At 36.9% G+C, this 127,232-nt stretch overlaps 1 long non-coding RNA gene across 3 annotated transcripts; it reads left to right on the top strand.

The window, feature by feature from the left end:
- The first annotated feature begins 26,947 nt into the window (after positions 1-26,947).
- LOC115219483 lies at positions 26,948-121,703 on the top strand. Of its 3 annotated transcripts, XR_005001942.1 has the most exons (6): positions 26,948-28,247; positions 69,998-70,076; positions 71,270-71,372; positions 81,474-81,572; positions 120,841-120,925; positions 121,259-121,703. It is a non-coding gene; the product is annotated as an uncharacterized LOC115219483 (long non-coding RNA). The 3 variants fall into 3 exon arrangements; XR_005001943.1 differs by lacking the exon at positions 81,474-81,572 and having other exon boundaries at positions 26,949-27,677; XR_003882300.2 differs by lacking the exon at positions 81,474-81,572 and having other exon boundaries at positions 26,949-28,247.
- Positions 121,704-127,232: the final 5,529 nt, after the last annotated feature.

Raw genomic sequence — 127,232 nt, 5'->3', positions numbered from 1 at the left:
AGAAACACTAGCATATATACATATAATTACAAATATGCTTATTTATGCATCCGTACACATATATTATATATATATATATATATATTATTATATAAGGGTGTGTGTATACTTACATATGTGTGTCTGTGTATGTACGTGAGTGTAAAGAAAACGAGAGAGAAGATAGTATATGCTACATACAAAGTAGGTAAAAGTAGAAAAAAGTTACGTCAAAGCATGTATGAAGTTGTCAATATAATGTGGCGATAGCTTTCTCTCCTCTCAGCTACCTATCTGGTTCTATTGTATGTAATCACACATCTCTATCACGTTGCTCTACTACCCTTCTCTGCACTACAATAAATTATACCTACTTTGAAACATCTTGAAATTTCTCATAGAAATACTGCTGCATGTGCGCGCGTGTATTGCCTTCACGCACCGCGCGCACTCGCGCATGGACGGACGGACACACATACACACACACACATATACCCAGCATTATTACATGTGCTGAATATCGACGAGATAAAACATGTAGGAAGAAGTCATCATTTAATGTTTGTCGAAAGCCATCTGCTGCAATAGTAGTGTAAAGGGTCCGCTCTAGTTCTTTCTTTCATTCCACATTCTCTCCTGCACATTAACAGTTTGCCAACATTCAAACACCAACTATACCACACAGACACTTAAATAATAGCAGCTGTAAGCTTGCGGCTTCTCATTATTTTTTTTTTTACTTAACCTAATTATTAGAGAGGGGGTGAGGATCGAATCAGCCACCCCTAATTTTTTTTTTTAGTTTTTTTTTTCATCTCTTTTTTTAAGCTCCACTTTCTTCTCTAGTTAACAGTAACGGTACGAATGACAATAGAAAGTATCTCGCCCTCCTCCCTAATTTTTCACCAGTCCACATGCCCTGAATATATTCCACCACTCCACCACACACGTCATCATTAACGAGACAAACATATAGAAATACATAAACAAACAAAAAATATGAATAGCTGGCGATACCGTCAATTACATCTGTGTGTCAATATAGGAAGGCTGGAATCTGTATCGATAGCAGGAGAGGAGGAGAGGAGAGGGGGGTCTCTCCCGAAATGTAGGCTATTTTATCTGGGTCATGCTAGCCTCTAGAACAAGCAGTAGGACTACTAGGAAGGAGAGAGAGAGAGAGGTTATGAGAGAAAGAGAGAGACATACACAGGTTAGTAGGGCAGACAATGAGCAATGTCACAAGTTGAACACACGGTCACCTGAACAGAGAGCTGTTCTTATCAGCTGCACTGATTATTTCTGAGTTTCTGCTGTTTATTGCACTTAACATCACATTGAATGAAATAAATTAACAATATATATCTTACATAAATCCAGCCTCTCTGTACACGTGTGCGTACGTGTATGCGTATTTACATGTAGAACAAATCTAGTGACTGAAGTTACCAAATATAAATGTTAGAAAAATTATTGATATATTGGTGTATGTATATGTTATTCAGAAGAGCCAACTGTGTGTGTGTTGTATATGAGAGAGAGAGAGTGGGGTAGAAAGAAATAGTTGCTGTGCCCTACAACTACTTGTGTAATCCACAATTATTGCTGCTAACGTAACGTAGTCAAGATAACATATGACTCCTGTTCATTAGCAACATTTCAAGTTGTTTGTCAAAAGTTGCCACATTGAAACTTCACCATCGCTGTTGTTGAGCAAGTGAAACAAAGCTTTGTAGTCAGCAGATATTGTTTGAAAACTGCAACATACAGCAGTATTCTCATATGATGGTGAGGTTAAAAGCTACAACTGGTATCTAACACCTTACCTGTCCATTTACACACACACGCACATGTATATATGCATAGTCGACTGCTGGAAAGGTCTTAAACTTTACAGTATTGAAATCATACAAAACTAGTTCTAATACTTGCCCTGCCAATATCCCACCTAGCACTCTCTCTCTCTCTCTCTCTCTCTCTCTCCATACAATTTATCTACAGCTGGCAATTTAAAAATAACTATGAAGCAAGACACTGTTTTGTCAGACATGAAATATTGTTCCACACAACTATTTGCCAATTGCTGTGTAATAACATTGAATATCAGCGTAATCTCATGTGGAAAGGTAAGTAGCAATGAACTCGGAAGAACAGGAAGCAGTTTTACATAACACACACACACACACACATACGAGAGAGAGAGAGAGGAGAGAGAGGTGGGTAGTGAGAAAAAGTAACAATATATTTGAGTCAAGTGAAATCCCAAACTTGTAGCTTTCTTGTCGGAATTGAAAGATGACTTACAATATTTCCTAACTTTTGAGGAAAAGACTGAAATGGTGTGTGTGTGTGTGTGCAACAAACACCAAGCTCTGTCAAACTCCCTACATTCGATACACGTGATGTGCATTCTCTAAAATAAGCATGTATGTTTATAATACATACACATATATACATCATAATACATACATACAGATAGATAGAAACAAATGCAAGTGTGTGCAAGAAAATGTATGTTGAAGAGAGAGAGGCGGCAGATGAAGAAGAGAGAAAAGCTGTACAATGAAGAAAACAGTAGTTAATGGAATAAAATGAAAAATCAATGCCTACCAGTTATTTTCATTGGCACCCTTCTGTTGGTCTCCAAGATTTTGTACAGCTTACAGCAATAATTGACTTGTTAGTTTGTAATATTAGATGCGTGTGGATGGTATATTGCTTGTCAGTGCATGTTACAAAGGTGTTGGTACAACATAAAGTATTGCATTTTTAGGTCAGGTCGAGTCAGGTCACATATCTTTACAGCTCGCGCGCGCACACACACACACTCTCTCTCCCTCTCTCTCGCTCTTTTTACCCTGCCTTCGGTTAAATATAACAATGTGCTATAAATTGCTACGTTGCTGTGTTTAATTTACTTATAATTTGCTGCATTGTTAGGTCAGATCAGGTCAAATGTCCCAAGACTTTTTTTTATAGCTGTTGCATAACATGTAGCAAGTTATAATATGCTTTTTATGTCAGGTGAAAGTAGGACAGGTCACATCACAATTATATCACAATGTACTTGGCTTACTTCTAATACTGATTCGATATCAAATTGGAGGAAATCAAGCTCGCATTTTGTATATGTGCATATGTGTGAGTGTGTGTATGTGTGTGTACGCGCGCGTGCGTGTGTATGTGTCCGCGCGCGTGTCTGTGTGTGTAAATATATATATCTGTATGGTATATGTCTTGTTGCATGCAGAAAACATGTAGCTTGTTGTATAAAGTGAGGTCAGGTCAGGTCAATGATTCAGTGTACAGTAAATGCAATGTGTCCAGGACACTGAATAAAGCTATTAGGTCAACAAATGGCTGTAGCTGAGAGCCAATCTTCTAGTTGTGTTGTGGTGGTAGTAAATGTCAGTGAGGTCTGTGAGCTGCTGGTCCGTCGTCATTCTCTCCTCTGGCAATCATACATTCTACTTGGCAAGCTACCTGCACACCAAGGCAATAGAAGAGCCAGTAAGAAGGAGATATAAACAAAGGCCTCATCTGAAATCTTCGCTCATTTCGCTTGAATCTAGTAGGCGTGTGTATGATGAATACTTCGTTTCTGCTGCTGCTGTTCTTATTATTGCTACACACTGACAGTTTCACATATAAACACTTACAGCAGACACAGTAATATACTAAAGGCAATAAATACTAGTGCTGGCTCTGATGGAAGCAGTAGTTAGACTACAGCCAATAGTAGTAGTAATAGTAGAGCTAGTGTTTGTAGCACACACACACACACACACACAAACACTATAAGCAATGAGAACTGAAAAAAAAAAAAAAACTTGTCAGTAGTTCCAGTAGTAGCAGATGTAGAATTCTGCCAGTTGTAAACCATATCTGCAGTTATTGTGACACATCATAACTTTGCTAGAGCATTATTGCCAATCCTAGAAATGCCACCACCACCACTACCACTACTACTACTACCACTACTACTACTAATACTACTACTACACTTAGTGCAGTGTACATAAAGTGTCACAATGTTTCTCTCTCTCTCTCTCTCTCTGCTATGTCCACAAAGCAACTAACAATAACACTGCTAACACCAACAAGCGCATACATGCAGTTGTTTGCTGCTACTACTGCTGCTGCTGCTGCTGTTGTTGTTGTTGTTCCTGACACAGATGGCTGTGGTACCATCACAACACAAGCTGGCAAACACTCAGGGTTACATAGGCCATACCTGCTTCACACCTGTATGTGCTAGGTAGCCACTGACATATCAACTACACCAAACACATTTTCTTATCAACTATTTCCCCTTTTAATGAAGATAAGATTACTTTTACAATGTCTTTTGAAGAGAGATTCCCAACTCTTGCTACTGCAACTGTTAGGACCAACCAACTTATATAAGTGGTCCTCACTGAAACAAAAAAGAGCAATATGCTGCCCTCGTTTTATTGAGATTAAAGGGTCCACAAATGTATTTCAGTAACTTGTGACTGTTAAATTATTTAGTTAGCTTAAAGTGAACATTACAACTAATTTCATTTGTATCCCCTTTCACTATCTATGGATTACATGAACCCATGTGGCTTCTCCTACATGCACCACTCCATATTAAAACGTGGGCCAATTCCCTTATAACATTTGACTAAACTATTCTGAGAACAACATTTAAAACAATTCCATTGTACTTATTGCAGTTATGAATTTGAAAAATGTTAGTTGTGACAATTAATTGATCTACTAAATACAAAATATTTATGACGGAAAATCTGATAAGAATTGAACTCAGTCAATACAAAATGTGATACAAGAATTCATTTCTTCAACAAATTTAACTAAAATATTCCACGAACATGTCTTCATTTCTTTGCAAGACACAAGACTAATTGTTAGAGAGGAACTTGTTGATTGAATCAGTCCAGTCAATTACTGGTACATTATTTCATGTTAGATGTAATATCTGGCAATAATTTACAAAATGAAAGTAAATGTTATCAGTTAACAGCTTATGTTTCCATTGAACTCAGTCCAAGTAACATTTTTATTTGCCACAAGAATGCACAAAACATAATGTTTCACTACAATCCAAATTATGGTATGTGTGTGTGTATGTGAATGACTGTACACAACCAAAGCCACTTATGTCAATGAGCAACAGTTCACAGCTTTACAATTAATTTATGGAACCTGGTGAGGCTTGAACTGGGAACAGAAAACTAATGAAATAAACCATTCTAATGAACCTAATCCAATATTGTCAACACAATCACACCTTTATCAATTTCTATTTCCTTCTACCACATATCATACATTTATGAATAAAGATATACTGTTCAGGCCTGCTGCATTGAAGAGAGTCAGGATTAGACTTGATTTTCTAAGAAGTTGTTACCATAACAGTAGCCAACTCACTATAAATCTCATACAGACATATGAGGTGTTGTGATGGTTATGCCTTTACTAATCCAAGTAGTGGTCACAGTTAGACTACACCCTTCATTACAATAATGATGGTGAAGTGGGTTGTGTTTGTGTGGATGAGCAGATTGTGGTTAATGTCAAACACATTTCATTAAAAATGAGTAAAGACTGCAATGTTGGAGGCAAAGCTACTGAAGGATGGAGAGTGTAACTAATCACAGAAGCTAGTAAAAGATCAATAAAAAAAAAACTATACAGTCAACATCACATAGAGAACAGTTTTACTCAGCTTTCATACCTCGATAACCAAAATAAAGTTTCATATATTGAAGATTTTATGAGTAGAAAAACTGAGTTTTCTTATGAAATCAGTTTTGATTCTTACTAATTGAATAATTTCCTAAACTAAAGGTAATTTATGTTTTTAAAAAAATCAGTCAATACAAATTTGAGATAATTTGTGATATGTGGGAAGTACATTTGCTGAGAATGGCCAAGATATAAAAAAGAAAATGCTCTCTTCCAAAAGTAGATTCAGCTGTCAAGAAAAATATTAACCAAAATATTCACTGGAGTTGATATCAGTGATTTGAAAATGCATTTAGTCTCTAACAAACAATTTTGATCACAGATGAAGTAATTGGTCCTAGTAATTATGATGAAGAATGGTTGCAATCATAGATATCAACAAAATTAAACCCTCTTCTATAACTGCAGCTTCTTTTTAACATATTTGTTCGTGGGAGGGTATGTAGGACTTCCTCTTCCTTTGAGATCACAGAAGTGAATTGCATTTCTCTGTAGTGCCTACATAGTGTTGCTCTTCAGTCGGAACAGAAATCTTTCTTACAGTTTTCTAAAGCACTCTTGAAACAATATACATTTTTCTGGGGGATCTCAGAAAAACTAATTCTGAGTTCTAAGAGGACTCTTAATAATATTTGCAAAATTTATTTTAGAAATTTTATTTGATGCTTACCAGAAAAATTTCAACAACCAATATTTCATGGACAGAAACTACAACTTTTCAGTAATTCTTATAATATTCCCACATTTAATAGGTGGTCTACAAATGTAAAGAATAAAAAAATTATTCCATAAAGAAGTAACTGTTTCTGCTACTAAATCATTCGTATGTTATTGTTTGATTTCCCTGTCATAAAAGCAACACCCTCTGCACTCTGTAGAGTGGTCAGTGTTAAGAAGGGTACCCAGCTGTTGAAAACATGCCAAAACAGACAATGGAGCCTGTTGATGTTCCTAGCCTAGCCAGCTCCCATCAAACTGTCCAACCCATGCTAGCATGGAAAACAGATATTAGATGATGATGATAATGATGATGATGTAAGCAAATAAGGCAGTCTTTAGACAGTCACTTAACCAGGAAGAAATAGCAACTAAATTATCTTCAGGTCACACCCAATCATTTTAAAAAGAAAGGGCATATTGCATGAAGTGCTCCTAGATGGCTGTAATTGGAACAGTTGGGACCATAGGTCTATGAGAGCAGAGATGAGCTGAGGTTAAACACTAATACAATGTGTTCATTATTATGGTGTTACATAAAGTCACATCTAATTCACATTACTGCTAACAGATTCTAGGGATGTTGAAACTTAGAAAAACCATTAAAATATTAAAGACTACAAACCATAAATGATACTGCCACCGTTTTCATTAAATACCCATAAATTATAGCTCCTATAGAAATAATTGCCTGATTTTCCCCACTAGGTTTCTTCCATTGTTCTACAGCCAATTGTTCCCTTTTATGTCTCCAGTTTAAATTGGTTGAGCTGTGAAAACAGCTATATTACTATGAAAATAAAGGAATCAGTTTAGTTTTGAACTGTTGTGTTTTTGAGCCATAAACAAGATGATTATGTTTAATAAATCAGAAATATCTATAAATTACCTGTAAAACTCTATATATGGAGGATGGTAAAAGAAACTGACCTGGCTCCAAAACTGATTTACAGTTGAATCAATTTCTTACTTTTCTTGTACAAACTATTGAAGAGGAACACTTTCAAGTGTTATTCCTTGTATATTCCAGTGAAGATTTATAAACGAAAATTTTCAAATGACATGAAAACATTTATAAAAACATTAAGCTCTCAATCTGCCTGAACAAACTCAAACAGCAGTATAATCTAAATAAATAACAATATTCTAACACATTTAATAAATCCACTTATTTACTGTATGTCCTAGAATATAAAATAGTTTGTTACACTAATGCTGTATTGACACCACAATTTAGAGATGATCAAAGCTAAAATGTTCAAATCAAAGCAGTTTATAACAAACCAAATTATCAAATCTTCCGACTTATGGACTGATCACCAACAAGTCCAATAGACTCTACATGGTTGCTCTACTAACATTATACTTGATAATATTATGCCACAAAAATGTGATGGGATGCTCAAGATCTTAGATCTGCTCAATCAGAGCTGACCAATTCCAAAAAATGCTGAATTTTACAAAAAGATAGTAATAACTGAAACAAATCAAAGAACTAAAGAAATAAATCTAGATCTTCAGTTGTATTCATGTGGCTACTAACAAAGAAGAACATTTCCAACTTTAGTTGATATAAACTGTGAATAAAAATTGTTTAAATTTTTTAATCATACTTTCTTCTTCCACGTCAACTCTCCAGAAATGTGAATATAAGTAACTCTATCAATGTTGTTTATTTAGGAAGCTTTGGGCAGTACTCAGTGAGTTTAGCAATGAGTTCTAAGATACAGAGACAAGAAGAGAAATGGTTTTGATCATTATTCCTTTCCCAAGATGTAGCAGTTAGATTAGTAAAATAGTTATTGAAATCAATTGTTAATGTGATTCAGTCCTCTCAACTCTATTTAGATACCAATATCAAATAGAGAGATTAATAGCAGAAAAAGTTATGGCTCTAAAACTGTTGTATTTAAAAGTTATTCAGAAAACCACATAGGTTCAACTAAGCTATGGCTACATAGTAGAAATCATAGACAACTCAGCATAAAAAAAAAACAGCATTCATTGAAAATAGTTATATACATTTAATTTGAAGAAGAGAAAAGAATAAGAGATCGCCCCCACCAAAAAACCCAGCAATTGGAACAAAAAAAATAATAAAAGTCAAAGAAATATGAATAAACAAAAATAATTTACTGCTCTATCATCAAACTATTAATTTGAAATAATATACAAAGTGCTACGTAATTGCTGGAATTCAACAGGTTGAAAGATGAGAGGACAGGCTGAGGATAGCTGATGAAGAAAAATATATTTGATGAAAAACAGCAGCAGGATAGTGCTTTCAAGTACACTTGGGATTGCTGTGCCCATGTAGGTTTTTACAGTCACAGCAGATGCTGTTCTGCCAACAAAACCAAAACCAACATTTCCAGGCACTGATCCATAGTCTTGCAAGATAAACAGATGCTTCCAAGTAGTTCAGTGAATCAGTCTTAGAAATGAGAAAATATAGAAGCATGATATTTAGAAACTAACTTATAGTGATAACTTGAAATGACATCAACTATTCATAGGCTAACTAGCGTCCAGCACAACAAAATCCTAATTGCATTTCAAGGCTATTAATACTTTCCTCTATTTTGACAAAGGTTTTTCTGAGAAAAAGCACTTGTAGTCTTCAGAAAGTCACCAACTGCTAACTAAATGATAAAATGTATCTATTTTAGAAATGAAGTTCATCTTGAAGTTACGGCAAAATAACATAAAAAGTATAGAAATAATTAGTCTGAAAAGGAATTTAAGATAGAATACAGAAGGAAAGCATTTTGAGAACAAAAGCAAGAGCTAGTTGAACTGAGAAAGAATGGGCTCATCCATAAAAAGAGAAACTAGAAAACTAGTATTGCTGTGATAATATAGTATTCAGGAAATGAAGAGAGAATAAATAGTCAATATCTGAAGTTGGACTGAAGCCAGATGTTCTATATTTTGTCAAAATAGTTTGCTAGAACAATAAAAATTTATTTTTGTGACACAATACATCAATGAAAGACCAAAAGTATGCCATACATACACTCTCTCTCTCTCTCTCTCTCTCTCAGAAAGTAAGAATATTTTGTGGTGAAGACATATGAAGTAGTTTATTTTGAAAATAAAAATATTTAAGCTTGATTGACAGAGAAACTTATTGAGCAAAAATTTCTTTGTTTCATTCATTGAACTTGCTACCATCAAAACTCCACTTTTAAGTTACTCTGTTTAGGAGATTTAGCTAAAAGAGTACTCTGAATCAATTACCCCATGAAAGAGTCATTATAGCCATTTAATCACACTTAAAAAGCTAAAATTTATTTTTCATGAGGTATCTAAAAGTATACTAACTCATCAACAGAACTGCAGAATACAGATGATAGATTAACGCTGCATTTCAACACGTTGTTGTTTCAATGTTCTAAACAAAGACTAGAAAAAGGACCAGTTGTAATATGGTGATTAGAACTAGTATCTAGCTGACATTTACACAACATCTGCTCTAAGACAGATAAACATTCTGTTAACTGCAAAAAGATCAAAGAAAGCTCTGAACATTTTCTAAATTCTCAAGAGAAGTTCCTAATGGAAAGTTTGGTTACAGCCAGTAACACATCACTAGTTTGATGTTCATATTGAAGATAATTATTGATAGAAATGAAGACTGTGGATGCCAATACTCACAGACATGTTACATTATATCTTGCAACATAATCCACATCACACAGAGACTAACATCTACTCTGGTTGCTCAACCTGCAAGAAATCTCAACTTAATCTTCCTTAAACTACACACTACTGTCAACACAGATAACTGAATCCTATAAACGATGGGATGATCCTGGCTATGATGGGGTTCAGACCTAAGGCTAAGCAACAACAACAACATAATGAACATAATTTGAGGAAAGCTATACTGTCTGCTTCATCCAGTAACATGAAGATCATTTACCCACCACCACCAACACAAGAGAAAACTCATTTTTTATCATCATTGTTAAAAGACACAGAAAATATCACATCCGTCTAAAGGTTTCAGTACAATACCTACTGAGCAGCTGATTCTAGAGAGAGAAGGGTGAAAAGACATCCTGTTATCAACAGGAATCGAAAAAGTTTACCTATCAACCTGGTATTTGGTAAATGTGACTAGTCTGAGAAGATAAATTCACAATATACTGGATACAATACAAACAAATGTTCTATTATGAAATGTTGACTAAATTTCTTTCTTAGCAGGTTACTAATTCTACTCTTTTATTTGATTCAGTCTTTGGACTATAACTATGTTGAAGCACTTCCTTGTATGATTAGTCAAACGAATCAACTCCAGTACTAATTTCTTAAAGTCTCATATTTATTCTATTGGTCCCTTTTATTGAATTGCTAAGGTACAGGGACCTAAACAAATCAATACTGGATGTCAAGTAGGGGTGGGGAGAAGCACACACACACACACACACCCGTATGAATATATATTAACAGGTTCCCAAACAATTTCTGTCAAATCAACCCACTCACAAATCTTGAGACAGCCTGGGGCTTTAGTGGGTAACACTTGCCCAAACTGCTGCACAGTAGATCTGACCCTGAAACCACAGGATTGGAAAACAAGCTTCGAAACCACACAGCCTCGTCTGCACTTATATCATCCTCAATTAACTGAAACTTCTTTTTTTTTTTCATTAAATAAACTGACAATTGTAAAACTCAAACACAGCTACAGTTCCTTATGCAAAGTTCTTGATTCAAAGCTGTGGACTTAAAAAACAAATAACTCTTAAATAGTATTCAAGTTTAAAGTTTATCCATTTCGGTGACATAATTCAATTCATATCAAAGTCTGCTTGAATGAAACTAAGGTCTAAAAATATTCAGAGTGCAAATTAATGGGACAGATACAACTGATTGCAAGACAAAGTTATGTATGACTAATGAAGACTAATTAATAAATGTTACCATTTTCATAAAGAGACTTATAAAAAGAATTTAAATATTTACATCATCAAGGATATTTAACTCAAATTATATTCGACATATATTGCAGCACTAAAATTAATTTACATCTTCACCTGTGCACCCGCTATATTTCTTACAGCTTTTATTTGACAAATGATATATTAATTTACTTTGGGCTAATACATGTCAAAATATAGGAGTTAGTAAATACACTACTGACCTGGACATTATGACAATTGAAAATATTGAAATATAAGTTCCAAAATGTCTATTTATAGCAATAACAGACTTACTTGTATACACATTTGGAAATAGTGTAATATTTAATGATAGCAATTAAATATAGATAACAGGTTTTATAAAATGAGTTAATGTTTGTTGCCACACTACTCTACAGTAACTCTATCAATATTACCTCATTCATAAACAGCAAAGGTTTAAATGTCACAGAAATTCATATTCACTTCATCAATCATCCTACCAAGTTTATTCAGCTTTCAATCACTTGTAAATTGTGGTGGTATGTGTAAGAGAGGGGGGTGGGAGCATAAAATGTTAAAACCAAAAAGCTGTTGTCAGTTGTTGCTGTATCACAATGTCAACACATAAATACTAGTTGAAATAAGCATTTCAAAGTGGTTTTATTTTAACATTTCATATAAAATACACAAGCTCATAATAACAATAAATAAGGTAACACTCACATACACATGTATGTTGTGTGTGTGTGTGTGTGTGTGTGTGTGTATGTATATATATATATATATATATATATATATATATATATATATAATATATATATATATATATATATATATGTATATATATATATGTATGTATATATATATGTATATATGCATATATACATATATGTATATATGCATATATACATATATGTATATGTATATATGCATATATACATATATAACCAGATATCTGAGTATATAGGCATTGGAAACAAAGACATATAGAAACACTTCTTTGTATATTTCTCATTAGTATGAAGAATCCAAAGTCATGACCGGTGGCAGCAGCCCTAAATTCATAGGTGTTCTACTCCAACAAATGTTAGTTTTACACTTTTACACAATTATCATGTATACAAAGCATCAAGTAAAACATAGACTGGTCTGTTATCAAGGAATTAAAATGTCCAGTAATGCTGTGATAGGGCAGACTTCTGTGAAACATAATATTGTTATTTTCCTAACTTATATATTAACAAGAGTAATGTAAGTGATGTGAAGGCTTTAATTATAAAGGAGTGTTGAACAAAATTAGTTTGTGAAATCAATGACTAATGAAGAAATAAAACGACAATCAATGAAAGATCAAGCTAAGAGCATTAAGATTATTGTTTCCTAACATTAAAAAGCCATTCAAGGATTGATGAGGTTAGATAGGAATCTTCAATCCATTTAAAATGATAAAATTGGAGAGAAAAGGTTAATAACAGATTCAGTAAAAAAAAAAAAAAGAATCTGAAGTTAGATAATCTGGTTTATCATAGGGGAGAGAGAGAGAGAGAGAGAGAGACTGATAAGAATAAAGCTTTGACTAAGCCAGTGGTTCTCAACCATTCTTTTTCATCCATGGACCCCTTTGATTAGTATTTTATTCTGGTGGACCCCCAAAGCCATTTGATGTTCAAAAACTAGTTTTCTTGATACTTCTTTCAAAATTCCAATTTTGTTTATCGCACATTCACTTCTGTAGGCTGAAATTTTTTCATAGATTCAAAAAATACTACAGTTGACCTAATTTACTATTTTGCTTGTGTGGTTCCCCCAAAATCTTATACAGACTCCAAGGTGCCATGTGGAGGACCTTGGTCGAAACCATTACTCTCTGCTCTTTCTCACACTCTGACATCCAGTCTCTGATTCATACAGTCACGGACCACCTATGACCTACCAATTCTAGTGACTATTCCCACATCAGTCACACACTGTTGCTGTAAGAAATTGCAAATAGGATTTTCTATAGTGAAAATGACCAAGACATTGATTTAGTATGTGGAGCTTTTTCATAGGTAAGGACTCACTCAATATGTATATGTGGAGTTGTTTGAAGGTATAGCAAAGGATTCAATACAATGTAATTTATCAATAATACAGAGACTGCAAGTATCAAAGTTGAAGGAAAAAAACAATCATTAAATGTTCTGTTAATTCAATATCACTCTCCCATGGCAACAGTGTGTATAATGTGTTGCAATGGGATATTTTCATGGAATTTGAACAGAAAAACCTATATACAACTGAATTCAAGGTTATTCAGAAAACATGGACAATAAGTTAGGGTTAGGGTTATTAGAAATTAGAAATAAGCAAATCATCAAGGATCAACAAAAGTAATTGAAAAAATTAACCCTTTTGATGCCAATTTGCACAACACTGCCCCTGGGCCCATAATACTAACTGACTGTTTTAAAGTGATCTAAGTTAAAATCTTTAATCAAAATCCCATGTTAATTTATGTTCTAAATACCAGAGTTATTTTACTAAATTCCTGCTTATTTTCAAAATTCACTGAAACAAAGGCTGTATATTTCTAGATATATAGGTTAAATCAAATAATATTGAAAACTAATGTAATGCTAATGGCAGATGACAATGATAATGATGATGTCAATTACATTTGGATAATACTTGAACTGAATTTTGTAAAGCTTCTTGTACGTTTTGTCATTAACCTGTTCTTTTGTCAGAGCTTTAGTCATAAACCTGTTCTCACATAACCTTACAGATAATATATATACTAAATACATTCAGCATTACTTTAATATGGCTTTTAACAAATAGTATTTGTTTAAAAAATCTGATAAATCTGATAAAAATGTGAGATGGTACGACTATTCTAAGAACAAATTATATAAAGCTGAGGTAGAGGGGATATAGACAATAGCAAAGCTGATGTAAACAGTTATCCAACACAGCATCGAACAATAAACAAAATTACATAAGATATAGCTCCACACCATTGACACAAATTTTAGACAAAATTGGTTAAATGATAAAATATATGAAGGAAAATTGTGTGTTTTTGATGCGTGATCTCTTTTCTATGCCATGACGCCAACCACAATTCATTTTAAATTTTCTGTCCCATCAGTAGCAGATGTCCTTCATGTTATCAAGTTTCTAAGAGAAGAAAATATAGTTATTGAAATATCTCTTTCCTGGACCTGTCCTTAGAGTGTTGTAATACGATATACTTAGCAAAAATTCATAATTAGGAAGTTCAACAACTTAATACTTAACTTGATCCCAGATATTAAACAGCTAAATTAAAATCTGAAGGAGAGATTAATTCAACTGGGTTGAGATGTGAACAACTTATCACTGATAAACATTTTTCCAGAAATTTCTACCTCTGTACAAATATCTATTTATATCAAATAAAAAAAAAGTTTTAAGTTCAATGAACAGAAGGTAAGTGACTGTTTTATTGTGAAAGTAAAAGCATTACAGCTGAGATTTACCTTTAAAAAAAAAATTCTGTAATAACAATTACAAAACCTTAAACAATCCTTAACCCTTTTGCGGCACCCAGGCAGATTGATCGGCCCAAGCGATACAAGCTGAAAGGACTTTGAGGATGATCCATTGGCACAATGAAACAAACATTTTGAAGTGTAATAGCCTATCAGGGATCGTCTTTCAGTAGATATAATATAAAACTGTATAATATATATAATTTTACATACAAATAATCTAGTTTTAGGCATTTTATACTTCGTTTTCTACATGTACTTATCAATTTCAATCCCAACAGAAAAAAAAAAACAACTTTGGTCTTTTTGGCTACATAGACCAAAACACCATGTATCTCAAAAGGGTTAGCCTATTTTCTCATTGCACTATAACCAAATAACAATTATTTTATATACTATTTCACACTCATGAAATACTCATTTCAAATTTTAGCAAAAAGCCAGCAATTTCAAGGTAAGGTGTAAGTCGATTACAATAACCTGAATGTTCAACTGATATTTTATCAAACTCAAAAGATGAAAGACAAAGTCGACCTCAGTGCAATTTGAACTTGAACATGAAGACAGATGGAATGCTCTTCAGAATTTTTGTCCAGCATAACCATTCTTTTCTACTCTAGGCACAAGACCTGAAATTTGTGGGGAGAGACCAGTCAATTAGATCAAGTCCAGTATGCAACTGGTACTTAATTTATCAACCCCGAAAGGATGAAAGGCAAAGTCGACGTTGGCAGAATTTGAACTCAGAATGTAAAGACAGACAAAATACCGCTAAGCATTTTGCCCGGTGTGCTAACGATTCTGCCAATCTTGAAATATTATTTTAAAAAAAGGCTACTGGTTTCAATAGTTGATTAATTTAAATATTGAAAAAAGAAAGTTACAAATAACTCATTCACTACAATTGTTTAGTCTTTGCACTGAAATAGTGTTCGTATTAATTAGAAATTATTACTGCCAAAAATGTTGACACATGTACTAATTCCAAATATAGTAAACAATTTTCAATATTTTCAACTATTATAATAAAATTAATTAAGTCAGTTGTAATTAAAAACCAACCTGTAGATTTTTGAAATGATAGTTGTGTATTTTAAGTAGATCCATTTTCTGACAATTGTTTCTTCCATTTTATAAAAGATTTTGTGTAAATTCTTAATAGCTACTGAAATGTTGTTATCACAACAAACTATAATAGAAGTTTATAGTAAAGAACTAATAAGATCAATATAACAATGAGATATTGCTATACACTGCCTTAAAAAGGTACATATTCTTTAGCAACTGGTAATGTAGATATTCACTGTATGAAACCTGTCTCCTCATCCCATCATGTTTACTGGTTTTTCTTTTCACACATTTCATAACAATGTTTACCTTGATCAATAAAATTATAAAATATATTCCACCAGCTTTGTAGTAGAACAATTTTGTGAGTCATGTGTAGGCCACACTAGTAGTAAGAAATACTAATAGTAATCAATCAGTTGTTTATATGTGCAGAGTAGCAGGTCCCATCTCTGCATACAATCCTACCACAAATCTATTATTCAACATAAACAATGAAATTCATGGCACACATTTAATAGTTCACTGAAGCTGATATTTTTAGACTTTATTGGAAATGACTTCATCTAAGCAGAAATTTCATCTAATTATTATTTTATCAAGCTATGCTGAAAGAAATTAGCATTCAATTTGCATTTTACAGCTCAAGTATAAAACATTTTTATTGCATGAATGAAAAATATATTCCTGTTTTGTTGGGGGTTTTTTTCTAAACCAAAAAGATTTAATAATTTCTCCCACAGAATTAAAATATTTCATTCATTGTTCAGTAAAATAATCTAAACACTGTGAAGGTTTTCAAAGTTTGGACTGTAATTTTGTTTCATTTTTGATAATTTCATGTTCCTTCCAATGAAAAAGTCTTCATAGAAACAGTAAATAACATCATTTTAATATCTGTCTTCTATGCTAGTATGGAGTGGACAGTTCTACAGAATCTGACAAGCTGGAGGACTGCATCAAACTCCAAAGTCTGCTTTGGCATGGTTTCTATGGCTGGATGCCCTTTTGTAATACCAACCATTTTACAGAATGTACTGGTTGCTTTTTTTTTTATGGTACTGGAACTAGTGAGGTCACCAAGTAACTTGCAAGACTAAATTCCTCAACTCAGTGGGGCAGTAGTATTGAGAAAAGTGGCTTCGTACCAAGTGTTGAAAGGCTAAAGTATGATAAAAGGAAAGGAACAGGGGTCATGCTATAGAGGAGATACATGACTACCCAAGCTAGAAACAAATGAAATAAAGTTAAAATAACACTTAAAATACACAAGGCACTACTACAGTTTTAGTGTTCATTAATTGCTCTTGTTTTTTTTTTATTTCGTTTGAAGTAGTTTGGTATAGAGAAAAGGGCTACAACCATAATCTTTACAGACCCACCAAAACTAGTGCGATTGATGTAATCATTCCTCTCAGAATCATTGTTGTTTTAGATTGTTTCATGCTGTAGGGCATGTACCTCCAAAACAAGTGAAACAGAACCCTTTCTTTAACTATACAACCTGATGATCTGTAAATTGTTATACTTGTCTGTAAACTCTGAGAGAAGTTTCTGTATAAAACTAAAAATATTGATATAATGCTAAAACTGTTACTGCTACTGTGAAAGCAGGATATTTCATTAGCATTCAGAGAAATGATAGTCTCTAACAACTCCAAAATAGCAGATCAAATCCTGTGCCCACCAATGAAGAGCCCCTAAACCACTGGTTCTCAACATTTTGTAGCTCAGTGCTGTCTTCAACACCTTACTACCTCTCATCATATTTTGAAGAAAGTGGAAGAAGGATAATTATTTCATTCAAACAGAAGCTAGTTCTATATAGTTTATTTGCCATATTTTCATATACCACCCAATCAAGCAATCTTTTTAAATATCTGCATGAACTAATTCGCTTTATGCTTATGTTCAATTACTAAAGATAGTGAGGGCTGATATAATGAAATTATATTTAGATTTATGTTATTAGTGCACATACAGAAAAAAAAAGAAGAAAGGAAAATACTACAATTCAAAGTTTAAATAAAATAGTAAAAGGTTTATTTTGCAGGTCCTTAAATCCTTAAAAATGTTTTAGCCCGAAGGCCGCGGCCATGCTGGGGCACCACTGCTGGGTGGTGGTGTTAACAAATCAAACATATCTCAGTATTTAGCAACCTTCAAGTTAAAATAATTTAAGATATTCAACAAACCATTATATTGCATGAACAATTAGATGCCTGTGTGTGAACAGCCATGCTTTGTGGCAGTGAAACATGGGCTGTGACTGCAGAGGACATGCAAAGGCTGGAAACAAATGAAGCTAGTATGCTCTGCTGGATGTGCAATGTCAGTGTAAGCATCTTGAGAGAAAAATTAGACATAAGAGATATCAGATGTGGTGTACCAAAGAGAAGACTGAGCTGGTATGTTCATGTGATGCATATAGAAGAGGACAGCTGCATAAAAAAATGCCAGTCTCCAATTGTGAAGGGAGCCTGTGGAAGAGGTAGACCCGGAAAGATATAGGACAAGGTGGTGAAGTATGATTTTCAGATGGTGAATCTCACAGAGGTGATGACAAGTGATCAAGACCTTTGGCAATTTTCTGTGCTTGAGAAGATACGTCAAGTTAAGTGAAATTGTGGTCATGTCCAGTGCCAGTGACACATAAAAGGCACCCTGTACACTCTGTGGAGTGATTGGCATTAGAAAGAGCATCCCGCAGTAGAAACCAAGCCAAAACAGACAGGAGCCCAGTGCAGCGCTCTGGCTTACCAGCTCCAGTCAAACCGTCTTACCCATTTTAGCATGGAAAACAGATGCTAGATGATGATGATGATGATGATGAATTGTGCCTTAGAGTTGATGAAATTTTGCTAATTTAAAACTATCATATTTAATATTTAGCAAACAGAGCAACAAGCATTCTGTTTTACATATTTTATCATCTACTTCACTGTTTAGCTAATACCTGTGCCACTATGCTGAACTTTTTCACAACCAGCTATGAGGAAGGACACAACAACAACTTTCTTCTTCCCTCCAAAAGACATAACGTTATATCTCCATTAACGCAATGTCCAACTCGTATTCTAATCCAAGCAAACATTTTATTTCTAAGAATAATCATGACACCCTTGACAGTTGCCACTCACTTGTGAGCTCACAAAACCCCCAAAGTGGTGTGACTACCCAAGTTAATGACAACTGCCCAGCAAAATTTAACCACATCACTCAGGGAAAGACTGGTCCTGTTTCAGTTAATCTTTCAAGCTAAAACATTGTTTAAATAGTCAGCTTTTAATTACTGCCTCTCCATTTCTACAACTATTTAGATATGGTACTAAATGGAACTACAACCATTTAGTATTATATCTAATGACATTGACTCAAGGTGCTTTTCATTAAAGGCCATTGCTCTCTGATCAATAGTTCCAGCCATTAGCACAACCAAAGTCTAAAGCAGCTCTTAAAGCTCTAAAGACATATGAACTGCCATAACAATCGACTCAGCCAATCAACTTTTACTCCCACTCCAGAAGGATCAGATCCTCTAAGTACAGATCTAAAATATTTTTTGTATTCTTCCATCTCAAAAATGGTCATCTATCACAGCATATGAATGATACCAAGGATAAAATCAAACCAAATTTCATTTATATCAACCTAACTCAGAATTGAAAATTTTCAGAAATGATATGGCTGAAAATGTTATTTGAAGCAAGGCATCTCTGATTACCTTCATCTCTATGAAGGTAATGAATAAATAATATTAAAACTCTTCATATAAGCAACATCATATGACAATATAACTTCACTGACATATGTTTGTAACCAGACTTTGCTCTAAGGGACTGAACAAAGACAATTACTCTATATTTAATAACTTTTCATACTGACCTTTCCATATCTGAAATTCAACTCCTTATCAAATACTACAAGCATCTTTCAATTAATACCAACACTATTTTCATTTCCCTCTTTAAATTTTCTTTTATTTTTGAAGAAGTGATTTTGTCTCCCATTAATTCTAAAGAGTATCCACAGGACCAAAGTTAGCTCATATAGTAATGAACAGCAAAAAAATATTGAAATAGAAATGAATAAAATACTATTCAATGTTAAAACAGAAATGAGATCTCAGAGTTGGAAGAAAAATGGGTATATTTGTCAACAACGCTATAACTTTTGATAAGGAGTAAGTCAATATTTCTTTATTATTCTGAATATAACTTGACCATTTTAAAGGAATATTTCAAAGTTAATGACTAAAATAGATCAATTACACTATCTTTGCAGGTATTTATCATTGTGGAAAAAAAGACAGACAATTTATCAGAAAACAAGTTTAAAGAAATATTTATTTCCTCTTGCATCAACCATTTAAATATTGAATTGAAATTCAATCAAAAAATGCTTTTTAATTGGGATTTCTGAATTACAGGACTTTCCCCAATAGTCATTCTATGTCACAGCAATGTCAGCTTGACTTGCACTCAACTCACTGTTAGTGTGTCATAGCCTCCTTCTTTTCTTTCCTCTCACTCTCCCCATTTCCGCCATTCCTAAAATACAATCTGAAAGTTGAGTAAACAATGTATGACCAATGAAAAAATTACTATTTTATAAATGGTTTAAACTGACATTCAATAATCTAATCATAATTTATCTCCTTTCCCAACTTACCTTTCAATAATCTCCTTCCATTCCAGATTTGTTAAGTGATAAACAAATAAGAGACATCAAGCTTAAGTGACAAAAAACACAGCAGCTTACAACAACCATTTCAGCAGTATAACATAATTATATCACAGACTTGTCCTAACGATGACCATGAATCATTAAGAGTGTCCATCAGACAAGTGGGAAGAGTTTAATAGAGCAAACATTAAGATATGAGTAGAGGTGGCCAAATGAAGTGTTACACAGACCAACTATTATAACAGTGAACAAATAGTTACAGAGTGTAACAATAGTGTAGCTTACATTTAGTCTGTGCAGAGTTAGCTATTGCTCAGGACTAAAGTATTTTCCATTTGGCATCTTAAAAGGAAGAGGAGCAGCAGTAGTAGTGTCCCAGAAGGAATTGGTAGGGTTAACATTCACTTTGAATTTTACAGGCCAAGTCCAATTAAGATTGAGGACTTTCAGGGAAAAGGAGATTTTATAAAAAAGATTATTATCATCATTTAAAAGCAAAAAGGGCAATGGATTGGCAGACTTATTAGAATTTTGAACAAATCCCACTGAGATCAATTTTGCCTTTCATCCAACTGTGATCAATAAAACAAAATATTGGGATCAATTTAATCCTTTAGCATTTAAACTGGCCATATCTGGTCCAAATATTCTACCTATTTTATGTTCAAACTAGCCATATCTGGCCTCTCACACCCAACCTACAATGTCATTTTAAAAGTAAACAATCACATCATCAAAATCTCAAAGCTACAAGATAATGAATGGTTAATTCAATTCAGTGCAAATAAAAAAATGCATTACATTAGACCGGGGGGTGGGGTCAGGGAACTTTTTTTTTTTTACCAATTACCCCAAAATATATCTATTTATGTCCCATTGATTTGAAAGGAATATAATCATAGATTCTTTAAATTTAAAAGGTTTATTTAATCTGTTTCATTGATTCTATTTATCTGAATCTATTTACACATCCATTACATTGGACAGATGCAATGTTGCCAGAAGAAAAATTTCTGTTGGAACTAGGAACACGTTTTTTATATAATTTTATGTATGTTTAATGAGTCCTCATTACTCCCAAGAGTTTCATTTTTACCCCACATGAGGTAATTTAAACTGGTTCGCCAACCCTTGCATTAGACAAAGTAAACTGAATGCTAAAGGGTAAATCAACAAACACCACCTCCAAAATATCAGGCCTTGTGGCTAGATTAGAAATTACTATTAAGAATGTGAAGAAGGGCAACAGCTGTAACTTTCACAAGAATTCTAGTGAGATCATTGTAGCTAATGTTTCTACTTGTACAGATTGAATTTGTATAAGAAAAATATGAGCAAGGAAGTAATATCAGAGGGTTGCAGATTTAGAAAAGAATGATTGGGAAAGTGCTTAGTGCAGGGTGGACCTGGATTTCAGAGGTAGTGGCTATGATGTTTCAGAGAAACAGGTCATTTTAGTAGTAAGAACTTAACGTTTTTGTAGATATATGAAAAAGATATTAAGAACTAAAAATTAAATATACATATCCTTCAATGTAAAGGAATTTAACCTAGAAGAGATTCTCTCCCCTTTGAAAGTAAATCACCTTAGGCAAAACATGTGTTCAGAAGAGGCCTACGTTTAAAGTGATACCAAGATTGAGATATAGACACAATACTAAGATAAGCTATATTGATGAGTGAGCTTTCACTAATGACCCAAATGCTGTCTAGGATGCGTGTGTGTGTGTCAACTGCAGCATGGTCCCATAATATGAGCATCAATATTCTAATGTGGATCACACTTGGTCTTTATAGAAGGTTAACAAGTGATTGGAAGTTGTTTGGGATGCAGTTTTCTCAGTATTAAATATGTGAGGATGAGATGAGAGAACATAGAAGATTGTGAAACCCATCCTTTGAATTAATTTCAAGGGAATTAGTTGTATAGCATTCACATATAAGGGAAATGTAACATATTTAGAGAGTAGTAAAGGTGGGGGAATCGTTAAAGAGAATTAATACTAAAAGTCTAATATAAAGAGTTTTAATATAAAATGCAATTCAAAATAAACATGGTCACTAAAGAAAAGGGGGAAGAGTTTTGAGAGTTGATGGAGATCAACAAAGATGAAAACACACAGCAGTTATGGATAAATGACCTGATTTGAGAGGAAACTGTATCACCAGTTAATTTTGATGAGATGTATTCACTTAGATTTTAGGTTTATGTAGGAAAAGGGGTGTGCAGAAGAGTCTAAACAAAAGGAGTGATTGTGACTAGGTCATTGTTGGAGAGACGGACGAATGTAGCAGAGTCAATAAAGAATGCAACTCTTTTGAGATGATTGAGAATCCAAAGTGTCCTATGTGAAACCTTTTAAAATAGAAGTTACAATTAACAAAGTTTATCAAGGAGATTCTATAACCAGACATAACAAGGTTGTGTTAACATCAAGAACAACAGTTCTGAATGTCAAAAGAGTACAAGTGAGGAAGATATGCGAAAAGTTCCCCAGTGAAACTAGATTTTCAGAGGTCATGTTGATGTATACAAGGAAGAGGAAAAGAGATATACGATAGTGTGGGCTGTTTAGAATCAGTCACTGTGCAAAGGCCACTGCATATAAATATGATATACTGGGCCTTTTCATAGGGAACCAAAATGTTGGATACAAGTGGTAATGGCCAAGCGCATGCAGCCATTACATTATTCAAAGACAGACATATTTTCTCCCCAGATGGTTATAATGCATAATTAGTGTTTGTAAATGAATATATCCCAGCTAGTGATGGTGGCTGACTTCCTGCTAGAAGTGTAGCCCATGTTTTCTGTGTGTACAGCAGTCACACAGCTACTTGTAAACCATTTGGGGTTGCAACTTATGCAAGATGTAAAGATATATATTTACATATGAGGAATAGCTTCATCAATGATTTTGAAACCAAGGAAACAGTAGGAAAATTCTACAAAAATAACATAGAATGTAAAGAGGAAAGAAAACAATAATGAAATAATTGTACAAGAAACTACACAATTTCAACTTATAATAATACTGAATCTGTTTAGCAAACATTAAATTAAAACAACAAAGAATAAAAACATTAAAATTACTAAGTTACACACCAATCTTTCTACCCAGTTATTATATATGTTGTACTACATTGCAAGATATGGTAAATGTTCACGTAGTAGTTTTACATATAAAAATTGTTGGCTCAACAATATCAATGCGAAAGCAAAAAAAATCTATTCCTTAAGTATTTTTTTTCTACGTCATTTGGCAGATTATTTTGTCATTTAATTCTATAATTACATTTCATTAAATAAACTAATAAACAAAATAAGAGAAGATTAGTTGCATCACATGGATTTTGTTTTTAAAAGCTGTGTAGAAAACTTAGTATTTTCAGTCAACCTTTGCCAGTTTTTAAGAACAAAATAAGTTTGATTTTTACTTTACGGGGTAAAATAATGGGGGTTTTTTCACTAAAAGAAAAATATCCAGGAAATGTAAGCAATAAATCAAATGATAGAGATGAAGCTTCTTGGAAAATAAACTGCTAAAATGTCCGATGAAATTTACGGAATTCCCTATGATCACATGACTACACGCCCTCTATGAATACATATATGATAAAGGGAATATCTGATTGTACAGGGTTTTCCCCACTTGCATGTTGGTAACAAAACAAAGATGACTAGAAATTCCACTCAAGAAATTAAATCACAAAACACTGAAGCAAAATTTACCTGAATATCCTGTAAGTACAAGTACTTTTGGCAATTCAGTACATAACAAAATAATAGTCTGTTTATCGGAAGAAATTAAAACAATCTCATTAAAACCCTCACTGTTATGTTCACATTAAAAAATCAAATTATATATCATTTAGAAATTAAATTTTTTTCCGATGCTAACAGCTGGTATACACTTATTATGAACACAAACTTACACCGGCTATAAAAATATATGAACACAAAGATTTCATAGTAATCTTAAAAATCTTAAATTTTAAACTTATTTTACAGCATTTATCATATAGTTCCATAACATTTGCCACACTTTCTCTTAATCTCTGAATTTATAGTGAAAAAATAAGCAGAAAAAAGACTCCAAAAAGAAAGGGGAGCCAACATTTTGTTTTAGATATTCAACAGCCCAATTATTTCACAGGACAAGAGGCATGCAAAATTATTTTAGATGTATTTATCGTAATGTCGTTACAACAACAAACAAAAGTATAGCACGCAGATATTATATAAATAAACCTTGTTATAAAACACTAATCACATGCATATAAGCAGTGTAATAAATTTAATGGAGCAGCACATCTCCTCCAGCAGAGCCTCATGTCAAAGTGACATTACACCCACATATGTAAACAATGCAAACAAGAGAGCGGAGAAAGAGATTATTTCCAAGAACATAGGTCATGATGACCTTGCACTAATTCTAACTAGTAGTATGTGTAAACAAAAGTGCAGTAGAGTAAGTAGTGTTAAGAGTTAACCTAAATAGCGCATATATCTTCATAAAGGGAAGAAAAAGGAGTGCCGGAAAGATTTTTAGAACACAACTATTATTATATTTTGAAATGAAATTTATTTTATGTAATCTGAATGAAGAAGTGTGTCACGTATGTTGAAATGAATTTATACTTGCCGTTAAAATGCATTAATTAATAAAACTACTTACACCATTTAGTTATGTTTAGCTTACAGCAACTTTTACTATTACCGAAATACTTAAAATAGTTATAGTTTGAGAAACTGTTAAGAAGTAACAAGAAAGCAACAAATGAAATTTACAATCAAACACGTTTAATTCTTTCGGTATAATTAAGTATTGGTAGGACAAATCCATGATTTATATATAAAGGTGCAATTAGTTATTAAAACTGTAATACCCACCGAAAGAAAGAAAGGACAGAAAGGCTGAAGGAAGGAAAGAAAGAAAGACAGCGGTAAGGAAGTAATATTTTTAAATAGAACATAATTGATGTAATGTAGTTGAAAACTGTGTGTGTGTGTGTGGTTTATATGTATATCATGTATGTAAAGATCTATTTCCACATAAGCTGACAGTTTATATTACATCATAAACTTGGCAAGAAAAGGGAACAATTAAGGTAAACAAGAGAAATTTGCAGTCTGACTTTAACAGACATGCGCACGCACGCATACACACACACGCACGCACAAACACACACACACACATGCACATATAAATGAAGTATGTGCCTATTCACTGCTTGTCTGTGTGTTTGGGGACAGCATAACCTGTTGCAGATGTCAGTCTACACTCATACTGCACTGAGTACATAAAAAGCAAGCAGGCAAAGAGACTATCAATTATAGGAATAAGAAAGAGAAAGAGGAGAGTAACAACATCCCAACATAGGAAAAACACATTATGATGTAACAGCTTAACCCTTATAGAAGAGTGGAAGGTCAACAGAATTTTTTCAATGTTTAAAGCAAATATGTAGTGATACTTTCATTGGGCTTTTTTCCCCAGTTGTTTTAATCTATTCACTACAGGCTAGATTCGAAAAGTTTTCAAGTTTAACCACTATAGAATCCGACTAACCAGCATATAAGTTATATTTTGGCTTAGAACTAGACATTAAGTTGTTGCAACTAAAATTAAATATTACTCCATATAACTTTGACATTCTTTTTATCTGCCTAAAAATACCAAGATTAATTGTATAAACAAAGGTGTGTCTGAGTAAATAAATATTTATGCAAGTAATAGTATTATTTAGTAATAGTAATAGTAGTAGTAGTAGTAGTAGTAGTAGTAGTAGTAGTAGTAGTAGTAGTAGCAGCAGCAGCAGCAGCAGCAGCAGTAGCAGTAGTTGTAGTAGTTGTAGTAGTAGTAGTAGTAAAATTCAACTATACGTTTTGGACATTAGTAACATTTCTTAAACTTATTTTCTAAACTTTGATGTGTTTTATTTTCCTGTCTTGTTGAGAATGTTTTCATCTGAAAGAGGCACTCATTCTATTTGAAATGATTTAATATATGATTTGCAGATCAAAACCTGAAGCTGTATAGTTTAGTAATGAAATTAAAAACAAACCGTAAACAGTTTCCTCATATAAACTTTAAACTTATAATACCAATCCAAATTAAATGAAACCGTACTTTAATAATTTAAGTTCAAATATAAAGTACTTTATGCGAACAGTCATATAATTTATAAAGGAACAACTAATTGAGAACTAATTAAAAATATATTTTAATATAGATATTTGAAGTACAATCCAGCATACATATGCAAGAATAGGTGCACATATGTTTATAAATGTATATATAGATGCGCACGCATGCATACAAATGGCACACTGTATATATACATATCTGTTGTGTATATGCGTGAGTGTGGCCATATGTATGTATGTATATATATATATATATGCAAATGTTTCACATGGAAATGTACAAGGATAGGTTTGTAATTACTTAGTGTTCGTGAGAAATTTAACTTTGTTATCAAAGGGATAGGAGAAGGCCAATCAAGCCTCATCATTGAAAACATCATTGACTACAGTATCTCTTAGTTGTATGTAGACATTTGCAAGTTTAGACAGACATGCGCATACACAGATAACATGGCTGTGTTTAGAGGTGTAACACAAAACTGTTTCTTACAATCTTGCATTTAATTAAGAAAATACTAACAGGGTACTTGCACCGATTCAAAAAGTTTAACAAAATAATCATTAAGCAACTGGCACAAACGGAATACCATATATAACAACTATACCGAACACGGAATTATTTTCTTGAATTCTAGGAACATTGATTCCTGAAAAGACAAAAATTATTTTATAGAGAATAATTTTCTTAATTATACACTGAAACAAAACCTAAGTATGCATATGTATATATATATATATATATAAATATATACATATAAATATATATATATATATATATATATATATATATACATACATATATATATATATATATATCTATTTGGTGGGTGTTAGCGTGTGTATGTATATATGTATAAAACAACCAGGAGTACAAAAGTTATACTGTATTTTTCTAGATATCCAGAAATATTTCAGGTAAGAAAGAATCCATCTATACTGAAATAAGCTTTAAAAATGACATACGGTCATTACTTGCGTGATAAACTTCAATCATGTTCTTCAGCTATGTATTTATGTTTATGAGTGTGAAGGTGGGTTTCTTACCAAATGTCAACAAGACTGAAATGAGGTTTTCAATCAAGATTTAATGTTAAAAAGAAATAGATTTATCCTTAATTTTCATTTTGAATGATTTTTCTCTTGTAAAGGAGAAAGTTATTGAGAAATTAGAATCTTATCAAATGAGCTTCAATAGTATCGACAAACTTTGTTGAAAGGAAACGTCCAGAGTGGCTTGCCTGAAACGCAGATTAACATAAGTAAAATACGCAAACAACTAATTTTTATAATTTAAAGAATATAATTGTTGATAAGAGAAAATAGAAAATAGTATAAGCTTTGCAGAATTTCATTCTCCAACATTTATGCGCGTGCGCATTCAATCCATGACCCAAATTTTGTAGCTCCATTGGCTAGTTTGTTTGTGACCAACAGTGAAACTTTACCATCTTTAATCTCAAGTCATCTTCTCTATACCAGAGAAAAGTAAGAACTTTATTCTTTTAAAACTGTTTGTCATTTAATGTTTTCCTAATAGTTTAAGGCAACTGCTTTACTAACCCTCAAAACTATATCATTTTACTAAATGGTATCAAAGCCTACCAACATTCTACTACAGTAAAACAATTATCATCTCAAACACACATTCAATCTTTTAATTATTTTGATACTGTTTAAATCTATGGAATATATTTTTGTTGTCGCACTACAGGTTAACCTTCACAATATGACAACTGCGAAACACCAATAAAAAATACACAACAAAAAAGTTTTGTCCAATATTTTAAAATTAAACATAAGTAAATCAACTATAGAGTTACAATAACACTTTATAACATTAAATCTATCCATATAGGTAATATATATATAGTGTGTGGTAAACCTAGGGCAAGTAGATGTGATGTAGACTAAAATATATAATTGCACCTAGAATTCCAGAGGTCTGAAAAATAGTATTATTTCAAAGCAAAGAAAACCCGCATCAAAAAGAACCTCTTTTATCTAAATGTAAAAGTATCAACATTCATTAAATTAAACTTTCCAAATGAAATCTTTTCACATTTAATTAGAATATTTCAAATATAAGAATTTTTGCCAATTTGTCACACAAGAACACCTTAAATTCATATCGCTACATTATTCTATAAAGATCCAGATAATCTTTATAAATGTTATTTCACGTATACATATACCCACCAAGAAGATTGATGTCACATAATGTTGCTGGGAAAATATTAAAGAAATAACTGTTTTATTGATTAGGTTTGACTTTTAAGAAAAAAAATTTGAAAGACAAACCATCTAAGATCATTTAATTGAAGGTGTGTGACAGAGATTTGATATTACTTCACTGACCAATTTCCATGCTTTCATCAACATTAAAACATTATTACAATAGTCCTAAATACCTATAAAAATGGAGTGTCAACAACAAAGAGTTACTTTTCAGTATAGAAGTTTGGCTTATTGGAAAATATTCATAAAATTGTCCAACCTTAAAGCATGAACCAAATACTAGATTAACTATTTCTCTCTACATCAGTCACATACCACACATATGCATATACGCATACACACACCATACCATAAAATGAAATGTTATACACATACACACATATCCATCACACAAGATTAATATTCAATCTAAATGTAGTTTCTGCAAGAGAAGTTATTTGCCATATATCGATATTAAACATTAAATTTACAGTCATTCTTCACAGTTAACTTGATAATAAGCTTGCTATTTTCCAATTTCATATTTATATCATATTAGTTATTTTATCCATTTATAGTGACTATAATAGTTTACATATTGCAATAATCATATTTCTTTTGCAAGTATCTATAACAGTGATTATTAAACAATATTGATCAACCATAAAAACAACAGTTTGTTTATAGTCAAAACAATATCATGAATTCCACTGTTTCCGACAAGATAAAGTTTGTTTTAAAAAATTCTCCAAAATCTCTCTTTCTCCAGGGAGAGACCCCAATCTTCAGAAATATATGCTCCGTTCTAAAGAAAAGCAACCCCTCTAAACCTGCCAGTTTGTAATACCTTAGAAGGGAAAGCCACAAACAATGATGTTCTACACTCTCTCTCTCTCTCTCTCTCTCTCTCTCTCTCTCTCTCTCTCTCTCTCTCTCTCTCTCTCCCTCTCTCTCCCTTCTCAATACTTCCCCTTCTAAAACAGCTTTCATAAAGTTAGATATAGTGGTGACCTTTTCTCTATATCACTCATCAGTGGTCTCTTGCCCCTGAGAAATTCAGTAAAAGCAGTACCTTTGACCTCAACATCAGTAAAGCAATCTGCATGTGAATCTCCCATCAAAACTGATAATCTAAGAGCTCTAATCTTCAGATACATCAAATCACATTATTGCAGCCTGTTTTGGAACTTTCATTGACATTCACTCTATCAACTCTGGTGTACCCCAGGGTTTAGTTTTCTTCCTATACATTACTGATCTACTTGCATTAAGTTTTGCAATGGCTACTGTTACACAGAAGATACCACTTTCTATTCTTCTCAAAACTTCCCCACATGTCATCCACATGCAATCTAGACATCCCATACCACATCTTCACAGACATCATTAACAAACACCTCAAAAGCATCTTGCAATGGTGTCATGTTGGCCTTGTACTACTCTTCATACCAAAAAGATATCACTACACCTCATTCTATTTCAACATTAGCAGCACATCATTATTGCCATTTGTGATTATTTCAAACGATAGGCCTTACTGTCACTGAGGATCTCCTATGGTGAACACATGACCTTAGAATGTTTAGCTAGGACCACATATCAAAAACTGGTCCTTCCCTTCACTCCACAACAATTACTAAGGTTCTACAAAGCTAAGGCTAAATTGAGAAAGGAGAACTGCTTGCACAGCTGAGACCATGCTACTACCACATACACAAACATCCTAAACCACATCCAGAGAAAGGCCACTCAACTAACTGGCACTCACAAGCATACTCCTGCCTCTGACCCATACACATGCTGTTTCTTCTGTGTCTTTTCTACCTCCATTACAGTAGATTCTGCTGCTCCAAACTATCAGATCATAAGAGGGGCATTCCAGAAGTTTCGAGACTTTTTAGGAGAGACACAGATTATTATAATTTTAGTATATTATTACTATATATCTAATAAGCAGACCTGCCAATTTTTGTTATTCCACATTGAAGGAGATGGCTGTAACAGCACTTCGAACATGCCCTACTTAACACTGCTTGTCATAGCTAACTAGTCTGCAGAATGCTGTCAGAGTATTTAGTAGCTGACTATGCAATAGAGTTTTGTATTAAAGTGAGAAAAAATGCAACAGAAACTTATGAAAGGCACCATATTGCTTATGGTTTAACTTTTTTTGCTAGTACAATCAACCTATCTCTATCTAGGTCGTCCGTCAGGACACCCCAAGACTTTCCACACATTTCCCCTTTCATCTTGATCTTCCATAATGGTCCTCAGCGCCTGTACCCCTTCCGTACCAGTATTCTCCAGCAAGTTGTCAATGCAGGTCGGCTTCCTCCTTCCTCTCCTGGTTCTTCCTTCTATTGGTTTCCAGAGCACTAGCTTGTTAGCAATTTCATCGGTGTGTCTGATGCAGTGTCCAGCTAACCTCATCCTTCTATGCTGCATCTTCAATGTTACTTTTGGTAGTCCCTGGAATGAGTCGGTGTTTGGTGTATGACTCTTCCAGGAGACATTAAAAGTGCCATTCTAAACATCCTCATATAACAACCATCCAACTGCTTTTTCAAGGCTTTAGTGAGCATCCATGTTTGTGTTCATGTGTTCATGCAAGCACAAAAGAGGTTCAAAAAACAGTGGTGAGGAGGTATGAGACTATGAGCCGGGTGGGAGAGAGAGGGAGAACAGAACATCAGAGTTGGTCAAGAAAATTTGCAATTTTCTAGATGAAGACTGTTTTGTGTCTATGAAGACAGTAAACTTACAGTTTGTAGTTAATGTGGCAACTGTACACAGATTTATTCATAGAGATCTAAACATGTGCAAAATTTGTGCAACGTTTGTTGCCAGGGTGCTCAGTGACAAGCATCCTGATAACCAACAACTTGACAGAGATGGGTATGAAAACTATCCTCAGCCTTCCAACAGTCCAGACCTTGCTCCCTAAGTCTTTTCTTTGTTCCCCAACCTGAAAGAGAATGTCTGGGGCAGTCGTTTCAAAGACATTGAGAAGGCTGTAGCAAGCAGTATTCAGTAGGGTGTGTCCAAAGTGCTATTACAGCCAAATTTTCAATCTGGAATAACAAAGGTTGGCAAGTCAGCTTATTAGATGTATAGTAATAATATACTAAAATTACAATAATCTTGGACAGCTATAACGACCTCTCCTAAAGTCTCAAAACTTCTGGAATGTATCTTGTAGGTCACCTCTCATCAGGTGATCCATGACCCACTCATCTCTTCTCATTAACCATGTTGTATTTAAACCCCATCCAAGGCCCCCATACTAACCATTATCTACTCTTCAGAATGTCAGTCCTCAGGAATACCATGCATTTCTTTCCTGTACTCATAGACTTGCAACAGTTAAAACAGAACATTAACATCATCAATCTCACCAGTCTTGGACAACCCTCAAAGACCATGGCCATTACCTCTTCTTCCAGATAAAGCTACAAAGAAATAAGAAAATTGTTATTAAATTAAAACATAAATCTAGTTGAACCTCGTATTTAACATTTATCATATATTCTAAATGTTAAAAAGGAATATTTTTATATTTTAAATGTCACTTATCTATTGTCCCACCTACAACTTCAAACAGGTTTCTCTGCTCATCATCTTTACAACTATAACCTACACACACCAAAGTATACACAAGTCTCATCACATTCACGTAAAACCAGATATACACAAGTGCTATCACATAGAGGAAAGTTCACAGGAGTCACATCTGCATCTCTACTTCACTAGTTAATCAAATCTTCTCACTCTAAATCAATGTAAGTAGCCACCAGCCATACCACAAAATTTCCTACAAACATTTTGATTGATATATCCCTCTAACTAATTTATTTTCCAAACACTCAAAAACTCCACACTGCTAAACCATAACTAAACCAAGAAATGATACACACACACACACACACACACACACACACACACACGCATGCATGCGCGCATGTGTGTGTGTGTATGTATAGTAGGTGCTGGCATAGCTATTGAGTATGAAGTTTGCTTCCCAACTACATAGTTTCAAGTTCAATCCTATTATGTGGCACCTTGGCCAAGTGTCATGTACTATAGCCCCAAGCCAACCAAAGCCTTGCAAGTGGATTTGGTAGACATAAATTGAAAGGAAGCCAGTCATGGAGGGGTGTTCACAGTCTTGACATCACATGATGGTGGTAAGCATGTGTTATCATCATGCAAGTGGTGTCATTTGTTTTTTGAATTTTCCATGGAAAATTGGAAATGAATGACATCACTTCTGGTCATGGGGAAATATTAACTTAACTGGAAACAGGTGAGAGTTGGCAACAGAAGAGGCATCTAGCCATAGAAAATCCATTCCAACAAATTCTGGCCCACCAAAGCAAGCATGGAAAGTGGATATTAAAATGATGATGATGATGATCACACACAGATAAATAGATAGACAGACAGATAATAAAATGTTGCACATGAGGTCAACAAAAGAGGAAACAGGAAAAAATACACAAGGACATGGACATGCTCATCTCTTGTCTCATTTGTTTAACAACCAAATATCATCACAATTTCAATGTCTTATCAATGATATTGTTCAGTTTGGTAATATCGATGGCAAAATGCTGCTGGGGGTATAAATAAATGAATATGAAGGACAGAATAAGACAATTACAATAAAAACAGGGTCTTTGGACAGAATGGTAAAAAGGATGAGTTATGAGGAGAATCAGAAAATATATAAAATGTAAAAGCAAGAACAGCAACAAAAGCATAAATATATGACAACACAAGTATTTGCAGACATGGAAAGTTTTTTTGGCCACATGGCAGAATTAATATGTGATATATGATAAATAAATAAATAAATATGTATGTATGTATGTGTGTGTGTGTGTCTATGTATGTATGTATCTATCTACCTACCTACCTACCTACCTATCTATCTATTTTTTTAATTATTATAAATCTTCCACTGAGGAGGGAGCCGGTTTCCAACAAAGATACAAGGATCCATCTTTGGGATGTAATTAACACAGACAAATTCACATTTGAACTTGAGAAAAGTCTTGCATATTTTTACTGTTCCACTCACAGATTGGACTTGTAATGTACAGATCAGCCAGTCAATTTCTCTTTCTGAAAATCCCAATTTATCCAGATTCTCCTTTAAGTATTTACTAACAAAACCTAGTGCTCCAATTATTATTGGTATGAATATGAATTCATAGTCTGGATATAGAAACTGGAGGTTTCGAAGCAGTTGTCCATAGATATCCTCTTCTTTGATTTTCAGAGAGATATTTATATCTGCCGGGCAGCTAACCTCTATGATGGTACATAGCTTTGCCCCTCTCTCCCAAACAACAATATCTGGCCTGTCGTGCTTACATTTGACAGAAGTTTTGATGGGAATATTCCACCAGTATTCCTTGAGTTGGCGTTTATGAATGTAATCCATAACAGAGGGATTTTCTAAGTTTATTTCAGGACAGTCTTTTCTGCGAATGGCATTGTAAATTGTTTTAGCAACAACATCATGCCGCATAGGGAAGTAGTACCATGACAACATTTTAGGACAGCTGCGAATCATATGCGTAATATCTTCCACAGAAACATGATGCAGTTTCACCTTGGGATTACAAGAGCGTCACTGTCTCTCTTGTTCACCAGGTACTTTGTGGCAATCTCCTGTTCCTGGATTGCAAATGCATAGCCTCCAAATTGTGATGTGATGTAGTGGTCTTGTGTCCAAGAGAGGCTGCACTCCGTGTCATTTCTTACTGTCTTCTTCAAGCTTCTGGGCAACACACCCAAGTATGGTCTTTTTTTTTTGTATGCCGAGCGCTTTCCATTCAGGTCTTCTCTGAGGTAAGAGAGCCCAGCTATTTTGGGGCCATAGAGGAGATCATCAGGAAGAGAGTATTTCTTGAGGAGTTCACTTCCGACTCGTACAATGTCGCTCATTTCACTTTCCAGCACTGCATTTATATATTCATTTTTGCTGCTGTTGTTTATCAGGTGCTGCCTGAGTGACACCATAGGGATTCAAAGGCTGTCTGCACTGATCTCAAGCCTCTACCACCTTCATTTCTTCTAAGGTAGAACCTGTCAACATCACTGTTTCTGTGGAAGTTCCCAGTTGTCAGCATTTTGTGGGTTTCAATATCTATGGAGTGGATTTCCTCTACAGACCAATCAAGTATCCCAAATGTTGGGATCAGCATTGGTACTGCAATTGCATAGTAGGATATTGTTTTGTTAGTTAGTTAGTTAGTTAATTTGGCTCAAAAGCAAATAGCAAGGCCATGTAGGGGGATATGGAGTTAAGTACAGGGTGGTGTTCATGTAAAGAGTTCAGGCCACTTGAGGTCAAGGGAGGCTTTGAACAAAGCGGTCGTCGGCATCTTCACCATCTCGTCTGGCAGCTTGTTCCACGGATCCGCAACCCGGACGGAGAAAGCTCCTCTCCTTCGATTGAGATGAAATCGTCGCAGGTAGAGCTTTTCGGAATGACCCCGCAGCCGACGCTCTGGAGCAGGAGTGAAGAACAGCTCTTTCGAGAGGTTACACTTTCCGCTTATGATGTTGTGGGCGAGAATGAGATCGCCACGGCGGCGGCGTTTTTCAAGAGAATAAAGGTCGAGCGTCCTCAGCCTTTCTTCGTAGGACAAATTTTTGAGACCATGAACCATGCGGGTAGCCAGCTTCTGGACTCTTTCGAGATGCTGTATGTCTTTAAGGAGATAAGGAGAAGAGGCTTGAATCCCATACTCCAATATGGGTCTCACCAGCGTGACATAGAGTGGTAGGAATATGGCTGCTGTGAGCATTCCGAATGACCGTCAAGAACAGAATTCCACGTGCTTTGTTGTAAGAGGAGAGCTCCGACTGCTATTATGTATATATGTATGTATTTTTGTACGTATGTCTGCTGCCTGTCTGCCTGCCTACCTTCCTGCTTGCCTGCCATTATTCAGTTTTATTTCAAGATTTCTTGCCAATAGGGATCTAACTTAGATTCAAGGCTCCGTCATTGGAATTTCAACAACATCAACAGGGTATGTATGTATGTATGTATGTATGTATACATGCAGATTTGTATGTTTTGTTTTCTGTATATATTCTCTTGCGTATAGTTGCATATCTAGACGTGCTCATATATACTTCAATGATAAACTTCTAGAAAGTTTTACAGATTTTTACAGTTCCAGTGATGAATTGGATCTGTAGTCTTCTTTCTGATTCTGAGAAGCCTAATTTCTCAAGATTGGTATTTAGGCAGTGTGTCATATATTCCAGTGCCCCAATAATTACAAGTATAAACCTGAACTTGTAATCTGGATAGAGTAGCTGCAAATTTCTCAATAGTTCAGTGTATGTATGTTTGTATGTCCTTATTCAGACTCGTTCATTGGAATTTCAACATCAACAACAGGGTATGTATGTATTTATGTATGTATGTGTGTGTGTGTGTGTGTGTGTGTATACACGTATGTACGTATGTATGTATGTATGTGCAGATTTGTATGTTTTATGTATATATTCTCTTGCGTATAGTTGCATATCTAGACATGCTCATATATATTTAAATGATAAACTTCTGGAAAGTTTTACAGATTTTTACAGTTCCAGTGATGAATTGGATCTGTAGTCTCCTTTCTGGTTTTGAGAAGCCTAATTTCTCAAGATTGGTATTTAGGCAACGTGTTATATATCCCAGGGCCCCAATAATTTCAGGTATAAACCCAAACTTGTAATCTGGATAGAGTAACTGCAGATTTCTCAATAGTTCAGCATAGGTGTTCTCTTTTTCATTGATCTTCAGTTTTATGTTAACATCCCCTGAGCAGCTCATTTCCACAACTGTACACAGTTTCTCTTCTCTATTGCAAATCATTATATCAGGTCTGTTGTGCTTACATTTTATTGAGGTATTCACTGGGACATTCCACCAGTACTCCTTTTTTATAGGTGGCTATGGCTTTACCATACTGTGGGCTCTTATTTCTTTGTCTTTGGGGTTATCCTTTTGATGGATTTCATTACAGAGTGTCCTAGCTACAACATCATGTCTCATCGATAGATAATACTGAGATGACATTTTCAGACAACTGCTTATGATGTGGCTGATATCTTCGGTGTTAACTCTACAAAGTCTGCATCAGTTGTCACATTTTACTGTTCTTCCTGCATCTCTATCCCTTTTGTACATCAGGTACTTGGTTGATATTTCCTGTTCCTGGATTTCAAATGCACATCCTTCAAAGTGGGAGGTAGTAATCCGGCTATTGGTCCATGATAGATTGCTTTGATGATCGATGTTACTCTCATCATGGAGCTTTCTACTAACATGTCCATGCATAGTCTTCTGCTCATATAGGCTCGTCTTTTCATCTGATGATACATTGCAGTAGAATGTTGCTCAAGGAGCTGCCTTCCAAGTCTTGTGATGTTATCAGCCTCATCTATGCAAACTTGGTCAAGGGATGCACTTTGACACTTGGTGGTTAAAAGATGTTGCTGAAGGGATATGCTGCGACATTGAAAGGCATTTTGGATCAATGTCAAACCTCATCCAAATGCACATGCACAAAAGACTGACTGAAGTAAGCTACTTTATTAGGGGCTTCAAATTTAGTGTTGATAAAAACCGAACTGACATTTTGGCCAACCCAATATACACACACATATACACATATTCATATACACACACACATTTATACATATATACATATATGTCCACAGGATAGAGTGTGATGAGCTTGTTCTTCCATCAAATTCTAGCTTCCCAACAACTGGCATAGAACAATTGCCCCAACTCTTCTCAAATACTGACCCCCACCCCATTTAATTAAGGAGGCTTTTCCTTTTCCTTTTCCCACTTTTTTCCTTCTTTCTGTTCATTTATTACCTTGCAAGCTACTTGACAACTCTACTAATGCCAGTGGCACAAAAAATCACCCAGAATACACTGTAAAGTGGTTAGCATTAGGAAGGGTATCCAATTGTAAAAACCATGCAAAATCTGACACAGTAGTACAACATGGTCTTAGACTCACCAGATACTATCAGACTGTCCAACTCTTGACCGTGAGGAAAATGGACATTAAATGATCATGACAATGATGATGATATGTATTGTTGAAATGTTAGAGTGCAGACATGTAGATGTGAGCTGTGTACAAGAGATAAGATGAACAGGAGCCTGTACAAGACTCCTCGTGAACAGGAAACGTAGATAGAAACTCTTCTAGATATGTAGCAGTGAAGGTGTGAGTGGTGTAGGCATACTCTTAGCAGAGAAATGGGTAGATAAAGTGATTGAGATAGTAAGAGTTTGTGATAGGAGTGTTAAGCTAAGATTAGTATTAGATTATACAACAGTAACATCTACATCAGCATAAGGCCCACAAGCTGATTGATAGATAAATTGAAGGACGACTTCTATGAGACTCTTCTGAAGATTACTTCGATGGCAGATGACAAAAACATGCTGATTTCAATGGATTTCATGGAGGACATGGAGGTTATGGCTTTGGTTCCAGAAATGAGAAGGGAACAAGGCTGCCAGAATACTTTGATCCGCAACTCTAACTTCAGGAAGCCTACCAGTGACTTGATCACCAACAAATCTATCTGGTGGGCATAAAAGCCAGATTGATACATTCTTACTAGGAAATATGTAGGTTAAGTAGATAATAATTAATGCAAAGTCCTTTCCTAATGAAGAATGTACTTCAACATAGGTGAGTAGTGATTTCAGGCTTACAGCCAGAAAGTCACAGAGAAACAAATCCACTGAAAAAGGACAACCTGGAAGATTAATGATCCTTTAAACAGTCAGAGATTTGGAGACATACTAATTAAAGCATTTGACAAAAAGGAGGAGAAATTAGAGATATATAGCATAGAGGACAATTGGAAGTTCTTAAGTGAAAATCTACTGAGGGCTACAGACCAAATTTCTGGCCAGTGCAAAATTCCAGCCAGACCAAGGGTGATGTAGCGGTAGAAGAGGAAGGTTTGGCAAAACTTTACCAGGTGGCTAGAAGAGAAACTAGGAAACAGGTCTAATTAGTAAGGGGAAGGGCAGAAAAGACGAGATTTGCCAATGTTCTTCACCATGATGACCAAAGATATTGAAGTGTTCTGAATTTCAAGGCAGTGTATTAGAGAAAACCAAGATGTGGGAGAGAAGTGTGTGCAGAAGGATGATGACATATTTGCACTTAATGATTCTGAAAAGAAGGATGCATGGAAGTGCTATTAGAAAAAGTTATTAAAAGTGGAGAATGTATGGGAGAGAGAGTTTTCCTAATGTACACCTGACAAAGGGTCTAGCCATTTGTGTTGACTGCGGTGTTATAGATAAAGCAATTACGAATATGAAATCTGGGAAAATCTCTGATCCATCAGGAATTACCTCTGAAATGCTTTAAATATCTGGTAGTGTATGGTACAACCTAGTCACTTGTATAGTTCATTAGGTTGCACAGGAATATATCATATCCAGTGATTGGTGTGGCAGCACTGTAGTCAATGGTTGCAAGGGTACAGGAGATGCCTTACAAAGAAGTTATTAAAGAGGTATCAAATTACTGGGCCAGATTATAGAAGTCACTGAAAGAGTCATAACTCAGTTTATTAGAAAGAGAGTTAACCTAGATGAGATGCAGATTTTCTCTAGATTTCCATGCTAGGGAAAAGCACAACTGATGCTCTCTTTATAGTTTGGCAACTGTACAAGAAGTATTTAACAAAAAGCAAACCATTGTACTTAGCATTCATTGATCTTGAAAAAAACCTTTGACAGAGTGCTTTGATCACTCATCTGTTGGCCACTGCGGAAGTTAGAAGTAGATGAATGGCTAGTGAGAGCAGTTCAAGCCATGTACAGGGATGCTGTTAACAAAGTAAGAGTTAACAATGAAAACAACAATTAATTTAGTGTGCAAGTAAGAATTAGCCAGGGTTCAGTTATCAGTCTCCTCTTATTTACCATAGTCCTCCAAATGATAACAGAGAAATTTAAGACTGGTTACCCAAGAGAATTCCTCTTTGCTGATAATCTTGTTCTTATGGCTGAAACTGTAGGGGAATTAGAATTAAAATTCCAAGTGTACAAACAAAACCTGAAATCAAAGGATCTTAAAGTTAACTGAGGAAAGACCAAAGTTCTACTTAGCAGAAAATGGCCTTGTTCTATATGTAGAGAAGATGTAGGCAGAAATTCCATGTGGGGTACTCAATACAGACTATGGACACATAAGAGGTGCAGTAGAATGATAGGAGGGTTAACAGAGAAAGTAGAATTTGTTTGTGGCAGATGTGCAGATGCAATAAATAACAAAAGCACATGGGAATTAGATGTTCTGAAATGACCAGGTGCTCCCTAAATGTAGAGGGTTTTTTTTATGTACTGACCTAATTAGCAGTGGGAGGAGGATCTTCTGAAAATATAGTTGCTAGAATAAGAACTGGCTGGTGAAAAGTTCAGAAATATTTTACCTTTGTTGGTAACAAAAGGTCTCTTTCTCTCAATGTGATTGATGCTTGTATACAAGCAACAATGCTCCGTGCATGTGCAACTTGGACTGTGAATGCTGAGGTCATGCAAAGACTGGCAAGATATGAAACTAGAATATGCCAATGAATGTGCAGTGTCAATGTACATGTAAGATAAAGTACAAGTGTGCTAAACAAAATAATTGATGTAAGAGGCATTGAATGTGTGCATCAGGAAAGACTGCACTCATATGGTTATGTGATGCAGATGGATAAGGACAGCTGTATAAAGAAGTGTTGGTCACTAAATGTGGAAAGGAGGAGGACTGTGGAAGAGGAAGACCTAAAAAGACATGAAATATGGTGGTGAACACTAGCCTCAAGATGTTGAGCCTCTCATAGGAGATGAGAGGGGACTGGGATGAACGGTGATGTATTGTGCTTGACCCATCTATCTCAACACAACTAAGGTTCTGTCAAACCTTCCCCACCACTCATCTTCTAGCACCCACCTTTCCATCAATCTTCTATGTTTATTTACGTCTGTTTGTTTATCGGCTACTTTCTCATTCTCATTTATTTGTGACTTTATTTTTTTTCCCCATAGCTCCTAAGAAAATTCATAGTGAAAGTGCTAAGCATCATCATCATCATCATCGTCGTCGTCGTTTAACGTCCGCTTTCCATGCTAGCATGGGTTGGACGGTTCAACTGGGGTCTGGGAAGCCAGAAGGCTGCACCAGGCCCAGTCTGATATGGCAGTGTTTCTACAGCTGGATGCCCTTCCTAAGGCCAACCGCTCCGTGAGTGTAGTGGGTGCTTTTTACGTGCCACTGGCACAGGTGCCGGACGAGGCTGGCAGACGGCCATGGACGGATGGTGCTTTTTACATGCCACCAGCACGGAAGCCAGTTGGGGCGGCGCTGGCAAAAGCCACGTTCGGATGGTTCTCTTACGTGCCACCAGCACTGATATCACAGCTACAATTTCCATTGATGTTGATCGATTTTGATTTTGATTTTGATTTTGATTTTCACTTGCCTCAACAGGTCTTCACAAGTAGAGTTTTGTGTCCCAAGAAGGAAAGGTATGCATAAGTGGACTGGCTACATCCCAGGTAGAGCCCACGGGTTATGGTCTCACTTGTCCTGCCGGGTCTTCTCACGCACAGCATACTTCCAAAGGTCTCAGTCTCTAGTCATTTCCTCGGTGAGACCTAAAGTTCGAAGGTCATGCTTCACCACCTCATCCCAGGTTTTCCTGGGTCTACCTCTTCCACAGGTTCCCTCAACCGCTAGGGTGTGGCACTTTTTTACACAACTATCTTCATCCATTCTCGCCACATGACCATACCAGCGCAAACATCTCTCTTGCACACCACAACTGATGCTTCTTAGGTCCAACTTTTCTCTCAAGGTACCTACACTCTGTCGAGTATGAACACTGACATTACACATCCAGCAGAGCATACTGGCTTCATATCTTGCAAGCTTACGCATATCCTCAGCAGTCACAGCCCATGTTTCACTGCCATGTAGCATGGCTGTTCATACACATGCATCATACAGTCTACCTTTTACTCTGAGCTAGAGGCCTTTTGTCACCAGCAGAGGTAAGAGCTCTCTGAACTTTGCCCAGGCTATTCTTACTCTAGCAGTTACACTTTCAGCACACCTGCCCCCGCTACTGATTTGATCACCTAGGTAATGGAAGCTATCAACTATTTCTAGTTTTTCTCCCTGAAATGTGGCGGAAGTTGTTCTCTGCTCATTTTCAGTGTTTATTGCTCCTGAGCATCTGCCACATACAAAAACTATCTTCCTAGTTAGCCTTCCTTTGATATTGCTGCACTTCTTATGCGTCCATAGCTTACACTTAAGAGGTGCTATGGACATCATGCTATAATGCTGGAAGATAAACTGGCTGGGATAAAATGCTATGGAAAAAGTGAAAAAGTGGTAGCAATTGCATGATCTTTTGAGATGAGATAGACAACTGTATCAACAATTGTACATAAGGACAAGATTTTAGCACCTATCAAATCTGAAGTCCCAGGGATGAAGAACACTGTCATCAATAAGAAAAGAAGCAAAATCTTTGAAGAAATGGAAAGATTTCTTTCTCTTTGGATTGTTAGGTTGAATTGTCAGTATGCTACTATTAGTCAAAAAAAATCATTCAAGAGAAAGCGTTGTATTTTTGTTTGATGACCAGAAGAAAAAATATCCAGATGAGAAAGATGTAGAATTCAAGGCAAGTCAAGGATGGTTCATGAGATTTAAGGAGCAAAGAAGTTATCACTCCATTAAGAATCAAGGTGAAAGTGCATCAGCTGATGAACAAGCAGCAGTGGAATTTCCTAATGCATTAAAGAAAATCAGAGAAGAAAACAGGTTTCTTCCCAAACAGATTTTTAATGTAGATGAAACTGGATTGTATTGGAAAAAATTGCCAGACCGTTCATTCATTTCCAAGGAGGAGAAAACTTCCAGGACACAAGGTCTCAAAAGAACGTGTGACCATTATGTTGGGAAGGAATTATGCAAGAGATTTTAAGTTGAAGCCATGCACACAATACCTGTGCTCTGAAGAACATACCCAAGGCATCTCTCCCTGTTATATGGATGGCTAATTCAAAAGCATGGGTTACTGTTGTTGCTTTTGAAGATTGGTTCTTCAATTATTTTATCCAAGCAGCAGAGAAGTACTGTAAGGAGAAGGGGATTCCTTTTAAGGTTTTACTTATCTTAGATAATGCTCCTGGGCACCTGCAAAACATCGTATACCTCCCTCCAAACACCACATCTCTTCTGAGCTAATGGATCAGGGAATAATTGCTATCTTCAAGCGTTACTATATGAAGCGTACATTGTGGCAAGCAATAGCTGCAACTAATCTTGATAAGTCCATCACACTTTGTGACTTTTGGAAGAGATACGATATCTACAAGGCTGTACAGAACATAGCAGCGGCATGGAATGATGTACAAAGAACGGCTATGAATGGTGTATGGAGAAGGCTATGCCTGCAATTCGTGAATGATTTTAAAGGGTTTCATAATGTTGCCATCAACAAACCATTGGTGGCTGAGAGCAAAGAACTGGAAATGGATTTGGAGGAGGAGGATTTCACAGATTTATTTGAAAAAGACAAGCAGCCCCTGACAAATGAGGATTTGATAGAGCTTCACAAGCAGCAAAATAAAGAAGAAGAGGAAGTCGAACCCAAATCGCGGCACTTTACCATTAAGAAAATGCAGCAAGCATTTGCATATATCGAAAAATGTCTTTCTATGTTCAAGGATATGGATCCAAATGCTCAACACTTTTCCAAGATTAAGGCTTGTCATGAAGCTTTTGCTCCTTATAATGTAATCCTTAAGGAAAAGAAGAAGACAGTTCAAGGAACTCTCAACTGGTTTTTTTAACCGCATCAAACAATACAAACAGCCAGAGTCAGCTGTTGCTGTTGACGATCCACAGCCATCTACATCCGTGATGTGAACCACCAAATTGTATGTACGTATTGGTAAATTTAAAATAATTTAGATTTTTTTACTATTTCAAAATAATAATTACTGAATTTGTATTTTAAGCTTAAAAAAGGCTTTTATTTTACCATGTCTTATTGTAAACTGCATTCATAAATAAAGTGTTCATGATGTACGGTAAACACTGCCAAATTGTATTCATAAATTTAGATTACTTTTTTTTTTACTGTATTGTATTAAAAAATAAACAGTAGTTGTTCGTAAGCTTAAAATAGTTTTTTATTAACCATATATTATTTAAAATGCCTTCATAAATAAAGTACAGAACTGGGAATAGTTATTATTGGTTTAGCCTAGAGAGAAGTAAATTTGGCCAAGCCAATTCAACTTAAGTCATTTTTTGATGTAAGTCGTGTCTCCTGGAACTAATTAACGACATAGGGTGAGGTATGCATGTATTAGAAATTGGTTGACAACTGATGAAGAATTAGGGCCCTTCTGTGTTTTACACTCAGTATACGTTATGTCGTATGTTTTATATATATATACATGTGTGTGTGTGTGTGTGTATTGTTGACATGGAGAAAACCTTTGACAGGATTCCCACTCCCCTATCTGGTGATCAGTGTGGAAACTAGGGATAGACAAGTGGTTAGTGAGAGCTGTACAAGCCATGTACAGGGATGCTGTTAGTAAAGTGAAGGTCAGCAATGAGTATAGCAATGAATTCAGGGTACAAGTATTGGTTCACCAAGGATCAGCCCTCAGCCCCTTCTTGTTCATCTTAGTCCTCCAGGCAATAACAAAAGGATTTTAAGATGGGCTGCCCCTGGGCGCTCCTCTATGCTGATGATCTTGTTCTTATAGCTGAATCACTACCAGAACTAGAGAAGTTTCAGGTGTGTAAGCAAGGTCTAGAATCAAAGGGTTTTAAAGTTAATCTAGCAAAAACCAAAGTCTTAGCAAGAAGGAATGAGGACAAATTACAAATCCCTTCAGGTAGATGACCCTGCTTGATCTGTAGAAAAGTCATATGTAGAAACTTCATAAGTTCTGAATGCTCATGTTCTACTACGACAACCTGAGGATGAGATTTACAGCAGGAAAGTTCACAACGGAGAGGCAACGGCTTGAAATAGGTATTGCAGCCAGATGCACGATATCAGTCATCTTATTTGTGCTAGTCATGGAAATGTTACTTAGATCTACAAACTGTGAGAAAGCTGTTACAAAGACACCATTAAGGGCTTTTATGGACAACGTAACTGTATTATCACAAAGTAGAGAAGCAACAGAGGGAATGTTAAAGCGGTTGGACGAACTGATAGGATGAGCAAGGATGAAATTCAAAGCCAAAAACTCTCGAAGCGTGGCTTTCATGAAAGGAGTGCAAGAAGAAGTGAAATTCAGGATAGGAAGTTAAGACATACCAACGGTGAAAGAACAACCAGTAAAGAGTCTCGGCAGATGGTATAGAGATTTATTAAATGATAAGAAGCAAGGGAAAGAAACACATGAGTTAGTAGAACAAGGATTAAAGGCAATTGACAGAACAACGCTGCCGGGAAAATTTAAATGTTGGATACTGCAATTTGGGCTGTACCCAAGAATAATGCGGCCATTGCAAATGTATGAAATAGCCTCGAGTAGAGTAGAAAGGATGGAACAAAGATGCAGTATGTTTATCAGAAAATGGCTTGGTCTGCTGAAACCACTGAACACAACTGCACTGGAAAACCTGTGCTGCAACTACCAATAACATCAATTGCCGAAGAATACAAGGCAGGAAAGACAAGGACAGTAATGATGCTAACATATTCAAAAGATCAGAGCATTCGGGAAAACCCTCCAAAGGTACGAACAGGGAGGAAATGGAAGGCGGAAGAGGCAGTAAACGGGGCGATCGGAGAACTAAAGCACGCAGATATAGTCGGAGCGACACAAGAAGCAAGAGCTAGCCTAGGGTCGCACAATTTCAGGCCATTTTGCAAGAGCAGTGTAAAAGAGATGAAGGAGGCAGTGGTATACGAAGTGAGAAAGGAGGAAGAAGAAAGGCGAAATGTACATTTGGTGCAATGTAGTCAACAGGGACAGTGCCTGAGATGGGAGGAATATGTGATCAGCCGCAGAATATCATGGAAGGAACTTTGGGCTTGGGAACAAGCAAGAACATCCTTCCTGATCAAGTCTACCTTCGACATTCTACCCTCACCGGCGAACTTAATCCGGTGGAACATAAAAACAACCGATGAATGTAGATGTGGAGAGAAAGCAACGGTTAGACATATTCTGTGAAACTGCAGACTAGCACTAGAAAGGTATACATGGCGTCATAATCAAGTCCTTGGCATCATATGCACAGCACTCAAGGAGAAGATCGAGAGGTACAATAGGGGAGAGTACCCAAAAGTGGAAAAGTGCAGGAAAGTATACTTCCAGAAGAAGGGGAAAAGATATAAAACCAGGCCTACAAATAAAATATACAAGATAGACGAAAGATGGAAGGGATACTGGGAGGTGGCCGCGGATTTGGAAAGACAAGTAATATTTCCACTAATAAAAACGACAAAAAGACCAGATTTAGTGCTATGGGACAGAGAATAGGAATTTTGCTAGAACTGACAGTGCCATGGGAAGAGAACATTGGCAATGCAGAGGAACGAAAGGAGAAGAGGTACGAAAACTAATCGAAGAGTGCAGAGAACAGAGATGGAATGTCGGATATTATCACCTGGCAGTGGGGGCTAGAGGCTTCATTGAAAGAAAAATGACAACGCTATTCAAAAGAAGATTTGTTTTTTCTAGCTCAGAGCTGAAAAAACTAATAAGGAGAGTACAGGAGGCAGTCGAAAAAGCCATTTTCTATATATGGCTGAAGCGGGAAGACCAAAAATGGCTTGAAAGTCATAACATGCCAGCGGAAAATAACATCACTAGGTGAGACAAGCTGACACTGAATTAGCTTCACTGATTGACAGGTAACAGTCATTTAGAGAATGCATGGGCTAAGACTACTTGCCTTCATTGGTCAGTTAAAGTTGAAACAGTGTCACGTAACAATTTGCTGGGGCTGCCTGCTGGAGCCTACAGCAGGTATTTAAAGGGAAAAAATTTGACGAGTTGCCTGCTGACACTCATTGACGCTACATCGAAGAGGCCAGGGAACAGAAGAAAGAAGACATGCACCCAACACCAGAGCTGAAGACACCTCCAAAAGGAGGGGGGGGGGGCTCCACGTCAAAACAGGAGAGGAGTAGGGGCCGAAACCGGACGTGGTTCCTCCTGATGATGTCTTGAGCTAACTGGATCCTGTAAAGGAGCTGTTGTGGTAGCAGACCACGAAATACGGTTGAAATTCCTCCTTCCTACTCAGTGTAAGCTATGAACGCATAAGAGGTGACACAATATCAGAGGAAGGTTAACAGGGAAGATAGTTTTTGTGTGGAAGGTGCACAGGTACAATGAACACTACAAATGTACAGAAAATAGACTCCATCAAACACCAAGGGATAAAACTGGAAGTAGTTGAAAGATTCCATTACCTAGGTGACCAAGTCAGGAGCTGAGGTGGATGCTCTGAGAGTGTAGCTGCTTGAATAAGAATAGGCTGCGCAAAGTTCAGAAAGCTCCTACCTCTGTTGGTAACTAAGGGCTTCTCCTTCAGAGTGAAGAGCAGATTGTATGATACCTGTGTGTGAACAGCTGTGCTACATGACAGTGAAACATGGGCTAAGAAATGAAGTTAGTATGCTCTACTGGATGTACAATGCCAATGTGCATCTACGATAGAGTGTTAGTGTCTTGAGAGAAAAATCGGGTATAAAAGACATCAGTTGTAGTGTACAAGAGAGAAGACTAAGCTGGTATGGTCATGTCATGCATATGGACAAGAACAGCTGTGTAAGAAAGTGCCAATCTCTAATTGTGGAGGGAGCCTACAGAAGAGATAGACCCAAAAAGATATGGGACGAGGTGATGAAGCATGATCTTCAAACATAGGACCTCGCAGAAGCAATGACAAGTGCCCAAGACCTTTGGCAATATGCCATGCTTAAGAAAACTCATAAAGCCAATTGGAATCATAGTTGTGGTCAATACCGGTGTCACATAACAGGCACCCATGTTGGTGATACATAAAAAGCTCCCTTCAAGCATTGGACTCAAGGAGATGATTAGTGACCAAGACCTTTGGCAACATGCCATACTTGAGAAGACCTGTCAAGCCAAGTGAAACCATTGGTGTGACCAATGCTGATGTCACATAACTGGTACCCATGCCAGTGGCATGTAAAAAGCACCCACTACACTCTTGGAATGGTTGACATTAGGAAGGGCATCCAGCAATAGAAACCATGTCAAATCAGATTGGAACCTAGTGTAGGCCTCCAACTTACCAGTTTCAGTCAAACTGTCTAACACACACCAGCATGAAAAGCAGATGCTAGATGATGATGATGATGATGATGATGATGATGATGATGATGATGATGGTGATGATGATGATGATGGTGATGATGATGAAGATGATGAGCTCCAATCAATCATAGCTTTGCAAGTAGATTTGGTAGACAGAAACTGAAAGAGGCCCTTTGTATATGCATACATACATGTATGTATGTGTGTCTAACACATGCCTGTAGGGAAAGCAGATACTGAATGATAATGATGATGATGATGATGATGATGATATATATCTTTTTCTTGTTTCATTCATTAGACTGCAGCCACGCTGAGGCACTGCCTTGAAGGATTTTAGTCAAACAAATTGATCTCTGTACTTATTATCTTTTTGTAAAACCTGGAACTTATTCAATCAGTCTCTTTTGTCAAACAGATAAGTTATGGGGATGTAAACACACCAACACTGGTTATCAAGCAGTGAGGAGAGACAAACACATACACAAAGACACACACACACAGATATATATATATATATATATATTATATATATATATATATATATATTATATATATATATATATATATACAACAGGCTTCTTTCAGTTTCCATCTACGAAATGCACTGACAAGGCTTTGGTCAGCCCAGGGCTATAGCAAAAGACACTTTGCCCAAGGTGGCACGCAGTGGGACTGAACCCACTTGTGTTTGGGAAGTAAACTTCTTACCATACAGCCATGCCTGACACACATATATACACATATATATGAGTGTGTGTATATATATATATATATATACATACACATAGACATTCAGACATGGGTATATGCATATAAATATATTAGCTATTAGCTGGAGATGCAGCATTTGTAATGAATATTAATTAACACATCCAACTTAACTAGGATGTATTGTTTTGAAAGCTGTAAACTGCAGTAAACATCTTAAGAAATCATTTCATATAGACACTCGGTGCTATAAAAAGCACAGATTATATCAGTTGACAAAATGTTGTCTGTACTAATGGATGGCATTATTGTATTACATGGCTTAATCATGGATTTTAAATCATCAAGAAGAGGCAGCCAAATCCTGAATGCAAGATTGAAAATCTATCAAACTGGTATTGTTAACACTGGCTACACAGGGGTGTCACAAAAAACTGATAGACTGTATATAAATTAGATATTAGTGACAGAAGCAGCCTTTGTAACAAATATTAGTTACCACATATTCTGTACTTTTTATAGCACTTGGAGTTTATATGAAATGGTTACTCAGGACAGTTACTACAGTCTATGATGTTCAAAACAACACAGTCAAGTTAAGTTGAATGTGTTAATCAATATATATATATATTATATATATATATATATATTGGAGAAACCATTATGAAAGACTGCTGAATGTGGAGAATGAATGGGAGGAGGAGAGCCTGCCAAATGTTGACCCAGTAGAAGGACCAGCTACCCGTATAGATAGCTCCCTAGTAGATAAAGCAATTAAGGGTATGAAGCCAGGAAAAGCCCCCGGCCCATCAGGAATCACTGCCGAGATGCTCAAAACATCTGGTGGTGTGGGCTATGGCCTAGTCACCTGCATTGTAAACCAGGTAGTTCATGATGAAGTCATACCCAATGACTGGTGTAGCAGCACCATAGTCAACTGCTACAAGGGTAAAGGTGATGCTCTAGATAGAAATAACTACAGGGGTATCAAACTATTGGATCAGGTAATGAAGGTCACGGAGAGGGTCATAGCCCATCTCATCAGGGAGAGAGTCTGCTTAGATGAGATGCAGTTCAGTTTTGTGCCGGGTAGAAGCACCACTGGTGCCATATTCCTGGTTCGACAACTCCAGGAGAAATACCTAGCCAAAGATAAACCCCTATACTTAGCTTTTGTGGACTTGGAGAAAGCCTTTGACAGGGTCCCCCGATCCCTTATCTGGTGGGCGATGCAGAAACTGGAGATTGACGAATGATTAATAAGGGCTATACAGGCCGTTGTAAGGTTAGGATTGGCAATGAGCACAGTGAAGAATTCCGGGTAGAAGTTGGTTACCACCAAGGCTCAGCCCTCAGTCCCCTTCTATTCATCATAGTCCTCCAGGCAATAACAGAGGAATTCAAGACGGGTTGCCCCTGGGAGCTCCTCTATGCTGATGACCTAGCTCTTGTAGCAGAATCACTACCAGAACAAAAGAAAAAATTTCGTGTGTGAAAGCTAGGTTTAGAATCAAAAAGCTTTAGAGTCAATGTAGCAAAGACCCAAGTTCTAGTAAGTAGGAAGGCAAACTCACCACACACCCCTTCAGGTAGGTGGCCCTGCCCGATCTGTAGAAAAGGTGTAGGTAGAAACTCCATAAGATGTACCCAGTGTAAGCTATGGACACATAAGAGGTGCAGCAACATCAAAGGAAAATTAACCAAGAAGATAGCTTTCGTGTGCGGCAGATGCACAGGGGCAATAGACACCATTGATACTCAGAAAACAGATTCCATTACAGTCCTGGGGGAGAAACTAGAAGTAGTCGATAGTTTCCGCTACCTAGGTGACCAAGTTAGTAGCAGGGGTGGATGCTCAGAGAGTGTTACCACTAGAATAAGAATAACCTGGGCAAAGTTTAGAAAGCTTCTTCCCCTACTGGTTACAAAGGGTCTCTCACTCAGAGTGAAAGGTAGATTGTACGACACATGTGTGCGAACTGCCATTCTTCATGGCAGCAAAACATGGGCTGTGACTACGGAGGACATGCGTAGGCTCGAAAGAAATGAAGCTAGCATGATCCGCTGGATGTGTAATGTCAGTGTCCATGCACGACAGAGTGTAAGCACCCTGAGAGAAATGTTGGGCATAAGAAGCATCGGATGCAGCGTGCAGGAGAGACGTTTGCGTTGGTATGGTCATGTACTACGGATGGATGAGGAGAGATCGTTTCAAATCCCCAGACTGGGCATTGTGAGTGTTTATTGAGCGAAAATACTTTAAGCTCCACGAAACTCTGGCAGGGAGTGGTGGCGAACCCTGTTGTACTCTTACACCACAACTTTATCTCATTCTTTCTTCCTGTTTCTGTTGTACCTATATTTCAAAGGGGCCAGCCTTGTCACACTCTGTGTCACGCTAAATTTCCCTGAGAACTACATTAGGGGTACACGTGTCAGGAGTGCTCAGCCACTTGCATGTTAATTTCACAAGCAGGCTGTTCCATTGATTGGATCAACTGGAACTCTCATCGTCATAACTGACGGAGTGCCCCCCCACACACACACACATATATATATATAAAATATACTTTAACTGAAATAAAGTTTCCTCAAAATTAAACATACCTAATATAATAAATGTGAATGTGAGTGTGTCACACTTTTTCAACTTTAATAAATCCTTTCTACTGGAAGCACAAGGCCTCAAATTTTAGGGGAAGGGATTAAGTCAATTACATCGACCCCAGTTTGTAACTGGTACTAATTTTATTGACCCCGAAAGGATGAAAGGCAAAGTCGACCTCGGTGGAATTTGAACTCAGAACGTAAAGACAGATGAAATAACGTTAAGCATTTCGCCCGGCGTGCTAACAATCCTGCCAGTTTACTGCTTTAGTATAATATGATAATATAATATAATAAATGTGGATGTCAGTGTGTCACACTTTTTCAACTTTACTCCTAGAGGCTATAGCCGAACATAACATGCCATTTTGGAATTAGGCTGACTCCTTGAGTAAATTAAAAACATTCCAGGCCAAATCCGGACCCACAATCCTGAAATTTTGGATTCCCAAGTCTTCATTACTGTGATTGTTTTCAGTGAATTTTTTACTTGACTTTTTGCAATAAATTTTTTTGTATGATAACAAATTTTAATCTAAAGGCTTCCAGACCGAATCTGGACCTGCAATCATGAAATTTTGGATTCCTATGCTTACATTACTGCGATTGTTTTTGGCGAGTTTTTTTTACATGATTTTTTGCGATGAATATTATCATCATTGAGATATGACTCTGGAAGAAGCAATTGCAACAAAATCTCCAAAACAAGTCAGAGAACTGTTTGCAGATTTTCCCATTCAGGGTCAGTTGCTTAAAAGCTAGTATGCAATAATCTATAATTGGAAAATTCTAGAAAAGCTAGTACCTAACTTTGGTATCAAGAGTTATGCAAATGTTCATACTGGATGCCATTGCGTGGTACCAAAATACTGCCTACTCCATAGAAAGTATGGACCAGGTAATGTAATAGCTTGGGATTCAAAGGCCCACAGCTCTTCACTGCTCTGCCAAAAGAATCAAGAAACCTACACAATGTGGTTGTGGATGTTATCAAACAAGAACTACACATTCTCCTATCCACAATACCAAATGAAGCAATGTCTGGCATGAAGTACTGATTAGGGTATCAGTGTCAAACTACCTCATACATCAAATGGGCCACAAGAAATCATTCAAATAAGAGGGCTGTAGAAAGGTTACAAAGACAGGGTGGTGTTCCAGCACGACTACAGCTACATGGCTGAAGCACATAAAAGAAATAAGAATATAAATAAATAAATGGACATATATATATCATCATCGTCATCGTCGTTTATATATATATATATATATATATATATATAATATATATATATATATATATATATATATGGAAGAAGAGGTGTATTCCCACGCAGTAAAAAATATAGGAGAATTTGTTTTCGAAAATGCACATAAATTTGAAAAACTTGTGGTTTTTAAATAGATTTATTTATATACATACCAAACTAGTTTCGACAATTTTTGTTTATCAGTGATACAAATGTATACAGAACAATTGGATTAAACAGAGTTTAAAATTATAAAGTAGAAATCAAACAAACATATATAAAATGTTCAAATGTTCTCATAAGATTCAATGACAGGGATAGATAATATCAAAGTAAATGTTCAGCAAATAATATAATAAATGTTCATTACTAAAAGTTCAGTGATATTGAGTTTTTATAGGTAACTAAGGGCCTCTTACTCAGGATGAAAGTTAGACTGTATGATGCATGTGTGAACTGCCATGCTTCACGGCAGTGAAACATGGACCATGACTGCTGAGGACATGCGTAGGCTTGAAAGAAATGAAGCTAGTATGATCTGCTGGGTGTGTAATGTCAGTGTGCATATGTGACAGAGTGTGAGCACCCTGAGAGAAAAGTTGGACCTAAGAAGCATCAAATGTGGTGTGCAAGAGAGATGACTGTGCTGGTGTGGTCATGTGGTCATGTGTTACATATGAATGAGGACCCTAACTATGGAAGGAACCTGTAGACCCAGGAAGACATGGGATGAGGTGGTGAAGCATGACCTTCAAACGTTTGGCCTCACATAGGCAATGACAGGAGACTGAGACCTTTGGATATATGCTGTGATTGAGAAGGCCCAGCAACTAAATTGAGATCACAGCCATGGCCGATGCCAGTGTTGCATACCCTTGATGCATTGGGTGATGTGATATGCTTGAGAACACCTGTTGAGTCAAGTAAAACCAAAACCGTAGCTGTGGCCATTGCTCCCTGACTGGCTCTCATGCCAGTGGCATGTAAAATGCACCGTCTGAACATGGTCAATGCCAGTGCTCCATGACTGGCTCCTGTGCCAGTGGCACGTAAAAAGCACCATCCGAACATGGCCGATGCCAGTTACCCCTGTCTGTCTCCCATGCTGGTGGCATGTAAAAAGCACCATCCAAATGTGATCAATGCCAGGCCCACCTGGCTGGCTCCTATGCCGGTGGCACGTAAGAAGCACCCACTACACTCTCAGAGTGGTTGGCATTAGGAAGGGCATCCAGCTGTAGAAACATTGCCAGATCAGATTGAAGCCTAGTGCAGCCTCTGGCTTTCCAGACTTCAATCAAACCATCTAATCCATGCCAGCATGGAAAACGGACATTAAACGATGATGATGATGACTGGGCTTTGGGAATCAGAGAGTATCTTTTATATATGTTTTTTTTTCATGTGAAAGGATCTAGAATTTTGATTTGTTAGAATTCTAATGATGCCTTATTCTTTCTGGTAGATGTTTTTGGTCAAAAAATAGATTTTGTTTTGGCATTAGCGTTTTGGTTCGTTGGTTGGTTTCCTATTCATAGGAACAAGTTTTGATTGGTAGTATGCTTCATGACGTCACTTTATTATGATAAAGAACCTGTTTTTGTTTTGATCAAGTCTGGCGTTCTGTTTGGTTGACTTCCTTCTAGGGACTTGGTCATTAGTTTTGCCTAACGATCATCAATCGTTCCAGTTGGTTGACTTTCCTAAGGACTCTGTTTTTTTTTCCTGAAGGTCACACTCTGATTGGAGGTAAAATTTCATTGGTCTGGTGAGAAGTGACATCATTTCTCACTAGACCAATGAAATTTTACCTCTGATTGGAACTGGACGCTTAGGGAAAAAAAAAAACTGACTCCTTGAGTCCCTAGAGAGACTACAGGTTTTTAAAATTCAGGTGAATTTTCAAAAACATGGATATATATATCCATGTATAACTTCATTAGCCTACAGCTGTTTCTGCTATAAGAAACAGTAAACTCATAGTTGAGTGCCTGAATAACACCTTAGCTTCAATGGAGCCTCAACTAGGCACACAACTATGAGTCCACTGCATCTTAGAGCAGAAACACCTGTAAGCTAATGAAGTTCATAAAATAATCATTTATTCCTTTGTCATCTCTTTTTCTTATTACTACTATATACTCAACTAACACTTCTTCTGAAACATATGAATATTGAGTTCTACACAGGGTTATTAGTCTCACAATACCTAAGCGAAATATTAAAACAATATGGATATATGCATATATAAATATCATCATTTAACATTCACTCTCCATGCTGTCATAGGTTAGACAGTTGAACTGGAGAGCTACACCAGATTGCAGTTTGATTTGATATTGTTTATACAGCCAGATGCCTTTCCTAATGCCAACCACTCCAGGAGTGTTATGGCACCAGCAGCGGCCACAACTATGATTCATGGGTGCCATTTACATGGCACCAGCAATAACCATGATTATGATGCACAGGTGTCATTTAAATGGCACTGGCAATGATCATGACAATTCACAGCATCAACCACAACTATGATTTCACTTGGCCTGGTGAGTCTTCTCACACATAGCACATCACCAGAGATCATGGTCACTTGTCATCACTTCCATGAGGCCCCACATTCAAAGAGCATGCTTCATCACCTCATCCCATGTCTTCCTCGGTTTACCTTTTCCATAGGTTCCTTCCACAGTTAGAGATTGGCACTTCTTTACACAGCCGCCCTCGTCCATATGCATCACATGACCATACCAATGCAGCCATCCCTCTTGCACACCACATCTGATGCCTCTTACGCCTAACTTTTCTCTGAAGATGCTAACACTATGTCATACATGTCATACTGTCAGTGCACATCTAGCAAAGCATATTATCATCATTTCTTTCAAGCCTATGCATGTCCTCAGTGGTCACCGCCATGTAGCATAGCTGTTCACACACAGGCATCAAACAGTATGCCTTTCATTCTGAGGGAGAAGCTCTTTGTTGATAGCAGAGGTAAGAGCTCTCTGAACTTTGCCCAGCCTATTCCTGTTATAGCAGCTACACTCTCGGAGTATCCACCTCCACAACTGACTTGCTCACCTAGATAATGGAAGCTATCAACTACTTCTAGCTTCCCCACTGGCATTTGATGCAGTCTATTCTCCACACATTTGTAGTGTTTATTGTACCTGTGCACCTTCCATACAAAAACTTTTCTCCCTGTTAACCTTCTTCTGGTATTGCTGCACTTCTTATGTGTCCATAGCCTTACACTGGGTATATCTTATGGAGTTTCTATTGATGTCGTTTCTACAGATGGAGCAGGGTCATCTACCTGAAGGGATTTGTGATTTGTCTGCTTTCCGACATACTAAGACTTTGAGTTTTGCTAGATTTATTCTAAAGCCCTTTGATTCTAAACTTTGCTTCCATACCTGAAATTTCTTCTCTCGTTCTGGTAATGATTCAATTATGAGAATACAAGATCATCAGCATAGAGGAGCGCCCAGGGGCTGCCCATTTTAAATTCCTGTTATTGCCTGGAGGATTATGATGGACAAGAGGGGGCTGAAGACTGATCTTTGATGAACCCCTGGCATGATAGTGTGGTAAGAAGCTTGTTTGCTAACCACATGGCTCTGGGTTCAGTCCCACTGCACAGCAACTTGAGCAAGTGTCTTCTATCCAGTCATTAAGAATGAAATGTCTGATTATGCACCAAGTTTGACAGTCATTAACTCTAATATTTTATCCTGACAAATTCTTTGTTTTAGAACATTGAAGAGTTACATCATCATTTTCTGAAATGCAAATTCATTGTGTCTGATTATATTGTGAGTTTTCTCTTGTAAATCATTTTTTGTGAACTAATGGACAGATAAAATATTCATTTTGTTTATGAATATGAATTCTGTTGTGGAAGCAATGCATCCCAGACAACTCGAAACATCAATGAGGCGTTTGGTGAAGATGTGGCAAATGAGCAGACTGTACGTCGATGGTTTGAGAAAGTCCAGTCTGGTGACTTTACTCTTGGGAACCAGCTCCATGGTAGACCTGAAACCAAGGTGGATAATGACGAGCTGGAAACTGTAGTGGAACCAGATACATCTCAAACCAGGCGTGAGTTAGCAACAAGGTTTGAGGTTTTGATTCCAACTGTATTGAACCATCTGAAACAAATCAGCAAGGTAAAGAAGCTGGACAAGTGGGTACCACATGAATTAAATGAGCATCTTGAAACTTGCTGTTTTTTGCTGACATGGCATAAAAGCAAACCATTTTTGCATTGTATTGTTACATGTGATGAAAAATGGATTCTTTTCAACAATAGCAAGCATCCTGCACAGTGGTTGGATAGAGACAAAGTGACAAAACACAACCTAAAAAAGAATATTCACCAAAAGAACTAACGGTGTCTGTTTGGTTGTCCAGCACTGGTGTCATCCACTACAGCTTCATGAGAACTGGTAAATCAATTACAGCAGATGTATACATCAACCAATTGGTTGAAATGATGAGTAAACTTGCAATCAAACAACCAAGACTGGTCAACAGAGACAGGCTAATTCTCTTGCACAACATGTTACATTGACCACATGTTACACAAAGAATCCTACTCAAGTTACAGGAACTGAAGTTGAAAGTACTCCATCATCCATCATATTCACCAGACCTTGCACCAACTGACTATCACGTTTTTCAGGCATTAGACAACTTTTTGCAAGTAAAAAACTTCAAATCTGAAGAAGGTTCTGGTGGCTCATAAAAATTACCATTTGAGCGTGACTGATGCCAGTACTGCCTGATTGGCAACTGTGCTGGTGGTATGTAAAAAGTACCATTTTTTAGTGTGGGCAATGCCAGTGCCACCCGACTGGTTCTTGTGCCAGAAGCATGTAAAAGTATCCACTACATGCTCAGTGTGGTTGGCATTAGGAAAGGCATCCAGCTGCAGAAACCTTGCCAAATCCAACCCATGCCAGCACGGAAAGCAGACATTAAACGACAATGATGATGATGATGATGATGAAATATATATATATATGATTAATGAAAGAGATGGCAGATGGAAGGTACAAGAATGTGTATTGATCACGACAATCGTTTCGACCCATCTAGTATCGATCCCTCATGGGTAGGATACTGAACAACTGGTTTAGGAGTATCTGCTGGTGTATCCAGTTGTTTGGTATTCCACCTGCGAGGCATCGAAACAATTGTAGTGACCAATAAACATTCTCGTATCTTCCATCTTCCATCTTTCTCATTAATGTGAAAGTGAGCTACCAGGTGTATACCATACATTTTATTATCTCTTTTAGTACTCTTTTTTACTCTTTTACTTGTTTCAGTCATTTGACTGCAGCCATGCTGGAGCACCGCCTTTAGTCAAGCAAATCGACCCCGGGACTTATTCTTTGTAAGCCTAGTACTTATTCTATCGGTCTCTTTTTGCCGAACCGCTAAGTGACGGGGACATAAACACACCAGCATTGGTTGTCAAGCAATGCTAGGGGGACAAATACAGACACACAAACATACACACATATATACACATATATACAATGGGCTTCTTTCAGTTTCCGTCTACCAAATCCACTCACAAGGCTTTGGTCGGCCCGAGGCTATAGTGGGAGACACTTGCCCAAGATGCCATGCAGTGGGGCTGAACCCGGAACCATGTGGTTGATAAGCAAGCTACTTACCACACGGCCACTCCTCTATTTATTATATATTTATATATTTGACTAAAAAGTCTTTAAGGCAGCCACAGTATAATGACTTAAACAAGTGAATGTTATATGGATGTGTGTGTGTGTGTGTGCGCGCGCGTATGGACATATATAGTCTTTAACTCTTCAACCAGTTTCAGATCAATGGCTGCAGTTATGCTGGGGCACCATTATTGACTTTGTTACACCTTCATTATTTGAAACCTCTTCTAACAGGTGGCACTTGGGGAATGAGGGAGTCTGATGCTGCTGCCCTCATCTGTGTTTCCTGTTTTAAGGTAGGCTCATCCAGAACCATTACTAATGGTTATATCTCATACTTTTTGTGCTGTATTGCGCATTTCTTTCTTTTAGCATCTGATATTTGTTATTGACCTTCCATAATAATGAAGCTGTATCCCTCAATTTGCTGCTTTTCTATACACATACTGAGAAGAAATCTTGCGGATCAGAAGTTATTTTAACAAGGTACATCTTGTAATCACCCAAGAAGATACATCTACACCAATGGATCCACCTAAACCAGATGTTCAGTATCCCACCCATGAGGGATTAATGCTAGATGGGTCAAAACAATTGTAGTGATCAATAAACTTTCTCTTATCTTCCATCTTCTGTTTCTCTCATTAATCAAATACCAAACAAACACTGTGACAGTGAACATGCTTTACTGGTACACTACCACGTGTATGCCATACAATTTATTAACTAATAATATATATACACACATACATATATATATGTGTGTGTGTGTGTGTGTGTGTACATATCATCATCATCATCATTTAACGTCCACTTTCCATGCTGGCATGGGTTGGACGATTTGACTGAGGTTTGGCGAACCAGATGGCTGCACCAGGCTCCAATCTGATCTGGCAGAATTTCTACAGCTGGATGCCCTTCCTAACGCCAACCACTCCAAGAGTGTAGTGGGTGCTTTTACGTGCCACCAGCATGAGGGCCAGTCAGGTGGTACTGGCAACGGCCACGCTCAAATAGTGTTTTTTACGTACCACCTGCACAGGAGCCAGTCCAGCCTCAAAAGATCTTCACAAGCAGAGTTTAGTTTCCAATGGAGGAAAGTTATGCATAAGTGGGCTGGTTACACCCCCTGTCATAGGCCACGGATTATGGTCTCCCTTAGCTTGCCAGGTTTTCTCAAGCACAGCATATTTCCAAAGGTCTGGTCACTAGTCATTGCCTCAGTGAGGCCTAATGTTCGAAGGTCGTGCTTCACCACCTCATCCTAGGTCTTCCTGGGTCTACCTCTTCCACAGGTTCCCTCAACTGCTAGGGTGTGGCACTTTTTCACACAGCTATCCTCATCCATTTTCACCACATGACCATACCAGCGCAGTCATCTCTCTTGCACACCACATCTGATGCTTCTTATGTCCAACTTTTCTCCCAAGGTACTTACACTCTGTCAAGTATGCACACTGACATTACACACCCAGCGGATCATACTGGCTTCACTCTTGCAAGCTTACGCATGAACACAGCAGTCACAGCCCATGTTTCACTGCCATGTAGCATGGCTGTTCGTACACATGCGTCATACAGTCTACCTTTTACTCTGAGCGAGAGGCCTTTTGTCACCAGCAGAGGTAAGAGCTCTCTGAACTTTGCCCAGGCTATTCTTATTCAAGCAGCTACACTTTCAGTGCACACTCTCCCATTACTGATTTGGTCACCTAGGTAACGGAAGCTATCAACTACTTCTAGTTTTTCTCCCTGGAATGTGGCAGAAGTTGTTCTCTGCACATTTTCAGTGTTTATTGCTCCTGAGCATCTGCCACATACGAAAACTATCTTCCCAGTTAGCCTTCCTTTGATATTACTGCACCTCTTATGTGTCCATAGCTTACACTGGGTACATCTTATAGAGTTTCTACCTATGCCTTTTCTACAGATCGGGATTTGTGGTTTGTCTGCCTTCTTACTTATTAGGACTTTGGTTTTAGCTAGGTTGACATATATATATAGAAAAGAAAGTTATTTCATTTCACACAGGTAGAAATATAGGAAAAATAGTTGAAAATGCACTGAGAATAATTAAAATATTTATTATTATTATAATATTTAATGCTTTAACCGGTTTCACAATTTACACTGATTGTCAAACAGTTCAAATAGAAAGACATGGCTTATGTTGCAGTCGTCTTGCTTCTGACTTGTGTTTGAAGCTTGCCATATTTCTATAGGGAGTTCATGGCTCAAATTAGTAAATGTTTTGAATAGGATTTGATTGGTCACATGACTGGTCTTAGAAAGTTTTGCAGGTTCCCGCTACATCCATGTGTTAGTATCAAGTGACAATGTTTTGTGTGGTAAGTTAAGGCTGACTCGGTTGACTGAAAATATCCTAACAATCAATGCTCTGAATGTTTTCTGTCAACTGTTTGTAGAGAATGAACACATGATTCAGTTTATAACCTTTTGTATGTTTCATGTGACTATCCTCCACCAATCAAATCCTATTCAAAACATTTACTAATTTGAGCCATGAACTCCCTATAGAAATATGGCAAGCTTCAAACACAAGTCAGAAGCAAGACGACTGCAACATAAGCCATGTCTTTCTATTTGAACTGTTTGACAATCAGTGTAAATTGTGAAACCGGTTAAAGCATTAAATATTATAATAATAATAAATATTTTAATTATTCTCAGTGCATTTTCAACTTCTATTTTTCCTATATATATATATATATATATATATCATCATCATCGTTTAACGTCTGTTTTCCATGCTAGCAAGGGTTGGATGGTTCGACTGGGGTTTGGGAAGCCAGGAGGCTGCACCAGACTCCAGTCTGATCTGGCAGTGTTTCTTCAGCTGGATGCCCTTCCTAACACCAACCACACCATGAATGTAGTGGGTGCTTTTTATGTGCCACCAGCACATGGGCCAGAGGAGGCTGACAACAGCCATGATCAGTTGGTCCTTTTTACATGCCACCGGCACGGAAGCCAGTGACATTGGCCACGTTCAGATGGTGCTTTTTATGTGCCACCAGCACATGGGCCAGAGGAGGCTGACAACAGCCATGATCAGTTGGTCCTTTTTACATGCCACCGGCACGAAAGCCAGTGACATTGGCCACGTTCAGATGGTGCTTTTTATGTGCCACCAGCACAGGTGTCAAAACTAAAATTTCCATTTGATTTTCATTTTGATGTTGATGTACTCAACTCAATAGGTCTCCTCAAGCACAGCAGGTCGCACTATAATCCAAGGTACTTTTGAATGGGGTGGGGCTGGTTATGTGAAACCAGTGTAGGATACAACCATGAACTCACTTTATTTGCCAGGTCTTCGAAGTCACAGCATATCTCCAGAGATCTGTCTTTCATCATTTCCTCTGTGAGGCCCAACATTCAAAGGTCATGCTTCACCACCTCATCCCATGTCTTCCTGGGTCTACCTCAACCCTGGATTCCTTCAACTATTTGGGAGTGGCACTTCACTCAGCTCTCCTCACCCATCTATAGTACATGACCATACCAGCACAAACGTCTCTCTTGCACATTACATCCGATGCTTCTTATGTCCAAAATTTCTCTCAGGGCGCTTATACTCTGTTGTGTGTGCACACTGACATTACATAACCAGCGGATCATGTTAGCTTCATTTCTTTCAAGCCTACGGATGTCCTCCACAATCATGGCTCATGTTGCACTGCCGTGAAGCACACATGCATCGTACAATCTAGTTTTCACTCTGAGCGAGAGGCCCTTTGTAACCAGTAGGGTAGAAGTTTTCTAAACTTCGCCCAGGCTATTCTTATTCTAGTGGTAACACTCTCTGAGCATCCACCCCCGCTACTAACTTGGTTACCTAGGTAGCGGAAGCTATCAACTATTTCAAGTTTCTTCCCCTGGAGTGTGATGGAATCTGTTTTCTGAGCATCTGTGGTGTCTATTGCCCCTGTGCATCTGCTGCACACAAAAGCTATCTTCTTGGTTAATCTTCCTTTGATGTTTCTGCACCTCTTATGTGACAATAGTTTAAACTGGGTACATCTTATGGAGTTTCTACCTATACCTTTTCTACAGATCGAGCAGGGCCACCTACCTGAGGGGGTGTGTGATGTGTTTGCCTTCCTACTTACTAGAACTTTGGTCTTTGCTAGATTTACTCTAAGGCCTTTCGACTCTAAACCTTGCTTCCACACCTGAAATTTCTTCTCTAGTTCTGGTAGTGATTCTGCCAATCTAATTGCCTGGCCCCCTCCCCCAAAATTTCAGTCTTTGTGCCTAGAGTAGAAAAGAATATACTTCACAATCACACAGTTCCAGATTCAGTCACAACTATACAACATTCTAGGCATTCATGTAGATGAATACCTTGTGAGTGAATTTCTAAGGCACCCTCCAACCTCTATCATTTTTGCTGCACTCACTCACTTCCTCCTACAAACTTATTTTTTCTCACTGTCCTCTCCTCACAGCTTCTCCATCTCCTCAACACCCTCTCATCCCTCCCTTTCTACTCTACCTCCATAACCCCCACATCTCTCCTTCAATAACTCTTTCCAGATCCTTGCCACTCTCATCTATTTCTCTTTTACATTCACTTTCAACCCATACTCATCCTTGTCTGGGATAGCCCTGACACTGCTATGCAGAACCCACCTACACACTCTAACCACTGTCTCTCTCCTTTTTTCTCTAACCCTTCACAGTAATTCCTTCTCTTTCCCATTTTCCTTCAATACTCCCTTCCCAAATACTGTTCTCTCTCTCTCTCTCTCTCTCTCTCTCTCTCTCTCTCTCTCTCTCTCACTCTCTCTCTCTCTCTCTCTCTCTCTCTCTCTCTCTGCCCACCACTACCTTCTCACAACCACAAATCTACTCTCCTTATCATCCCAACTAGAATCATTGAACCCTCTTCTATTTTTTCTGTTATAGGGGCTCTTTTTAGGCCTTCTTTCTTTTGTGTTTTTTTTTTTTTACATGTTTCAAAGCAGCCTTGCTAGTGCTGGTGCCATGTAGAGGGGTTGGCATTAGGAAGAACATCCAGCTATAGAAAACATGACAAAACTGAAATACATGGTCCTTTGGCTCATCAAATTTTGTCAAATCTTCCAACTCATGCCAGCATGGAAAATGAGCATTAAATAATGATGATGATAAAGGAAAGACAGAAGAGAAGAAGGAAGGAAGAACAAGATAGATAGATATAGATATATTAATTATAACAACTGAAAAAAATGAGTACTCAATGCTGGGAGGAAATGACCTAATAATTGTTATTAACATCAGCATAAGATAAATTAATAATTGCTCCTAAAAGGATAGAATGCTAGAAGTTTGGAGGAAGGGAAACAGTTGATTACATTGACCACAGTACTTACTGCTGCTTTATTTGAAACAACAGCTAAATCTCCCTTAAATTACACACCTTTTCATTTGAAAATACTTTCAAAACTTTTTTCTTTTTTCACCAAAAAAGCTTCTCCCATAGTTTTTAAGTGTGTAGTGCCAAAAATTGGCCAAAATAGGTCTAGAGGAAGTCGGATTGGAAGGTGGGTAGGTGGGAGAAAAATCATAAATTAAAAAAAAATTTTTTTCAAGACAAGCTTATCTCCATCATTTCCAAGAATGATGCAAAAAAAATGGAAAAATTTCCATCAAAATAGAGAAAAATCTAACTTATGTGGGCATCCTGATCCAAAACTCTGCCATTTATAGCCATTATTGATAGTTTATTAAAATTTTAATGAAATGGTGTCCCAAAATATGAAGATTTATTTAGTTGTATACAAGGGATACCCAAAAGTAACCGGAAACATTCTCTGTGGGACAAGCCCTTTGTAGTTCAGGCTTCTGCCACTAGAAGCCACTTGATGCAATCCTCAGGCATCAGTATGCCAACAAGCAGTATCGAATGAAGTTGTACTGCTATGTGGTACATCTTTGTTTTGCGGTACTTCCCTGTTTGTCAATTTTCACGATGGCTGAAATAAAGGAATGATGTGCTTCTATAAAATTCTGTTTTCTGCTGGGAAAAACAGCAATCAAAACAACTGTCATGCTTCAAACAGCTTATGTGGATGCTGCTATGAGCAAGACACAAGTTTAAGAGTGGTTCACATGCTTTAGGAATGGTCACTTGTTGCTTGAAGATCAACCGTCGACCTCCTGAACAAATGAAAACATCATTAAATTCATGAACTGATCTTGGAAAACTGTCACTGAACATCTGATGAACTTGTTGATATGATTAGTTTGTCCTGGAGCTCCTACCAACAAATTTTGAGTGAGGAATTGCAAAAATGAAAAGAGTTGCAGCAAAATCTGAGCCTCACTTTCTCAAGGAAGATCATAAGCAGTCACAACTGAATGCATGTCATGAACTGAAAGAACAGTGATGAAAGCTGGCACTTTGAAATTTGCAGATATGGAAGAGGTGAAGAATAAAATGACAGAAGCGTTAAAATGTATTACTTCACAAGAGTTCCAGCACTGCTTTGAACAGTGGAAAACATGTCTGAACCAATGCATTGCTTCAAATAGAGAATACTTTGAAGACGATAAAAGTGTAAACATGTAAAACTAAGTGAATAAAATAACATTGCAAAATTCCGGTTTCTTTTGGGCATCTGTCATAGCTACTACAAATGCCAAAACTCAAGTCCTTGTGGTTTGGGATTTAACTAGGTCTGAAAACACTGCAAAATTGACTGTTTGTAATGTAACAAAATAAGCTTTACATAAATATTTTAAAAATTGCCAAAAACTGTTTTCTTTCGAAAACCTGATAAAAATAGGTAAATGCTATACCATGGTTACTATTAGTTTGTGTAGTTTGAAGATGATTATCACCTCAGTTTCAAAAATATGACATCACAAATGTGGCTAATTATTCATTTAGGCTAATTAAGCAAGATTTTGACTGATTCACTAACCATTCAAATTGTCATATCTCCTAAAATATTCATCCAAATTTCACAAATGAGGTATCAAAATGTTTCTTTTTGGATGCTCTCCAAGAAAAAGTACAGTACAAATTACATTTAAATCATTATCATCATCATCATCATCATTTAAGGTCTGTTGTCCATGCTGGAATGGGTTGGAAGGTTTGATTGGGCTGGCACGCTGGAAGGCTGCACCAGACTCCAATCTGATTTGACATGGTTTTCTATGGCTGGATGCTCCTCCTAATGCACACCACTCCGAGAGTGTAATGGGCACTTTTACGTGCCACTGGAACAGGTGACATTTGTATGATGCCGGGGTGCGTTTACATGCCACCAGCATGGGTGCCAATTTGTGTGATACTAGTATTTGCTATGACTGCAATTTTGCTAGGTTTGATAGGTCTTCTTCTCAGCCACCTTGCCTCCATGAGGTCCTACACAAGAAGGGAACTCAACCACTTTGCCTCCATGAAGCCTAATACTCAAAAGGAACTCAGCCATTTTGCCTTCATGAGGCCCAATTTCAGAAGTTGATACTTTATGTGCCACCAACATGGATGCATTTGGCCTGATGGGTCCTCTCAAGCACATCCCCAAAGTTCTCAGTCACTAGTCATTGCTTCTGTGAAGTTCAAAGTTCGAAGATCATGCTTCACCACTTCATCCCATGTCTTCCTGGGTCTACCTCTACCACAGATTCTTCCACAGTTAGAAATCAGCAATTCTTTACACAGCTGTCCTTGTCCATACACATCATATGTCCATACCAGCGCAGTCGTCTCTCTTGCACACCACATATGATGCCTCTTATGCCTAACTTTTCTCTCAAGATGCTTACACTTTGTCAAACATGCACACTGACATTGCACATCCAGCGAAGCATACTGGCTTCATTTCTCTCAAGCCTGTGCATGTCCTCGGCTGTTATAGCCCATGTTTTACTGCCATGCAGCATAGCTATTTGCACACAGGCATCAAACAATCTACCTTTCACTCTGAGAGAGAGGCCCTTTGTTGCCAGCAGGGGTAGGAGCTTTCTGAACTTTGCCCAGCTTAATCTTATTCTCACGGCTACGCTCTCAGAGCATCCACCTCCACTATTAAACTGGTCACCTAGATACTGAAAGCTATCTACTACCTCTGGCTTGCACCTCTGCCAGTTGATGGATTTTATTTTCTGTGCATTTTCAGCTTTTATTGTACCCATGCACCTTCCACATACAAAAGTTAGTTTTCCTGTTAACCATCTTTTGATGTTGCTGCACCTTTTGTGTGTCCAAAGCTTACACTGGGTACATCTTATAGAGTTTCTACAGATCGAGCAGGGCCATCTACCGATTTTTCTGCCTTCCTACTTACTAAGACTTTGGTTTTTGCAAGGTTAACTCTAAGGCCCTTTGATTCTAGACCTTGCTTCCATACATGGAACTTCTCCTCTAGTTCAGGTAGTGATTAAGCTATAAGAACAAGGTCATTGGCATAGAGGAGCTCCCAATGGCAGCCTGTCTTGAATTCCTCTGTTATTGCCTGGAGGACTAGGATGAACAGGAGGGGGATAAGTACCAATCCTTGGTGAACCCCTACTTGTACCCTGAATTCTTTGCTGTACTCGTTGCCAACCCTCACCTTGTAGCAGTCGCTGTACATGGCTTGTACAGCTCCCACTAACCACTCATCTATCCCTAGTTTCCACACTGACCACCAGATAAGGGATCAGTGGACACTGTCAAAGGTTTTCTCCAAGTTAACAAAAGAAATATGTATATGTTGCTCAACTTGCTAGAAATACAAGCAAAATCTCCCTAAAATCACAGCCTACCATTTTAATAAAGGATACATTGAATAATAATGTATTCATAAATATAGAAAATTACAGTGCATCTTTCTATGACATCCAGTACAGTAATGGGCATTATTATTTCTTACAGTGAGCACTAAGTTTAATATTAGTTTGAAAAACAGAAACAACTGTATATAAGAGAACTTACTCCTGCTTTGAAGCACCAAATATAAAATAATTTTAAGTTCTATCCAAAGTTCCTTACTTTCAACCTAATCAGTGAGTGATTTGGAATCAAATAATCAAAAACATCAGTATAAGCGTTTCTCTTTTTCCCTCATCCTCTATCCTACTAGATGTGAATAGCCATGCAGGCCCTTCTACAAGAACCTTCTCTGCCCAACACCCACTTTTCACAGTAACTGCTTCGTTCCCTAGCATGAGCCCCACATCCCCCAGGGTCCACAGTCCCATGAACTGCATGGCAACCTCAGTAGTGCAAGTGACACATAATAAGCACCCAGTCCACGTTGTGAAGTGGTTGGTGATCAGAAGAGCATCCAGCCATAGAAACAATGCCAAAGCAGACATAGGTACATGACGCAGCCCTGGAACAGGCAAATCCTGTCAAACCATCCAGCCTATTCCAGCATGAAACATGGATGTTAAATGATGATAATGAATTTTATCATACATCACTGAGATACAAGTAAAAACCCAAAGATATTCTGGGCTTCAACCTCTGTCATTAATGACCATGGATGAAGGTCTTAGTTGTCCACCCCCACTGGAACATCATTGTCTGTGGCTGAACAGTCCAACGCACAAATGGCAGTCTCTGCCACACAAGCTGCACTTGTGGGCTGTTCCAGTACTGTTTGAGTTGTAGCATTCTTTTCTGTGCATTCACCTTTCTTCCACTGCATTCATCAATTTCCCTAGCATAGGGTTTCCATAGCACTCAAGCCTGGGCAGCATAGTGTGAATGACAGATTGTTGTGTCACCACTCTCCACAACACTGATGGAGCCAAAGGAACGGCATGATTGTTGAAATTTGGCACCAGCATTGTTGCACAACAGGAGTTACCAGAAAAAGGTTGTAGATGACATCAAACTGCCTCAGGGCTCTGACTCCAAATTTTTCCTCAAGGTTTACTCCCAAAACCTTTCCTACAGCTAGGTATGGTCACAAAGCAGCAGAGGTTTCAAATCAGAGTTTTCTTTTCCCTAGACAGCTTCCCTGCCCTGGCTAACAAGCTCCATCTGTCTAACTGACTTGTTGATTAACTTGTAGCTGGGACTCTGACAAACACTACGATTCTGAGCAAGCTTGAGAACAACAGTGTCTAAGAGGTGTTCTACACTCTTCAAAACCCAAAATTAGTAAAAGGTTAAAAAATGAAGATACAATACCCCAAATTCCTCATCCTCAATAGTTCTTCCTGTGGTCATTCTAATAATGTATATACCTAATATTTTGTCTTATATTAATTAGTATCAGTATTGTATCTTAACTGAAAATAAAAACTTAACATGATGTCTTTGAGATTCTAGAATGAAACAATTAAAAACAAAGAAATCTAAATGAATTTTAACTATATTTTCCAAGAGAATCTACATCAGGGAATCCTACTTGGTTACTCAAACATGAATTCAAACATTCAAGATTTTGTATCCAGCAGATGTTTAAGACATGATTTTATGTTTTCCTTTAGCAGCTGTATACACTAAGGTACTGGAAAAATAAAGACAATGTCTCAATAAAAAGATTCTGAGATAGGCAACAACTTTGTGCATTTGTAAAGTTAAGTAATGTGAAGCAGGTTCCTGAGTAGTGAATATTATCGACATTGATTTTTGCTTTCATGGAACAGAGACCACCACTGTCTTGTACGTATGGTAAGAAATCATTGTATGAATGTATTTGATTTAAATTCAGGAAGGGACTAATGAAAACTACAGTATGCCATAAAAGGTGAATTGTTGTTAAGGTCGTACTCTAAAAATATCCATTGCTGTAAAAAGCTGTCAAAGGTTCCGTCACTGTTGCCTCTAATTTACAATTAAAATATTTTAGTAATGAAAAGAAAATAAATTAATGATAGAGTTTACACCAGTAGTTCTCAAGCATCCCACCAGCAGCCCCCGACAGTTTTCCCTCTATAAATATAATTTTTTCTTTAATTGATTTGTATTTTACTTTTTTAGTGTGGTCCCCTAAAAAAATCCAAGTTTTGGATCTGGTCCAGATATTAAAAAGATTGAGAATCGCTAGTTTAGGATGTTGATCAAGAAGAAATGTGGATATGTAATGATTATTACAATACATGTAGAAAGAAAAGAATAGACTCTGACGTAGATAATTAAATAAGATAATCAGACACCTACTTAAAGAATTCTGCAGAAGTGAATTACATTAACTATTGAAACGAGATATAACTAGAGCTGACTTGTCTTTCTCTAGAACTTCTGAAATATTAGAATACATCCAAATAGAAAATGGTAGTATTGGGGATATGGGTGATATTTTCTTATAAAGAATGAAGCAGTGAAATATTGAGATTTACAACTCTATTTCTTATCTTCCAGAATATTTAGTAACAATCTTTTTTCTATTCTTTTGACAGATAATTTCACAGTACAGAAGAACATGAAAAGTTTCCTGGACCAGTCATGTAAAAGAGGTTTGAAAAAAATTAATAACAGGTTCTTATTTTAATTCTATTCATTTTTTTTCCATACAAATGCTATATACCAGGATTTTTTTTTTTTACTTATTTACTTGCTGAGTCTGGAGGAAGGTGGTGTCCACAGCCTTTGAAAACCCTTCAAGACCAATGAGATTGATGCTATTAATGATCTTCTTGAACAAGAAAGGTATGAGAAGGGAGGGAATTCGAGAGGCTAAATATTCTGGGAAGAAAGTCTACAAGGTGTACTAATTAGTGGTGGACCTGAGAAGGTTGGACACAACAAGAATGGTAAGAGGAGAAAAGACAAGTGGGTCGGGAATCCCTAAGCATCTTTAGATAAAAGATTGCACACCTGAAGGCCAGAAGTCAGAGCATGTCTGTGAATGACTTTATGCCACTCGCTCTGATGGCCCTTTTCTTGATGTGGTACAGGATGTGTCTGTGTCTGTAGCAACAACACCATTCTAGATGTGAGAGCAACACTCCAGTGTGGGCCTCATTTCAGCTTAGTGAAGTGTCACTACTTACTATGGAAGAAGTATCTTCCACTGCTTCTCAGTTTCCTTACAGGTATAATTAACAATGGAGCTACTAAATCGACCATTAAAGATAACACCTGTTTTGTTTGATTCAACTATCTGTGATACATTTGCAGTTTCCTCTACCTCCATGCTTTTAATAATTCTCATTTGATATTTGTCACTGTTTCAATCATATTTCCATATCTCTTTCCACTCCCACTGAAGACAATAACACTTGTGTCATTTCAAACAAACTTCTACTTAATGTCATTCTTAGTCCATTATAAACACACTGCTCTGCCTTGTGGAAAACTTCATGCCTGTCATTCTGAGAATTTCACCAGCTCTTAGTTTCTTTCAGATCTCAGTAAACTTGTCATCTGACTTTCATTCTATCTGCCTTGCAATGCCCATTGCCACTCACTTTTTTCCCATTCTTTCTACTTTGCTCTTATATCTGCTACCAAAGCACAGTCCTACACCAGTTACAAAACTTTCACCAGTATTTCTTTCCATAACACCCAAATGTCCTCCTCTCTATCCAAATAGACACTATCTTTTACTAGAGAGACACTACCTATCCAAATCGACACTATCAGTATTAATTGAAATTTTCACAAGCATCTTTTAATATCCAGAAAATTGTTTATCAATTTACTGAAATATATTTTCTATGACCAAGCAGAACAAAAGAAGATTCCTCTAGGAAACCATTTTACAACATTTACAATTCACAACAATTCACAAGTCTCTATTAGTCAAGATGCCTCACGGAGAGCTGGACTAAGGTATTTAACTCTTTAGTATTCAGATTACCCTGTTAAATGTAATGCTTATTAATTCACATTGTTTTGAATTAATCATGCATGATCTTGTAGTTTCGAGATTTTGATGAAGAAATTGCTTATTTTTAGAATGACATTGTAGATGTGAGAGGCTGTATCTAGCCAGCTTCAATGTAAAACAAGGTAGATTATTTGGGCCTGATACGGCCTGTTTCAATGCTCAAAAGTTAAAGCAGACTTAAATCACAATTAGACCCAAGTCATAAAAAAATGAGATAATAAAAGACATTGTTATTATTACTGTTGTCTGTCAATAACATTGTCATTTTGGAATAAAGTTGGAAGGAAGACTTTTAGAGCAGAAAAACAATAAAAAAAAGTAAAACCCCAAGATAATGGAAGCATATATATAATGTGGATGTCATTCTGATATAAAAATCGCAATAATATTACCTCTATGATATTTAGTAGAAGGGATCATTGTTAGAGTGTAGTGAAAGGAGTCACTAATGAATCTTCCATATCAAATTGAATCTATAAGGTTCAGATGAGATATCAAAATTGTTCAAAATAAATCTCACACAATTTTCTCATATGTAAATTCTACTTTAGAAATTTCAATGAAATTGTTTCTTGATTAAAATCATGCTACAATTTTGTTACAGTCCTGTCATAGAAAGTTAATTTGTTAAATTATATTACCAATGATGATTACCCTTGCAATCATTTCAAAACCTCCTTTCTGCCACAAAACATTATCATAATTTTATATAATGTTTTACACATATCTAATATATGTAGACATAACATCCAACATTCTTCAGTTAACTGGCACTCCATCAATTACAACAACAAGGATTCCACTTGATCTGATCAACAGAACAGCCAGCTCATGAAATTAATGTGGAAGCGGTTGAGCACCCCACAGACATGCATCTGAAGGGAGATTCAGCGTGACATAAAGCATGGCAAGCTTGACCCTTTGAATTACAAACACAATTCAATTTTGCCAGCTGAGCGGACTGGAGCAACATGAAATCTCCTCCAGGAATTGAACTCACAACTGTGAGCCAAATACACTGGACACTAAACCACACACCTTCACTCACGTTCTTCAATAGGTTGAGCTAATCAACTAAGACAGTCAACATTAGCTGAGAAGGTTTGGTATTGGCTTAAACTACAGATATTTGCACTAGATTCCAGTTTGTTGTTTCATATCTCAAATTCATTCTCTTTATGATTAAATTTCATTCTCAATCTTCCAAAATTGGTAAATAAGAATTAATGAATAGCAACAATATACTCATGTTCAAAATAGTTTCCTATATAAGAAAGACATTGTGAAGTAACCAATCAAGTAGCTAAACTGATTGCAAGATTAGATAAATATTATAGTTATTCATTCATCTTAGCTCGCCTGATCTATATTTTACACTAAAGTAAAACCTTAATCATTTTTTTTTTAAATGAAACTGTTAAAATGAAAACCCAGCAAGGAAAGATAGTTGAACATATTCAATAGATAGAATACTTTTAGATTAATTATTCAATCAAACCTAATGAATTCAGAAATTATTTCCATGTATCAACTCAAGTAATAAAATATAATAAATTATTTGAAAAATTAACAGTAATTATTCTGGTCTCCAATTAAATACCATATAATTTGAGTGCAACTTTGTTTTGTCTTTATACTATATTTCGTTGGTGTATTTATTTGGCTATTTAAAAAACATTTATAAAACAGTATTCATTTTGACATATATAGTTATGCTCACCTAATACATTACATAACTGGTTTATTATCCATTTTTCTTACCTGATGAGACGACAGGCTCTACTACGACTATTACTACTACTACTGTTTTTCTAATTAAGACCTAGGACAATAAGTAACACTATTTCTACCAACCACATCATAATCAAAACCGAACATGTATGTCTTTGTTTACTTCACACATCATAATATTCAACTAGAATTCTGCTCCAGTTTCTATAGATTATCTACCCCCATTGTCTATATTTTATCACTTTACTGTTTTATACAGCTTACTCATCATATGAAGAGAGTAACTGTTATCAACACAAGTGGGAGCTTATTACCCAACATCTTGAAGAGTATTAATTGGGCCAGCTAAATAACAGCTATATATACAGAGAGGCTGTTAGTAAGGTTAGGATTGGCAATGAGTATAGTGAAGAATTCCAGGTAGAAGTACAGGTCCACCAAGGTTCAACTTTCAGTCTCCTTTTATTCATCATAGTTCTCCAAGCAATAACAGAGGAATTCAAGATAGGTTGCCCCTGGGAGCTCCTCTATGCTGATGACCTGGCCCTCATAGCAGAATCACTACCAGAACAAGAAAAGAAATTTGGGGTGTGGAAACAAGGTTTAGAATCAAAAGGCCTTAGAGTCAATGTAGCAAAGACCAAAGTTCTAGTAAGTAGGAAGGCAAACTCATCACACACCCCCTCAGGTAGGTGGCCCTGCTCGATCTGTAGAAAAGGTATAGGTAGAAACTTCATAAGATGTACCCAGTATAAGCTATGGATACAAGAGGTGCAGCAACATCAAAGAAGATTAACCGAGAAGATAGCTTTCGTGTGCAGCAGATGCACAGGGGCAATAGACACCACAGATACTCAGAAAACAGATTTCATCACACTCCAGGGGAAGAAACTTGAAATAGTTGATAGCTTCCACTACCTAGGTGACCAAGTTAGTAGTGGGGATGAATGCTCAGAGAGTGTTACCACTAGAATAAGAATAGCCTGGGCACAGTTTAGAAAGCTTCTACCCTACTCGTTACAAAGGGTCTCTCACTCAGAGTGAAAGGTAGATTGTACGATGCATGTGTGTGAACTGCCATGCTTCACGGTAGTGATACATGGGCCATGACTGCGGAGGACATCCGTAGGCTCAAAAGAAATGAAGCTAGTATGATCCGCTGGACGTGTAATGTCAGTGTGCACACATGACAGAGTATAAGCACCCTGAGAGAAATGTTGGACATAAGAAGCATCGGATGTGGCGTGCAAGAGAAATGTTTGCACTGGTATGGTCATGTACTACAGATGGATGAGGAGCAATACGTGAAGAATTGCCACTCCCAAACAGTTGAAGGAATCCAGGGTAGAGGTAAACCCAGGAAGACATGGGATGAGGTGGTCAAGCATGACCTCTGAACGTTGAGCCTCACAGAGACAATGACAAAAGACCGAGACCTCTGGAGATATGCTGTGACTGCTAAGACCCGGCAAATAAAGTGAGTCCACGGCGTATCCTATACCAGTTTCACATAACCAGCCCCACCTCATTCAAAAGTACCTTGGATCGTAGGACGACCTGCTGTGCTTACCTTGGATCGTAGGGTGACCTGCTGTGCTTGAGGAGACCTATTGAGTCAAATACATCAACATCAACATGAAAATAAAAGTCAAATGGAAATTGTAGTTGCGATACCTGTGGCGATGGCACGTAAAAAGCACCATCCGAACGTGGCCAATGCCAGTGCCGCCTAGCCTGGCTTCTATGCAGGTGGCACGTAAAAAGCACCATCCGAACGTGGCCAATGCCAGTGCCGCCTAGCCTGGCTTCTATGCAGGTGGCACGTAAAAAGCACCATCCGAACGTGGCCAATGCCAGTGCCGCCTAGCCTGGCTTCTATGCAGGTGGCACGTAAAAAGCACCATCCGAACGTGGCCAATGCCAGTACCGCCTAGCCTGGCTTCTATGCAGGTGGCACGTAAAAAGCACCATCCGAACGTGGCCAATGCCAGTGCCGCCTAGCCTGGCTTCTATGCAGGTGGCACGTAAAAAGCACCATCCGAACGTGGCCAATGCCAGTACCGCCTAGTCTGGCTTCTATGCAGGTGGCATGTTAAAAGCACCAACCAATCGTGGCCGTTGTCAGCCTCCTCTGGTCCGTGCTGATGGCACATAAAAAGTAGCCACTACACTCACGGAGTGGTTGGCGTTAGGAAGGGCATCCAGCTGTAGAAACACTGCCAGATCAGATTGGAGCCTCGTGCAATCTCCTGGCTTCCCAGATCCCGGTCGAACCATCCAACCCATGCTAGCATGGAAAACAGATGTTAAACGATGATGATGATGACAATGATGTTCTCCAGATTAGGTAGTGGATAGTTGAATCTTTTAAGACATTCATTTAAACCAGGGGAAAAATCAGCACACACTCTGATTTTATTATTCTTTTTCTTAACGTACACAGTTGGTGACACCCATTCAGAGTATTCCACTTTTCAGGTAACTCCAATTTTTTCTAGTCTCTCTTAAATTAATCTGTTCTAATGCTGCACATGGCACATTTCTCTTTGGTTTAAAAATTGGTACTGCATTCTCTTTTATCTCAAATCTTGCTTTTGCTTTCAAACATGCACCTAGTTCATCTGAAAACAAGTCTGGGAATACTTTCTTTAATTCTTTTTGCACTTTGTCCAAGTTGGTGTTAGAACTTGTGCTATTACCTATTACATTTTTGCAACAGTGGTTAATTCAATCCAATTCATTCCAAATAGATTATTGGTATTATTTAGCACATAAGCCGTTGCTTTTATTGTCCTACCTCGGAAAGTCACATTGCAATTGAATTCCCTTTTTTTCCCAAAAAACTTCTCACAGCTTTTGTAGTTTTACTTAATACTGGCTCACCTAATGCACTCCTTGTTTCGTCATTTAATAGAGTTATATTGCCCCCACTATTAAGCTATTTCATTATCCTTATCATGTTCAGATACACTGTATACATTTTTATTGTTTTCTGTATGCATCATTTTTGAATTCTTTTCCTATTTTTGTGCAACAATGATAACTTTGGTGACTTTGAAAATCACACCTGAAACATTTAAGTTTTTTGAATGGACAGTTATACCAGTCTTGTATTTAATCACGTCTCATGCACAGATCCACTTTGCACTTTCTAATGGTTTTTTTTTTGGCCTTATAGCCTGTATGTTTGATACATCACATTCCTGTATTCTCCCATTGTCATGTTTAAGATTTATTATCTGTTGGCAGTCTTATGATATCTGCTGAAGCATAATATCCTGGTTTTGTTCTAGCTTAGTCAATATCCTTGTGCAAATTTCCGAATCCTGTTGTGCTGCTTCCTTTAATTTGAACTTTTCACTCTCACGGTTTGCTATTCCATCATACGTTATGAAGTCATCCTCTATGTTTTTCGTCAAATTTAACCATAACCACCTCATATTGAACAAAGATCATTTTCCACTAAAATGTTTTGTATTCAAATTGTAATTCTCCAAATGGTTATTTTGGGAGTAGTATATAATTAATAGACTTTCCATGTTCCACTGGTGCTAATTTTCTTAGCAAAAGTCTAGTATGCTGGTCTGCTTCCCAGTCTCAACATTCATTCTTGAATATTTCTTCAAATCGACTATAAAAAGTGGCAAATGTGACACCTTCTTCCAGATTATATCTAAATTCGTTGATGGAGCTTGCCAATGAATCTAGTGTAAATGCATTTGTAGCATTTTTCATTTCCTTGAGGAGAACTTGTAAAACCTCATGTTGCTGTTTTTGCAACTCTATCTCGGCTGATAGTAATTCTTCCATGATAAACAACAAGATGAATTTTTTTGTTCTCATAAACAAAAAACTATACAATTCACAATAATTCAAGTGAGTCTCGAACACTGCTCGTCACCAACTGTTATATCAGCAGTGACAATATATGATATGCGTGTCTGTAAAAATATCTCATAGTACCAAATATAACCATATAACAATATGCAATGTAACAAGAGTTTGCTATCTTATTATAACCGTTCACGCAATAACAATGCAATTCTCCAACGCAGAATTAATAACGAGACTAACACTCTCACAGTTTGACCTCAACTGTGTACTGGCTCATTCTGTTTGTAAGACTCATCCAGTCCACTGATAGCCATATGTGGGGTGTCAGTTCACTCCACAACAATATATATAGACATGCATACAGGATCGTGGATCCTGGGTGGATGTTGTTTACCTGGACTTTGCTAAGGCTTTTAACTCTGTGCCACACAAAAGACTTATGGTGAAGCTTTCTGCGTTGGGTGTAAGAGACGAACTCTATAACTGGTTAAAGTCCTTTATTTTCAGCCGAAAAGAGGTTGTCACAGTTCTAGGACAGCACTCTTCGCCCTATGAGATGACATCTGGTGTACCACAGGGATCTGTTCTTGGCCCCCTTTTATTTGTTGCATATGTTAATGATATAGATGCCAACTTAAAGAATGCCACAGTGCTGAAATATGCAGATGACATCAAGCTGTACCTCGAAATAAAGAGGTCAAATCCTGTACACTATAGATCTCTATTGCAAGCAGACCTGGACACAATGCAGCAGTGGATCATGGACTGGCAACTCAAGCTGGCTGTGGACAAATGTACCACCATGCATTTTGGGAGGAGAAACCCAGCGTCCACCTACTCCCTCCACAACACTAGTCTCAAAAAGTCTTCATGTGAACGTGACCTGGGTGTTATTGTCGACAGTGATTTGCGTTGGACAAAACACATCGCTAAAATTGTCAAGAAGGCTGAGGGTGTCTTGGCATCACTCACCAAATCCTTTGTGAACCGCTCTCCGGCTATCTATCTGCGGCTTTATATAGCTATGGTAAGACCTCACCTGGAATTTGCATCACCGGTCTGGAACCCCTATTTTGCCCAGGATATCAATCGTCTGGAAGCTGTTCAGCGACGTGCAACCAAAAGAATACCCTCTATCAGGCATTTGCCATATCCTGAACGCCTTACTTCCCTGGGCATGGATACATTGAAACTCCGACGTCTGGCAGCTGACTTGGCAGACACCCATAAAATTATCAACCATCGTACAAACAATAACTCTGAGCACCTTTTCAAACTCCACCCATCTAACACCCATGGACATATTTACAAAGTAAGAAAACAGCACAGCTCCCATGACTTCAGGAAACATTTTTTCACACTGAGAGTTGCTGAAGCATGGAACAAACTGCCGGCATCAGTTGTTAGTTGTCGGAGCACTGCATCCTTCAAAACTTCCATGCTTCCTGAGATTCGCCAACACTACACTTGATTTTCTCCCCTCCATACACACACAAGCATGTATCTGACTCATACATTGTTCGCTTTCCAGACATTTCTACATTACTGCATGTACTTTATATGCACTTTCTGACAAGTTGTGGTGCACCTGAGCACTGTATACAATAATTTCATTATTATTATTATTATTATTATACATTCATTTATCACCATTCTCCCCATTTTAATACCCACTTCCCCATGCATGGGTCAGAAGGAATTCACCTGCTAGATATAGCAATCACACCCTGCCATCTTATTTTTAAGATAGACACATTGAATAATCTAATTGTAGATACATGAAATGACAGGATGGTCATAGTTGGAATACAGGGATCATGAATTTGCTTGCTCATGACTGACCTGCGGTTTAGCAACAACCAGATTTAATAGGAAAAAAACCTCAATAGATCTATAATCATTTCTCAAGAAGTGCCAAGCTCTAACTCTAGAGGATACCCATGGAAGGGGTAGACCCAAGAAGATATGGGATGAAGTGGTGAGAAAAAATCTTTGGATGCTGGGCCTCACTGAGGAATTGACAAGGGACCAGGAGATGTGGCAATTTGCTGTACTTGATAAGATGTGTCAAGCTAAGTAAAATCCCTGTCTTCAATACATCCAGGCTTGTCCTTTCAGGTGCCAGTACCACATAAAAATACTTATGCCAGTGCTGCATTAACACACCTGTGCCGGTGGCACATAAAATGCACCCAGCACACTCTGTTAAGTGGTTGGTGCTAGGAAAGGCATCCAGCTGCAGAAACCATGCCACAACAGACAGAGTTTGGACAACTCCCAACTGGCCAACTCCAAATCAAACTGTCAAACCCATTCCAGCATGGAAAGCAGATGTTAAATGATGATAATAATGATTTTCCAAGAATCCACCAGTTAATCCAGACCCTATTTCCATAGGACATACAGCTAACCATCAAATATTACCAATACTAAAGACAGAGTTTTTATCCTTTCTTACCCATTTGTGTCAGTTACAAACTCCAAAGTACAATATATTATCAAAATTAAAACTTTAGCCACATTATCAACCAATCAGTAAAGTTTAATGACTGGGAGAAATTACCTAAGGAGTCTGTCTGCATAAAAAAAAAAAATTTGGCAAATGCTAAATATACGTACTAAACCAAACAAATTTAATTAACCAAAGTTACACCTCTGCTAAAGAGGAACATAAAACTAACTAAATGACTCATTTCTTAGTATTTTACAGCCATTTCCATGGTAGTTGAATGGGTCTTCTCTCACACAGCATCCTTTGGTGATGGCCTACATTAGATACTATATTGTAGAGGTTTTTTTCTTCTTCCCAAACTTCCTCTTTTGTAGCTTCCTTCCACTTGGATTGCCTGTCACTTCTTCCTCCAACTGACGTCCTCTGTACATACGTCTCGTTTCCCTTACACACAGGATTTCTCTCAGCTCACGTCTACTCTGTTCAACATATTCAACATTACAGGTCCAGCAGAGCATTCTTGCCTCTTTCTGCACAAGAAAGGCAAGGGAGATAACTCTGAAGTTTTAAATAACTTAGAATTGAATGGGAGCAGGGGCTGTAGTGGGGAATGAGTATGAGCTATGTTCTGCTGGTGAGGTCTAATAAGAGCAGAAGATGTGCTGTTACCATTATATCTAGCAAACATTAGATTCCTCACTGCATGTCCCCAAGTTTTAACTAAGTTTAATTTTGGAATTCTTCTCCCGTCCCTATCTTAATCAGAAATAATCATTAAAGCTAATAATTTTATTTCTTCACTATATGTGTAACTGTAATAAAAATCTGTGTTGGCTCACTACATTAAATATCACCGTGATCACCATGACTGACCATGCTATCAGATGTTGCTACACATCGCTGGTCACAATGCGCTTCGCATTGTTTTAGTCTTCAAATGACGCCACCCCACTGGCTAAGCAAGCAGGTCAACAGAAGAAAGACTGAGAGAAAGTTGTGGCGAAAGATTACAGCAGGGATCGCCACCACCCCCTGCAGGAGCCTTGTGGAGCTTTAGATGTTTTCACTCAATAAACACTCACAATGCCTGGTCTGGGAATCGAAACCGTGATCCTATGACTGCAATTCCGCTGCCCTAACTACTGGACCATTGCGCCTCTACACATTAAATATGTTAGTCCTTATTTAACTATATTCGTTTCATGCAGAAGGTATCAGAGTAATTTCTCAACTCCAGTCATTTTTATAACCTTCTGACGAGAAGCCAAAGCACAATAGTAAACACCTCTTTTCTACTTGTTCATGTAATTGTATTCAGTGACAAGCAACATAACTGCACACTCTCTTATGATAAGTTTGGATGTCATGTTTTACATAGAATTTCCATGTTTGTCAAGTGCTGGCGACAGATGAGAAACTGCACCATTTTATACAGTGAACAAAGATATTCTGTAAGACATAAGTTTCTTTTCCAATACGAAAAATATTATGAGACAGACTTTTTTTTTTTTACAATTAAGTGATGTAAACAGTCACTAACAAGTGTAACAAATGCCTTTCCTGCCTTCATATGCACTATTGTATTTGAGACCATATTGTTGTCAACTTCAGTGGTTAGTTCCTCTGTCAGACTCTACATGGAACAGAGTCTCACTCTCATGCATTCTCTACATTCAATAGCCTCTCATAATGACACTTTCATATCTCTTTCTCTTCAGTGTCCGTAAAAACAAGTGTCATTATCATTCTTCACACACTTCCACAAACATCTTCATTTTCTCTGATACACTACTTCATACATACTTATATATATATATATATATATGTGTATATATATATATATATATATATATATATATATATATATATATAGAGAGAGAGAGAGAGAGAGAGAGAGAGAGATAGATAGATAGATAGATATAGATATAGATATAGATATAGATATAAATCACAGTAACATGGTATTAACCAGACTATCAGCTGTTGTTTTACATTACTGATTACAATGCGCTTCACTATGTTTCAGCTTTTGAATGCTGTCACTCCTCTGGCTAGGCGAGTAGGCCAATATTTGGCCCGATCAGAAGACCACTCTGTTACAGGGTTACCCATTTACAGGAGCAAAGTGAAATGAAGTGTTCTACTGAAGAACACAATGTGCTGCCCAAACCAGGAATCAAACCCATGATCTAGCAATTGTGTGTTCAACACCCTAACCATTAGGCTACACACCTTCACACACACACACACACACACACACACACACACACACACACACGTATATATGAACTTTAAGTTAGTTAAAATATGTTTCTGACATATTTCAACTGCTAAAGGCTAATTCACTGCAGTTACCATGGAGAAAAATTCTCTCTTATAAAAAAAAGGTATAAAAACACCATATCTGTCCTTTTACACTATTTTTACCACAAGAGAGAATTTTTCTCCATGGTAACTGCAGTGAAGTTACCTTTAGCAGTTGAAATATGTCACAAACATATTTTAACTAACCTAAAGTATGCTTATGCCTAAACACTGCTTGGTGCCAATATTACTGTAATGTATATACAGCAATATCGTCAGTTCTGAGAGAACAGCCATGTTAAAGTAGTGATAAACACTACTTTTTGGTTCATTTACTGCTTCTATCTCAAACAGGGATTTTCTAATGGACTAGTTTGCTAATTACGAGATCGGTGATTGCATGACACTGTATTTTTTACATATTGCAAGCAAGGTCAGACTAATGCTATATCTGGCAAAGGAGTGCCCACCACCCAAGTGATCCAATAAGATCAAAATCACATGATCTGGTGGTCTCTGAGCTAGGGTGGCAGGAGTTCTTCCCCGCTTGCAATGAATATCGAGTGTGAAACTGCACTGAATAACCAGCTGCAGGAGATGTCTTCCTGGACTTAAAATAGCAGTATCATCAGTTCTTAGAGAACATTCATGTTAAAGTCGCAATAAACACAACTTTTATATATTATATATCTATATATATAAAATAATAATAATGAAGTCAAACCAAGATAATTTGAAAGTATTTAATACTGTTTCAGATTATTGCATATTTGATAGGAAATACAGCTCAGATGCAAAACCTTCCTCATTAATACATTTCAAAATGTAAACTAATTAACAGAAATTGTGAATTTGTTTTATATACACCAGCCACTTTGCGGCTACTTAGCCCTTGCGTTCTAGCTGTGCTGCACACAGGATTGCAGTTGGCTGTGGAAAACAGACAAACCAAATCACATAGCCTGTAGTTGATCGAAGCAAAAAGAGCAAGAGTGAAAATTTTTAATTTGTTTCATTTTGTTTGTTTGATCTAATGTTGGTTCTGATGTTTCTTTCCAAGGCTTCTGTGTACACAACATTTTGAGTGAATGTCAAACTTGGCATGTTGAACCTTTTGAATGATTCTTCATCAGCTCACATTCTAATGTTGAGATTGTTCCCACACCTTGACAAAGCAACATAAAGTTGACTGTGAGAAAAGACACTGCTGGGAAGAATGATGCCACACCTGTCAAGAGATTTTCCCTGTGATTCGTTGATGGTCATTGCAAAGGCCAACCTCACAGGAAACTGCCGTCTCATGAATCTCCAAGAGAAACTTGATTGTGTCCATCACTTCAATTCTGAGAATGAAACAAATCGAGTTGGTATCCTCCAATTTCCTTGCAGCAATGAGATGATCCTTGACATCTGTCACCATGTATCTGACTCTATTGCAATGACCACCACTCAAGTCAAGGTTTCTGATGAGCATGACGATACAATTTTTCAACTGTTTTGTTTTTGTGCTCAAAACTGCTCTTGATGAAAAATATTTGTGGTCTCCAATATGGTTTTCAAAGTCATTGTAAACAAAATTGACAATGTCATCATCAGTGGAGCAACACATTTCTTGTGGAAGTTGAATTATATTGCCTGAAACACATGGAGCTTTGCCTTCTCCAGTTTGCAACAACCAATTGCTGTAATTGATGAGCCTGGCTCTGTTTTCTTCATCTCCTTCTGGAATGTTCTGCTCAACTCTCATGTTTCTGCACAATGTCATCACTTGGCATTGATCCCACAAGTCAGATCTCTTGATGATTGAATATGCAATTTGTGACCGGATGGCTTTTCTGATGACTGGAAGGATTTGCCAAAAATTTGCTGCTGCCACAAAGAGTTTTCCACCAAATGGTTTGTAATTTTGAGTCAAATCTCTCAACAACTGGTCAGTCAAATCAAGGAGTTCCATCATCAACATTGGTCTCTCATCCCAGACAATCAATTTGGCAGCAATCAAATTTTTGCCTGTTTTGCTTTTTGAACCAATTTTGCACACTGAACATTCATCAATTTCAAGTGGGTAAGCAAATGTTGAATGAGCTGTTGACCCCATACAGCAACAGTGATGAAGCCAAACCACTTCCAGCTGATGCAATATTCTTTCAACAAGTTCAACAAAAGTGTTTTTCCAGTTCCGCCTGGAGCATCCACAAAGAAAAACCCTCCTTCATTGTTGTTGTATTTTTGTTGAATTGTTTCCAAGATCAATTTCTGCTCCGCATTGCATTGTTAGAAATGACATTCAAAATGATCCGTTTGTCCTTCACAATCATCAGTGTCAAGAAAATTTTCATCATCTTCTGTTTCTTGATCATGATCTGCATGCAGCAGGAAGAGAAAAATCTCCAGTTGTTTTGGGAAAATCTTCCACTTGCATATCAAAGGAACACATCATTGGTTGCTTTGGCAATGCAGACCTCTTCAGAAAGTCGGTTTGTTTGAGAGTGTTTGTGCAAAAAGTCTTCCATCATGTCATCCATGAATTGATCATACAGTTTTCTTGGCTCTGCAGGCTCACAAAGAATCAATGTCATTCGGCATCAGAATTGCAACCTTAGATGCTGTTGGCATGTTGAAGCTTCATTCATGTTCTCCCACTGGATGCTTGTCAGCATGGAATCCAATTTGAAAATCTGTCAATTGGTGGTCTGCAACCATTTCGTTGACTGTTCTCAGCCTCCATCAATGCAGTGTGGCACTTGAAAAAAATTCTGGTTCTTGCAGTTTCTTCTGATGACAATCCAGAAAGCAATGATGTCCTGTGTTGCGCTTGCACTTGAGGATCCAACCAATAAGTTTGAATGCCGTGGCTGTTGTTTCGGTTGGAGTTTCTGATTGGGCCAAATCTTCTCACCACTTTGCTTTAAACACAAATCATTGATGCACCTGGGAGAGACTTGTTGGCCACTTTCAGGGTTGCCATAGCCATGCCAGAGCTGAATATTCAAGTGTTTTTCTTGAAGTAGAATGAAGCATCATCTTGACCAAAAATAAGATTTCTCAATGTTTGTGGTGGCACAGGAAAGTGGGGAAAATTGATCTTGCCTCCATTGCAGCACATTTGACCAAAACAAAGTTCACCTCCACATGACTTGCTTTCTTCACTTCTGAATCCCAATGTTGAACAAAATGCACAGACTTGCGTCATTTGCCCAAGAGAGTGCTCAAGTGGAAGATCAGAGAGTTGCAAACTTTCAATGTCAGCAACTCTAGCCATTTCTTATTGCAGTCTTGCAGCTCTTCATGCTCTACCTCTCTCTAACTCAGCTGCACCTTGCTCTTCTGCACCTTGCTCTTCTTGTCCTGCTGCCTCTTTGTCTCTCACCATCAATTTGTTGTACTGATCTTTGTGCCTCCTCTGTCTTGCCCTTTGCCTTTCTGCTTTCCACCTTCTTATCATCTCAGCTGTGACTGGCAGCATTGCTGCTTGCAGCAAGTGAACAGCTGTTTCCATGATTGCCATTGCCTTTTTTGATGGGCTGTTTTTCCCTCCTTCTCTGCTTTTGCCAACAAGAGGTTGAAATGCATTTCTGACCAAATGACGGGCTACCTGGTTTCTTCCTCAACCATGCAGAGAGCTCTGTCTTGGGGGTCTTCAGTCTGTTGTGAGGAAAATGAAAAAAACTGAAACTTCGATCAAGCCAAAGAAGTGAACACTAGCTGTTGCACGGTGGGTATTTACTGTCACATGAGCCACACACCTTACCTGGTACCAGGTACATGCTGTTAATCATGTGTGTTCGCACAAGTAAGTCATACTTTATTTAATTTTATTTAATGGATGACTGTTATTATTAACGGGTGATAGTGTGCACTCTTAAAAAGCGAACACAGGCTATTGTACGATGGTTATTCTTTAATGAATGGCAGTTAAACACCGCAAGACGAATCGAGTCATGAAAATACACAAAAAAGGTACACAAATTCCAATGAACAAAACTGATAACACTTAAAAAGTGAACACTGGCTGGTTTACGATAATGGCCATTCTTATATGAATGGCTGCTTAACACCGCTAAGCAAATCAAAATACTTAGGAAATGTTGAGTCATGAAAATACACTAAACAGGCACATGAATTCCAACATGGATAACAACTCATGAATTTTATTCTGTTATTCCAATTCGAATTGTTGAACCTCCACCACCCAAATCATGCATTTCAGTCCTTTATACAGCTTCAGACGGTTGATCGAATGGTTGGATGGCTGAATTTTCTATTATAATATAGATGGTTAGGGCTGTAAAAGCCAGCTACTAAGCTTATTATATACAGGATGTTTGGACTAAATCTGACATTTTTTTTTGTTTCCTCTTTTCAGAAACAGCATAATGTATTAGTGAACAATCAACAGCATTGGAAAGCATAAATATTAAAATTGTAGTTCAGAAAATGTTAGCTGACATGGAAAACTAGAAGCCATCTGAATATTGGCATATCACAATGATTTGCTCTAGGTGTCAAAATGCTGACATCGTGAGTACAGCTTAGTGCTCTGTAAACACTGTAAAGGCTGTAAGACATGACATGGACAACATGAAGACCAAGTCCCTCCAAACTGTGATGGTCTTTGGGCATGTTTCCAGTGAGAACAACATCATGCCAATCGACGTCCTTAGGCTCAATGGCCATGTGAAGCTGCTGAAGACTGGTCAATCCCTGGCTGGAAAGGGTTGCTATTGGAAGTTCATATGTGTGGCTGCAGGATTCAGCACCTTGCCATCTCCAGATAGTCGGACAATGTGAGGGAGGCTCATGTTCACATATCATCAAGTCTATCCCTTTTCTGATGCTCTGTGAGGATCTTTCAATTTTGTAGCCCCAATGAAATTCCTTACACATATACATACACACACACAGACATACACTCAGCAGCATTATAGATATAGTGGGCCATTTAATTTAAGAACGCTAGTATACTAATGTTAAAATGGCATTTTTTTATATATTCAAGTTGTAAATGGTGAATTAAGGTGTATATCAAAATAGAGAAAATTTCACAAGCTTTAATATGATATACAACTTTACAGCATAGCAGCAACATATCAATTTTAAATTAAAAACAATCTTTATTTTGCATAATCTATGTCGCCACTTAATTTAAGAACAATTCGCAAAGTTTCATTTTTTTTTGCCAAATTGACTAACATAAAGGTAGGGTAAATTCCACACCGTTACAATTTTTAAGTTACTTAATAGTTGTGATGGGTAAGAGACAAAACTTAACATCAGAAACCAGAGTGAGGATCGTTCAGCTTAGTAGGCTGAAATGGTCATATAAAGCTATTTCAAAATAAGTTGGATGTTCTAAAACAGCCGTCTACAATGCTGTCCATCTTTATAAAGAAACTAATCATTATAAAGCCCGCTCTCGACCTGGGTAACCAAGAAAAACAATGGCAAGAATGGATAGATACATTCATAGACCGTCCCTAAAAAAAAACCAAAAATGACTGCTGATGACATTTTAAAAGAAATTTGGCAAAAATATGGACTTACCACTGGAATGTCCACCATAATTAACCATCTCAAAGAATTTGGACTTCTATGAAGAGTCTCTCGCAAAAAGTCATACATTTCTTTAAAAAATCGACGTCCTCAAATACAGTTTGCAAAAGAGCATTTGAATTGGAGTCCAACAGATTGCTCAAATGTGCTGTAATCAGATGAGTCAAAGTTCAACTTGTTCAGCAATGATGGCAAGAAGTATGCAAGAAGGTGTATAGGCAAAGAATATCATCCAGAATGCATCCAACCTACAATTAAACATGGTGGAAGTGTAATGGTGTTGGGGTGCATGTCTAAAAAAGGCATTAGTCCTATAGTCTGAATCAAGGGCATTATGGGTAGTAAGATCTATCTAGAAATATTGGATAAGACTATGCTTCCATACATCCAAAAGCATTTGGGCTGATCTTGGACTTTCCAGCATGACAACGACCCAAAACACACCTTGCACCTAGTCAGAGAGTACATTAATTCTAAGAGAGTTCAGTCGATGCAGTGGCTGGTGCAGTCACCCAACCTAAATCCCATCAAAAATCTTTGGGAAAAGTTGAGTAGAGCTGTGCAAAGTAGTAAACCAAAGAATAAGGATAATTTTTTTAACATTAGCCAAAATTGGGAAAAAATCTCAGGAACAGTGATAAATGAGCTGATTCTGTTTCACAGATGCAAAACTGTATAAAGTAATTTTGGATACCCAACCAAATACTGATTGTGTGAGCTTATCATTGTTTTATTTTTTAATTTATCTCAGAATAAATTTTTTAAAGCAAAAAAGTAAAATTTTACAAATCATTCTTAAATTAAATGGTGCTATAAATTACGGTAATTAAGATTTATTTTTAATTTAAAATACGTTGATGTCACGCTGTAAAATTGTATATGTGAAATTTTCTTCATTTTGATAAACATCTTAATTCACAATTTACAACTTGAATATATAAAAAATGCCATTTTAACATTAGTATATGAGCATTCTTAAATTAAATGGCACCGTTGTATACAGAGAAAGAGTGAAAGAGAGTGTGGTAAAGATATCTTAATCATATGAAGATTACATTGTCATTAAAGAGTCCCAAGTTAACTCCCTGAAAACATAGTTTGAAAATCCTACCACAAACTGCTTGAAGCTTACAAACCTCCTACACTTAGATTCTTATATAGATACATACATACACATCTTCATCTTCATCATCATTTAATGTCCGTTTTCAATGCTGGCATGGGTTGGATGTTTTGACAGAAACTGACCAGCTGAAGGACTGTTCAGGCTCCATGTCTGTTTTGGCATGGTTTCTATGGCGGGATGCCCTTCCTAACACCAACCACTTTACAGAGTGTACAAGGTGCTTTTTACATGGCATTAGCACTTACAAGCCAGCAAGTTTAGAGATGCTCAGCTAGAGAGGATTGAAGGGTACAAGCCTGTATGCAAGAACAACCACGCTTTTAGCATGACCTGTCTTTTCAAGCACAGCAAACCACCAAGAGTCTCAGCCCCATGTCCTCCTCTCTGTGAGTTCCAACATTTGTAGATCCTTTCTCACCACTTTGTCCACGTCTTCCTCAGTTTACCCCTTCTACATGTTTCTTCTACAATTAGAGATCAGCACCTCTTTATGCAACTGTCTCTGTTCATATGCATTACATGGCCATACCAGCACAGTCTTCTCTCTTGTGCACTACATTTGATGTTATGTATACCCAGTTTTTCTCTCAAATCATCTACACTCTGTTGTATATGCACACTGACATTACCCATCCAGCAAAGCATACTGGCTTTGTTTCTTTCAAGTTTTCACATCTCCTCAGTAGTCACAGCCCATGTCTCACTGCAATGTAGCATAGCAGTCCAATCTACCTTTCACTCTGAGAGAGAGGCCCTTCATTACTAACAGAGGTAGTAGCTCTCTGAACTTCGCTCAGCCTATTCTTATTCTAGCAGTTATGTTTTCAGAACAACCACTCCCACAACTAACAGAAACTATCTACTACTTCTAGGGATCCTCCCAGGCATACAAGGGAGGCCATTTTTTGTACATTCCTGGTGTCTAATGTAGGTGTACATCTGCCACATATAAAGACTACTTTCTCCATTAGTCATCCAGTAATTCCGCTGCACCTCTTTATGTGTCCATAGCTTGCACTGAGTACACCTGATGGAGTTTCTCCTGACACCTTTTCTACATATCGAGCAGGACCATCTCCCAGAAGGTACCTGCAATTTGTCTACTTTGGTCCTGATTCAGACCTTGCTTCCACACCTGAAATTTTTTCCTTAGTTCTAGTAGTGATTCAGCAATAAGAACAAGATCATCAGCTTAGAGGAGCTCTCAGGGGCAGCCAGTCTTGAATTCCTCTGTTATAGTCGGGGGGGGGGCATAATAAATAAGAGGGAGCTAAGAACCAAACCCTAATGGACTCTTACTTCTACACTAAACTCCTTGCTATACTCATTAGCGATTCTCACCTTACTAACGACATTCCTGTACATGGCTGGCACACCTCTCACTAACCACTCATCTATCTGTAGCTTCTACATTGCCCACCATATGAGGGAGCAGGGGACCCTATCAAAGGCTTTCTCCATGTCAACAAAAGCCAGAAACAGAGGTTTATTTGTGGCTAAGTATTTCTCCTGCAGTTGCCTCATCAGGAAGATAGCATTGGTGGTGCTTTTCCCTGACACAAATCCAAACTGCATCTCATCTATGCAAACTTTCTTCCTAACTGACTGAGCTGTGACTCTTTCTGCAACTTTCATCACCTGGTCCAGCAATATGATACCTCTGTAATTATTTTCATCTCGGGCATCACCATTGCCTTTATAGCAATTGACTATAATGCTGCTACTCCAATCATTGGATATGATTCCCTTGTGGGCAACCTGATTAACTATACAAGCAACCAGGTTATATCCCACCTCGCCAGAGATTTTAAGCATCCCAGCAGTGAGTGCCGATGGGCCAGAGGTTTTCCCAGTCTTCATATCCTTAACTACTTTATCTACTAAGCAACTGTCAATTTAAATAGCCGGCCCCACTGTTGGGTCCACAATGGGCAGGCACTCTTTCTCCCATGCATTCTCTACATTTAGCAGCCTTTCATAGTGACACTTTCAGGTCCCCTTTGCAGAATCACTAACTGCAAGTGAGCCATCATCCATGATTTTCCCTGACAATCTGAAACACTTGAGACTTTGATCCTCAGGACGCAAAACATTGGCAAACTTCCTCATACACACATAAATAAATACATTTTACCATTTACTTGTTTCATTCATTAGACAGCAATCACGCTGGAGCACTGTTGAAGAATTTCAATCCTATTTTCTTTTTAAGCCTGCTACTAATTCCACGGGTCTTTTTTTGCTGAAGCGCTAAGTTATAGGGACATAAAGACACCAAACTTGTCAAGGGTGGGGAAACAAACACAGACATAGACACACACACACACACACACACACACACATATATATATATATATATATATATATATTATATATATATATATATATATATATATATAAAACCCTAACCCCCTTTACCTTTGCCATATATATATATATATATATATATATATATATATATACACGCGCGCATGCACACACGATTGTCAGTAAGGTATATATGTCTAGCAATCAATCACTACCTCAAACGTCCCTATTTCGCCACATTGAATCCAGGTAAAAAAAAAAAACCAGAAAGTCACGGTAATAAAGTCAAAGGGGTTTTGTCCGGGAGCGGGGGGTTGTCCGAGGGTGTTTTGTCCAGATCCCATAAATTGTGACTTTATGACAGGCCATCATAAACACTTTTATTAAACTACTGAAAGCAAGTGAGAAGGAAATAAAGACCGACATTTACCTGTCGTCTGGTCACTCTGTGAAACTTCTCTTCTTAGACATTCAACGAAAATTTCAAGAAAATATAAATTTCTTTCATCATAAACCGTTTTTCTTGAATAACTGTTTATAATTATTAAGAAATGGCAACAAGCTTCTGGTAATTAAAATCGTAGAAAATGTCTTGATTGGTTTTGTGTTGGTCGCTGGCTCAAAGACGTCAATGGCCTGGAATTGCCAGAAAAGAACGCTCGGCACTGTTTCATTTTAATCGACATGAATAGATGTTATTTTTTTTCATTCTGTAGCTTCTTCTTCTGTCGGAAATACTGAACTTGCAAATGTTTTCTCGGAAATATTTCATCGTCAGTTGACGCAAGTCGACATCAGACACCAACATTTTGTCTCAGCCAGACACTTTTGATGCTTCGGTTAACTCCGTATGACCGTGATATCTATTTTCTTTTTTCTTCAACGATATTCTCATAAATTCATTTTATACTTTTAACAAAGGAATTTTTTTAGAAACTAATAATATTACATATTCATCATTTTTTAAAAATTACTAACAAAAAATAATCTCAATCCAGTGACCGTTTCATCGTAAATTGCTTTCCCAATTAAAAGTTAATTATGAAATCATTTATTTTCGAAATTTATATCATTATATCTATATCATCATAAATATTAATATCTTTAATAATTCTCTGATAAAAATGGCACTTAATAAGAATTGCATCTATAATAGAAAAACTTATATAAAGTTATAACTTTATATAGGCAGCCCTGTTTGGGGAAAAGGTCATTGTATTTGTTTTTTGTTTCGTTTTTTTTTTTCTGTAATTTCTTTGTCAGAAGAGGAAAATTAGTGTCCATGACCCTTTTCTAGAATCTCTGTGACCAGTCGGAAGAAGGGTCATGGCTATCTTCCGACCAAACAACAGATAGTACCAAATTAAAAACATAAGGATCAGTTGATGATGACAAGTCTGTCATTAAGACCAGGAATCTTCCTTCTAATGGGTTTCCACACAGATTTCCTTCATAATACTTTGATAGATGACAGAAGACCGCAGCTGTACCACATAGTGGGATCGAACCAATGAATTTAGTCATTGACGTTCGTTTATATAGCATCACTACAGAATAATCGTTCTTTTCTTGCGGTCGACGAGCGGCCCTTGGTGGCATCCATGTTATATTTACCTGCGAACTCAAAACGTAAAGAACCGACTTAAATACCGCAAAATTATTTCGTCGACGTTCTAAACATTCAGCCAATTCTTCTGGATTGTTTTATCAAAGGATGAAACATTAAGATGACTTCAACGGGTTTGAACTCAGGACGTATAGGGCTGGAGTAAATCCCACAAAGCAATTTGTTCGATTCCCTTACTGTGTAGAGTCCTTTTCGTATATATATATATTCTATATTATAGAACTATTACTATATAGCACTCGTCATCTTTCTTTTTCTCTCTTTTTCTTTTCTTTTTACGTACTGGACATCGAACAACGATTAATGTTTCGTTTTATGATGCCGATAGTGAAACCACAGAAGTGTGAAAAATCGTCATTTGCTGGGAAACGAAAGAATCGTTTTCCTTGAAATGAAATATAAAGTATACAAATAAAACGATAATAGTAAAATACGATTTTTAATGAAGGGCTTTTGATTTATTACATCATCATCATCATCATTTAACGTCCGTTGTCCATGCTGGCATGAGTTGAACGGTTTGACCAGGGCTGACAAGCTAGAAGGCTGCACCAGACTCCAGTCTGATTTGACATGGTTTCTACAGCTGGATGCCCTTCCTAACACCAACCACTCCAAAAGTGTAATGGGTGTGATTTTGCTTGGCTTGATGTGTTTTTGTTTTTTTTCTCAAGCACAACATAATGCCAAAGGTCTTGGTCATTGCCTTCGAGAGGCCCAACACTCAAAAGGTATTTTTATGTTCCACTGGCACAGGGGCCAGTTACAGGATGCCAGCATCAACCACGACTACAATTTCACTTGGTTTGACGGGTCTTCTCATACATTTTATAAAATATTGAACTAAAATATGAGAATAAGACAGGATAATACTGTGGAAAGTATTTAACAAATCATGAAAAACATTTCCTTTGTGTGACTGTCAATAAGTCAATTCTTGCAAATATGTGTAAAAAAAAAGCTGGTCTAATATGTCATTTATGGCCCAATATTTGCTTCTTACATGACTCCATGTTCTTTCAGTTGTGTTTCTCTGGCTTAAAACATCTCTTGCATCTTCCAAATAAAGGCTGAGATTTACAGTTATCATGAATTTGGCAATCATTGATAAATCCACCAACAATCAGTTTTAACATATATACCAGGCTATATGTAATCAATGATCATTGGCAATGCTATCTCAGCATTTCAATCAAGAACAAGCACAAGGACACTTTTAAGGCTGCTGTTGTGTCTCACTATGCCAAGAAACCAGGGCTCTTCTTAATAATAATAACTACAATATAGTATATGAATTCTCCCTCATCTATCTCTGTAGTTGAACCATTTCTACCAATTTCTACAGAAAGGTCAATACACATCACTTAGTATAAAATCGTTACACTAATTAACTAATACTTCTCTTCTGACACCACTCTGTTCCAAAACAATATATTGTTTACACTCACCTGCTGCCAACCAATATATGAGTTTCTACAACACAAGCCAGGGGGATATGAGATAATACTTACAAACACAACCCCTCAAAACTTTTCTGTTTGAACATGTATGGTGATTTGCCAAATGGAATGGCTCATTACAGCCATGTCACTGGATTATTAATTAATCCCAATAATGCAAGAAAGTTAATTATTCTTTAGCTGGAAGATTGTGCCTCTGGCCCTATTAATACAAATCTTTTTTCTTGTGAGTTTCATGTAAAATTATGGAAATAATACCAAAAATGATCTTTCAATTAACAGTGACACTTTATTCTTCAGCTAAATAAAATTATACAAATAAAAATACATCACAAAGAAATGTGGATTGTAGAAAATCATTCATAGATGGCTTTTCAAACTCAGTTGAACTTGGTTACCCATACTTCAACAGGAAGGAAAATAATGTGACATAACTTCCTGAAAACAAATTCTCCTCTCTGATAAAATGAAAAACTTCATGCTATTTATGAACAAAAAATGGCTCAAACAAACATTTAGAATTTGCTGTGTTTGCTGGCTTGTTACGCAATGTGATTGCATATGCACTCTGTATCCCATATAAAACTAGACCAATCCAAATGCCTGACTCAACAAAGTATTTCAGTGTCACAGGAATGGTTGCATAACCAATCATTAGACACTTTTGTGTTAAGCCATTTTCAGAGAAAGTCTAAACATGCAATTATAAAATTAGTCTCCCTACAATTCTTCCACTATTTCTCATATTATAAATATCCAGTTGGACATAATTCCTTTCAGTCAACACTCCTCAATGATGATCAGGCCAAACACAATTCTTGCAAGTGTTTCTTATATGAAAAGGATCAACTTTTTCTTTTGACTTAAATTCCAAATAAAAGCATTCAGTTTCATTTGTTCCTTAGTTTTTCTGAAGTAATACAGAATGTTATTTTATTAAAACCATTTCAGCTGACTTCAGTGGTTTCACTTTCTGGATCAGACAATGTAACAAATAATTGTATTTCACATGGAAAGTTTAAAAAACTGTTTTAAATTACAAAATTTAGTAAAAATGTTATGAAAATTATTGTTTATTTTATTTTATTATTGTTTCATTACTATTTACTTTATTATTATTGGTTTTATGATTAATAATATATTTTCAAGATGTTCACATCCAAAATTTTTATTTTACAGAATCTACAGTATTCTAGATACCGTTTGTCATGCATCTGGAATGGCATACTAGTTAAGAACCAAATCTGGCCACCAAACTGTTAATCCATTAATGGTTAATTAATAAAGTTAACATTTTCATTAACAATTTAACTTACAAGTTAATTTTGGAAATCATAATCACACTAATTAATTTCTGTTACATTTAACTTCCGTTAACTCAAGTTCACTTGGTTAAATTTCTGTTAACTTAAGTTGCTGTGATGATCTTTAGGCTCAAGGACTTGAAGTCCAAGGGCCTCGTCTACTGCAGCCCCTTGGTTGATGCATTTTTGGCAGGCATCGACAAAAGGTTTTGGACCCTCCTGGAGGATGAAGAATGCCAGCTGGCTGCTACCTTCCACCCCAGGTTTCACCTCATCTGGTTGGATAAGTATGGATATGGCTGCCAAGGTGAGAAAAAGCATGGAAGGTAAGGTCAAGGAGGCCATGAGACAGCAGTCTGACAAAGTGAACAGCAACAAAGAGGAGGAGGATGACTTCAATGGTGTCACCCAACCAAAAGAGAGCAGCAGGAGCCACAGGTCACTCAAAGACAAGGCCCAGAATTTGGTCAAGACCTGGTTAGAAACTAACTCCAAGGACTTGGTGGCAGATGCTGTCTTCTTGGGTGAGCAAGTGTTGGTGGACTTGTTCATCAAGTTCGACACAGCCATCCCCTCTAGTGCTGCAGTGGAGTGTTTGTTCTCTATGGCAAGGACATCTTGAGGACCAAGAGATCATCCCTTTCTCATGAAAACTTTGACATACTAATTTTCATGAAGGGCAACATGCATCACATGAACTAAATGGAGAACGAGAAGAGGAAAAATTAAATTATGTCTATATTGTACTTTTCATTTTGTTTTTACAATCAGTTTGTCAATAAACTTTTTTACTTTAATACGAATATTGTGTTTCATTTGAGTTTTTTTTTTTTACTCTTTTCTGGCTCTAAAAGCCTTTAAAACCCTAAAAAAGAGCCAAAACTAGGAAATCAGCCATTTTAGGTCTTTTAAAAGTTAAAAATATAAAATCAGCATTTTTTAACTATAAAGCCAAAAAAAAAACTACAGTTTTTGGGTTCTAAAGCCCTTAAAAGGGCCAAAAAAAAGGCTGATTTTATAGTTTTGGCACATTTTAAATGTTTTTAGGTGGTTTTAGAGCAAAAACTGATTTTTTTTTTTTTGCTTTTTCTATAATAAAAATTAACATTAACAGTTTTTCGATAACTTCCATTACATTTTTAAAGAATTAACTGATTAACTGTTATTGAAGTTAACTTTTTGGTTAACAGATTAAACGGTTAACAAAGTTAACTTTTCAATTAACGGTGCCCATTTTTGTTAAGAACCAATGCTATATCATTGCTCCACCTGCTAAAAATAGCACCCAAATCTTTCTCAGATCACATCCTAACTTCTTAACAAAGCAAAAGCACATTGAATAATATATTCCCAGAGGTACAAAGACAGAGCAATCTTCATGTTTATTGTCCCATACAAATATATTTTCATTTTCTTGTATTTGGTTTTAATTCTCATATGGACAACAAATAAAGGGATTGTTGATGAAAAGTAATTTAATGGTCCAAATGCTAATTTATTACATAATACTGGGTGATTCGCCATATAATGACACATTTTCATTTTTGAAAACTTTTATACTTAAATAATCCTTTGTTGGAACAGTGGATCCCTAATACAAACACTAATACAACAAAAGACTGCAACCAGACTCCATAAAAAAAAAAATGACGCAATAGCGGGAAGAGTTTGCACTCTCCCAGCAACAAAAGAACGCACAATACTGCCTACACTCCAGCATCACAGAGATGTAGCAGGTGCTAAAGGGGAAATTTTCTTGAAACTACCCAGTGTTTAAAATAATAATAATAATAATAATAATAATAATAATAATAATAATAATCATTTACTGCCTACTCTCCATGCTGGTATGGGGTGGATGGTTTGACATGGAGCTGGCAAACTGGGAGATGTCCAGACTGTTGTGGCATGGTTTCTATGGCTGGATGCTTTTTATGTGCCACCAGCACGGGTGCAATTATGTAGCACCAGCACATGTGTTAATGCAGCACCAGTCCATGTACATCGACACAGCACCAGCATGGGTGGGTTAATGCAGCACCAGCCCAGGTGCCTTTGAAGTGGCACCAGCAGCTGGAAAGACTAACCTGTAAGTGTGGAAGACAGCAATTTTACTTAGCTTGATGCATCTTATCAAGTACAGCAAATCACCACATCTCCTGGTCCCTTGTCACTTCCTCAGTGAGGCCCAGCAAGCGAAGATCCTTTCTCACCACTTTATCCCATGTCTTCCTGGGTCTACCCCTTCCACAAGTTCCCTCCACAATTAGAGCTCAGCACATCTTTATGCAGCTCTCCTCATCCATATGCATGACATGACCAAACCAACAGAGTCTTCTCTCTTGCTTCGTATACCGGTTTCCTTCTTTAATCATTTCCACTCTGTCATATGTGCACCCTGACATTACCCATCCAGCAGAGCATGCTAGTTTCAGTTCTTTCAAGCCTTCACAAGTCCTCTGTTGTCAAAGCCCATGTTTCACTGCCATGTAACATAACTGTATGTACACCGGCCTCATACAATCTGTCATTCACTCTGAGGACAAGGCCCTAGTTACCAACAAAGGTAGGAGCTCTCTGAACTTCATGCAGCCCGTTCCTATCCTAGCAACTACACTTTCAGAACTCTCTCCTCCACTGCTAACTTGGTCTCCTAGGCAAAGAAACTATTTACTACTTCTAATGATCCACCTGAGCATTTGAGTCTATTGTCTGCGTAATTTTAGTGCTTATTGTACCTGCGCATTTGTTACACACAAAGACTATATTCTCTATTAACCTTCCTTTGATACCCCTGCACCTCTTATGTGTCCAGGCCTTGTTTCCACACCTGAAATTTCTTCTCTAGGTCATGTAGTAATTCAGTAATAAGAACATGGTCATCAGTGTAGAGGAGCTCCCAGGGACAGCTGGTCTTGAATTCCTCCGTTAAAGCCTGGAAAACTGGAAGACTAAGATAAACAGGAAGGGGTTTGAGAACTGAGCCTTGGTGGACTCCTACCTGTACACTGAATTCATGGCTATACTCGTTGCCAACCTTCACCTTACTGGTAGCATCCCTGTACATGGCTTGTACTGCTCTCACTAACCAATCATCTATCCCTAGTTTCTGCATTGATCATCAGATAAGGGAGCAGGGGACTCTGTCAAAGGCTTTCTCCATGTCAACAAAAGCCAGGTATAGAGGCTTATTTTTGGTTACATATTTCTCCTGCAGTTGCCTAACTAGGAATATAGCATCAGATATGCTCCTGCCTGACACAAATCCGAACTGCATCAACCTGTTGCTGCAATATCTAGCAGCCATGTGGGGTAGACATGTATCTCCTCTATAGCAAGACACCTGTACATTGTCCCTCTATCAAACTTAAGCCTTTCAACACCTTCCCCTCTCAAACACTTCCCACTTAGTAGTGGGAACTTTTTACTTTCCCTTCTTCCCTGTTCTTTTTTTTATTTTGCAAGTTACACAGCCACTTGACCCCTTGACCCCTTGCCATGAAAAAACCTTTCAGTGCACTCTGTAAAGTGGTTGGTGTTAGGAAGGGCATGCAACCATGTCAAAGTTGATATTGGGGCTCAATGTGGCCTTATGGCTCACTAAATCCCGTCAAACCATTTAACCCATGCCAGCATGGAAAGCAGATGTTAAATTTTGATGATGACACGAAATATGTGTGTGTGTGTGTTTGTGTGATTACATCATCATCATCATCATCATTTAAAGTCTGTTTTCCATCACTTGAATTTTTATAACTTTTTAGTAGTGATGGTATAGTCTAATGATTTACAAATTTTATCAGAAATTTAATTATTTTCAGGAAATTTGTAAGATTAATCTAAATTTCGAAAGCACACATTTCATGTTTAGTATTATTCTTTTCAATCAATAATTTCACCATTCTTTGCATTCATCTTCGGCTGAAATAATTTTTGAAGGCCCTCGATTGTCTTGACCTGTATTCTTCACAACTGGAATGTAACTGGAAAGGAAATTCTGAAAGGTCCAGAATTAAAGCATCAGCTGAGTTGATATCGGAACAGATAATGGTGCACTTTTGCTTTTACATCTATTACATCAAGATTAGAAAAGCCATCATCATCATCATCATCATCATTTAACATCCCTTTTCCCTTATTGGCATGGATTTGAGGGTTCAACAAGAACAGACGAGTCAGAGGGCTACTCCAGGTTCTGTGCCTACTTTGGCATGGTTTCTACAGTTGGATGCCCTTCCTAATGCCTACCACTTAACAGGGTGTACTGGATGTTTTTTATGTGGCAGTAGCATCGGTACCTTCAAAATAAGACTCCTGAACTAAGCAGGGTACAGACTGGAGAAAAAATACTATGATAGAGAGAGAGGAGCGGGTGTCTTGCTGAAGAGGTGAATAACAGCTTTGCCACTTGGAAAGTGAGAAAGAAAGAGAGAGAGAGGATAAAGATATTGAGGTCTGGGTATGAGACAGAAGAGGAAGTGCACTGAGTGAAAATAGTGTGAAAGATGATTAAAGATAGGAAATGAGTTGGGTACAGAAGATATCAGTTCAGTGTAGTGGGAAGTGAAGAAAATAGAAGATGAGCTGTGGAGGAAGGCTTGACAGAGCCTCAATTCTGCTGAAATGAATGAATCTCCTCAAGCACAGTGTAATGCCATTCATTTTGTGCTCCCGTCATTTCTTCTGAGAGGTTCGACATCTTGAGGTCAGTCTTCATCACATCATCCCATGTCTGCCTGTTCCATATGTTCCTTCCACATTCAGCAATTGGCTCTTCTACACACAGCTGTCCTTGTCTATCTGCATCACATGACCATACTATCACAGTCTTCTGCCCTGCACACATTTGATGTTGCTTTTGGCCAATTTCCATGCAAGAGATATTTTTAATGATAAATGTGAATGTAGAGATATGCCTTCATTGAACTATAAAAGGCCTTTTTTTAAATTTTTGATGTAATTTTTTTTAGATATTTTTTAGCAATTTATTACAGACAAAAAAGTTTTGTCATAATTATAAAAAAATAGTTAAAAAGCTAGCTAATTGCTTATTGAAAGTAAAAATATTAACTGGTGATAATGAACAAGTAACGAGCTTTTTGTTGAAAATCATATTTATTATTAGCCTCCGTAAATGATAGATTTTTAAAAGCATCAAAACTTCTTGAATTATCTTTTACCAAAAGAAATCACAAATAAATGCTCTTTTTTTTTAGTACTTTCACTGCTGGCTAAACATAATGACCCACAAACATCAGAAGTAAATAAAAATAATAGTGGTTTTTACATGACACCAGCATTAGTGAGGTGACCAAGTAATTTGCAAGGAAAAGTAAAGAAAGGAAAAAGAAAAAGTCCACTCAACTGAGTGAGAATGTAGAGGGTGAGTGAGAGGCTTTATATTCAGTGTTGAAAACTGAAGTATGACAGAAGGACAAGCAAAGGTGTGTTGTGGTAGAGGAGATACATGGCTACACGACATTATGTGAGGATGAGGGAGAGTACTTGGAAGGTTAGATAGAGATGGTGTTGAGGGAGTCCCAGAGCATAGTCTGAAGGTACAAGACGCAGAGTATAAGGGAGGATATGGACAATGGGCCAGGAGGGAAGGAAAGGGTGGATAATTTCATAAGAGTGTTAGAGGAGAGTGACAGATGGTAAGATGTGGATGTAGTGAGTGAGGAATATGGATGGAAGTGTTGTTGAAGGTTAATATCAGTATGAGAAGGAGAGGTAGAAGTGGCTCAGGAAGGAGAAGAGGACAGGTAGCAGCAGAGGAGGAGTGAAGGGCAGCAGTGTGATATATGTATGGCTAGAGAGGAGGGAGAGGGAAGGGAGATGAACAGTGGCAGAGATGGAGGTTCAGAGGTAGATGAGAGTGGCTGTAATGAGTGGAAGGACAAAAGTGGTAGGGAATTGATGGCAGATATGAAACGGTGTTAAAATGAGGTATGGCAGATGTAAGATGTTGCCCAGTGAGGAAAAAGAAATCACTGAAAGGCACAGAATGAAGGGATCCATGAAAAATGTGTGAAGGAATGATAAAGAGACTGAGAAATGGAGTTTAAAAGACAGCAGTTTCAAGGAAAGCAGCAGATGACTGGGAGTGCAAAAGGAGTATGAAATATGTGCTGATTCTGCTCTCGAATGATTGCAGCAGCTAAGTAGTGCCATAGTTAGAAGAGTGATGGAGGGATGGAGGTCAGTAAGATGTGGGAAATGCTTGGTGTAGACAGATTGGGTGCAAGACTCCACATGTATAGGCATAAGCAAAAGGATTTTAGGGGTTCATTTTCGCTGTGATGGATGGGTCTTCTCGAACACTGTGAACCATTAATCATCTCAGTCCTCTGTGAGGCCCAACTCCACTTTAAGCAATCAGCACATCTTTATGCAGCTCTCCTCATTCATACACAGCACATGATCCAACCATCAGAGTCTTCTCTCTTCTACACTACATCTGATTCCTCTCATGCCTAATCTTTCTCTCAACACAACACTTTGTCGTACATGTATACTGACATTGTTCATCCAAAAGAGCATTACTAGAGTCATTCCTTTCTAGTCTTCACATGTTCATTCTCTGCATTCAGGACCTGTGTCTCATTACCATGTAGCATTGTTGTTCACACACAAACATCATACAATCTACTTTCACTCAGAGAGAGAGAGAGAGTTCATTACCAACAGACGTAACAGCTCTGAACTTTCTCTCTCCTGTTCTGGCTGTAGCTATTAAACGTTTAGAACATCTTCCTCTAACACACACACACACACACACATGAAATATAGATCTTGAAAGACTATAGCTCAAATGGGTATTCAATGCATAATAATATAGTGTATATTTTATTTTGTTAAAGAGAAGTCCTACAGAGACCTCATCCATTTCACAGGTTTAGTTGATATATTAACAGACTCAGATCATCAAGGACAGGCTATGAACACATACACCATATATTACATCGAGTATGTGCATGCATGGGTATGCAAACATGCACGTGCACACGCACACACACACACAGAGTGCTTGCTTACATTTATTATTCAAAAATATGAAAGTACTGCAATCATCCTTAACAGATGCATATAGAATGTAATGTGTGTAGAATGTAATGTATGTAGAATGTAATGTGTGTAGAATGTAATGTATGTAGAATGTAATGTGTGTAGAATGTAATGTGTGTAGAATGTAATGTATGTAGAATGTAATGTATGTAGAATGTAATGTGTGTAGAATGTAATGTATGTAGAATGTAATGTATGTAGAATGTAATGTATGTAGAATGTAATTGTGTAGAATGTAATGTATGTAGAATGTAATGTATGTAGAATGTAATGTATGTAGATGTAATGTGTGTAGAATGTAATGTATGTAGAATGTAATGTATGTAGAATGTAATGTGTGTAGAATGTAATGTAGAAGAATGTGTGTAGAATGTAATGTATGTAGAATGTAATGTATGTAGAATGTAATGTATGTAGAATGTAATGTATTTAGAATGTAATGTATGTAGAATGTAATGTATGTAGAATGTAATGTGTGTAGAATGTAATGTATGTAGAATGTAATGTGTGTAGAATGTAATGTATGTAGAATGTAATGTTGTAGAATGTAATTGTGTAGAATGTAATGTATGTAGAATGTAATTGTGTAGAATGTAATGTGTGTAGAATGTAATGTATGTAGAATGTAATGTATGTAGAATGTAATGTATGTAGAATGTAATGTATTAGAATGTAATGTATGTAGAATGTAATGTATGTAGAATGTAATGTATGTAGAATGTAATGTATGTAGAATGTAATGTATGTAGAATGTAATGTGTGTAGAATGTAATGAGGTGTAATGTAGATTTAATGTATGTAGAATGTAATGTATGTAGAATGTAATGTATTAGAATGTAGTATGTAATGTAATGTGTGTAGAATGTAATGTATGTAGAATGTAATGTATGTAGATGTAATGTGTAGATGTAATGCGTGTATGTATGTAGAATGTAATGTATGTAGAATGTAATGTATGTAGAATGTAATGTATGTAGAATGTAATGTATGTAGAATGTAATGTATGTAGAATGTAATGTATGTGTAGAATGTAATGTGTGTAGAATGTAATGTATGTAGAATGTAATGTATGTAGAATGTAATGTGTGTAGAATGTAATGTATGTAGAATGTAATGTATGTAGAATGTAATGTGTGTAGAATGTAATGTGTGTAGAATGTAATGTGTGTAGAATGTAATGTGTGTAGAATGTAATGTATGTAGAATGTAATGTATGTAGAATGTAATGTGTGTAGAATGTAATGTGTGTAGAATGTAATGTATGTAGAATGTAATGTGTGTAGAATGTAATGTATGTAGAATGTAATGTATGTAGAATGTAATGTATGTAGAATGTAATGTATGTAGAATGTAATGTATGTAGAATGTAATGTATGTAGAATGTAATGTATGTAGAATGTAATGTGTGTAGAATGTAATGTATGTAGAATGTAATGTGTGTAGAATGTAATGTATGTAGAATGTAATGTATGTAGAATGTAATGTATGTAGAATGTAATGTATGTAGAATGTAATGTATGTAGAATGTAATGTATGTAGAATGTAATGTATGTAGAATGTAATGTAGTAATAATGTAATGTATGTAGAATGTAATGTATGTAGAATGTAATGTTGTGGTAAATGTAATGTATGTAGAATGTAATGTGTGTAGAATGTAATGTTGTAGAATGTAATGTAGTAGAATGTAATGTATGTAGAATGTAATGTATGTAGAATGTAATGTATGTATGTAATGTAGGTAGTAAAATGTAATGTATGTAGAATGTAGTTAATGTATGAATAGAAGTATGTAATGTATATAGAATGTAATGTTGTGTAGAATGTAATGTATGTAGAATGTAATGTCTATGTATGTAATGTAATATGTAATGTGTGTAGAATGTAATGTATGTAGAATGTAATGTGTGTAGAATGTAATGTATAGTATGTAATGTATGTAGAATGTAATGTATTAGAATGTAATGTATGTAGAATGTAATGTATGTAGAATGTAATGTATGAGAAATGTAATGTATGTAGAATGTAATGTATGTAGAATGTAATGTGTAATGTAGAGAATGTAATGTATTAGAATGTAAATGTAGTGTGTTAGAATGTAATGTATGTAGAATGTAATGTGTAATGTATGTAGAATGTAATGTGGTAGTAGAATGTATGTGATGATGTATTAATGAATGTATGTAGAATGTAATGTGTAGAATAAATAAAGAAATGTAATGTAGGTAGAATGTAATGTATGTAGAATGTAATGTATGTAGAATAATGTGTGTGTAGAATGTATATGTGTGTAGAATGTAATGGTGTGTAAAAAATGTATGGAATAGTATGTAGATGTAATGTAATGTATGTAGAATGTATGTACTGTAGAATGTAATGTAATGAATGTATGTAGAATGTAATGTATGTAGAATGTAATGTTGTAGAATGTAATGTAATGTAGTATGTATGTATGTAGAATGTAGTATGTAGATGTATGTTAGAATGTAGAGTGTAATGTATGTATTGTTGTAATGATGTATGTAGAATGTAATGTTTAGATGTAAGTGATTATGTATGTGTAGAATGTAATGTATGTAGAATGTAATAGTGTATGTAAGAATGTAATGTATGTAGAATGTAATGTTATTTTAATGTGTAGTAATGTATGTGTAGAATGGAATGTGTATAGTATGTAGTGTAAGTAATGTAGAATGTAATATGGTAGAATGTAATGTATGTAGAATGTAATGTATGTAGAATGTAATGTATTGTAGATGTAAAATGTATATGTGTAAATGTAATGTTGTAGAATGTAATTGTGTAAATGTACTGTATAGTATGTAGAATGTATGTATGTAGAATGTAATTGTGTGTAGAATGTAATGTATAAGAATGTAATGTGTGTAGAATGTAATGTATGTAGAATGTAATGTGTAGAATGTTAAGTTGTATAATGTAATGTATGTGTGGAATGTAATGTATGTAGAATGTAATGTATGTATAATATTAATGTATGTTAGAATGTATAATGTATGTAGAATGTAATGTATGTAGAATGTAATGTGTGTAGAATGTAATGTTGTAGAATGTAATGTATGTAGAATGTTGTATGTATCAGATGTAATGTATGTAGAATGTAATGTATGTAGAATGTAATGTATGTAGAATGTATGTATGTAGAATGTAATGTTGTAGAATGTAATGTATGTAGAATGTAATGTATGTTAGAATGTAATGTGTGTAATGTAGTTATGTGTGTAAGAATGTAATGTATGTAGAAATGTAGATGTATTAATGTTGTAGAATGTATAATGTATGTAGATTGTAATGTATGTAGATGTAATGTGTTAGAATGTAATGTATGTGTAGAATGTAATGTATGTAGAATGTAATGTATGTAGAATGTAATGTAATGTAGAAGTGATGTGTAATGTATGTGTAGAATGTAATTAGTGTTGTAAGTAATGTATGTAGAATGTATGTATTGAGTGTATGTGTAATGTATGTAGAATGTAATGTATGTAGAATGTAATTGTATGTAGAATGTAATGTGTATGTAAATGTAATGTATGTAGAATGTAATTGTTGTAGAATGTATGTGTGTAGAATGTAATGTATGTAGAATGTAATGTGTTTGTAATGTAATGTATGTGAATGTAATGTATTAGAATGTAATTATGTAGAATGTAATGTGTAGAATGTAATGTATGTATAATGTATGTATGTAGAATGTAATGTATGTAGAATGTAATGTATGTAGAATGTAATGTATGTAGAATGTAATGTATGTAGAATGTAATGTGTGTAGAATGTAATGTATGTAGAATGTAATGTATGTAGAATGTAATGTATGTAGAATGTAATGTATGTAGAATGTAATGGTTGTAGAATGTAATGTATGTAGAATGTAATGTATGTAGAATGTATGTGTGTAGAATGTAATGTATGTAGAATGTAATGTGTGTAGAATGTAATGTATGTAGAATGTAATGTTGTGTGAATGTAATGTATGTAGAATGTAATGTATGTAGAATGTAATGTATGTAGAATGTAATGTATGTAGAATGTAAGTGTGTAGAATGTAATGTATGTAGAATGTAATGTATGTTAGAATGTAATGTATGTAGAATGTAATGTATGTAGAATGTAATGTGTGTAGAATGTAATTATGTAGAATGTAATGTATGTAGAATGTAATGTATGTAGAATGTAATGTATGTAGAATGTAATGTATGTAGAATGTAATGTGTGTAGAATGTAATGTATGTAGAATGTAATGTTTAATGTAATGTATGTAGAATGTAATGTATGTAGAATGTATGTATGTAGAATGTAATTATGTAGAATGTATGTATGTAAATGTAATGTATGTAGAATGTAATTTGTAGAATGTAATGTATGTAGAATGTAATGTATGTAGAATGTAATGTATGTAGAATGTATGTATGTAGAATGTAATGTATGTAAATGTAATGTGTGTAGAATGTAATGTGTGTAGAATGTAATGTGTGTAGAATGTAATGTATGTAGAATGTAATGTATGTAGAATGTAATGTATGTAGAATGTAATGTGTGTAGAATGTAATGTATGTATATGTAATGTAGGTAGAATGTAATGTATGTAGAATGTAATGTATGTAGAATGTAATGTATGTAGAATGTAATGTATGTAGAATGTAATGTATGTAGAATGTAATGTATGTAGAATGTAATGTTGTAAATGTATGTATGTAGAATGTAATGTATGTAGAATGTAATGTATGTAGAATGTAATGTATGTAGAATGTAATGTATGTAGAATGTAATGTATGTAGAATGTGTAATGTGTGTAGAATGTAATGTATGTAGAATGTAATGTATGTAGAATGTAATGTATGTAGAATGTAATGTGTTAGAATGTAATGTATGTAGAATGTAATGTGTGTAGAATGTAATGTTGTGTGTAGAATGTAATGTATGTAGATGTAATGTATGTAGAATGTAATGTATGTAGAATGTAATGTGTGTAGAATGTAATGTATGTAGAATGTAATGTATGTAGAATGTAATGTATGTAGAATGTAATGTGTGTAGAATGTAATGTATGTAGAATGTAATGTGTGTAGAATGTAATGTGTGTAGAATGTAATGTATGTAGAATGTAATGTATGTAGAATGTAATGTATGTAGAATGTAATGTGTGTAGAATGTAATGTATGTAGAATGTAATGTGTGTAGAATGTAATGTATATAGAATGTAATGTATGTAGAATGTAATGTGTGTAGAATGTAATGTATGTAGAATGTAATGTGTGTAGAATGTAATGTGTGTAGAATGTAATGTATGTAGAATGTAATGTATGTAGAATGTAATGTATGTAGAATGTAATGTGTGTAGAATGTAATGTATGTAGAATGTAATGTATGTAGAATGTAATGTATGTAGAATGTAATGTGTGTAGAATGTAATGTATGTAGAATGTAATGTATGTAGAATGTAATGTGTGTAGAATGTAATGTATGTAGAATGTAATGTGTGTAGAATGTAATGTATGTAGAATGTAATGTATGTAGAATGTAATGTGTGTAGAATGTAATGTATGTAGAATGTAATGTATGTAGAATGTAATGTATGTAGAATGTAATGTGTGTAGAATGTAATGTGTGTAGAATGTAATGTGTGTAGAATGTAATGTGTGTAGAATGTAATGTATGTAGAATGTAATGTATGTAGAATGTAATGTATGTAGAATGTAATGTGTGTAGAATGTAATGTATGTAGAATGTAATGTATGTAGAATGTAATGTATGTAGAATGTAATGTGTGTAGAATGTAATGTATGTAGAATGTAATGTATGTAGAATGTAATGTGTGTAGAATGTAATGTATGTAGAATGTAATGTGTGTAGAATGTAATGTATGTAGAATGTAATGTATGTAGAATGTAATGTGTGTAGAATGTAATGTATGTAGAATGTAATGTGTGTAGAATGTAATGTGTGTAGAATGTAATGTATGTAGAATGTAATGTATGTAGAATGTAATGTATGTAGAATGTAATGTGTGTAGAATGTAATGTATGTAAATGTAATGTATGTAGAATGTAATGTATGTAGTAGAATGTAATGTGTGTAGAATGTAATGTATGTAGAATGTAATGTGTGTAGAATGTAATGTGTGTAGAATGTAATGTATGTAGAATGTAATGTATGTAGAATGTAATGTATGTAGAATGTAATGTGTGTAGAATGTAATGTATGTAGAATGTAATGTATGTAGAATGTAATGTATGTAGAATGTAATGTATGTAGAATGTAATGTATGTAGAATGTAATGTGTGTAGAATGTAATGTATGTAGAATGTAATGTGTGTAGAATGTAATGTGTGTAGAATGTAATGTATGTAGAATGTAATGTATGTAGAATGTAATGTGTGTAGAATGTAATGTATGTAGAATGTAATGTATGTAGAATGTAATGTATGTAGAATGTAATGTGTGTAGAATGTAATGTATGTAGAATGTAATGTGTGTAGAATGTAATGTGTGTAGAATGTAATGTATGTAGAATGTAATGTATGTAGAATGTAATGTATGTAGAATGTAATGTGTGTAGAATGTAATGTATGTAGAATGTAATGTATGTAGAATGTAATGTGTGTAGAATGTAATGTATGTAGAATGTAATGTATGTAGAATGTAATGTATGTAGAATGTAATGTGTGTAGAATGTAATGTATGTAGAATGTAATGTGTGTAGAATGTAATGTGTGTAGAATGTAATGTGTGTAGAATGTAATGTGTGTAGAATGTAATGTGTGTAGAATGTAATGTGTGTAGAATGTAATGTGTGTAGAATGTAATGTGTGTAGAATGTAATGTGTGTAGAATGTGACAGATGTTTAGAATGTACATGTGAATCTGTGGTAATGAAATCACTTAGCCAATGTGGATAATTCTTTTGAAGCCATTGAGGAAGCAAGTGAGCCAGACCAGATGGAGTAGACGAAGCCATTAGCTGTGGGTTTGTGATGTTGGTTACCCCATTGACATTCAGCTGTTGTTGGGGGAGAATGGTGTAAGTAAAGATGTGAAGGGAAAGGGCGTTGAAGAAGAAGATATCAACTCTGAGGGTAACAAAGAGATGCTCTCCCTCTCTCTCTCTCTCTCTCTCTCTCCATGAGGGAAGGGCAGATTATGTGGTGCCTGTGTATGAAGTGTGATGCTTATAGCATAAAGAAAGATGGACATTGAAAGTAGATGATGTGTGAAAGGTGGCAAGACATGAGACGAGCACGCTTCAGTGGATGCGTAATATTAATGTGCATGAATGGAGGCATATAAAGGGTTTGAGAACAAAAACTGGATCTGAGAGAAATCAGTTGTAGAGAGTCGACTATGTTAGTAGACATATATAATTGTTATGGAAGGTAAAAGTTGGGTAAAGAAATGATTTATGTTGAAGGAGCTTGTGGAAGAAAAAGATCAGAAAGATGTAAAGACGTGAAGAGACTGCATCAAATGATGTGGAGGATGCTGTACTGCAAGACACCTGTTCAAATCATGTAGTCATTGTAAAATGGATGTAAAGCGTTGTTGTTGTTGTTGTTGATGATGACTATTTCCTAGTCAAGTAAAATAGAAATTTTTTGCTCCCCAACATTTTTCTCTGCCATAATTTACGTGGTGGACCAAGTGAAACACTTCATGAGATGTCATGAAATAATCATGTTACAGGACCATATGTCCAGATTCTCAAGTTCGATTCTTTGGTTCTGTTTCTGGAATCCAATGACAGACTAATCTCTACAGACATATAAACTTACAGACCACATTTAATCATTTAAATCTAAAATAGTCAATTGGATATGACAGACAGTAGAAGCTAATTGAATGCTTTGGCAAACAATTGCTGCAACAGTCAAAGCTAAATTGGAAAAAGATGAGATGCCAATGATTTCGAAGGAATAGTTCTGACCATTTGTTAGAGTAACATGTCTCTTATTTTCATAACAGCTTTCATCACTGAATTAGTAGACAAACACTCATCATGGATGTCAATGTAAGATGCATGGATGTTGTAATCCTGCGATGGTTCTAAATTGTTCTGAGATTTCCACTTTTAGTTCTTTCACTGATGTTAGTCACTGGACTTTAGGGGTACCAAATTGGTCAATAATACTGAATATATAAAGTGGACATTCAGGTAAGGGGAGATTATTTAGTGAGGCATTTCATACTGTTGGATGTATTCCAATTTAGATGTACCTGTGTTTCACCTCACACTGATATATATATATAATGTATGTATGTATGTATGTATGGCAGTATAGATAGATAGACAGATAATAAAGACAGACATACAGAGATAGAATGATTGATATAAATGATGAGTATCTATACGGTTTTGTCCACTAAATTCAACTCACAAGGCATCGGTCAGCTCAAGTCTAACGTAAAAGACACTTGTCCAAGGTGCCATGCAGTGATATTGAAATCAGAACCTTGGGACTATGAAGTAAACTTCGTTGCCCCACACCAATGCCTACACCAGAACTGACATCCTGGAATATCTCTAGTCTCCGTTGTTTCAATGACCTCCTTCCATTGCTGTTGAAAGAAGATAGTTTTACAATTACGTGCTCCTTGGTTCAATCCCTTTGTAGAAAAAAAAAACCCAGAAAAAATGTTTTTACCCTAGCTTCATGCTGAGAAGCTTTGGGAGTGAACTGGGTAAATAGAAACTGTGAGGAATCTCTGAAGATGTTAGTTTTTCTCAGCTGGTAGACTTAACACCTGGACCATTTAGCAGAGTTTACATCTCTATTGAAAGCATTCAGTCCTGGTCCCTAGTTAAAGAATAACTCAGGAATTGGAGTTTCTTTCTCTCAAGAGTCTTCAAAATGGCCAGAGCTGTCATCTTTCTTCCTTTGACAAAACTTAGAAAGAAACAGAAGACTTGTAACCACACAACTTGTTGTTTAGCCCCAGGTAACCGTTTATAGACATTCCTCCCACGCCTATCCAATCTTTTTACTTCTATCTAGGACTACATTATATTTAATATGCCCCTTCCCTTTTATAAGACAGTAAGGTGTAATTTGAAGGGAACTAGGCTGCTATTTCTAGCAAGTCAAGTAACTATAGATAAACCCCCCTTGTTAGTTCACATCTCCAACCTTGTTGTAATGGTGAAAGCCACAACTGACGCCCCTGTAATATCTGGCAATACGCCAGTACCAGACACCACACACCACACACCACACACCTTTTCTATAATAAATAAATAAATATGATGAAAAAAAGACGAATCTAATAAAAAAAAATAATTGAGGAGGAGGCGAGAGAGGTGTGTAAAGTTAACTACAAAACGTGTGGTTAACATTATGTTAATAATACTTAAAGCAGGAGGGTTGTTGACAACAATGGAGAAAATAGTTTGGGTGGAGCGACTGAATTATTAGGGTTCAAGCTAGATTGAATGTTTAAGAAAGATTTTCTATGACTTGTTCTACAGCTTCGCTTGATGGAGAATGGCTTTGCAAGACATAAACAACAGCAGCACCTCTTCGTTGACCACAGCTGAGGCAACCACACAACTTTTATTGGGCCTTCTAAAGCAATATATTATCACAACTGCTTGTTGTCATCATCATCATCATCAGCAGCAGCAGCAGGAGTAGTAGCAGCAGCAGCAGTACTACTACAGTAGTGAAATAAGTTTGTGGTTAGTTTAACGAGAACATTTCCTTCACCGATTTGATTGAGAAGTAAAATAAAATGTTATTGCAAGGTGGTCACGGTGGAATGGCACTGATTGCCCATCAGCTCAATTATGGTTCAACTGGACAAAAACAACTACAACTGTGGAGTACTTGCTGAGATGTGCCTCAAATGCAAGAAATTTATACTTCTGCTGCCGTTGCAATGTGCATGAAGATGGAGAGAAATGTTAAGATTTGGTTCAATAAAATTTAGCTGACCGTGTAGTAGACTGTGGCCATCACTCGAAATGTTTCTTTACCCAACTGTGATCTTCCATACACATCGTATCTCCGTACCAGCATAAGTCTTCTCTTTTCCATGCCGTATGTGATTCTTCTTCTACCCGGCTTCACTCTCAACTCATTTGTACCATGTTGTTTATGTATTCAAGCATTACATATCCAGCAGAGCTTGATACCCCATTTCTGTTCAACATTCACACATTCTCTACATTCAATGCCTATTTTAAGCTACCATGCAACTTTACACTTCATACACAAGTGTCATGCAATTTGTCCTTCACTTTGAGAGAGTTTACCTTGTTGCCAGTAAAGGTAATAGCTCTCTGAACTTAGTCCACTTCCTTCTTACTCTGGTTATTATGCTTTCAGAACAACTGCCCTGCATACTACTGATTAGGTCATCTGCTAACAGAAGCTGTCAACTACTTCGAGGCAGCCTTCCATGCATTTAAAATGATTTATTTCATGAGTACTCTTTCTGCTAAATACTCAAGGGCATCTATTACACACAAAGCCTTTCTTCTCTGTCAACCTGATTGTGATCTCACTGCACCCCTTCTACAACCATAGTTTATAATTGATTCACAGTACAAAATTCCCACTTACTTCTCCTTTTCTGCATATTGAGCATGGTCGCCTTCCTGAGGACAAAAGTCCTGTCTTTTTTTGCTATTAACTATAACTTTTGTCTTTGCTAGGTTTATTTCAAAGGACACTTGATGCTAGGATTGGCTTCCATATTTGGAATATCTTCTTTAATTCCTTATGAATTTGATCACTGAATATAGAAATTCCTTTCACCTATCCTTCTCTTTATAGTGAGGGCTAGCCCTGGACCCCTACCCTTAGTCAAACCCCACCACCACCTCATCAGCCTTGCCATGCTGAGAGAATAGAAAGCTAATGGTGCACATAACGATTGCTATTTACAGAGCTTGCAACTTCAGCTCAGGGTTTTCCAGTAGTGAGGCCTGGAACGTTTACAGCAGACAAATGTAACATCTGAAAACCTTCTGCCTCTGCAATATGGAAAGGATTCCAACAATGAGGTTCTGACTTATGCCTCGACACCCAGCCTCTTCATCTTACAGCAATTTGTACATAACATGTTAAACAGGTGGAATCCTGAAAGTTCTGTTGTATGGGAAACTGGCCGGCAGAACCAAAAACAAGGGCAAAGACCTCATCTTCCTTTCAAAGGTGTCTGCAAGAGACATGATGTCTCTGCACATGAGCATTAAAAAGTCAGGGTACATTGCTGGAGATTGCTCTTACTGGAGACTGGAACTATACAAGAGACGGGGCTGAGGTTTGGTGATGGAAAAAAAGCAAAATTGATGGCAAACAGTGCCTCTAAGTGTAATCACTGCAGCAGCCAGTACTGTGCGTCACATGTGGGGTTTCTAGACACAGCAGATGCTGTTCTGCCAACAAGATTGGAACAAGACTTTCCATGTCTATATATGTTGCTATGTCTATATGTCTGTAGTATTTCTCTCTCTCATATATATATATATATATATATATATATATATATATATATATATATATATATATATTTATATATCATCTTTTATGAGTATGAATTTAGTATTTCTTTATTTCACATCTGTTACACATGTTTCAGCGATTGATAATCAATAATTGATGACAGCAATACTATTGATAAAGAATCTTCAGTCATACCAACCACATCATCAGGCACACATTCTGGGTGGAGACTATAATTTTCCTATCAATGTTTTCGCTCATATTTAATTTTTTACGTCATTTATGTCATTTGCCTTTCTAGCCAACCCCACCCACTTTCCCCACTCCCGCTTGTTATCTTGTGTCCCTAAGGTCTTTTTATGATGCTTGCATCTTTTTGATTTGCATTTTGACTCCGTCTAATGATGCATACACTATAAGAGAAGGTTCCTGGTAAATTGTATTTATAATTTACCAATCACAGAAACACGTATAACAAATAATATAAAACCAACTGACCATATTCATAACAATGAGGTACTAACAAAATGCAATATATCAGGTGTGGAAGCCGTTTTCATCAAAATACAGCTTAGACGGTTGGGTCAGCTCTCACATATGAGAATTCCAAAGCAACTTCTCTTTGGCCAATTACCAACAGGAAGGTCAGTTGGAAAGCCACTCTTGTGCTTCAAAGACAAACTAAAAGACGATCTGAGGCGATGCAACATTCCCTTTTCTTCCTGGGAAAACAAAGCATCAGAACGCAGGACCTGGCGCCAGCCGTGCTTCTCCTCACTTCAAAGATCTGAGCAAAGTAGACTCCAGCATCAAGACCAACTTCATGCAAGCATGAAGGCATGCTGGCAGAATGCTGCTCCCCTAAACGGAAACCTTACCTGTCATTGTGGCTTTGTGGCATGAAGCAAAGCAGGCCTTGCTGTCCACTCAAGAAAACACAGGAAATGATCCATAAGCACTTGAGCAAGCTGAGCCCTCAACTTGGTCCATTTGCCAAAAGGTTTGCAAAGAAACAGCAGACCTCAAGAGACACATTCATCTCCATAGAATATGATTACACTTTATTTTACTGAATCATCATTGGTTGTTCACAACAAAAGAATCCATCATATATATATATATATATATATATATATATATATATACATACTTTATCCTTAAAACTGCAAAAACATCTCAAAAAAACAAAAAAAACTGCTACTCAAAGCTTCCCGTTCATCAGACAGGTGTGATCTATTTTTTCCCACCTTGTTTCACATTTATGTGCTTACTCAGGTGTGTGTGTATTTATAATTATATTTATGATTGTAATGAAGGGTACAAAGAAAGTACCAGTACTGCTAGAAATAAGAGTTGAAATTACTCAAAACCATCTTTATCACTTATACATACTGGTGAATGCAAGGAAAACAAGTAGAGAGTGAGAAAGAGAGAGAGATGTAAGCATATCCTGATGACAGTTTCCATTGAAGATCATGATGAGTGACTGTTGAAACCAGTGGTAACTAGCATTTTCAAAAAGCTTCATGATGACTCTAGCTACAGAGTTAGAACAAATATGAGCCATACTGGAAACTTAAGCCTCCTTATTGCCATCCTTCAAGGCTGCAACATCTTTTGTCTTCTCTTCCTGTGCTCAGTAGTGTTTGTAATGAAGAAAATAACCAGCGGAAACCCTACCGGGTGGGGGGGGGGAGCAGAGGCAAGTGGAAATGACACAAACAACAAACTTGGCAAGAGCAATATTGTATGTGGAGAGTAAGAAGCATCAACACTGCATCAAAGGATTTGGTTTTACACTGCTATAATCATGTCTGGCAGTAACATGGAAAATAACATTAAAAGTGGCCAACAGGCTGGACACATTCCATCAACAGTGCTTACAGAAGATCTTCAAAGTCACTTGGCAAGAGAGAAATCATAAATGAAAACATTTTTCTTCAAAAGAAGTTGCAGTCACTGTGAAATAATGGGGTGCTACAACAGTAAAAGCTGTCATCCATTTGGGATAGAAAGACTGTAATAATCTGAAAACTAGAAGAAGAAAACTGAAGAATGGTCTGGATCCAGAACAACTTGTTCCAAATACTCCAGGAAGATCACAAATGCATGAGGACCAAACAGGCAAGAGAAGGAAAAAAACTACAGCAAATTGACGACTGAAGAAAAAAACTTGCTACCTTGTGCACCTTGCAATGTAGGAAGATCTCAGCCTGAATAAGATGAGATGGTCACAGCTGGAATGCTTTGGAGGTTAAAGGAAAAAACCCACTTTTCTCAAGCACAACAAACTGCCAAGAGCCTCAGTCCCCTCTGCGAGTCCTAACGTCTGTTGATCCTTTCTCACCACCTTCTCCCATGTCTTCCTGGGCCTACCCCTTCCACATGTTCCCTCCACAATTACAGATTGGCATCACTTGATGCAAATAAATAAATAGGATGAGATGGCCACTGCTGGAATGTTATCACTAATTAATTGGTCATTAATTAATGACATTGCTCCAAGGACTTAATTTTAACTTTTCTGAGTAGCAATGGAATCCGAAGCCCTGAGATTTCTAATTCATGCATCCAGACCCCTTTATCTAGATCATTCATTCTGATTCTTTGTCACCCTTAACATTGATCATCATGCCAGATGGGTCCTTCCAATAGCTTAACCTTCATTGGATAAGGACCAGAACAAATTTTTATATGACTTACAGGAGGAAGTATGATGTTTCGGAGACCCTTTTCTGAGTTGTCAAGACATATAGGAGGAAGGGACGAAATTATCCTCAGATCTGGCCTGAAAACAAATGACAGGGTAGACACGACAAAAGGTACCCAAAGTCCAGCTGAATTGAGTAGAAGATGAAGTTCACCACTCAATAACACATTCAGTCACTTTGACAAGCTTCCACACGGTTTCCATCTACTAAATTCCATTCCAAAGAGTTTGATCAACTCGAGAAAGAAAACAATTGGCCTACGTGGCATTTACTGGCACTGAACCTGAAAAGTTCCTGGTTGCCAAAGAAAATGCTTAACCCCACATTACTGCAATCGGCACTTGGGACCCTTACCCCCATCATCATCCTCAAAACCAGCTTCACCAAGAATCGGGATGGGGAAAGGGCTAAGTCATATATTAACATACATATTTTGAAACAATTTTCAGTCCAAATTCCATCTACACACACACGAATATATGTATTCATGTATGTGTGTGTGTGTGGTGTGTGTGTGTGTGTGTGTGTGTGTGTCTGTGTGTGTGTGTGCAAATGTTTGTATGTGTGTGTGTCTGTACCGGCCGTTATGTGTGTATGAACTTATAACAATTTCTCAATAACTTGATATATAAATTAAGAATGATTGATTGCATAATAGGAAATTTAATCATCAATACTTATATTTTAATTATCCTTGTAGAAAGTGTGTTAATTGTGAAGAATGTGCGGCTGGCAGCAGTCTTTAAAATGCTAGTATTGACACGGAATATTAGGTCAGCACTGGTTGGTAAATAGTGTGAGAGAGAAGAAAACAAGTTGCGCAAAGTAAGAGCGACGAGACTCCAGTCAGTGCTTATCTGTGTCACGTTGTTCTGGGTTATTACGTAAGCCCTGGCAGACAGCTTGGATTACATAACAGTTAAGGGGAGATAACTAAAGCACAAGGGTCAAGCTTCAAATTGCAGGCGCCGAGATGCTTGAAGCATTAAAGCTTTCTTCTAAACTGGGGTTTCCACCTTTCAGCAACAGAGAAACTGGTCGGAAAATTGTCGAATCTTTGCTACTCCAAACTTGTTATTGATGTTCCAGACTGGGCCGTCTGTGCCTACACACAGGCATACGCGCGTGCGCGCACACACATACACATGTATGAGTGTGTGTGTGTATATATATATATATATACGTGTATATGTATATACATGTGTATATGTATATACATGTGTATATGTATATACATGTGTATATGTATATATATATATATATATATATATACATGTATATATACATATATATATATACATGTGTGTATATATATATATATATATATTATATATATATATATATATACATGTATATATACATATATATATATATACATGTGTGTATATATATATATATATATATATATATATATATACACACATACATACATACATACGGGCATGATGTGTGTGTGTGTGTGTGTGTGTGTGTGAGCCTGTGTTCTGACACAAAGAATTGCATAAAGAAGGAGAAGGGAGAGAGCCCTCCATATCGATTCTTAAGTGTTATCCTCTTGTATTATAAGTCATAAGTTCTGATGACTTCTCTGAATTTCACGTTTCTGATCGTTGAATGGTGACCGGTGGGGACGTTGTCAACTGGGGTCGTTCCAGGTTCAGCATGTGCGTGTCCAACTGCATTCAGTGGTCTACTCCTGAAAGACGGAAGGAGATATATAGATATATATATTTCTTTACTACCCACAAGGGGCTAAACATAGAGAGGACAAACAAGGACAGACAAAGGGATTAAGTCGATTACATCGACCCCAGTGCGTAACTGGTACTTAATTTATCGACCCTGAAAGGATGAAAGGCAAAGTCGACCTCGGCGGAATTTGAACTCGGAACGTAACGACAGACGAAATACGGCTACACATTTCGCCCGGCGTGCTAACGTTTCGCCCAGCTCGCCGCCTTGTTTATAGATATATATCATCATCATCATCATCATCAACATTCAGCGTCCCTTTTCCATGCTGGCAAGGGTTGGACGGCTTGATACGAACTGGCAAGGCCAGGGGCTGTACAAGGCCCCATAGTCTGCTTTGGCTTGATTTCTAGTGTCAATGCTTGTGGGGGTTTTGCAAGGCCTCGTGGTTTCAGTGTGTTACTCACGATTACAAGATGCTGGTTTTTGTTTCCAGACACCAGAGGGACATTGTTTTCCTGAATAAAACAATTCCTTTTGTGTTGCCCAGTTCACTCAGCTGTAAATAGGGAACCATGCTACCAACTGTCATCATTCTCTTTAGGGGGAATGTTGGTCTGCTCACCCAGCCAGTGGGGTGACATCATTTGAGAGCTATAATATGAGGAAGTGCATTGGGATCAGTGGTGTATAACAACATCCAATAGTTAGGTCAATATATATATATGCAGTTGAAATTGATAGAAAAGCAAAAGACAAAGACAGGTGTATGAACAACAAGCAGGTGTGTTAGTTTGATGGTCAGGAAAGTGAGAAAGTCTCTTTACTTTTCGAGCCTCTGCTCTTCAACAGAAAGAAATCAGAGAAAATAAACAGAGTGAGAAAGAAAAAACTTGTAGATTTCAGCAGTCCAGCATTAAAGTTTCAATCAATTTTAACCAGAATCAATGAAAATCATAATTCTTTTCTCAATTTTATATTTACAGAATATTTTAAAGTTTTATATAAGTTGTACAAATGTTTTATATAAGAATTGTACAAATGGGAGGGAAAAGAAATACTTTTAACACACAGAAGAGTTTTATTTTATTTATTGAAATCTGAACACTTCACTAATTATTACCCAGCTAAAGTGATTTCTTGTGGCCCAAAGGCAAAGGGTCCCTGTGTGTGTGTGGAGGGAGATATGTGGTGTGTTGTGTAACATAAGAAGCTTTCATTTAGTTTAAGAAAGGAAATATGGAAAGCAATCTTATCAAACCTGTTCATTCCTTATTGTTCTCAATGCCACTGGTTCCAACATTGGTACAAAGTTTCAAATTCATAACCAACTCTATAACCCCTCCCCTTCCACCTCAGGGGCATTTATTTTATTAACAGTATAAACATGAAAGATGTTCTGGCAGGATTTGAACCCACACTATCAAGGAACTGTCACTTTAGCCATTGCTGCTCTAACAATTAATTTAGCTTTTGATAAAATTAAAGTTTCAATCAATTTTACCAGAATCTATGAAAATTATAATTCTTTTCTCAGTTTTATATTTAAAGAATATTTTAAAATTCAATCAGAGAAAGAAGGGTGGAGCCCATAACTTCTTGCCAGATTTCTGTAACTTGTGAGAGAAGTATTCTGTTTCATACTGCTTTCATTTGGTTTGTTCACCAAGTGTGACATCAGTGATGCCTGACTAACTACACAATAAACATTTCCACACTGAGTTATGTCCACAGAATATCTGAAACAGTTCTCCCATTGGTTAGACTGAAAGACAGGGCACATTTTTTAAAATAAACTTTGTTTCTGTCTGTTTTAATCTTAATGAATTTCCATTGTCAAGGTTAATATTTCAATTGTATAGAAGAGAAACGTGAGCTTTGAATGTTGAAGATGAGTAAAAGATAGACTGAAGTGAGGCCAGCATGCATCGCTGCATATGGAATGGCAATGTTGGTAAATGAGGAAACACAAATGAGTTGAGAGACAAACCAGATATTAGAGGAATGAGATGCAGAGGAGAGAAGGCTGTTGGTACAGACATAATGTGTACAGAGGATGTCAGTTGAAGGAAGAAGTAACAGGCAATCCAAGAGGAAGGAAGCTGCAGAAGAGGAAGTTTGGGAAGAAGTTAGAAAAAACCTCTGGAATATATTGCATCTTAAGTAGGGCATCACCAAAGGATGCTGTGTGAGAGAAGACCCATCCAACCGCCATGGTGATGTTAATGATAATAATTCTGTGAAACTTTATAAATCTTTCTCTGATCAACGTCCCTTTAGACATTGCTTCTGTCAGACTTCACTCGTCTGTCTGTCTGTCTGTCAGATATGAGAGACTTTCAATCCAATTAAACATTTGTTTAGTGCCTTCCATTAGAGATCCTCTACATCACTTCCTCCTCTCCAACAACCCCCAATCACAAAAACAGCAGATATTTTTACAACATACATAGCATTAATAATTTTATATTCCAAGTAAAATTTTGACAGAAACTATATCTAAAAGTTACAAACCTCCTAAAACCTTGCCGGTACATTCCATTTTTTCATTTCAGTTTGACATCTTATATTTATGGCTGCAAGAATTTCTCGCAATTACTCCTATGTTTACCATCTTAAGCAGTTTTCTATTCCTCTTGGATACTTTCCTCAACTGGTTTTTATTGTCACATATATACAACTACATTAATTGAATTTACAGAATATTTTCTCAGTGGGAAATAATGGGAGAAGAAAATGAAAAAGTGATATTTATACTGAAGTAGTTTGCATATTTTTTTTTAGGTTCTGGCAATATTGTGACGATGAAGAGAAACTGGAAAACAAATGGAGTGAGGAGAATGGGAGAAAGACAGCAACAAAAACAGAAGTAAATTGTACTTGTTGTAAATAATTGAATTTTTAAATAAGGAAACATCTATAATTTACATACATACTTGCATACATATGTACATACATTACATAGAAAGATACATACATATATATATGCATATATATATATACGTACATATATACGTACATTACATACAATATATACATACATTATATACATACATACATATATACTTATATATATATATATATACATACATTACATACATAGCCTTTAAAATTCTAATTAAAACAAAATATTTCATTGTTTCTGTGCAGTGTTTGTCCAAACGATGTTTAATTTTAACTGGAAGTTTATTTCTTGTTTCAGATGAAAGTTAAATGTTAACGTCTGACAAGAAGAAACATGTTACTGATAACAGTGCTGGCTTTTGGCTACTTCCAATGGAAAGGGTGGTGGGTAGCGGTATGAATTCCCTACTTATTCCTGGGGACCATCCTTCTATGAACATCCTACATATACTCAAGCCCATAATCATCACACATTTACACTTCCAGACAAAAGTATTATGTTGTTGCCAGTGGCTGGCAGAACTGGCAGGGCACCAGACACATGTCTTTTTAAATGAGAAAACAAAGGGTAGCCCCTTTGGCCATCTTCAGAGAGACTGATGGGGAAGAAAGGTTAAAGACCTGACCTAAATGCTTGCAAAAGAGCAGACTCAACAAAAGGCACCTGATGACCAGTTAGGGTTGTTAAAAGAGACAGGTTAAGCTGACCATCAAGAATAAAAATAATTCCTTCATTCAAGTTCCACACAGTTTCCCTCAATCAAATTCCACTCACAAACACTTTGGTCAACCCAACTCTGTGGCAGGCAACAACACTTGCCCAGGGTATCTCTCACAGTGCAACCAAGCGTAAAACCATGTAGGAATTAGCAGCAGGGTCCTTAATCCTACAGCCCTTAATGCTTTGTAGTGTATACTTAGATCCATTAATGTCCTAATTTCAAATCCCACAGTGGTCAACTTCCCTTGTCACATTCTGGGGTCAACAAACTAAAGATTAGTCCTAGGGTTAATTTGAATAAAAAGGGAGGGAGTTCAGTGTAAGCAGACCCTACAGAGAAAAAATCTTCATCATCATAAAACTAAATCGTGTGTCCTTTTTTTTATAATTCCATTCCCATCAAGAACACTGAATCAACCTCAATACATGGCTGGTACTTTATTTTATTGACCTCAGGAGGGGAAATGGCAAATTAATCCTTGGATAGATTTCAGCTGAAAACAAAGAAATGTAAATAAGGCAGCAGGAGTTTTGTCTTAAGAATAATTCAGTCTCAATCATTGCTCTCCCCCACCCCCTCCACCCATTTTCTACAAATCACTTCACTAAACAATAATACACTGATACTTCCCCCTCCTCTCTCTCTTTCTATATATATATATCATCATCATCGTTAACAGCCACTTTCCGTGCTAACATGGGTTAGATGATTTGACTGAGGACTGGCAAACCAGATGGCTGTACCAGGCTCCAATCTTGATCTGGCAGAGTTTCTATAGCTGGATGCCCTTCCTAACACCAACCACTCTGAGAGTATAGTGGGTACTTTTACATGCCACCAGCACGAGGGCCAGTTAGGTGGTACTGGCAATGGCCAACACACACACACACAATTATATATAAGATATAATTGAGATTCAGATGAATTAGGTACTTAAGTTGAACCAGCAAGTCAGTCCAGTGTTATCCACACAGCTCAAAGTAAGGTGAATAAAATAAAACTAAACAATGGTGTATCAAGAAGTGATGCAGTACAACCGTTTCAAGCAACTCCAATTAACTGAATTGAATTCAATTAATTGGAACCACTTGAAACAGTCGTACTGCATTGCTACTTGATACCCTGTTGCTTAGTTTGATTATATACATCATCATCATCATTTAACGTCCATTTTCCATGCTGGCATGGGTTGGATGGTTTGACTGAAGTCTGGAGAGCCAGCAGCTACACCAGGCTCCAATCTGATCTGGCAAGGTTTCTACATCTGGATGCCCTTTCTAACACTCTGAGAGTGTAGTGGGTGCTTTTTACATGCCACAGGTACAGTAGCCAGTCAGGTGGGCCTGGCATCAATCATGTTTGGATAGTGCTTTTTATGTGCCACTGGAATGGAAGCCAACAAGAGGGGCACTGGCTACAGCTACGATTTTGGTTTTACTTGACTCAACAGGTCTCTTCAAGCATATCATATCACCCGACACATCAAGGGTACTTTTAAAATGGGCTGGACATGCAACACTGGTATTGGCCATGGCTGTGATCTCACTTTACTTGCCGGGTCTTCTCAATCACAGCTTATCTCCAAAGGTCTCAGTCTTCTTCACACAACTGTCCTCGTCCATACATAACCATACAAGCGCAGTCGTCTCTCTTGCGCACCACATTTGATGCTTTTTATGTCCAACTTTTCTCTCAGGGCACTCATACTTTGTCGTGTTTGCACACTGACATTACACATCCAGCAGATCATGCTAGCTTCATTTCTTTCATGCTTACACATGTCCTCAGCCCATGTTTCATTTCTGTGTAGCATAGCAGTTCACACACATGCATTATTCAGTCTACCTTTCATCCTGAGCGAGAGGCCCTTAGTTGCCAGCAGAGGTAGGAGCTCCCTGAACTTTGCCCAGGCTATTCCTACTCTAGTCACTACTCTCTCAGAGCAACCACCCCCCACTGCAGACTTGGTCAACTAGGTAGCAGAAGCTATTAGCTACTTCTAGTTTCTCCCCCTGGCATGTGATGGAATCTGTTTTCTGTACTTCTTCAGTGTTTATTGCCCCTGTGCATCTGCCACACACAAAAACTATTTTCCTGGTTAACCTTCCTTTGATATTGCTGCACCTTTTGTGTCCATAGCTTACACTGGGTACATCGTATGGAGTTTCTACCCACACCTTTTCTAAAAATTGAACAGGGCCATCTATCTGAAGGGGTGTGTGATTTGACAGCCTTCCTACTTACTAAGACTTTGGTTTTGGCTAGGTTAACCTCAAGGCCCTTCGATTCTAAACCTTGCTTCCACACCCTAAACTTTTTCTCTAGTTATGGCAGTGACTCAGTTATTAGAGCAAGGTCATCAGCATAGAGGAGCTCCCAGGGGCAACCTGTTTTGAATTCCTCTGTTATTGCTTGAAGGGCTATGATGAATAAGAGGGGACTGAGGACTGATCCTCAGTGAACCCTTACTTCTACCTGGAATTCTTCACTATACTCATTGCCAACCCTCACCTTACTGACAGCATCCCTGTACAGGGCTTGTACAACTCTTATCAACCACTCATCTATTCCCAGTTTTGCATTGATCAGCAGATAAAGGGATCAGGGACCCTGGCAAAAGCTTTCTCCAAGTCAACAAAAGCCAATACAGAGGTTTATCTTTGGCTAGGTATTTCTTCTACAGCTGCCTTACCAGAAATATAGCATCTGTGGTGCTTCTCCCTGGCACAAAACCAAACTGCATCTCATCTAACTCTCTCCTTAAATTAGTTGGCTAACTCTCTCCCTAATTAGTTGGGCTATAACCCTCCCTGTAACTTTCATCACCTAATCCAATAATTTGATACCCCTGTAGTTATTTCTATCTAAAGCATCACCTTTACCTTTGTAGCAGTTGACTATGGTGCTGCTACACCAGTCGTTGGGTATGACTCCTTCATGAACCACCTGATTTATAATATGGGTGACTAGACCATAACCCACACTATCTGATATTTTAAGCATCACAACGGTGATTCCTAATGGGCCAGGTGCTTTCCCTGTCTTCATATCCTTAATTGCTTTATCTACCAGTGTACTGTCAATTCGGGTAGCTGGTCCCTCAATTGTGTCAACCTTTGGCAGACTCTCCTCCTCCCAATCATTCTCCACATTTAGCAGTCTTTCATAATGGCATCTCCAAGACTCTTTCTTTGCAGAATCATTAAATGCAAGGGCACCATTATCTTTGCAGACACATTTCTCTCCTTTGACATTACGGTTTTCTCTCACACTCTGTCTTGCAATCCGAAGTACTTCAGTTCTTTGGTCCTCACGTTGCTGAACATTGGCAAACTTCTTCTTTTCTCTGCTTCTCACTTGGCTATATATACCTATCTCCTAGCTTCCCTTTTGGCTATCTGATACAGTCCCCTGCTACCCCCACTCTTCCAGGCCTGTTTCTTTGCTCTAATAGCCCTGTCTACAGTATTGTTCCACCACCATGTTACCCTAAGTCTGGAAGGGACTTTGCACCAGCCACAGACTGGTCTGTAGCACTTAGCAAGTGTCTCGAATGAATTCCCAGCTACCTTCATACTTATATCTATCTATCTATCTATCTATCTATCTATCTATCTATCTATCTATCTATCTATCTATCTATCTATCTATCTATCTATCTCTCTATATATATATATATAGAGAGAGAGAGATATACAGTGTCCTAAAAGTCACTGATGGGTTTCAATTTTTAATAACTTCTTTAACTTTACAAAAAATGCATGAAATTTTGATACAATACAAATGACATGATCGGAATCAATTTGAAAGTTAGATCGAAAAGTTGAACTGTGGAATTTTATGCCTCTTTTTCCTTCCCTTTCTTCATCTCCTTATTCTTTTACTCCTGTCTTCTATGTTGTCATTTCATTAATCTATACTCTACTCATTTTCCCTATTTGTCTCTGATGATGGAATATCCCATGCTCTGGGATACCCCAGAAACAGCTGCAAGACTTTGAATTGTTTCCAATAATAATATTGTATATGACTTGAGATGTTTTTTGTCCTCTTTAACAATTCTATCTCCGCTGCATCAGAAATCTCCAATGGCTCCATAACTGATGTCTCGGGTATAACCTTGGAGCCCTAGTAATCCATTGCAGCTCTTACCTAGCATACCTAATCGTTTAGATCACCTGTGAACTAAACCCCCATATTTTGTGTGTCTGTATACACACACTCTTTTACTCGTTTCAGCCATGGTCATGCTGGAGCACCACCATGGTCTTTCTGGCTTCCTCAGTCTGGATGTTTCACATCACCACTCCTGTATGTGCCTTTATCCCAACTGTTGGTACTTTTGGTGTATAAGGGAGTTTGATTCCACTGCCCTCGTCTGTACTTCATGTCGGGCTGTTGGTTCATCTGGTACTATGGAGAGGAGGAGGAGGAGGAGGAGGTCCAGTTCCTTTTTGAAGACATCTACTTCCACCTTATGCAAATTTCTTAATTTTTGTGGCAGGGCATTGAAGAGCTGTGGGCCTTTGAACCCCAGACTATTGCAGTACCTGGTCCTGAATTTAGATGGAGTGGATGGTATCTTTGGTACAATAAAATGGCAGCCAGTTCTGGCATTTGAATAACATGCAATGCCAAAATTAGGTACGAGTCCTTCTAGGATTTTCTATATGTATATTAGTGCATATCTCTCATGCCTTTGCTCCAGGGAGTAAAGCTGTGGTTTTCTCAGCCTCTCCCTCTGTAGCTCATCCACTGCACTGCTTCAATTTTTTTAGTGTAGTGGCATTGGACTGCTTCAAGCTCCGCTGTTAGTTTGGCACTGGGAACAGTAGTCTATGTGGCTGAGAACAAAGGTTCTCCACAGGGTCAACCTAGTTTCTTGGTCTCTTGTCTTGAAAGACCTCAGTATCCATCCTGCCAGTTATCTGCACTTTGCTGCCATCTTGCTTACGTGCATATGAAATGATGCATCATTGCACATACTAATCCCCAAGTCTTTCACTGCCTGTGACTCTGGGATTGTAGTGCCTTCGGGTCTCATAAATGTACATTGTACTGTATTCGTGAGTTGATAGTGCAGTACTTGAAATTTTCCAGCATTAAACTGCATGGTGTTTATTTCGACCCACTTAGAACATTGAGTTCAGGTCCCACTGTAAACTTGTTACATCACCTTGGTTTTTTATTGCCTGTGATAATTTTATATCATTGGCATAGCTAGTGACCATGGCTGTCCAAGTTACTGTGGGCATGTCTATTATGAATAGTAATGGCCCCAGAACAGTTCCCTGGGGGACACCACTTAAGATTTGAGTTTCCTCAGAAAGGGCACCATTGGCTGCAACTACCTGATTTCTGTTTTTAAGGAAGTTATACAGCCACTCTCCCAGTTTATCAGCAATGCCAAGGTCTCATAGCTTCTGACTTATCCTGCCATGATCTACCTTATCAAATGCCTTTGCAAAGTCAAGGTATATCACTCTGACATCTGAATGGTCAAGCAGCTGTTTCAAAACCCAGTCATAGTGCTGTAGGAGTTGTGTGAGG

This window comes from Octopus sinensis, linkage group LG14 (genome assembly GCF_006345805.1).
Source record: "Octopus sinensis linkage group LG14, ASM634580v1, whole genome shotgun sequence".
Lineage (NCBI taxonomy): Eukaryota > Metazoa > Mollusca > Cephalopoda > Octopoda > Octopodidae > Octopus > Octopus sinensis.
Note: the sequence above shows the minus strand (reverse complement) of the source record. Positions and strands in the feature narration are given on the sequence as shown.